Source organism: Pristiophorus japonicus, chromosome 29, assembly GCF_044704955.1.
Source record: "Pristiophorus japonicus isolate sPriJap1 chromosome 29, sPriJap1.hap1, whole genome shotgun sequence".
In the NCBI taxonomy this organism is placed as follows: Eukaryota; Metazoa; Chordata; class Chondrichthyes; family Pristiophoridae; genus Pristiophorus; species Pristiophorus japonicus.
In genome coordinates, this window is record NC_092005.1 from 16,855,872 (window position 1) to 17,000,050 (window position 144,179).

The following is a 144,179-nucleotide window of genomic DNA, read 5'->3' on the forward strand; positions in this document are numbered from 1 at the left end:
ACTCTGCACAACATTGAAAACATCACTCTGCACATCACTCTGTACAACATTGAAAAAATCACTCTACATATCACTCTACACAACATTGAAAACTTCACTCTACACATCACTCAGCACAACATTGAAAACATCACTCTACACATCACTCTGCACAACATTAAAAACATCACTCTACAAATCACTCGACACAACATTGAAAACATCACTCTACACTTCACTTTACACAACATTGACAACATCACTCAACACAACACTCCACACAACATTGAAAACATCACTCTGCACATCACTCTACACAATATTGAAAACATCACTCTGCACAGCACTCTACACAACATGGAAAACATCACTCTACACAACAATCTACACAACATTGAAAACATCACTGTACACAACATTGAAAACATCACTCTACACATCACTCTGCACAACATTGAAAACATCACTCTGCACATCACTCTGCACAACATTGAAAACCTCACTCTACACATCACTCTACACAACATTGAAAACATCACTCTACACATCACTCTGTACAACATTGAAAACATCACTCTACACATCACTCTGCACAACATTGAAAACATCACTCTACACATCACTCTACAGAACATTAAAAACATCACTCTACACTTCACTTTACACAACATTGAAAACATCACTCTACACATCACTCTACACAACATTGAAAATATCACTCTATATATCACTCTACACAACATTGAAAACATAACTCTACACAACATTGAAAAGATCACTCTGCACATTACTGTATACAACATTGAAAATATCACTCAACACATCACTCCACACAACATTGAAAACATCACTCTACACATCACTCTACACAACATTGTAAACATCACTCTACACATGAGTCTACACAACATTGAAAAAATCTCTCTACACATCACTCTACACAACATTGAAAACATCACACTACACATCACTCTGCACAACATTGAAAACATCACTCTACACATCACTCTGCACAACATTGAAAACATCACTCTACACATCTCTCTACATAACATTGAAAACATCACTCTACACTTCACTTTACACAACATTGAAAACATCACTCAACACATCACTCTACACAACATTGAAAACATAACTCTACACAACATTGAAAAGATCACTCTGCACATCACTGTATACAACATTGAAAATATCACTCAACACATCACTCCACACAACATTGAAAACATCACTCTGCACATCACTCTACACAACATTGAAAACATCACTCTATACATCACTCTACACAAGATTGTAAACATCACTCTGCACATGACTCTACACAACATTGAAAAAATCACTCTGTACCCCACTCTGCACAACATTGAATACATCACTCTATACAGCACTCTACAGAACATTGAAAACATCACACTACACATCACACTCCACAACATTGAAATATCACTCTACACATCTTTCTCCACAACATTGTAAACATCACTCGACACATCACTCTGCACAACATTGAAAACATTACTCTAAACATCACTCTGCACAACATTGAAAACATCACTCCACACATCAATCTATACAATATTGAAAACATCACTCTACACATCACTCCACACAACATTGAAAACATCACTCTACACATCACTCTACACACCATTGAAAACATCACTCTACACATCACTCTACACAACACTGAAAACATCACTCAACACATCACTCTACACAACATTGAAAACATCACTCTACACATCACTCTACACAACATTGAAAACATCAATCTACACATCACTCGACAGAATATTGAAAACATCACACTACACATCACTTTGCACAACATTGAAAACATCACTCTATATATCACTCGACAGAACATTGAAATTATCACTCTACACATCATTCTCCACAACAGTGAAATATCACGCTACACATCACTCTGCACAACATTGAAAACATCACTCTACAGATCACTCTACACAACATTGAAAACATCACTCTACACATCACTCTATATAACATAGAAAACATCACTCTGCACCTCACTCTGCACAACACTGAAAACATCACTCTGCACATCACTCTGCACAACATTGAAAACATTACTCTAAACATCACTCTGCACAACATTGAAAACATCACTCTGCAAATCACTTTACACAACATTGAAAACATAACTCTACACTTCATTTACACAACATTGAAAACATCACTCAACACATCACTCTGCACAACATTGAAAACATCACTCTGCACATCACTCTACACAATATTGAAAACATCACTCTACAGAGCACTCTACACAACATTGAAAACATCACTCTACAAAACAAACTACACAACATTGAAAACATCACTCTACACATCACTCTACACAGCATTGAAAACATCACTCTACACATCAATCTGTACAATATTGAAAACATCACTCTGCACATCACTCCACACAACATTGAAAACATCACTCTACATATCACTCTGCACAACATTGAAAACATCACTCTACACATCACTCCATACAACATAGAAAACATCACTCTGCACCTCACTCTGCACAACATTGAAAACATCACTCTACACATCACTACACACAAGATTGTAAACATCACTCTACACATGACTCTACACAACATTGAAAAAATCACTCTGTACCCCACTCTGCACAACATTGAATACATCACTCTATACAGCACTCAACAGAACATTGAAAACATCACTCTACACATCACTCTCCACAACATTGAAATATCACGCTACACATCACTCTACACAACATTGAAAACATCACTCTACACTTCAATCTATACAATATTGAAAACATCACTCGACACATCACTCTACACAACATTGAAAACATCACTCTTTACATCACTCTGCACAACATTGAAAACATCACTCTGCACATCACTCTGCACAACATTGAAAACATCACTCTACACATCACTCTGCACAACATTGAAAATATCACTCTGCACATCACTCTACACAATATTGAAAACATCACTCTACACAGCACTCTACACAACATTGAAAACATCACTCTACATACAATCTACACAACATTGAAAACATCACTCTACACATCACTCTACACAACATTGAAAACATCACTCTACACTTCAATCTATACAATATTGAAAACATCACTCGACACATCACTCTACACAACATTGAAAACATCACTCTACATATCACTCTGCACAACATTGAAAACATCACTCTACACGTCACTCGACACAACATTGAAAACATCACTCTACATATCACTCTGCACAACATTGAAAACATCACTCTACACATCACTCCATACAACATAGAAAACATCACTCTGCACCTCACTCTGCACAACATTGAAAACATCACTCTACACATCACTACACACAACATTGAAAACATAACTCTACACATCACTCAGCACAACATTGAAAACATCACTCTACACATCACTCTGCACAACATTGAAAATATCACTCTACACATCACTCTACACAACTTTGAAAACATCACTCTACACCTCACTCTACACAAGATTGAAAACATCACTCAACACATCACTCTACACAACATTGAAATCATCACTCTGCACATCACTATACACAACATTGAAAACATCACTCTACACAGCACTCTACACAACATTGAAAACATCACTCTACACAACAATCTACACAACATTTAAAACCTCACTCTAAACATCACTCTACACAACATTGAAAACATCACTCTACACATCAACCTATACAATATTGAAATCATCACTCTACACATCACTCCACACAACATTGAAAACATCACTCTACATGTCACTCTGCACAACATTGAAAACATCACTCTTATCATCACTCTACAGAACATTGAAAACATCACTCAAAACATCACTCTCCACAACATTGAAATATCACGCTACACATCACTCTGCACAAAACTGAAAACATCACTCTACACATCACTCTACACAACATTGAAAACATCACTCAACACATCACTCTATACAACATAGAAAACATCATTCTGCACCTCACTCTGCACAACATTGAAAACATCACTCTACACATCACTCTACACAACATTGAAAACATCACTCTGCACATCACTCAGCACAACATTGAAAACATCACTCTACGTATCACTCTGCACAACATTGAAAACATTACTCTACACATCACATCACTCTACACATCACTCTACACAACATTGAAACCTTCACTCTACACATCACTCTACACAACATTGAATACATCACTCTACACATCACTCTACACAACATTGAAAACATCACTCTACACATCACTCTACACAACATTGAAAAAAACATTCTACACATCACTCTACAGAATATTGAAAACATCACTCTACACATCACTCTACACAACATTGAAAACATAACACTACATATCACTCTACAGAACATTGAAAACATCACTCTACACATCACTCTCCACAACATTGAAAACATCACTCTACACAACATTCTACACAACATTGAAAACATCACTCTACACATCACTCTACACAACATTGAAAACATCACTCTACACATCACTCTACACAACATTGAAAACATCACTCAACACATCACTCTGCACAACATTGAACACATCACTCTACACATCAATCTATACAATATTGAAAACATCACTCTGCACATCACACCACACAACATTGAAAACATCACTCTACATATCACTCTGCACAACATTGAAAACATCACTCTACACAACATTGAAAACATCACTCTACACATCACCCTACACAACATTGAAAACATCACTCTACACATCACTCTACACAACATTGAAAACATAACTCTACACAACATTGAAAAGATCACTCTGCACATCACTGTATACAACATTGAAAATATCACTCAACACATCACTCCACACAACATTGAAAACATCGCTCTACACATCACTCTACACAACATTGAAAATATCACTCTACACATCACTCTGCACAACATTGAAAACATCACTCTAAACATCACTCTGCACAACATGGAAAACATCACTCGACACATTAATCTATACAATATTGAAAACATCACTCTACACATCACTCCACACAACATTGAAAACATCACTCTGCAGATCACTCTGCACAACATTGAAAAAAACACTCTAAACATCACTCCACACAACATTGAAAAAAACACTCTACATATCACTCTGCACAACATTGAAAACATTACTCTACATATCACATCACTCTACACACCACTCTACACAACATTGAAAACATCACTCTATACATCACTCTACACAGCATTGTAAACATTACTTTACACATCACTCTGCACAACATTGAGAACATCACTCTGCACATCACTCTACACAACATTGAAAACATCACTCTACACATCACTCGACACAACATTGAAAACATTACTCTACACATCACTCTACAGAACATTGAAAACATCACTCTACACATCACTCTGCATAACATTGAAAACATCACTCTATACATCACTCTACACAAGATTGTGAACATCACTCTACATATGAATCTACACAACATTGAAAAAATCACCCTGTACCCCACTCTGCACAACATTGAATACATCACTCTATACAGCACTCTACAGAACATTGAAAACATCACTCTACACATCACTCTCTAAACATTGAAATATCACGCTACACATCACTCTACAAAACCTTGCAAACATCCCTCTACATACAATCTACACAACATTGAAAACATCACTCTACACTTCAATCTATACAATATTCAAAACATCATCGACACATCACTCTACACAACATTGAAAACATCACTCTACATATCACTCTGCACAACATTGAAAACATCACTCTACACATCACTCTACACAACATTGAAAACATCACTCTACACATCACTCTGCACAACATTGAAAACATCACTCTACACATCACTCTGCACAACATTGAAAACATCACTCTACACATCACTGTACACAACTTTGAAAACATCACTCTACACTTCACTCTACACAAGATTGAAAACATCACTCAACACATCACTCTACACAACATTGAAAACATCACTCTGCACATCACTCTACACAACATTGAAAACATCACTCTACACAGCACTCTACACAACATTGAAAACATCACTCTACACAACAATCTACACAACATTGAAAACATCACTCTACACATCACTCTACACAACATTGATAACATCACTCTACACATCAATTTATACAATATTGAATACATCACTCTACACATCACTCCACACAACATTGAAAACATCACTCTACATATCACTCTGCACAACATTGAAAACATCACTCTACACATCACTCTACACAACATTGAAAACATCACTCTACATGTCACTCTGCACAACATTGAAAACATCACTATACATATCACATCACTCTACACATCACTCTACACAACATTGAAAACATCACTCTACACAGCATTCTACACAACATTGAAAACATCACTCTACACTACATTGAAAAGATCACTCTACACATCACTCTACACGACACTGAAAACAACACTCTATAAATCACTCGAAACAACATTGAAAAAATCACTCTACACATCACTCTACACAACATTGTAAACATCACTCTACACATCACTCTATACACCATTGAAAACATCACTCTACACATCACTCTACACAACACTGAAAACATCACTCAACACATCACTCTACACAACATTGAAAACATCAATCAACACATCACTCTACACAACATTGAAAACATCACTCTACACAACAATCTACACAACATTGAAAACATCAATCTACACATCACTCTGCAGAATATTGAAAACATCATTCTACACAGCACTCTACACAACATTGTAAACATCACTCTACACATCACTCGACACACCATTGAAAACATCACTCTACACATCACTCTACACAACACTGAAAACATCACTCAAAACATCACTCTACACAACATTGAAAACAGCACTCTATACATCACTCTACAGAACATTGAAATATCACGCGACACATCACTCTGCACAACACTGAAAACATCACTCTACACATCACTCTACACAACATTGAAAACATCACTCAACACATCACTCTATACAACATAGAAAACATCATTCTACACCTCACTGTGCACAATATTGAAAACATCTCTCTAAACATCACTCTACACAACATAGAAAACATCACTCTGCACATCACATCACTCTACACATCACTCTACACAACATTGAAACCTTCACTCTACACATCACTCTAACCAAAATTGAAAACATCACTCTACACATCACTATACACAACATTGAAAACATCACTCTACACATCACTCTACACAACATTGAAAACATCAATCTACACATCACTCTACAGAATATTGAAAACATCACTCAACACATCACTCTACACAACATTGAAAACATCAATCAACACATCACTCTGCACAACATTGAAAACATCACTCTACACAACAATCTACACAACATTGAAAACATCAATCTACACATCACTCTGCAGAATATTGAAAACATCATTCTACACAGCACTCTACACAACATTGTAAACATCACTCTACACATCACTCGACACACCATTGAAAACATCACTCTACACATCACTCTACACAACACTGAAAACATCACTCAAAACATCACTCTACACAACATTGAAAACATCACTCTATACATCACTCTACAGAACATTGAAATATCACGCTACACATCACTCTGCACAACACTGAAAACATCACTCTACACATCACTATACACAACATTGAAAACATCACTCTACACATCACCCTACACAACATTGAGAACATCAATCTACACATCACTCTACAGAATATTGAAAACATCACTCTACACATCACTCTACACAACATTGAAAACATAACTCTATATATCACTCTACAGAACATTGAAAACATTACTCTACACATCACTCTCCACAACATTGAAAACATCACTCTACACAACAATCTTCACAACATTGAAAACATCACTCTACACATCACTCTACACAACATTGAAAACATCACTCTACACATCACTCTGCACAACATCGAAAACATCATACAACACATCACTCTGCACAACATTGATAACATCACTCTACACATCAATCTACACAACATTGAAAACATCACTCTACACTTCACTTTACACAACATTGAAAACATCACTCTACATATCACTCTGCACAACATTCAAAACATCACTCTACACATCACTCTACACAACATTGAAATCATCACTCTGCACATCACTCTATACAACATGGAAAACATCACTCTGCACCTCACTCTGCACAACATTGAAAACATCACTTTTCACATCACTCTGCACAACATTGGAAACTTCAGTCTACGTATCACTCTGCACAACATTGAAAACATTACTCTACACATCACATCACTCTACACATCACTCTACACAACATTGAAAACTTCACTCTACACATCACTCTACACAACATTGAAAACATCACTCTACACATCACTCTACACAACATTGAAAACATCACTCTACACTACATTGAAAACATCACTCTACATATGAAACTACACAACATTGAAAATATCGCTCTATACATCACTCGACACAACATTGAAAAAATCACCCTACACATCACTCTATACAACATTGTAAACATCACTCTACACATCACTCTAAACACCATTGAAAACATCACTCTACACATCACTCTACACAACACTGAAAACATCACTCAACACATCACTCTACACAATATTGAAAACATCACTCTACACATCACTCTACACAACATTGAAAACATCACTCTATATATCACTCTACAGAACATTGAAAACATCACTCTACACAACAATCTACACAACATTGAAAACATCACTCTACACTTCACTCTACACAACATTGAAAACATCACTCTACACATCACTCTGCACAACATTGAAAACATCACTCAACACATTACTCTGCACAACATTGATAACATCACGCTACACATCACTCTACACAACATTGAAAACTTCACTCTACACTTCACTTTACACAACATTGAAAACATCACTCAACACATCATTCGACACAACATTGAAAACATCACTCTACACATCACTCTCCACAACATTTAAATATCACGCTACACATCACTCTAAACAACATTGAAATCATCACTCTACACATCACTCTGCACAACATTGAAAACATGACTCTACACATCACTCTACACAACATTGAAAACATCACTCTTCACATCACTCGACACAACATTGAAAACATCACTATACACATCACTCTGCACAACATTGAAAACATCACTCTGCACATCACTCTGTACAACATTGAAAAAATCACTCTACATATCACTCTACACAACATTGAAAATTTCACTCTACACATCACTCAGCACAACATTGAAAACATCACTCTACACATCACTCTGCACAACATTAAAAACAACACTCTACACATCACTCGACACAACATTGAAAACATCACTCTACACTTCACTTTACACAACATTGACAACATCACTCAACACAACACTCCACACAACATTGAAAACATCACTCTGCACATCACTCTACACAATATTGAAAACATCACTCTGCACAGCACTCTACACAACATGGAAAACATCACTCTACACAACAATCTACACAACATTGAAAACATCACTGTACACAACATTGAAAACATCACTCTACACATCACTCTGCACAACATTGAAAACATCACTCTGCACATCACTCTGCACAACATTGAAAACCTCACTCTACACATCACTCTACACAACATTGAAAACATCACTCTACACATCACTCTGTACAACATTGAAAACATCACTCTACACATCACTCTGCACAACATTGAAAACATCACTCTACACATCACTCTACAGAACATTAAAAACATCACTCTACACTTCACTTTACACAACATTGAAAACATCACTCTACACATCACTCTACACAACATTGAAAATATCACTCTATATATCACTCTACACAACATTGAAAACATCACTCTACACATCACTCTACACAACATTGTAAACATCACTCTACACATGAGTCTACACAACATTGAAAAAATCTCTCTACACATCACTCTACACAACATTGAAAACATCACACTACACATCACTCTGCACAACATTGAAAACATCACTCTACACATCACTCTGCACAACATTGAAAACATCACTCTACACATCTCTCTACATAACATTGAAAACATCACTCTACACTTCACTTTACACAACATTGAAAACATCACTCAACACATCACTCTACACAACATTGAAAACATCACTCTGCACATCACTCTACACAATATTGAAAACATCACTCTACACAGCACTCTACACAACATTGAAAACATCACTCTGCACAACAATATACACAACATTGAAAACATCACTCTACACATCACTCTACACAACATTGAAAACATCACTCTACACAGCACTCTGCACAGCATTGAAAATATCACTCTACACATCACTCTACACAACATTGTAAACATCACTACACATATGACTCTACACAACATTGAAAAAATAATTCTGCACCCCACGTTGCACAACATTGAATACATCACTCTATACATCACGCTACAGAACATTGAAAACATCACTTTACACATCACTCTCCACAACATTTAAATATCACGCTACACATCACTCTACACAACATTGAAATCATAACTCTACACATCACTCTGCACAACATTGAAAACATCACTCTACACATCACTCTACACAACATTGAAAACATCACTCTGCACATCACTCGACACAACATTGAAAACATCACTATACACATCACTCTGCACAGCATTGAAAAAATCACTCTGCACATCACTCTGCACAACTTTGAAAACATCACTCTACACATCACTCTACACAACATTGAAAACATCACTCTACACATCAATCTATACAATATTGAAAACATCACTCGACACATCACTCCACACAACATTGAAAACATCACTCTACATATCACTCTGCACATCATTGAAAACATCACTCTACACATGACTCTACACAACATTGAAAACATCACTCTACACATCACTCTCTACAACATTTAAATATCACGCTACACATCGCTCTACACAACATTGAAATCATCACTCTACACATCACTCTGCACAACATTGAAAACATCACTCTACACATCACTCTACACAACATTGAAAACATTACTCTACACATCACTCGACACAACATTGAAAACATCACGATACACATCACTCTGCACAACATTGAAAACATCACTCTACACATCACTCTGCACAACATTCAAAACGTCACTCTACACATCACTCTACACAACATTGAAAACATCACTCTACACTTCACTTTACACAACATTGAAAACATCACTCAACACATCACTCCACACAACATTGAAAACATCACTCTGCACATCACTCTACACAATATTGAAAACATCACTCTACACAACACTCTACACAACATTTAAAACATCACTCTACACAACAATCTACACAACATTGAAAACATCACTCTACACATCACTCTACACAACATTGAAAACATCACTCTGCACATCACTCTGCACAACATTGATAAAATCACTCTACACATCACTCTACACAACATTGAAAACATCACTCTACTCATCACTCTGCACAACATTGAAAACATCACTCTACACATCACTCTGCACAACATTCAAAACGTCACTCTACACATCACTCTATACAACATTGAAAACATCACTCTACACTTCACTTTACACAACATTGAAAACATCACTCAACACATCACTCTACACAACATTGAAAACATCACTCTGCACATCACTCTACACAATATTGAAAACATCACTCTACACAACACTCTACACAACATTGAAAACATCACTCTACACAACAATCTACACAACATTGAAAACATCACTCTACACATCACTCTACACAACATTGAAAACATCACTCTGCACATCACTCTGCACATCATTGAAAACATCACTTTACATATCACTCTGCACAACTTTGAAAGCTTCACTCTACACATCACTCTACACAACATTGTAAACATCACTCTACATATCACTCTGCACAACATTGAAAACATCGGTGTCCATATCACATCACTCGACACATCACACTACACAACATTGAAAACATCACTCTACACATCACTCTACACAACATTGAAAACATCACTCAACACTACATTGAAAACATCACTCTATACATCACTCTACACAACATTGAAAACATCACTCTACACATCACTCTATACAACATGGAAAACATCACTCTGCACCTCACTCTGCACAAAATTGAGAACAGCACTCTACACATCAATCTACACAACATTGAAAACATCATTCTACACATCACTCAGCACAACATTGAAAACATCACTCTACACATCACTCTGCACAACATTGAAAACATCACTCTACACATCACTCTACACAACTTTGAAAACATCACTCTACACTTGACTCTACACAACATTGAAAAAAACACTCTTTACCTCATTCTGCACAACATTGAAAACATCACTCTACACATTACTCTACATAACATTGAAAACATCACTCTATACATCACGCTCCACAACATTGAAATATCACGCTAGACATCACTCTGCACAACATTGGAAACATCACTCTACATATCACTCTGCACAAAATTGAAAACATCACTCTACACAACATTAAAAACATCACTCTACACATCACTCTCCACAACATTGAAGACATCACTCTACACTACATTGAAAACATCACTCTACACATGACTCTACACAACACTGAAAACATCACTCAACACATCACTCGACACAACATTGAAAACATCAATCTACACAGCACTCTACACAACATTGAAAACATTACTCTACACATCACTCGACACAACATTGAAAACATCACTCTTTACATCACCTTGCACAACATTGAAAACATAATTCTGTACATCACTCTGCACAACATTGAAAACATCACTCTGCACCTCACTCTGCACAACACTGAAAACATCACTCCACACATCACTCTACACAACATTGAAAACATCACTCTACACATCACTCTACATAACATTGAAAACATCACTATACACTTCACTTTACACAACATTGAAAACATCACTCAAAACATCACTCTACACAACATTGAAAACATCACTCTGCACATCACTCTACACAATATTGAAAACATAACTCTACACAGCACTCTACACAACATTGAAAACATCACTCTACACATCATTCTGCACAACATTGAAAACATCACTCTACACAGCACTCTACACAGCATTGAAAACATCACTCTACACAACAATCTACACAACATTGAAAACATCACTCTACACATCACTCTACACAACATTGAAAACATCACTCCACACAGCATTGAAAACATCACTCTACACATCACTCTACACAACATTGAAAACATCACTCGAAACATCACTCTACACAACATTGAAAACATCACTCTATACATCACTCTACACAACATTGTAAACATCACTCTACACATCACTCTACACAACATTGAAAACATCACTCTATACATCACTCTACACAACATTGAAAACATCACTCTACACATCACTCTACACAACATTGTAAACATCACTCTACACATGAGTCTACACAACATTGAAAAAATCACTCTGGAAATCATTCTGCACAACATTGAAAACATCACTCTACACAACACTCTACAGAACATTGAAAACATCACTCTACACATCACTCTCCACAACATTGAAAACATCACTCTACACAACAATCTGCACAACATTGAAAACATCACTCTGCACATCACTCTACACAACATTGAAAACATCACTCTACACTTCACTTTACACAACATTGAAAACATCACTCAACACATCACTCTACATAACATTGAAAACATCACTCTATACATCACGCTCCACAACATTGAAATATCACGCTAGACATCACTCTGCACAACATTGGAAACATCACTCTACATATCACTCTGCACAAAATTGAAAACATCACTCTACACAACATTAAAAACATCACTCTACACATCACTCTCCACAACATTGAAGACATCACTCTACACTACATTGAAAACATCACTCTACACATGACTCTACACAACACTGAAAACATCACTCAACACATCACTCGACACAACATTGAAAACATCAATCTACACAGCACTCTACACAACATTGAAAACATTACTCTACACATCACTCGACACAACATTGAAAACATCACTCTTTACATCACCTTGCACAACATTGAAAACATAATTCTGTACATCACTCTGCACAACATTGAAAACATCACTCTGCACCTCACTCTGCACAACACTGAAAACATCACTCCACACATCACTCTACACAACATTGAAAACATCACTCTACACATCACTCTACATAACATTGAAAACATCACTATACACTTCACTTTACACAACATTGAAAACATCACTCAAAACATCACTCTACACAACATTGAAAACATCACTCTGCACATCACTCTACACAATATTGAAAACATAACTCTACACAGCACTCTACACAACATTGAAACCATCACTCTACACATCATTCTGCACAACATTGAAAACATCACTCTACACAGCACTCTACACAGCATTGAAAACATCACTCTACACATCACTCTACATAACATTGAAAAAATCACTCTACACAACAATCTACACAACATTGAAAACATCACTCTACACATCACTCTACACAACATTGAAAACATCACTCCACACAGCATTGAAAACATCACTCTACACATCACTCTACACAACATTGAAAACATCACTCGAAACATCACTCTACACAACATTGAAAACATCACTCTATACATCACTGTACACAACATTGTAAACATCACTCTACACATCACTCTACACAACATTGAAAACATCACTCTATACATCACTCTACACAACATTGAAAACATCACTCTACACATCACTCTACACAACATTGTAAACATCACTCTACACATGAGTCTACACAACATTGAAAAAATCACTCTGGAAATCATTCTGCACAACATTGAAAACATCACTCTACACAACACTCTACAGAACATTGAAAACATCACTCTACACATCACTCTCCACAACATTGAAAACATCACTCTACACAACAATCTGCACAACATTGAAAACATCACTCTACACATCACTCTACACAACATTGAAAACATCACTCTACACTTCACTTTACACAACATTGAAAACATCACTCAACACATCACTCGACACAACATTGAAAAAATCACTCTGAATCCCACGTTGCACAACATTGAATACATCACTCTATACATCACTCTACAGAACATTGAAAACATCACTCTACACATCACTCTCCACAAAATTTAAATATCACGCTACACATCACTCTACACAACATTGAAATCATCACTCTACACATCACTCTGCACAACATTGAAAACATCACTCTACACATCACTCTACACAACATTGAAAACATCACTCTACACATCACTCGACACAACATTGAAAACATCACTTTTCACATCACTCTGCACAGCATTGAAAACATCACTCGACACAACACTCTGCACAACATTGAAAACATCACTCTACACATCACTCTGCACAACATTGAAAACATCATTCTACACATCACTCTACACAACATTGAAAACATCACTCTACACATCACTCTACACAACATTGAAAACATCACTCTACACTACATTGAAAACATCACTCTACACATGACTCTACACAACATTGAAAATATCACTCTATACATCACTCGACACATCATTGAAAACATCACTCTACACAACATTGAAAACATCACTCTACACATCACTCGACACAACATTGAAAACATCACTTTTCACATCACTCTGCACAGCATTGAAAACATCACTCGACACAACACTCTGCACAACATTGAAAACATCACTTTTCACATCACTCTGCACAGCATTGAAAACATCACTCGACACAACACTCTGCACAACATTGAAAACATCACTCTACACATCACTCTGCACAACATTGAAAACATCATTCTACACATCACTCTACACAACATTGAAAACATCACTCTACACATCACTCTACACAACATTGAAAACATCACTCTACACAACATTGAAAACATCACTCTACACATCATTCTGCACAACATTGAAAACATCACTCTACACAGCACTCTACACAGCATTGAAAACATCACTGTACACATCACTCTACACAACATTGAAAAAATCACTCTACACAACAATCTACACAACATTGAAAACATCACTCTACACATCACTCTACACAACATTGAAAACATCACTCCACACAGCATTGAAAACATCACTCTACACATCACTCTACACAACATTGAAAACATCACTCGAAACATCACTCTACACAACATTGAAAACATCACTCTATACATCACTCTACACAACATTGTAAACATCACTCTACACATCACTCTACACAACATTGAAAACATCACTCTATACATCACTCTACACAACATTGAAAACATCACTCTACACATCACTCTACACAACATTGAAAACATCACTCTACACATCACTCTCCACAACATTGAAAACATCACTCTACACAACAATCTGCACAACATTGAAAACATCACTCTACACATCACTCTACACAACATTGAAAACATCACTCTACACTTCACTTTACACAACATTGAAAACATCACTCAACACATCACTCGACACAACATTGAAAAAATCACTCTGTACCCCACGTTGCACAACATTGAATACATCACTCTATACATCACTCTACAGAACATTGAAAACATCACTCTACACATCACTCTCCACAAAATTTAAATATCACGCTACACATCACTCTACACAACATTGAAATCATCACTCTACACATCACTCTGCACAACATTGAAAACATCACTCTACACATCACTCTACACAACATTGAAAACATCACTCTACACATCACTCTGCACAACATTGAAAACATCATTCTACACATCACTCTACACAACATTGAAAACATCACTCTACACATCACTCTACACAACATTGAAAACATCACTCTACACTACATTGAAAACATCACTCTACACATGACTCTACACAACATTGAAAATATCACTCTATACATCACTCGACACATCATTGAAAACATCACTCTACACAACATTGAAAACATCACTCTACACATCACTCGACACAACATTGAAAACATCACTTTTCACATCACTCTGCACAGCATTGAAAACATCACTCGACACAACACTCTGCACAACATTGAAAACATCACTTTTCACATCACTCTGCACAGCATTGAAAACATCACTCGACACAACACTCTGCACAACATTGAAAACATCACTCTACACATCACTCTGCACAACATTGAAAACATCATTCTACACATCACTCTACACAACATTGAAAACATCACTCTACACATCACTCTACACAACATTGAAAACATCACTCTACACAACATTGAAAACATCACTCTACACATCACTCGACACAACATTGAAAACATCACTTTTCACATCACTCTGCACAGCATTGAAAACATCACTCGACACAACACTCTGCACAACATTGAAAACATCACTCTACACATCACTCTGCACAACATTGAAAACATCATTCTACACATCACTCTACACAACATTGAAAACGTCACTCTACACATCACTCTGCACAACATTGGAAACATCACTCTACATATCACTCTGCACACAATTGAAAACATCACTCTACACAACATTGAAAACGTCACTTTACACATCACTCTACACAACATTGAAAACATCACTCTAAACTACATTGAAAACATCACTCTACACATGACTCTACACAACATTGAAAATATCACTCTATACATCACTCGACACAACATTGAAAAAATCACTCTACACATCAGTCTACACAACATTGTAAACATCACTCTACACATCACTCTACACACCATTGGAAACATCACTCTACACATCACTCTACACAACAATGAAAACATCACTCAACACATCACTCGACACAACATTGAAAACATCAATCTACACAGCACTCTACACAACATTGAAAAAATTACTCAACACATCACTCGACACAACATTGAAAACATCACTCTTTACATCACTCTGCACAACATTGAAAACTTAATTCTGTACATCACTCTGCACAACATTGAAAACATCACTCTTCACATCACTCTGCACAACATTGAAAACATCACTCTACACATCACTCTGCACAACATTGAAAATATCACTCTACACTTCATTTTACACAACATTGAAAACATCACTCAACACATCACTCTACACAACATTGAAAACATCACTCTGCACATCACTCTACACAATATTGAAAACATCACTCTACGCAGCACTCTACACAACATTGAATACATCACTCTACATACAATCTACACAACATTGAAAACATCACTCTACACATCACTCCACACAATATTGAAAACATCACTCGACACAACATTGAAAACATTACTCTGCACATCACTCTACTCAACATTGAAAACATCACTCTACACATCACTCTACACAACATTGTAAACATCACTCTACACATGAGTCTACACAACATTGAAAAAATCACTCTGTACATCATTCTGCACAACATTGAAAACATCAATCTACACAACACTCTACAGAACATTGAAAACATCACTCTACACATCACTCTACACAACACTGAAAACATCACTCTGCACCTCATTCTGCACAACATTGAAAACATCACTCTACATATAACTCTACACAACATTGAAAACATCACTCTATATATCACTCTACACAACATTGAAAACATCACTCTACACATCGCTCGACACAACATTGAAAAAATCACTCTACACATCACTCTACACATCACTCTACACACCATTGAAAACATCACTCTACACATCACTCTACACAACACTGAAAACATCACTCAACACATCACTCGACACAACATTGAAAACATCAATCTACACAGCACTCTGCACAACATTGAAAACATGACTCAACACATCACTCGACACAACATTGAAAACATCACTCTTTACATCACTCTGCACAATATTGAAAACATCACTCTACACTTCACTCCACACAACATTGAAAACATCACTCTGCACAACAATCTACACAACATTGAAAACATCAATCTACACAACACTCTGCAGAATATTGAAAACATCACTCTACACATCACTCTACACAACATTGAAAACATCACTCTACATATCACTCTACACAACATTGAAAACATCACTCTACACATCAGTCTACACAACATTGAAAACATCACTCTACACTAAATTGAAAACATCACTCTACACATGACTCTACACAACATTGAAAATATCACTCTATACATCACTCGACACAACATTGAAAAAATCACTCTGCACATCAGTCTACACAACATTGTAAACATCACTCTACACATCACTCTACACACCATTGAAAACATCACTCTACACATCACTCTACACAACACTGAAAACATCACTCAATGCATCACTCGACACAACATTGAAAACATCAATCTACACAGCACTCTGCACAACATTGAAAACATCACTCTACATACAATCTACACAACATTGAAAACATCACTCTACACATCACTCTACACAATATTGAAAACATCACTCGACACAACATTGAAAACATTACTCTACACATCACTCTACTCAACATTGAAAACATCACTCTACACATCACTCTACACAACATTGTAAACATCATTCTACACATGAGTCTACACAACATTGAACAAATCACTCTGTACATCATTCTGCACAACATTGAAAACATCAAACTACACAACACTCTACAGAACATTGAAAACCTCACTCTACACATCACTCTACACAACATTGAAAACATCACTCTGCACCTCACTCTGCACAACATTGAAAACATCACTCTACACATCACTCTACACAACATTGAAAACATCACTCTATACATCACTCCACACAACATTGAAAACATCACTCAACACATCACTCTACACAACATTGAAAACATCACTCAGCACATCACTCCACACAACATTGAAAACATCACTCTACACAGCACTCTGCACAACATTGAAGACATCACTCAACAGATCAATCTATACAATATTGAATACATCACTCTACACATCACTCCACACAACATTGAAAACATCACTTTACATATCACTCTGCACAACATTGAAAACATCACTCTGCACATCACTCTACACAACATTGAAAACATCACTCTACATATCACTCTGCACAACATTGAAAACATCACTATACATATCACATCTCTCGACACATCACTCTACACAACATTGAAAACATCACTCTACACATCACTCTACACAACATTTAAAACATCACTCTACACATCACTCTACACAACATTGAAAACATCACTCTACACTACATTGAAAACATCACTCTACACATCACTCTACACAACATTGAAAACAACACTCTATACATCACTCCACACAACATTGAAAAAATCACTCTACACATCACTCTACACATCACTCTACACACCATTGAAAACATCACTCTACACATCACTCTACACAACACTGAAAACATCACTCAAAACATCACTCTACACAACATTGAAAACATCAATCTACACATCACTCTACAGAACATTGAAAACATCACTCTACACATCACTCGACACAACATTGTAAACATCACTCTACACATCACTCTGCACACCATTGAAAGCATCACTCTGCACTTCACTCTACACAACATTGAAAACATCACTCTACACAACAATCTACACAACATTGAAAACATCAATCTACACATCACTCTGCAGAATATTGAAAACATCACTCTACACATCACTCTACACAACATTGAAAACATCACTCTATATATCACTCTATACAACATTGAAAACATCACTCTACACATCACTCTATACCACATTGAAAACATCACTCTACACTACATTGAAAACATCACTCTACACATGACTCTACACAACATTGAAAATATCACTCTATACATCACTCGACACAACATTGAAAAAATCACTCTACACATCAGTCTACACAACATTGTAAACATCACTCTACACATCACTCTACACACCATTGAAAACATCACTCTACACATCACTCTACACAACACTGAAAACATCACTCAACACATCACTCGACACAACATTGAAAACATCAATCTACACAGCACTCTACACAACATTGAAAACATGACTCAACACATCACTCGACACAACATTGAAAACATCACACTTTACATCACTCTGCACAACATTGAAAACATCACTCTACACATCACTTTGCACAACATTGAAAACATCACTCTACACTTCACTCTACACAACATTGAAAACATCAGTCTAAACAACAATCTACACAACATTGAAAACATCAATCTACACATCACTCTGCAGAATATTGAAAACATCACTCTACACATCACTCTACACAACATTGAAAACATCACTCTATACATCACTCTACACAACATTGAAAACATCACTCTACACATCACTCTACACAACATTGTAAAAATCACTCTACACATGAGTCTACACAACATTGAAAAAATCACTCTGTACATTATTCTGCACAACATTGAAATCATCAATCTACACAACACTCTACAGAACATTGAAAACATCACTCTACACATCACTCTACACAACATTGAAAACATCACTCTGCACCTCACTCTGCACAACATTGAAAACATCACTCTACACATCACTCTACACAACATTGAAAACATCACTCTATACATCACTCTACACAACATTGAAAATATCACTCAACACATCACTCTACACAACATTGAAAACATCACTTTGCACATCACTCCACACAACATTTAAAACATCACTCTACACAGCACTCTGCACAACATTGAAAACATTACTCTACACAACAATCTACACAACATTGAAAGAAACACTCTACACATCACTCTACACAACATTGAAAACATCACTCAACACATCACTCTATACAATATTGAATACATCACTCTACACATCACTCCACACAACATTGAAAACATCACTTTACATATCACTCTGCACAACATTGAAAACATCACTCTACACATCACTCTACACAACATTGAAAACAGCACTCTACATATCACTCTGCACAAAATTGAAAACAGCACAATACATATCACATCACTCGACACATCACTCTACACATCATTGAAAACATCACTCTACACATCACTCTACACAACATTTAAAACATCACTCTACACATCACTCTACACAACATTGAAAACATCACTCTACACTACATTGAGAACATCAGTCTACACATCACTCTACACAACATTGAAAACAACACTCTACACATCACTCTACACAGCATTGAAAACATCACTCTACACATCACTCTACACAACACTGAAAACATCACTCAAAACATCACTCTACACAACATTGAAAACATCAATCTACACATCACTCGACACAACATTGTAAACATCACTCTACACATCACTCTGGACACCATTGAAAACATCAGTCTACACTTAACTCTACACAACATTGAAAACATCACTCTACACAACATTGAAAACATCAATCTACACATCACTCTGCAGAATATTGAAAACATCACTCTACACATCACTCTACACAACATTGAAAACATCACACTATATATCACTCTGCACAACATTGAAAACACCACTCTACACAACACTCTACACAACATTGAAAACATCACTCTACACTACATTGAAAACATCACTCTACACATGACTCTACACAACATTGAAAAAATCACTCTATACATCACTCGACACAACATTGAAAAAATCACTCTACACATCAGTCTACACAACATTGTAAACATCACTCTACACCTCACTCTACACACCATTGAAAACATCACTCTACACATCACTCTACACAACACTGAAAACATCACTCAACACATCACTCGACACAACATTGAAAACATCAATCTACACAGCACTCTACACAACATTGAAAACATCACTCTGCACTTCACTCTACACAACATTGAAAACATCACTCTACACATCACTCGACACAACATTGTAAACATCACTCTACACATCACTCTGCACACCATTGAAAATATCACTCTACACTTCACTCTACACAACATTGAAAACATCAGTCTAAACAACAATCTACACAACATTGAAAACATCAATCTACACATCACTCTGCAGCATATTGAAAACATCACTCTACACATCACTCTACACAACATTGAAAACATCACTCTATACATCACTCTACACAACATTGAAAACATCACTCTACTCATCACTCTACACAACACTGTAAACATCACTCTACACATGAGTCTACACAACATTGAAAAAATCACTCTGTATATCATTCTACACCACATTGAAAACATCAATCTACACAACACTCTACAGAACATTGAAAACATCACTCTACACCTCACTCTGCACAACATTGAAAACATCACTCTACACATCACTCGACACAACATTGAAAACATCACTCCATACATCACTCTACACAACATTGAAAACATCACTCAACACATCATTCTACACAACATTGAAAACATCACTCTGCACATCACTCCACACAACATTGAAAACATCACTCCACACAGCACTCTGCACAACATTGAAAACATCACTCTACACAACAATCTACACAACATTGAAAAAACACTCTACACATCACTCTACACAACATTGAAAACATCACTCAACACATCAATCTATACAATATTGAATACATCACTCTACACATCACTCCACACAACATTTAAAACATCACTTTACATATCACTCTGCACAACATTGAAAACATCACTCTACACATCACTCTACACACCATTGAAAACATCACTCTACATATCACTCTGCACAACATTGAAAACATCACTCTACATATCACATCACTCGACACATCACTCGACACAACATTGAAAACATCACTCTACACATCACTCTACACAACATTGAAAACATCACTCTACACATCACTCTACACAACATTGAAAACATCACTCTACACTACATTGAAAACATCACTCTACACATGAATCTACACAACATTGACAATATAACTCTATACATCACTCGACACAACATTGAAAAAATCACTCTACACATCACTCTACACAACATTTAAAACATCACTCTACACATCACTCTACACAACATTGAAAACATCACTCTACACTGCATTGAAAACATCACTCTACACATCACTCTACACAACATTGAAAACAACACTCTATACATCACTCGACACAACATTGAAAAAATCACTCTACACATCACTCTACACAACATTGTAAACATCACTATACACATCACTCTACACACCATTGAAAACATCACTCTACACATCACTCTACACAACACTGAAATCATCACTCAAAACATCACTCTACACAACATTGAAATCATCAATCTACACATCACTCCTACAGAACATTGAAAACATCACTCTACACATCACTCGACACAACAATGTAAACATCACTCTACACATCACTCTGCACACCATTGAAAACATCACTCTACACTTCACTCTGCAAAACATTGAAAACATCACTCTACACAACAATCTACACAACATTGAAAACATCAATGAACACATCACTCTGCAGAATATTGAAAACATCACTCTACACATCACTCTACACAACATTGAAAACATCACTCTACACATCACTCTACACAACACTGAAAACATCACTCAAAACATCACTCTACACAACATTGAAAACATCAATCTACACATCACTCTACACAACATTGAAAACATCACTCTACACATCACTCGACACAGCATTGAAAACATCACTCTACACTTCACTCTACACAACATTGAAAACATCACTCTACACAACAATCTACACAACATTGAAAACATCAATCTACACATCACTCTGCAGAATATTGAAAACATCACTCTACACATCACTCTACACAACATTGAATACATCACTCTATATATCACTCTACACAACATTGAAAACATCACTCTACACATCACTCTACACAACATTTAAAACATCACTCTACACTACATTGAAAACATCACTCTACACATGACTCTACACAACATTGAAAATATCACTCTATACATCACTCGACACAACATTGAAAAAATCACTCTACACATCAGTCTACACAACATTGTAAACATCACTCTACACATCACTCTACACACCATTGAAAACATCACTCTACACAACACTCTACACAACACTGAAAACATCACTCAACACATCACTCAACACAACATTGAAAACATCAATCTACACAGCACTCTACACAACATTGAAAACATTACTCAACACATCACTCGACACAACATTGAAAACATCACTCTTTACATCACTCTGCACAACATTGAATACATCACTCTGCACATCACTCTGCACAACATTGAAAACATCACTCTACACATCACTCTGCACAACATTGAAAACATCACTCTACACATCACTCTACACAACATTGAAAACATCACTCTACACATCACTCTACACAATATTGAAAACATCAGTCTACACAGCACTCTACACAACATTGAAAATATCACTCCACATACAATCTACACAACATTGAAAACATCACTCTACACATCACTCTACACAACATTGAAAACATCACTCTACACTACATTGAAAACATCACTCTACACATGACTCTACACAACATTGAAAATATCACTCTATACATCACTCGACACAACATTGAAAAAATCACTCTACACATCAGTCTACACAACATTGTAAACATCACTCTACACATCACTCTACACACCATTGAAAACATCACTCTACACAACACTCTACACAACACTGAAAACATCACTCAACACATCACTCAACACAACATTGAAAACATCAATCTACACAGCACTCTACACAACATTGAAAACATTACTCAACACATCACTCGACACAACATTGAAAACATCACTCTTTACATCACTCTGCACAACATTGAATACATCACTCTGCACATCACTCTGCACAACATTGAAAACATCACTCTACACATCACCCTGCACAACATTGAAAACATCACTCTACACATCACTCTACACAACATTGAAAACATCACTCTGCACATCACTCTACACAATATTGAAAACATCAGTCTACACAACACTCTACACAACATTGAAAATATCACTCTACATACAATCTACACAACATTGAAAACATCACTCTACACATCACTCTACACAACATTGAAAACATCACTCTACACATCAATCTATACAATATTGAAAACATCACTCGACACATCACTCCACACAACATTGAAAACATCACTCTACATATCACTCTGCACAACATTGAAAACATCACTCTACACATCACTCTATACAACATAGAAAACATCACTCTGCACCTCACTCTGCACAACATTGAAAACATCACTCTACACATCACTCCACACAACATTGAAAACATCACTCTACACATCACTCAGCACAACATTGAAAACATCACTCTACACATCACTCTGCACAACATTGAAAACATCACTCTACACATCACTCTGCACAACATTGAAAACATCACTCTACACATCACTCTACACAACATTGAAAACATCACTCTACACAACAATCGACACAACATTGAAAACATCACTCTACACAACATTGAAAACATCAATCTACACATCAATCTGTACAATATTGAATACATCACTCTACACATCACTCCACACAACATTGAAAACATCACACTACATATCACTCTGCACAACATTGAAAACATCACTCTACACATCACTCTACACAACATTGAAAACATCACTCTACACATCACTCTACACAACATTGAAAACATCACTCTACACTTCACTCTACACAACATTGAAAACATCACTCTACACATCACTCGACACAACATTGTAAACATCACTCTACACATCACTCTGCACACCATTGAAAACATCACTCTACACTTCACTCTACACAACATTGAAAACATCAGTCTAAACAACAATCTACACAACATTGAAAACATCAATCTACACATCACTCTGCAGCATATTGAAAACATCACTCTACACATCACTCTACACAACATTGAAAACATCACTCTATACATCACTCTACACAACATTGAAAACATCACTCTACTCATCACTCTACACAACACTGTAAACATCACTCTACACATGAGTCTACACAACATTGAAAAAATCACTCTGTATATCATTCTGCACCACATTGAAAACATCAATCTACACAACATTCTACAGAACATTGAAAACATCACTCTACACCTCACTCTGCACAACATTGAAAACATCACTCTTCACATCACTTGACACAACATTGAAAACATCACTCTACACATCATTCTACACAACATTGAAAACATCACTCTGCACATCACTCCACACAACATTGAAAACATCACTCTACACAGCACTCTGCACAACATTGAAAACATCACTCTACACAACAATCTACACAACATTGAAAAAAACACTATACACATCACTCTACACAACATTGAAAACATCACTTTACATATCACTCTGCACAACATTGAAAACATCACTCTACACATCACTCTACACAACATTGAAAATATCACTCTACATATCACTCTGCACAACATTGAAAACATCACTATACATATCACATCACTCGACACATCACTCTACACAACATTGAAAACATCACTCTACACATCACTCTACACAACATTTAAAACATCACTCTACACATCACTCCACACAACATTGAAAACATCACTCTACACTACATTGAAAACATCACTCTACACATCACTCTACACAACATTGAAAACAACACTCGACACATCACTCGACACAACATTGAAAAATCACTCTACAATTCACTCTACACAACATTTAAAAAATCACTCTACACTACATTGAAAACATCACTCTACACATCACTCTACACAACATTGAAAACAACACTCTATACATCACTCGACACAACATTGAAAAAATCACTATACACATCACTCTACACACCATTGAAAACATCACTCTACACCTCACTCTACACAACATTGAAAACAACACTCTATACATCACTCGACACAACATTGAAAACATCACTCTACACATCACTCCACACAACCTTGAAAACATCACTCTACACTACATTGGAAACATCACTCTACACATCACTCTACACAACATTGAAAACAACACTCTATACATCACTCGACACAACATTGAAAAAATCACTCTACACATCACTCTACACAACATTGAAAACATCACTCTACACTACATTGAAAACATCACTCTACACATCACTCTACACAACATTGAAAACAACACTCTATACATCACTCGACACAACATTGAAAAAATCACTCTACACATCACTCTACACAACATTGTAAACATCACTATGCACATCACTCTACACACCATTGAAAACATCACTCTACACATCACTCTACACAACACTGAAAACATCACTCAAAACATCACTCTACACAACATTGAAAACATCAATCTACACATCATTCTACAGAACATTGAAAACATCACTCTACACATCACTCGACACAACAATGTAAACATCACTCTGCACATCACTCTGCACACCATTGAAAACATCACTCTGCACTTCACTCTACACAACATTGAAAACATCACTCTACACAACAATCTACACAACATTGAAAACATCAATCTACACATCACTCTGCAGAATATTGAAAACATCACTCTACACATCACTCTACACAACATTGAAAACATCACTCTATACATCACTCGACACAACATTGAAAACATCACTCTACACATCACTCTACACAACATTGTAAACATCACTCTACACATGAGTCTACACAACATTGAAAAAATCACTCTGTACATCATTCTGCACAACATTGAAAACATCACTCTACACATCACTCTACAGAACATTGAAAACATCACTCTACACATCACTCTCCACAACATTGAAATATCACGCTACACATCACTCTGCACAACATTGAAAACATCACTCTACACATCACTCTGCACAACATTGAAAACATCACTCTACACAACAATCTACACAACATTGAAAACATCAATCTACACATCACTCTGCAGAATATTGAAAACATCACTCTACACATCACTCTACACAACATTGAAAACATCACTCTATATATCACTCTACACAACATTGAAAACATCACTCTACACATCACTCTACACAACATTGAAAACATCACTCTACACTACATTGAAAACATCACTCTACACATGACTCTACACAACATTGAAAATATCACTCTATACATCACTCGACACAACATTGAAAAAATCACTCTACACATCAGTCTACACAACATTGTAAACATCACTCTACACATCACTCTACACACCATTGAAAACATCACTCTACACAACACTCTACACAACACTGAAAACATCACTCAACACATCACTCAACACAACATTGAAAACATCAATCTACACAGCACTCTACACAACATTGAAAACATTACTCAACACATCACTCGACACAACATTGAAAACATCACTCTTTACATCACTCTGCACAACATTGAATACATCACTCTGCACATCACTCCGCACAACATTGAAAACATCACTCTACACATCACTCTGCACAACATTGAAAACATCACTCTACACATCACTCTACACAACATTGAAAACATCACTCTGCACATCACTCTACACAATATTGAAAACATCAGTCTACACATCACTCTACACAACATTGAAAATATCACTCTACATACAATCTACACAACATTGAAAACATCACTCTACACATCACTCTACACAACATTGAAAACATCACTCTACACATCAATCTATACAATATTGAAAACATCACTCGACACATCACTCCACACAACATTGAAAACATCACTCTACACATCACTCTATACAAAATAGAATACATCACTCTGCACCTCACTCTGCACAACATTTAAAACATTACTCTACACATCACTCCACACAACATTGAAAACATCACTCTACACATCACTCAGCACAACATTGAAAACATCACTCTACACATCACTCTGCACAACATTGAAAACATCACTCTACACATCACTCTACACAACTTTGAAAACATCACTCTACACTTCACTCTACACAACATTGAAAACATCACTCAACATATCACTCTACACAACATTGAAAACATTACTCTGCACATCACTCTACACAACATTGAAAACATCACACTACACAGCACTCTACACAACATTGAAAACATCAATCTACACATCAATCTGTACAATATTGAATACATCACTCTACACATCACTCCACACAACATTGAAAACATCACACTACATATCACTCTGCACAACATTGAAAACATCACTCTACACATCATTCTACACAGCATTGAAAACATCACTCTACATATCACTCTGCACAACATTGAAAACATCACTATACATATCACATCACTCTACACATCACTCTACACAACATTGAAAACATCACTCTACACATCACTCTACACAACATTGAAAACATCACTCTACACTTCACTCTACACAACATTGAAAACATCACTCTACACATCACTCGACACAACATTGTAAACATCACTCTACACATCACTCTGCACACCATTGAAAACATCACTCTACACTTCACTCTACACAACATTGAAAACATCAGTCTAAACAACAATCTACACAACATTGAAAACATCAATCTACACATCACTCTGCAGCATATTGAAAACATCACTCTACACATCACTCTACACAACATTGAAAACATCACTCTATACATCACTCTACACAACATTGAAAACATCACTCTACTCATCACTCTACACAACACTGTAAACATCACTCTACACATGAGTCTACACAACATTGAAAAAATCACTCTGTATATCATTCTGCACCACATTGAAAACATCAATCTACACAACACTCTACAGAACATTGAAAACATCACTCTACACCTCACTCTGCACAACATTGAAAACATCACTCTACACATCACTCGACACAACATTGAAAACATCACTCCATACATCACTCTACACAACATTGAAAACATCACTCAACACATCATTCTACACAACATTGAAAACATCACTCTGCACATCAGTCCACACAACATTGAAAACATCACTCTACACAGTACTCTGCACAACATTGAAAACATCACTCTACACAACAATCTACACAACATTGAAAAAAACACTATACACATCACTCTACACAACATTGAAAACATCACTTTACATATCACTCTGCACAACATTGAAAACATCACTCTACACATCACTCTACACAACATTGAAAACATCACTCTACATATCACTCTGCACAACATTGAAAACATCACTATACATATCACATCACTCGACACATCACTCTACACAACATTGAAAACATCACTCTACACATCACTCTACACAACATTTAAAACATCACTCTACACATCACTCCACACAACATTGAAAACATCACTCTACACTACATTGAAAACATTACTCTACACATCACTCTACACAACATTGAAAACAACACTCTATACATCACTCGACACAACATTGAAAAGATCACTCTACACATCACTCTACACAACATTTAAAACATCACTCTACACTACATTGAAAACATCACTCTACACATCACTCTACACAACATTGAAAACAACACTCTATACATCACTCGACACAACATTGAAAAAATCACTCTACACATCACTCTACACAACATTGTAAACATCACTATACACATCACTCTACACACCATTGAAAACATCACTCTACACCTCACTCTACACAACATTGAAAACAACACTCTATACATCACTCGACACAACATTGAAAACATCACTCTACACATCACTCCACACAACCTTGAAAACATCACTCTACACTAAATTGAAAACATCACTCTACACATCACTCTACACAACATTGAAAACAACACTCTATACATCACTCGACACAACATTGAAAAAATCACTCTACATATCACTCTACACAACATTGAAAACATCACTCTACACTACATTGAAAACATCACTCTACACATCACTCTACACAACATTGAAAACAACACTCTATACATCACTCGACACAACATTGAAAAAATCACTCTACACATCACTCTACACAACATTGTAAACATCACTATACACATCACTCTACACACCATTGAAAACATCACTCTACACATCACTCTACACAACACTGAAAACATCACTCAAAACATCACTCTACACAACATTGAAAACATCAATCTACACATCATTCTACAGAACATTGAAAACATCACTCTACACATCACTCGACACAACAATGTAAACATCACTCTGCACATCACTCTGCACACCATTGAAAACATCACTCTGCACTTCACTCTACACAACATTGAAAACATCACTCGACACAACAATCTACACAACATTGAAAACATCAATCTACACATCACTCTGCAGAATATTGAAAACATCACTCTACACATCACTCTACACAACATTGAAAACATCACTCTATACATCACTCTACACAACATTGAAAACATCACTCTACACATCACTCTACACAACATTGTAAACATCACTCTACACATGAGTCTACACAACATTGAAAAAATCACTCTGTACATCATTCTGCACAACATTGAAAACATCACTCTACACATCACTCTACAGAACATTGAAAACATCACTCTACACATCACTCTCCACAACATTGAAATATCACGCTACACATCACTCTGCACAACATTGAAAACATCACTCTACACATCACTCTGCACAACATTGAAAACATCACTCTACACAACAATCTACACAACATTGAAAACATCAATCTACACATCACTCTGCAGAATATTGAAAACATCACTCTACACATCACTCTACACAACATTGAAAACATCACTCTATATATCACTCTACACAACATTGAAAACATCACTCTGCACATCACTCTACACAACATTGAAAACATCACTCTACACTACATTGAAAACATCACTCTACACATGACTCTACACAACATTGAAAATATCACTCTATACATCACTCGACACAACATTGAAAAAATCACTCTACACATCAGTCTACACAACATTGTAAACATCACTCTACACATCACTCTACACACCATTGAAAACATCACTCTACACAACACTCTACACAACACTGAAAACATCACTCAACACATCACTCAACACAACATTGAAAACATCAATCTACACAGCACTCTACACAACATTGAAAACATTACTCAACACATCACTCGACACAACATTGAAAACATCACTCTTTACATCACTCTGCACAACATTGAATACATCACTCTGCACATCACTCTGCACAACATTGAAAACATCACTCTACACATCACTCTGCACAACATTGAAAACATCACTCTACACATCACTCTACACAACATTGAAAACATCACTCTGCACATCACTCTACACAATATTGAAAACATCAGTCTACACATCACTCTACACAACATTGAAAATATCACTCTACATACAATCTACACAACATTGAAAACATCACTCTACACATCACTCTACACAACATTGAAAACATCACTCTACACATCAATCTATACAATATTGAAAACATCACTCGACACATCACTCCACACAACATTGAAAACTTCACTCTACACATCACTCTATACAACATAGAATACATCACTCTGCACCTCACTCTGCACAACATTGAAAACATCACTCTGCACATCACTCCACACAACATTGAAAACATCACTCTACACATCACTCAGCACAACATTGAAAACATCACTCTACACATCACTCTGCACAACATTGAAAACATCACTCTACACATCACTCTACACAACGTTGAAAACATCACTCTACACTTCACTCTACACAACATTGAAAACATCACTCTACACAACAATCGACACAACATTGAAAACATCACTCTACACAACATTGAAAACATCAATCTACACATCAATCTGTACAATATTGAATACATCACTCTACACATCGCTCCACACAACATTGAAAACATCACACTACATATCACTCTGCACAACATTGAAAACATCACTCTACACATCATTCTACACAGCATTGAAAACATCACTCTACATATCACTCTGCACAACATTGAAAACATCACTATACATATCACATCACTCTACACATCACTCTACACAACATTGAAAACATCACTCTACACATCACTCTACACAACATTGAAAACATCACTCTACACTTCACTCTACACAACATTGAAAACATCACTCTACACATCACTCGACACAACATTGTAAACATCACTCTACACATCACTCTGCACACCATTGAAAACATCACTCTACACTTCACTCTACACAACATTGAAAACATCAGTCTAAACAACAATCTACACAACATTGAAAACATCAATCTACACATCACTCTGCAGCATATTGAAAACATCACTCTACACATCACTCTACACAACATTGAAAACATCACATTATACATCACTCTACACAACATTGAAAACATCACTCTACTCATCACTCTACACAACACTGTAAACATCACTCTACACATGAGTCTACACAACATTGAAAAAATCACTCTGTATATCATTCTGCACCACATTGAAAACATCAATCTACACAACACTCTACAGAACATTGAAAACATCACTCTACACAGCACTCTGCACAACATTGAAAACATCACTCTACACAACAATCTACACAACATTGAAAAAAACACTATACACATCACTCTACACAACATTGAAAACATCACTTTACATATCACTCTGCACAACATTGAAAACATCACTCTACACATCACTCTACACAACATTGAAAACATCACTCTACATATCACTCTGCACAACATTGAAAACATCACTATACATATCACATCACTCGACACATCACTCTACACAACATTGAAAACATCACTCTACACATCACTCTACACAACATTTAAAACATCACTCTACACATCACTCCACACAACATTGAAAACATCACTCTACACTACATTGAAAACATCACTCTACACATCACTCTACACAACATTGAAAACAACACTCTATACATCACTCGACACAACATTGAAAAAATCACTCTACACATCACTCTACACAACATTTAAAACATCACTCTACACTACATTGAAAACATCACTCTACACATCACTCTACACAACATTGAAAACAACACTCTATACATCACTCGACACAACATTGAAAAAATCACTCTACACATCACTCTACACAACATTGTAAACATCACTATACACATCACTCTACACACCATTGAAAACATCACTCTACACCTCACTCTACACAACATTGAAAACAACACTCTATACATCACTCGACACAACATTGAAAACATCACTCTACACATCACTCCACACAACCTTGAAAACATCACTCTACACTAAATTGAAAACATCAATCTACACATCACTCTGCAGAATATTGAAAACATCACTCTACACATCACTCTACACAACATTGAAAACATCACTCTATATATCACTCTACACAACATTGAAAACATCACTCTGCACATCACTCTACACAACATTGAAAACATCACTCTACACTACATTGAAAACATCACTCTACACATGACTCTACACAACATTGAAAATATCACTCTATACATCACTCGACACAACATTGAAAAAATCACTCTACACATCAGTCTACACAACATTGTAAACATCACTCTACACATCACTCTACACACCATTGAAAACATCACTCTACACAACACTCTACACAACACTGAAAACATCACTCAACACATCACTCAACACAACATTGAAAACATCAATCTACACAGCACTCTACACAACATTGAAAACATTACTCAACACATCACTCGACACAACATTGAAAACATCACTCTTTACATCACTCTGCACAACATTGAATACATCACTCTGCACATCACTCTGCACAACATTGAAAACATCACTCTACACATCACTCTGCACAACATTGAAAACATCACTCTACACATCACTCTACACAACATTGAAAACATCACTCTGCACATCATTCTACACAATATTGAAAACATCAGTCTACACATCACTCTACACAACATTGAAAATATCACTCTACATACAATCTACACAACATTGAAAACATCACTCTACACATCACTCTACACAACATTGAAAACATCACTCTACACATCAATCTATACAATATTGAAAACATCACTCGACACATCACTCCACACAACATTGAAAACATCACTCTACACATCACTCTATACAACATAGAATACATCACTCTGCACCTCACTCTGCACAACATTGAAAACATCACTCTGCACATCACTCCACACAACATTGAAAACAACACTCTACACATCACTCAGCACAACATTGAAAACATCACTCTACACATCACTCTGCACAACATTGAAAACATCACTCTACACATCACTCTACACAACTTTGAAAACATCACTCTACACTTCACTCTACACAACATTGAAAACATCACTCTACACAACAATCGACACAACATTGAAAACATCACTCTACACAACATTGAAAACATCAATCTACACATCAATCTGTACAATATTGAATACATCACTCTACACATCGCTCCACACAACATTGAAAACATCACACTACATATCACTCTGCACAACATTGAAAACATCACTCTACACATCATTCTACACAGCATTGAAAACATCACTCTACATATCACTCTGCACAACATTGAAAACATCACTATACATATCACATCACTCTACACATCACTCTACACAACATTGAAAACATCACTCTACACATCACTCTACACAACATTGAAAACATCACTCTACACTTCACTCTACACAACATTGAAAACATCACTCTACACATCACTCGACACAACATTGTAAACATCACTCTACACATCACTCTGCACACCATTGAAAACATCACTCTACACTTCACTCTACACAACATTGAAAACATCAGTCTAAACAACAATCTACACAACATTGAAAACATCAATCTACACATCACTCTGCAGCATATTGAAAACATCACTCTACACATCACTCTACACAACATTGAAAACATCACTCTATACATCACTCTACACAACATTGAAAACATCACTCTACTCATCACTCTACACAACACTGTAAACATCACTCTACACATGAGTCTACACAACATTGAAAAAATCACTCTGTATATCATTCTGCACCACATTGAAAACATCAATCTACACAACACTCTACAGAACATTGAAAACATCACTCTACACCTCACTCTGCACAACATTGAAAACATCACTCTACACATCACTCGACACAACATTGAAAACATCACTCCATACATCACTCTACACAACATTGAAAACATCACTCAACACATCATTCTACACAACATTGAAAACATCACTCTGCACATCACTCCACACAACATTGAAAACATCACTCTACACAGCACTCTGCACAACATTGAAAACATCACTCTACACAACAATCTACACAACATTGAAAAAAACACTATACACATCACTCTACACAACATTGAAAACATCACTTTACATATCACTCTGCACAACATTGAAAACATCACTCTACACATCACTCTACACAACATTGAAAACATCACTCTACATATCACTCTGCACAACATTGAAAACATCACTATACATATCACATCACTCGACACATCACTCTACACAACATTGAAAACATCACTCTACACATCACTCTACACAACATTTAAAACATCACTCTACACATCACTCCACACAACATTGAAAACATCACTCTACACTACATTGAAAACATCACTCTACACATCACTCTACACAACATTGAAAACAACACTCTATACATCACTCGACACAACATTGAAAAAATCACTCTACACATCACTCTACACAACATTTAAAACATCACTCTACACTACATTGAAAACATCACTCTACACATCACTCTACACAACATTGAAAACAACACTCTATACATCACTCGACACAACATTGAAAAAATCACTCTACACATCACTCTACACAACATTGTAAACATCACTATACACATCACTCTACACACCATTGAAAACATCACTCTACACCTCACTCTACACAACATTGAAAACAACACTCTATACATCACTCGACACAACATTGAAAACATCACTCTACACATCACTCCACACAACCTTGAAAACATCACTCTACACTAAATTGAAAACATCAATCTACACATCACTCTGCAGAATATTGAAAACATCACTCTACACATCACTCTACACAACATTGAAAACATCACTCTATATATCACTCTACACAACATTGAAAACATCACTCTGCACATCACTCTACACAACATTGAAAACATCACTCTACACTACATTGAAAACATCACTCTACACATGACTCTACACAACATTGAAAATATCACTCTATACATCACTCGACACAACATTGAAAAAATCACTCTACACATCAGTCTACACAACATTGTAAACATCACTCTACACATCACTCTACACACCATTGAAAACATCACTCTACACAACACTCTACACAACACTGAAAACATCACTCAACACATCACTCAACACAACATTGAAAACATCAATCTACACAGCACTCTACACAACATTGAAAACATTACTCAACACATCACTCGACACAACATTGAAAACATCACTCTTTACATCACTCTGCACAACATTGAATACATCACTCTGCACATCACTCTGCACAACATTGAAAACATCACTCTACACATCACTCTGCACAACATTGAAAACATCACTCTACACATCACTCTACACAACATTGAAAACATCACTCTGCACATCATTCTACACAATATTGAAAACATCAGTCTACACATCACTCTACACAACATTGAAAATATCACTCTACATACAATCTACACAACATTGAAAACATCACTCTACACATCACTCTACACAACATTGAAAACATCACTCTACACATCAATCTATACAATATTGAAAACATCACTCGACACATCACTCCACACAACATTGAAAACATCACTCTACACATCACTCTATACAACATAGAATACATCACTCTGCACCTCACTCTGCACAACATTGAAAACATCACTCTGCACATCACTCCACACAACATTGAAAACAACACTCTACACATCACTCAGCACAACATTGAAAACATCACTCTACACATCACTCTGCACAACATTGAAAACATCACTCTACACATCACTCTACACAACTTTGAAAACATCACTCTACACTTCACTCTACACAACATTGAAAACATCACTCTACACAACAATCGACACAACATTGAAAACATCACTCTACACAACATTGAAAACATCAATCTACACATCAATCTGTACAATATTGAATACATCACTCTACACATCGCTCCACACAACATTGAAAACATCACACTACATATCACTCTGCACAACATTGAAAACATCACTCTACACATCATTCTACACAGCATTGAAAACATCACTCTACATATCACTCTGCACAACATTGAAAACATCACTATACATATCACATCACTCTACACATCACTCTACACAACATTGAAAACATCACTCTACACATCACTCTACACAACATTGAAAACATCACTCTACACTTCACTCTACACAACATTGAAAACATCACTCTACACATCACTCGACACAACATTGTAAACATCACTCTACACATCACTCTGCACACCATTGAAAACATCACTCTACACTTCACTCTACACAACATTGAAAACATCAGTCTAAACAACAATCTACACAACATTGAAAACATCAATCTACACATCACTCTGCAGCATATTGAAAACATCACTCTACACATCACTCTACACAACATTGAAAACATCACTCTATACATCACTCTACACAACATTGAAAACATCACTCTACTCATCACTCTACACAACACTGTAAACATCACTCTACACATGAGTCTACACAACATTGAAAAAATCACTCTGTATATCATTCTGCACCACATTGAAAACATCAATCTACACAACACTCTACAGAACATTGAAAACATCACTCTACACCTCACTCTGCACAACATTGAAAACATCACTCTACACATCACTCGACACAACATTGAAAACATCACTCCATACATCACTCTACACAACATTGAAAACATCACTCAACACATCATTCTACACAACATTGAAAACATCACTCTGCACATCACTCCACACAACATTGAAAACATCACTCTACACAGCACTCTGCACAACATTGAAAACATCACTCTACACAACAATCTACACAACATTGAAAAAAACACTATACACATCACTCTACACAACATTGAAAACATCACTTTACATATCACTCTGCACAACATTGAAAACATCACTCTACACATCACTCTACACAACATTGAAAACATCACTCTACATATCACTCTGCACAACATTGAAAACATCACTATACATATCACATCACTCGACACATCACTCTACACAACATTGAAAACATCACTCTACACATCACTCTACACAACATTTAAAACATCACTCTACACATCACTCCACACAACATTGAAAACATCACTCTACACTACATTGAAAACATCACTCTACACATCACTCTACACAACATTGAAAACAACACTCTATACATCACTCGACACAACATTGAAAAAATCACTCTACACATCACTCTACACAACATTTAAAACATCACTCTACACTACATTGAAAACATCACTCTACACATCACTCTACACAACATTGAAAACAACACTCTATACATCACTCGACACAACATTGAAAAAATCACTCTACACATCACTCTACACAACATTGTAATCATCACTATACACATCACTCTACACACCATTGAAAACATCACTCTACACCTCACTCTACACAACATTGAAAACAACACTCTATACATCACTCGACACAACATTGAAAACATCACTCTACACATCACTCCACACAACCTTGAAAACATCACTCTACACTAAATTGAAAACATCACTCTACACATCACTCTACACAACATTGAAAACAACACTCTATACATCACTCGACACAACATTGAAAAAGCACTCTACATATCACTCTACACAACATTGAAAACATCACTCTACACTACATTGAAAACATCACTCTACACATCACTCTACACAACATTGAAAACAACACTCTATACATCACTCGACACAACATTGAAAAAATCACTCTACACATCACTCTACACAACATTGTAAACATCACTATACACATCACTCTACACACCATTGAAAACATCACTCTACACATCACTCTACACAACACTGAAAACATCACTCAAAACATCACTCTACACAACATTGAAAACATCAATCTACACATCATTCTACAGAACATTGAAAACATCACTCTACACATCACTCGACACAACAATGTAAACATCACTCTGCACATCACTCTGCACACCATTGAAAACATCACTCTGCACTTCACTCTACACAACATTGAAAACATCACTCTACACAACAATCTACACAACATTGAAAACATCAATCTACACATCACTCTGCAGAATATTGAAAACATCACTCTACACATCACTCTACACAACATTGAAAACATCACTCTATACATCACTCGACACAACATTGAAAACATCACTCTACACATCACTCTACACAACATTGTAAACATCACTCTACACATGAGTCTACACAACATTGAAAAAATCACTCTGCACATCATTCTGCACAACATTGAAAACATCACTCTACACATCACTCTACAGAACATTGAAAACATCACTCTACACATCACTCTCCACAACATTGAAATATCACGCTACACATCACTCTGCACAACATTGAAAACATCACTCTACACATCACTCTGCACAACATTGAAAACATCACTCTACACATCACTCTACACAACATTGAAAATATCACTCTACACATCACTCTACACAACATTGAAAACATCACTCTACACATCACTCTATACAACATAGAAAACATCACTCTGCACCTCACTCTGCACAACATTGAAAACATCACTCTACACATCACTCTGCACAACATTAAAAACATCACTCTACACATCACTCAGCACAACATTGAAAACATCACTCTACACATCACTCTGCACAACATTGAAAACATCACTCTACACATCACTCTACACAACTTTGAAAACATCACTCTACACTTGACTCAACACAACATTGAAAAAAACACTCTGTACCTCATTCTGCACAACATTGAAAACATCACTCTACACATCACACTACAGAACATTGAAAACATCACTCTACACATCACTCTCCACAACATTGAAATATCACGCTACACATCACGCTGCACAACATTGAAAACATCACTCTACACTACATTGAAAACATCACTCTACACATGACTCTACACAACATTGAAAATATCACTCTATACATCACTCGACACACCATTGAAAACATCACTCTACACATCACTCTACACAACACTGAAAACATTACTCAACACATCACTCGACACAACATTGAAAACATCAATCTACACAGCACTCTACACAACATTGAAAACATTACTCAACACATCACTCGACACAACATTGAAAACATCAGTCTTTACATCACTCTGCACAACATTGAAAACATCACACTGCACATCACTCTACACAACATTGAAAACATCACTCTACACATCACTCTACACAACATTTAAAACATCACACTGCACCTCACTCTGCACAACATTGAAAACAATACTCTACACATCACTCTACACAACATTGAAAACATCACTCCATACATCACTCTACACAACATTGAAAACATCACTCAACACATCATTCTACACAACATTGAAAACATCACTCTGCACATCACTCCACACAACATTGAAAACATCACTCTACACAGCACTCTGCACAACATTGAAAACATCACTCTGCACAACAATCTGCACAACATTGAAAAAACATTCTACACATCACACTACACAACATTGAAAACATCACTCAACACATCAATCTATACAATATTGAATGCATCACTCTACACATCACTCCACACAACATTGAAAACATCACTTTACATATCACTCTGCACAACATTGAAAACATCACTCTACACATCACTCTACACAACATTGAAAACATCACTCTACATATCACTCTGCACAACATTGAAAACATCACTATACATATCACATCACTCGACACATCACTCTACACAACATTGAAATCATCACTCTACACATCACTCTACACAACATTGAAAACACCACTCTACACTACGTTGAAAAGATCACTCTACACATCACGATACACAACATTCAAAATATCACTTTACACATCACTCTACACAACATTGAAAACATCACTCTACACATCACTCTACACAACATTTAAAACATCACACTGCACCTCACTCTGCACAACATTGAAAACAATACTCTACACATCACTCTACACAACATTGAAAACATCACTCCATACATCACTCTACACAACATTGAAAACATCACTCTACACATCACTCTACACAACATTGAAAACATCACTCTACATATCACTCTGCACAACATTGAAAACATCACTATACATATCACATCACTCGACACATCACTCTACACAACATTGAAATCATCACTCTACACATCACTCTACACAACATTGAAAACACCACTCTACACTACGTTGAAAAGATCACTCTACACATCACGATACACAACATTCAAAATATCACTTTACACATCACTCTACACAACATTGAAAACATCACTCTGCACATCACTCTACACAACATTGAAAACATCACTCTACACATCACTCAACACAACATTGTAAACATCACTCTACACATCACTCTGCACAACATTGATAACATCACTCTACACATCACTCTACACGACATTGAAAACATCACTCTACACATCACTCTACACAACATTGATAACATCACTCTACACATCACTCTACACAGCATTGAAAACATCACTCTGCACATCACTCTACACAACATTGAAGACATCACTCTACATATCACATCACTCTACACACCACTCTCCACAACATTGAAAACATCACTCTACACATCACTCTACACAACATTGTAAACATCACTCTACGCATCACTCTGCACAACATTGACAACATCACTCTACACGTCACTCTACACAACATTTAAAACATCACTCTACACATCACTCTACACAACATTGAAAACATCACTCTACACAACAATCTACACAAAATTTAAAACATCACTCTACACATCAATCTATACAATATTGAAAACATCACTCTGCACATCACTCCACACAACATTGAAAACATTAATCTACATATCACTCTGCACAACATTGAAAACATCACTCTACATATCACATCACTCTACACACCACTCTACACAACATTGTAAACATCACTCTACACATCACTCTGCACAACATTGAAAACATTACTCTACAAATCACATCACTCTACACATCACTCTACACAACATTGTAAACATCACTCTACACATCACCCTACACAACATTGAAAACATCACTCTACACAACATTGGATAGTTCACTCTACACATCACTATACACAACATTCAAAATATCACTCGACACATCGCTCTACACAACATTGAAAACATCACTCTAAACATCACTCTACACAACATTAAAAACATCACTTTCCGCAACTATCTACACAACATTGAAAACATCACTCAACACATCACTCTATACAACATTGAAAACATCACTCTACACATCACTACACAACATTGAAAACATCACTCTACACAGCGCTCTACACAACATTGAAAACATCACTATACACAATCTACACAACATTGAAAACATCACTCTGCACATCACTCTACACAACATTGAAAACATCACTCTACACATCACTCAACACAACATTGTAAACATCACTCTACACATCACTCTGCACAACATTGATAACATCACTCTACACATCACTCTACACAACACTGAAAACATCACTCAAAACATCACTCTACACAACATTGAAAACATCAATCTACACATCATTCTACAGAACATTGAAAACATCACTCTACACATCACTCGACACAACAATGTAAACATCACTCTGCACATCACTCTGCACACCATTGAAAACATCACTCTGCACTTCACTCTACACAACATTGAAAACATCACTCTACACAACAATCTACACAACATTGAAAACATCAATCTACACATCACTCTGCAGAATATTGAAAACATCACTCTACACATCACTCTACACAACATTGAAAACATCACTCTATACATCACTCGACACAACATTGAAAACATCACTCTACACATCACTCTACACAACATTGTAAACATCACTCTACACATGAGTCTACACAACATTGAAAAAATCACTCTGCACATCATTCTGCACAACATTGAAAACATCACTCTACACATCACTCTACAGAACATTGAAAACATCACTCTACACATCACTCTCCACAACATTGAAATATCACGCTACACATCACTCTGCACAACATTGAAAACATCACTCTACACATCACTCTGCACAACATTGAAAACATCACTCTACACATCACTCTACACAACATTGAAAATATCACTCTACACATCACTCTACACAACATTGAAAACATCACTCTACACATCACTCTATACAACATAGAAAACATCACTCTGCACCTCACTCTGCACAACATTGAAAACATCACTCTACACATCACTCTACACAACATTAAAAACATCACTCTACACATCACTCAGCACAACATTGAAAACATCACTCTACACATCACTCTGCACAACATTGAAAACATCACTCTACACATCACTCTACACAACTTTGAAAACATCACTCTACACTTGACTCAACACAACATTGAAAAAAACACTCTGTACCTCATTCTGCACAACATTGAAAACATCACTCTACACATCACACTACAGAACATTGAAAACATCACTCTACACATCACTCTCCACAACATTGAAATATCACGCTACACATCACGCTGCACAACATTGAAAACATCACTCTACACTACATTGAAAACATCACTCTGCACATGACTCTACACAACATTGAAAATATCACTCTATACATCACTCGACACACCATTGAAAACATCACTCTACACATCACTCTACACAACACTGAAAACATTACTCAACACATCACTCGACACAACATTGAAAACATCAATCTACACAGCACTCTACACAACATTGAAAACATTACTCAACACATCACTCGACACAACATTGAAAACATCAGTCTTTACATCACTCTGCACAACATTGAAAACATCACACTGCACATCACTCTACACAACATTGAAAACATCACTCCATACATCACTCTACACAACATTGAAAACATCACTCAACACATCATTCTACACAACATTGAAAACATCACTCTGCACATCACTCCACACAACATTGAAAACATCACTCTACACAGCACTCTGCACAACATTGAAAACATCACTCTGCACAACAATCTGCACAACATTGAAAAAACATTCTACACATCACACTACACAACATTGAAAACATCACTCAACACATCAATCTATACAATATTGAATGCATCACTCTACACATCACTCCACACAACATTGAAAACATCACTTTACATATCACTCTGCACAACATTGAAAACATCACTCTACACATCACTCTACACAACATTGAAAACATCACTCTACATATCACTCTGCACAACATTGAAAACATCACTATACATATCACATCACTCGACACATCACTCTACACAACATTGAAATCATCACTCTACACATCACTCTACACAACATTGAAAACACCACTCTACACTACGTTGAAAAGATCACTCTACACATCACGATACACAACATTCAAAATATCACTTTACACATCACTCTACACAACATTGAAAACATCACTCTACACATCACTCTACACAACATTTAAAACATCACACTGCACCTCACTCTGCACAACATTGAAAACAATACTCTACACATCACTCTACACAACATTGAAAACATCACTCCATACATCACTCTACACAACATTGAAAACATCACTCTACACATCACTCTACACAACATTGAAAACATCACTCTACATATCACTCTGCACAACATTGAAAACATCACTATACATATCACATCACTCGACACATCACTCTACACAACATTGAAATCATCATTCTACACATCACTCTACACAACATTGAAAACACCACTCTACACTACGTTGAAAAGATCACTCTACACATCACGATACACAACATTCAAAATATCACTTTACACATCACTCTACACAACATTGAAAACATCACTCTGCACATCACTCTACACAACATTGAAAACATCACTCTACACATCACTCAACACAACATTGTAAACATCACTCTACACATCACTCTGCACAACATTGATAACATCACTCTACACATCACTCTACACGACATTGAAAACATCACTCTACACATCACTCTACACAACATTGATAACATCACTCTACACATCACTCTACACAGCATTGAAAACATCACTCTGCACATCACTCTACACAACATTGAAGACATCACTCTACATATCACATCACTCTACACACCACTCTCCACAACATTGAAAACATCACTCTACACATCACTCTACACAACATTGTAAACATCACTCTACGCATCACTCTGCACAACATTGACAACATCACTCTACACGTCACTCTACACAACATTTAAAACATCACTCTACACATCACTCTACACAACATTGAAAACATCACTCTACACAACAATCTACACAAAATTTAAAACATCACTCTACACATCAATCTATACAATATTGAAAACATCACTCTGCACATCACTCCACACAACATTGAAAACATTACTCTACATATCACTCTGCACAACATTGAAAACATCACTCTACATATCACATCACTCTACACACCACTCTACACAACATTGTAAACATCACTCTACACATCACTCTGCACAACATTGAAAACATTACTCTACAAATCACATCACTCTACACATCACTCTACACAACATTGTAAACATCACTCTACACATCACCCTACACAACCTTGAAAACATCACTCTACACAACATTGGATAGTTCACTCTACACATCACTATACACAACATTCAAAATATCACTCGACACATCGCTCTACACAACATTGAAAACATCACTCTAAACATCACTCTACACAACATTAAAAACATCACTTTCCGCAACTATCTACACAACATTGAAAACATCACTCAACACATCACTCTATACAACATTGAAAACATCACTCTACACATCACTACACAACATTGAAAACATCACTCTACACAGCGCTCTACACAACATTGAAAACATCACTATACACAATCTACACAACATTGAAAACATCACTCTGCACATCACTCTACACAACATTGAAAACATCACTCTACACATCACTCAACACAACATTGTAAACATCACTCTACACATCACTCTGCACAACATTGATAACATCACTCTACACATCACTCTACACGACATTGAAAACGTCACTCTACACATCACTCTACACAACATTGATAACATCACTCTACACGTCACTCTACACAGCATTGAAAACATCACTCTGCACATCACTCTACACAACATTGAAAACATCACTCTACATATCACATCACTGTACACACCACTCTCCACAACATTGAAAACATCACTCTACACATCACTCTACACAACATTGTAAACATCACTCTGCGCATCACTCTGCACAACATTGACAACATCACTCTACACGTCACTCTACACAACATTTAAAACAGCACTCTACACATCACTCAACACAACATTGAAAACATCACTCTACACAACAATCTACACAAAATTGAAAACATCACTCTACACATCAATCTATACAATATTGAAAACATCACTCTGCACATCACTCCACACAACATTGAAAACATTACTCTACATATCACTCTGCACAACATTGAAAACATCACTCTACATATCACATCACTCTACACACCACTCTACACAACATTGTAAACATCACTCTACACATCACTCTGCACAACATTGAAAACATTACTCTACAAATCACATCACTCTACACATCACTCTACACAACATTGTAAACATCACTCTACACATCACCCTACACAACATTGAAAACATCACTCTACACAACATTGGATAGTTCACTCGACACATCACTCTACACAACATTGAAAACATCACTCTAAACATCACTCTACACAACATTAAAAACATCACTTTCCGCAACAATCTACACAACATTGAAAACATCACTCAACACATCACTCTATACAACATTGAAAACATCACTCTACACATCACTACACAACATTGAAAACATCACTCTACACAGCGCTCTACACAACATTGAAAACATCACTCAACACATCACTCTATACAACATTGAAAACATCACTCTACACATCACTACACAACATTGAAAACATCACTCTACACAGCGCTCTACACAACATTGAAAACATCACTATACACAATCTACACAACATTGAAATCATCACTCTACATATCACTCTGCACAACATTGAAAACATCACTCTCCATATCACATCACTCTACACATGAATCTACACAACATTGTAAACATCACTCTGCACATCACCCTACACAACATTGAAAACATCACTCTACACATCACTCTACGTAACATTGAAAACATCATTCTACACATCATTGAAAAGATCACTCTATACATCACTTTACACAACATTGAAAATATCACTCTACACATCACTCTGCACAACATTGAAAACATCACTCAACACATCACTCTACACAACATTGAAAAAAACACTCTACATATCACTCTGCACAACATTGAAGACATCACTCTACATATCACTCTAGACAACATTGTAAATATCACTCTACACATCACCCTACACAACATTGAATACATCACTCTACACATCACTCTACACAACATTGTAAACATCACTCTGCACATCACCCTACACTACATTGAAAATATCATTCTACACATCACTCCACGTAACATTGAAAACATCATTCTACACATCATTGAAAAGATCACTCTACACATCACCCTACACAACATTGAAAATATCACTGTAAACATCACTCTGCACAACATTGAAATCATCACTCTACATATCACTCTGCACAACATTGAAAACATTACTCTACATATCACATCACTCTACACATCACTATACACTACATTCAAAATATCACTCTACACAACATTGAAAACATCACTCTACACATCACTCTACACAACATTGAAAACATCACTCTACACATCACTCGACACAACTTTGTAAACAGCACTCTACACATCACTCTGCATAACATTGAAAACATCACTCTGCACATCACTCTGCACAACATTGAAAACATCACTCTTCAAATCACTCTACACAACATTAAAAAAATCACTCTACACATCACTCTGCACAACATTGAAAACATCACTCTGCACATCACTATGCACAGCATTGAAAACATCACTCTTTACATCACTCTACACAACTTTGAAAAAATCACGCTACACATCACTCTGCACAACATTGAAAACATCACTCTACACTTCACTCGACACAACATTGAAAACATCACTCTAAACATCACTCTACACATCATTGAAACCATCACTCAACACATCACTCTGCACAATATTGAAAACTACACTCTACACATCACTCTGCACAACATTGAAAACATCACTCTACACATCACTCAAAACAACATTGAAAACATCACTCGACACATCACTCTGCACAACATTGAAAACATCACTCTACACATCACTCTACACAACATTGAATACATCAATCTATACAGCACTCTACACAACATTGAAAACATCACTCTACACATCACTCTGCACAATATTGAAAATATCACTCGAAACATCACTCTAATCAACATTGAAAACATCAGACTACATACCAATCTGCACAACTTTGAAAACATCACTCTACACATCACTCTACACAACATTGAAAACATCAATCTACACATGACTCTACACAACATTGAAAACATCGCTCTGCACAACATTGAAAACATCACTCTACACATCACTCTACACAACATAGAAAACATCACTCTACACATCACTCGACACAACATTGAAAACATCACTCTGCACAACATTGAAAACATCACTCTACACATCACTCTACACAACATTGAAAACATCACTCTAAACATCACTCTGCACAACATTGATACCATTTTTCTGCACATCAATCGACACAACATTGAAAACATCACTCTACACATCACTCTACACAACATTGTAAACATCACTCTACACATCACTCTACACAACACTGAAAACATCATTCAACATGTCACTCTACACAACATTGAAAACATCACTCTACACATCACCCTGCACAACTTTGAAAACATCACTCTATACATCACTCTACACAACATTGAAAACATCACTCTACACTTCACTCTACACAACATTGAAAACATCACTCTACACATAACTCTGCACAACATTGAAACCATTTTTCTACATATCAATCGACACAACATTGAAAACATCACTCTACACATCACTCTACACAACATTGAAAACATCACTCTACACATCACTCTACACAACGCTGAAAACATCACTCAACACGTCACTCTACACAACATTGAAAACATCACTCTACACATCACCCTGCACAACATTGAAAACTTCACTCAAAGCATCACTCTACAGAACATTGAAAACTTCACTCTACACATCACTCTACACAACATTGAATATATCACTCTATACATCACTCTACACAACATTGAAAACATCACTCTACACATCACTATACACAACACTGAAAACATCACTCAACACATCACTCTACACAACAATGAAAACATCACTCTACATATCACTCTGCACAACATTGAAAACATCACTCTACACATCACTCTACAGAAAATTGAAAACATCACTCTACACTTGCCTCGACACAACATTGAAAACTTCACTCTACACATCACTCTGCACATCACTCTGCACAACATTGAAAACATCACTCTGCACATCACTCTACAGAACATTGAAAACATCACTCTACACTTGCCTCGACACAACATTGAAAACATCACTCTACACATCACTCTGCACAACATTGAAAACATCACTCTACACATCACTCTGCACAACATTGAAAACATCACTCTACACATCACTCTACACAACATTGAAAATATCACTCTACACATCACTCTACACAACATTGAAAACATCACTCTACACATCACTCTATACAACATAGAAAACATCACTCTGCACCTCACTCTGCACAACATTGAAAACATCACTCTACACATCACTCTACACAACATTAAAAACATCACTCTACACATCACTCAGCACAACATTGAAAACATCACTCTACACATCACTCTGCACAACATTGAAAACATCACTCTACACATCACTCTACACAACTTTGAAAACATCACTCTACACTTGACTCAACACAACATTGAAAAAAACACTCTGTACCTCATTCTGCACAACATTGAAAACATCACTCTACACATCACACTACAGAACATTGAAAACATCACTCTACACATCACTCTCCACAACATTGAAATATCACGCTACACATCACGCTGCACAACATTGAAAACATCACTCTACACTACATTGAAAACATCACTCTGCACATGACTCTACACAACATTGAAAATATCACTCTATACATCACTCGACACACCATTGAAAACATCACTCTACACATCACTCTACACAACACTGAAAACATTACTCAACACATCACTCGACACAACATTGAAAACATCAATCTACACAGCACTCTACACAACATTGAAAACATTACTCAACACATCACTCGACACAACATTGAAAACATCAGTCTTTACATCACTCTGCACAACATTGAAAACATCACACTGCACATCACTCTACACAACATTGAAAACATCACTCCATACATCACTCTACACAACATTGAAAACATCACTCAACACATCATTCTACACAACATTGAAAACATCACTCTGCACATCACTCCACACAACATTGAAAACATCACTCTACACAGCACTCTGCACAACATTGAAAACATCACTCTGCACAACAATCTGCACAACATTGAAAAAACATTCTACACATCACACTACACAACATTGAAAACATCACTCAACACATCAATCTATACAATATTGAATGCATCACTCTACACATCACTCCACACAACATTGAAAACATCACTTTACATATCACTCTGCACAACATTGAAAACATCACTCTACACATCACTCTACACAACATTGAAAACATCACTCTACATATCACTCTGCACAACATTGAAAACATCACTATACATATCACATCACTCGACACATCACTCTACACAACATTGAAATCATCACTCTACACATCACTCTACACAACATTGAAAACACCACTCTACACTACGTTGAAAAGATCACTCTACACATCACGATACACAACATTCAAAATATCACTTTACACATCACTCTACACAACATTGAAAACATCACTCTACACATCACTCTACACAACATTTAAAACATCACACTGCACCTCACTCTGCACAACATTGAAAACAATACTCTACACATCACTCTACACAACATTGAAAACATCACTCCATACATCACTCTACACAACATTGAAAACATCACTCTACACATCACTCTACACAACATTGAAAACATCACTCTACATATCACTCTGCACAACATTGAAAACATCACTATACATATCACATCACTCGACACATCACTCTACACAACATTGAAATCATCATTCTACACATCACTCTACACAACATTGAAAACACCACTCTACACTACGTTGAAAAGATCACTCTACACATCACGATACACAACATTCAAAATATCACTTTACACATCACTCTACACAACATTGAAAACATCACTCTGCACATCACTCTACACAACATTGAAAACATCACTCTACACATCACTCAACACAACATTGTAAACATCACTCTACACATCACTCTGCACAACATTGATAACATCACTCTACACATCACTCTACACGACATTGAAAACATCACTCTACACATCACTCTACACAACATTGATAACATCACTCTACACATCACTCTACACAGCATTGAAAACATCACTCTGCACATCACTCTACACAACATTGAAGACATCACTCTACATATCACATCACTCTACACACCACTCTCCACAACATTGAAAACATCACTCTACACATCACTCTACACAACATTGTAAACATCACTCTACGCATCACTCTGCACAACATTGACAACATCACTCTACACGTCACTCTACACAACATTTAAAACATCACTCTACACATCACTCTACACAACATTGAAAACATCACTCTACACAACAATCTACACAAAATTTAAAACATCACTCTACACATCAATCTATACAATATTGAAAACATCACTCTGCACATCACTCCACACAACATTGAAAACATTACTCTACATATCACTCTGCACAACATTGAAAACATCACTCTACATATCACATCACTCTACACACCACTCTACACAACATTGTAAACATCACTCTACACATCACTCTGCACAACATTGAAAACATTACTCTACAAATCACATCACTCTACACATCACTCTACACAACATTGTAAACATCACTCTACACATCACCCTACACAACCTTGAAAACATCACTCTACACAACATTGGATAGTTCACTCTACACATCACTATACACAACATTCAAAATATCACTCGACACATCGCTCTACACAACATTGAAAACATCACTCTAAACATCACTCTACACAACATTAAAAACATCACTTTCCGCAACTATCTACACAACATTGAAAACATCACTCAACACATCACTCTATACAACATTGAAAACATCACTCTACACATCACTACACAACATTGAAAACATCACTCTACACAGCGCTCTACACAACATTGAAAACATCACTATACACAATCTACACAACATTGAAAACATCACTCTGCACATCACTCTACACAACATTGAAAACATCACTCTACACATCACTCAACACAACATTGTAAACATCACTCTACACATCACTCTGCACAACATTGATAACATCACTCTACACATCACTCTACACGACATTGAAAACGTCACTCTACACATCACTCTACACAACATTGATAACATCACTCTACACGTCACTCTACACAGCATTGAAAACATCACTCTGCACATCACTCTACACAACATTGAAAACATCACTCTACATATCACATCACTGTACACACCACTCTCCACAACATTGAAAACATCACTCTACACATCACTCTACACAACATTGTAAACATCACTCTGCGCATCACTCTGCACAACATTGACAACATCACTCTACACGTCACTCTACACAACATTTAAAACAGCACTCTACACATCACTCAACACAACATTGAAAACATCACTCTACACAACAATCTACACAAAATTGAAAACATCACTCTACACATCAATCTATACAATATTGAAAACATCACTCTGCACATCACTCCACACAACATTGAAAACATTACTCTACATATCACTCTGCACAACATTGAAAACATCACTCTACATATCACATCACTCTACACACCACTCTACACAACATTGTAAACATCACTCTACACATCACTCTGCACAACATTGAAAACATTACTCTACAAATCACATCACTCTACACATCACTCTACACAACATTGTAAACATCACTCTACACATCACCCTACACAACATTGAAAACATCACTCTACACAACATTGGATAGTTCACTCGACACATCACTCTACACAACATTGAAAACATCACTCTAAACATCACTCTACACAACATTAAAAACATCACTTTCCGCAACAATCTACACAACATTGAAAACATCACTCAACACATCACTCTATACAACATTGAAAACATCACTCTACACATCACTACACAACATTGAAAACATCACTCTACACAGCGCTCTACACAACATTGAAAACATCACTCAACACATCACTCTATACAACATTGAAAACATCACTCTACACATCACTACACAACATTGAAAACATCACTCTACACAGCGCTCTACACAACATTGAAAACATCACTATACACAATCTACACAACATTGAAATCATCACTCTACATATCACTCTGCACAACATTGAAAACATCACTCTCCATATCACATCACTCTACACATGAATCTACACAACATTGTAAACATCACTCTGCACATCACCCTACACAACATTGAAAACATCACTCTACACATCACTCTACGTAACATTGAAAACATCATTCTACACATCATTGAAAAGATCACTCTATACATCACTTTACACAACATTGAAAATATCACTCTACACATCACTCTGCACAACATTGAAAACATCACTCAACACATCACTCTACACAACATTGAAAAAAACACTCTACATATCACTCTGCACAACATTGAAGACATCACTCTACATATCACTCTAGACAACATTGTAAATATCACTCTACACATCACCCTACACAACATTGAATACATCACTCTACACATCACTCTACACAACATTGTAAACATCACTCTGCACATCACCCTACACTACATTGAAAATATCATTCTACACATCACTCCACGTAACATTGAAAACATCATTCTACACATCATTGAAAAGATCACTCTACACATCACCCTACACAACATTGAAAATATCACTGTAAACATCACTCTGCACAACATTGAAATCATCACTCTACATATCACTCTGCACAACATTGAAAACATTACTCTACATATCACATCACTCTACACATCACTATACACTACATTCAAAATATCACTCTACACAACATTGAAAACATCACTCTACACATCACTCTACACAACATTGAAAACATCACTCTACACATCACTCGACACAACTTTGTAAACAGCACTCTACACATCACTCTGCATAACATTGAAAACATCACTCTGCACATCACTCTGCACAACATTGAAAACATCACTCTTCAAATCACTCTACACAACATTAAAAAAATCACTCTACACATCACTCTGCACAACATTGAAAACATCACTCTGCACATCACTATGCACAGCATTGAAAACATCACTCTTTACATCACTCTACACAACTTTGAAAAAATCACGCTACACATCACTCTGCACAACATTGAAAACATCACTCTACACTTCACTCGACACAACATTGAAAACATCACTCTAAACATCACTCTACACATCATTGAAACCATCACTCAACACATCACTCTGCACAATATTGAAAACTACACTCTACACATCACTCTGCACAACATTGAAAACATCACTCTACACATCACTCAAAACAACATTGAAAACATCACTCGACACATCACTCTGCACAACATTGAAAACATCACTCTACACATCACTCTACACAACATTGAATACATCAATCTATACAGCACTCTACACAACATTGAAAACATCACTCTACACATCACTCTGCACAATATTGAAAATATCACTCGAAACATCACTCTAATCAACATTGAAAACATCAGACTACATACCAATCTGCACAACTTTGAAAACATCACTCTACACATCACTCTACACAACATTGAAAACATCAATCTACACATGACTCTACACAACATTGAAAACATCGCTCTGCACAACATTGAAAACATCACTCTACACATCACTCTACACAACATAGAAAACATCACTCTACACATCACTCGACACAACATTGAAAACATCACTCTGCACAACATTGAAAACATCACTCTACACATCACTCTACACAACATTGAAAACATCACTCTAAACATCACTCTGCACAACATTGATACCATTTTTCTGCACATCAATCGACACAACATTGAAAACATCACTCTACACATCACTCTACACAACATTGTAAACATCACTCTACACATCACTCTACACAACACTGAAAACATCATTCAACATGTCACTCTACACAACATTGAAAACATCACTCTACACATCACCCTGCACAACTTTGAAAACATCACTCTATACATCACTCTACACAACATTGAAAACATCACTCTACACTTCACTCTACACAACATTGAAAACATCACTCTACACATAACTCTGCACAACATTGAAACCATTTTTCTACATATCAATCGACACAACATTGAAAACATCACTCTACACATCACTCTACACAACATTGAAAACATCACTCTACACATCACTCTACACAACGCTGAAAACATCACTCAACACGTCACTCTACACAACATTGAAAACATCACTCTACACATCACCCTGCACAACATTGAAAACTTCACTCAAAGCATCACTCTACAGAACATTGAAAACTTCACTCTACACATCACTCTACACAACATTGAATATATCACTCTATACATCACTCTACACAACATTGAAAACATCACTCTACACATCACTATACACAACACTGAAAACATCACTCAACACATCACTCTACACAACAATGAAAACATCACTCTACATATCACTCTGCACAACATTGAAAACATCACTCTACACATCACTCTACAGAAAATTGAAAACATCACTCTACACTTGCCTCGACACAACATTGAAAACTTCACTCTACACATCACTCTGCACATCACTCTGCACAACATTGAAAACATCACTCTGCACATCACTCTACAGAACATTGAAAACATCACTCTACACTTGCCTCGACACAACATTGAAAACATCACTCTACACATCACTCTGCACAACATTGAAACCATTTTTCTACACATCAATCGACACAACTTTGAAAACATCACTCTACACATCACTCGACACAACATTGTAAACATCACTCTACACATCACTCTCCACAACATTGAAATATCATGCTACACGTCACTCGACACATCATTGAAAACATAACTCTACACATTACTCTACACAACATTGAAAACATCACTCTACACATCACTCTACACTACATTGAAAACATCACTGTACACATCACTCTGCATAACATTGAAAACATCACTCTACACATCATTCTACACAACATTGAAAACATCACTCTACACATCACTCTACACAACATTGAAAACATCACTCTACACAACATTGAAAACATCACTCTACACATCACTCTGCACAACATTGAAAACATCACTCTACACATCACTCTGCACAACATTGAAACCATTTTTCTACACATCAATCGACACAACTTTGAAAACATCACTCTACACATCACTCTACACAACATTGTAAACATCACTCTACACATCACTCTACACAAAACTGAAAACATCATTCAACACGTCACTCTACACAACATTGAAAACATCACTCTACACATCACCCTACACAACATTGAAAACATCACTCTATACATCACTCTACACAACATTGAAAACATCACTCTCCACTTCACTCTACACAACATTGAAAACATCACTCTACACATCACTCTGCACAACATTGAAACCATTTTTCTACATATCAATCGACACAACATTGAAAACATCACTCTACACAACATTGAAAACATCACTCTACACATCACTCTACACAACGCTGAAAACATCACTCAACACGTCACTCTACACAACATTGAAAACATCACTCTACACATCACCCTGCACAACATTGAAAACTTCACTCAAAACATCACTCTACAGAACATTGAAAACTTCACTCTACACATCACTCTACACAACATTGAATATATCACTCTATACATCACTCTACACAACATTGAAAACATCACTCTACACATCACTATACACAACACTGAAAATATCACTCAACACATCACTCTACACAACAATGAAAACATCACTCTACATATCACTCTGCACAACATTGAAAACATCACTCTACACATCACTCTACAGAACATTGAAAACATCACTCTACACTTGCCTCGACACAACATTGAAAACTTCACTCTACACATCACTCTGCACATCACTCTGCACAACATTGAAAACATCACTCTGCACATCACTCTACAGAACATTGAAAAATCACTCTACACTTGCCTCGACACAACATTGAAAACATCACTCTACACATCACTCTGCACATCACTCTGCACAACATTGAAAACATCACTCTGCACATCACTCTACAGAACATTGAAAACATCACTCTACACTTCACTCGACACAACATTGAAAACATCACTCTACACATCACTCTGCACAACATTGAAACCATTTTTCTACACATCAATCGACACAACATTGAAAACATCACTCTACACATCACTCTACACAACATTGTAAACATCACTCTACACATCACTCTGCACAACACTGAAAACATCATTCAACACGTCACTCTACACAACATTGAAAACATCACTCTACACGTCACCCTGCACAACATTGAAAACATCACTCTATACATCACTCTACACAACATTGAAAACATCACTCTACACTTCACTCTACACAACATTGAAAACATCACTCTACACATCACTCTGCACAACATTGAAACCATTTTTCTACATATCAATCGACACAACATTGAAAACATCACTCTACACATCACTCTACACAACATTGAAAACATCACTCTACACATCACTCTACACAACACTGAAAACATCACTCAACACATCACTCTACACAACAATGAAAACATCACTCTACATATCACTCTGCACAACATTGAAAACATCACTCTACACATCACTCTACAGAACATTGAAAACATCACTCTACACTTGCCTCGACACAACATTGAAAACTTCACTCTACACATCACTCTGCACATCACTCTGCACAACATTGAAAACATCACTCTGCACATCACTCTACAGAACATTGAAAACATCACTCTACACTTGCCTCGACACAACATTGAAAACATCACTCTACACATCACTCTGCACAACATTAAAACCATTTTTCTACACATCAATCGACACAACATTGAAAAGATCACTCTACACATCACTCTACACAACATTGTAAACATCACTCTACACATCACTCTGCACAACACTGAAAACATCATTCAACACGTCACTCTACACAACATTGAAAACATCACTCTACACATCACCCTGCACAACATTGAAAACATCACTCTATACATCACTCTACACAACATTGAAAACATTACTCTACACTTCACTCTACACAACATTGAAAACATCACTCTACACATCACTCTGCACAACATTGAAACCATTTTTCTACATATCAATCGACACAACATTGAAAACATCACTCTACACATCACTCTACACAACATTGAAAACATCACTCTACACATCACTCTACACAACGCTGAAAACATCACTCAACACGTCACTCTACACAACATTGAAAACATCACTCTACACATCACCCTGCACAACATTGAAAACTTCACTCAACACATCACTCTACAGAACATTGAAAACTTCACTCTACACATCACTCTACACAACATTGAATATATCACTCTATACATCACTCTACACAACATTGAAAACATCACTCTACACATCACTATACACAACACTGAAAACATCACTCACCACATCACTCTACACAACAATGAAAACATCACTCTACATATCACTCTGCACAACATTGAAAACATCACTCTACACATCACTCTACAGAACATTGAAAACATCACTCTACACTTGCCTCGACACAACATTGAAAACTTCACTCTACACATCACTCTGCACATCACTCTGCACAACATTGAAAGCATCACTCTGCACATCACTCTACAGAACATTGAAAGCATCACTCTACACTTCCCTCGACACAACATTGAAAACATCACTCTACACATCACTCTGCACATCACTCTGCACAACATTGAAAACATCACTCTGCACATCACTCTACACAACATTGAAAACATCACTCTACACATCACTCTACACAACATTGAAAACATCACTCTACACAACATTGAAAACATCACTCAACACATCACTCTACAGAACATTGAAAACTTCACTCTACACATCACTCTACACAACATTGAAAACATCACTCTACACATCACTCTACACAACATTGAAAACATCACTCTACACAACATTGAAAACATCACTCAACACATCACTCTACAGAACATTGAAAACTTCACTCTACACATCACTCTACACAACATTGAAAACATCACTCTACACATCACTCTACACAACATTGAAAACATGACTCTTCACATCACTCCACACAACATTGAAAACATCACTCTACATATCACTCAGCACAACATTGAAAACATCACTCATCACATCACTCTGCACAGAATTGAAACCATCACTCTACACATCATTCTCCACAACATTGAAAACATCACTCTACACATCACTCTACACCACATTGAAAACAATACTCGACACATCACTCTACACAACATTGAAAACATCATTCTACACTTCACTCGACACAACATTGAAAACATCACTCTAAACATCATTCTACACATCACTCTGCACAACATTGAATACATCACTCTACACATCACTCTACACAACATTGAAAACGTCACTCTACACATCACTCTACACAACATTGAAAACATCAATCTACAGAGCACTCTACACAACATTGAAACCATCACTCAACACATCACTCTGCACAATATTGAAAATTTCACTCTACACATCACTCTGCACAACATTGAAAACATCACTCTACACATCACTCTATACAACATTGAAAACATCACTCGACACATCACTCTAATCAACATTGAAAACATCACTCGACATATCACTCTGCACAACATTGAAAACATCACTCTACACATCACTCTGCACAACATTGAAAACAGCAATCTACACATGACTCCACACAACATTGAACAATTCACTCTGCACAACATTGAAAACATCACTCTGCACATCACTCTACACAACATTGAAAACATCACTCTACACATCACTCGACACAACATTGAAAACATCACTCTACACAACATTGAAAACATCACTCTACACATCACTCTACACAACATTGAAAACATCACTCTACACAGCAATCTACACAACATTGAAAACATCAATCTACACATGACTCTACACAACATTGAAAACATCACTCTACACAACGTTGAAAACAACACTCTACACATCACTCTGCACAACATTGAAATAATTTTCTACACATCAATCGACACAACATTGAACACATCACTCTACACATCACTCTACACAATATTGAAAACATCACTCTACACAACACTCTACACAACATTGAAAACATCACTCTACACATCACTCTACACAACATTGAAAACATCACTCTGCACATTACTCTACAAAACAATGAAAACATCACTCTGCACATTACTCTACAAAACATTGAAAACATCACACTGCACATCACTCTGCACAACATTGAAAACATCACTCATCACATCACTCTACACAACACTGAAAACATCACTCAACACATCACTCTACAAAACATTGAAAACATCACTCTACACATCACTCTACAAAACGTTGAAAACATCACACTGCACATCACTCTGCACAACATTGAAAACATAAATCTACACATGACTCTACACAACATTGAACAAATCACTCTGCACAGCATTGAAAACATCACTCTGGACAACACTCTACACAACATTGAAAATATCACTCTACATATCACTCTACACAACATTGAAAACATCAATCTACACATCACTCTGCACAATATTGAAAACATCACTCTGCACATCACTCTACACAACAATGAAAACATCACTCGATATATCACTCTGCACAACATTGAAAACATCACTCTACAATGAAAATGTCACTCTACACATCACTGTACACAACATTGTAAACATCACTATGCACATCACCCTACACAACATTGAAAACATCACTCTACACATCACTCTACACAACATTGAAAACATCACTCTACACATCACTCTACACAACAATATAAACATCACTCTACACATCACTCTGCACAACATTGAAAACATCACTCTAAACATCACTCTACACATCACTCTGCACAACATTGAAAACATCACTCGACACATCACTCTACACAAAATTGAAAACATCAATCTACACATCACTCTACACAACATTGAAAACATCAATCTACACAGCACTCTACACAACATTGAAAACATCACTCTGCACATCACTCTGCACAACATTGAAAACATCACTCTACAAATCACTCTAGACAACATTGAAAAAATCACTCTACACATCACCCTGCACAACATTGAAAACATCACTCTGCACATCACTCTACACTACATTGAAAACATCACTCTACACATCACTCTACACAACATTGTAAACATCACTCTGCACATCACTGTGCACAGCATTGAAAACATCACTCTATACATCACTCTACACAACTTTGAAAAAATCACGCTACACATCACTCTGCACAACATTGAAAACATCACTCTACACTTCACTCGACACAACATTGAAAACATCACTCTAAACATCACTCTACACATCATTGAAACCGTCACTCAACACATCACTCTGCACAATATTGAAAACTACACTCTGCACAATACTCTGCACAACATTGAAAACATCACTCTACACAACACTCAAAACAACATTGAAAACATCACTCGACACATCACTCTGCACAACATTGAAAACATCACTCTACACATCACTCTAAACAACATTGAAAACATCAATCTACACAGCACTCTACACAACATTGCAAACATCACTCTACACATCACTCTGCACAATATTGAAAATATCACTCGAAACATCACTCTAATCAACATTGAAAACATCACACTACATACCAATCTGCACAACTTTGAAAACATCACTCTACACATCACTCTACACAACATTGAAAACATCAATCTACACATGACTCTACACAACATTGAAAACATCACTCTGCACAACATTGAAAACATAACTCCACACATCACTCTACACAACATAGAAAACATCACTCTACACATCACTCGACACAACATTGAAAACATCACTCTGCACAACATTGAAAACATCACTCTACACATCACTCTACACAACATTGAAAACATCACTCTACACATCACTCTGCACAACATTGAAACCATTTTTCTACACATCAATCGACACAACATTGAAAACATCACTCTACACATCACTCTACACAACATTGTAAACATCACTCTACACATCACTCTACACAACACTGAAAACATCATTCAACACGTCACTCTACACAACATTGAAAACATCACTCTAAACATCACTCTACACATCACTCGACACAACGTTGAAAACTTCACTCTACACATCACGCTACACAACATTAAAAACATCACTCTACACATCACTCTACACTACATTGAACAAATCACTCTACACATCACTCTGCACAACATTGAAAACATCACTCTGCACATCACTGTGCACAGCATTGAAAACATCACTCTATACATCACTCTACACAACTTTGAAAAAATCACGCTACACATCACTCTGCACAACATTGAAAACATCACTCTACACTTCACTCGACACAACATTGAAAACATAACTCTAAACATCACTCTACACATCATTGAAACCATCACTCAACACATCACTCTGCACAATATTGAAAACTACACTCTGCACATCACTCTGCACAGCATTGAAAACATCACTCTACACATCACTCAAAACAACATTGAAAACATCACTCGACACATCACTCTGCACAACATTGAAAACATCACTCTACACATCACTCTAAACAACATTGAAAACATCAATCTACACAGCACTCTACACAACATTGAAAACATCACTCTACACATCACTCTGCACAACATTGAAAACATCAATCTACACATGACTCTACACAACATTGAAAACATCACTCTGCACAACATTGAAAACATCACTCTACACATCACTCTACACAACATAGAAAACATCACTCTACACATCACTCGACACAACATTGAAAACATCACTCTGCACAACATTGAAAACACCACTCTACACATCACTCTACACAACATTGAAAACATCACTCTACACATCACTCTGCACAACATTGAAACCATTTTTCTACACATCAATCGACACAACATTGAAAACATCACTCTACACATCACTCTACACAACATTGTAAACATCACTCTACACATCACTCTACACAACACTGAAAACATCATTCAACACGTCACTATGCACAATATTGAAAACTTCACTCTACACATCACTCTGCACAACATTGAAAACATCACTCTACACATCACTCTACACAACATTGAAAACATCACTGTACACATCACTCTGCATAACATTCAAGACATCACTCTGCACATCACTCTGCACAGCATTGAAAACATCACTCTACACATCACTCTACACAACATTGAAAAAATCACTCTACACATCACTCTGCACAACATTGAAAAAATCACTCTACACATCACTCTACACAACATTGAAAAATTCACTCTACACATCACTCTGCACAACATTGAAAACATCACTCTACACATCACTCTACACAACATTGAAAACATCACTCTACACATCACTCTACACAACATTGAAAACATCACTGTACACATCACTCTGCATAACATTGAAGACATCACTCTGCACATCACTCTGCTCAGCATTGAAAACATCACTTTACACATCACTCTATACAACATTGAAAAAATCACTCTGCACATCACTCTACACAACATTGAAAACATCACTCTACACTTCACTCGACACAACATTGAAAACATCACTCTAAACATCACTCTACACATCATTGAAACCATCACTCAACGCATCACTCTGCACAATATTGAAAACTTCACTCTAAACATCACTCTGCACAACATTGAATACATCAATCTACACACCACTCTATACAACATTGAAAACATCACTCTACACATCACTCTGCACAACATTGAAAACATCACTCTACACATCGCCCTACACAACATTGAAAACATCAATCTAAACAGCACTCTACACAACATTGAAACCATCACTCAACACATCACTCTGCACAATATTGAAAACTTCACTCTCCATATCACTCTGCACAACATTGAAAACATCACTCTACACATCACTCTGCACAACTTTGAAAACATCACGCAACACATCACTCTACACAACATTGAACACATCACTCTACACATCACTCTACACAACATTGAAAACATCACTCTACACATCACTCCACACAACATTGAAACCATCACTCTACACATCACTCTGCACAACATTGAAAACATCACTCTACACATCACTCTACACAACATTGAAAACATCACTCTACACATCACTCTACACTACATTAAAAACACCACTGTGCACATCACTCTGCATAACATTGAAAAAATCACTCTGCACATCACTCTGCACAGAATTGAAACCATCACTCTACATATCATTCGACACAACATTGAAAAAATCACTCTACACATCACTCAACACCACATTGAAAACATCACTCTACACATCACTCTACACAACATTGAAAACATCATTCTACACTTCACTCGACACAACATTGAAAACATCACTCTAAACATCACTCTACACATCACTCTGCACAACATTGAAAACATCACTCTAAACATCACTCTACACATCACTCGACACAACGTTGAAAACATCACTCTACACATCACTCTACACAACATTAAAAACATCACTCTACACATCACTCTACACAACATTGAAAACATCACTCTACACATCACTCTGCACAACATTGAAAACATCACTCTACAAATCACGCTACACAACATTGAAAAAATCACTCTACACATCACTCTGCACAACATTGAAAACATCACTCTGCACAGCATTGAAAACATCACTCTATACATCACTCTACACAACTTTGAAAAAATCACTCTACACATCACTCTGCACAACATTGAAAACATCACTCTACACTTCACTCGACACAACATTGAAAACATCACTCTAAACAACACTCTACACATCATTGAAACCATCACTCAACACATCACTCTGCACAATATTGAAAACTACACTCTACACATCACTCTGCACAACATTGAAAACATCACTCTACACATCACTCAAAACAACATTGAAAACATCACTCGACACATCACTCTGCACAACATTGAAAACATCACTCTACACATCACTCTACACAACATTGAAAACATCAATCTACACAGCACTCTATACAACATTGAAAACATCACTCTACACATCATTCTGCACAATATTGAAAATATCACTCGAAACATCACTCTAATCAACATTGAAAACATCACACTACATACCAATCTGCACAACTTTGAAAACATCACTCTACACATCACTCTACACAACATTGAAAACATCAATCTACACATGACTCTACACAACATTGAAAGCATCACTCTGCACAACATTGAAAACATCACTCTACACATCACTCTACACAACATAGAAAACATCACTCTACACATCACTCTACACAACATTGAAAACATCACTCTGCACAACATTGAAAACATCACTCTACACATCACTCTACACAACATTGAAAACATCACTCTGCACATCACTCTGCACAACATTGAAACCATTTTTCTACACATCAATCGACACAACATTGAAAACATCACTCTACACATCACTCTACACAACATTGTAAACATCACTCTACACATCACTCTACACAAAACTGAAAACATCATTCAACATGTCACTCTACACAACATTGAAAACATCACTCTACACATCACCCTGCACAACATTGAAAACATCACTCTTTACATCACTCTACACAACATTGAAAACATCACTCTACACTTCACTCTACACAACATTGAAAACATCACTCTACACATCACTCTGCACAACATTGAAACCATTTTTCTACATATCAATCGACACAACATTGAAAACATCACTCTGCACATCACTCTACACAACATTGAAAACATCACTCTACACATCACTCTACACAACGCTGAAAACATCACTCAACACGTCACTCTACACAACATTGAAAACATCACTCTACACATCACCCTGCACAACATTGAAAACTTCACTCAACACGTCACTCTACAGAACATTGAAAACTTCACTCTACACATCACTCTACACAACATTGAATATATCACTCTATACATCACTCTGCACAACATTGAAAACATCACTCTACACATCACTCTACACAACACTGAACACATCACTCAACACATCACTCTACACAACAATGAAAACATCACTCTACATATCACTCTGCACAACATTGAAAACATCACTCTACACATCACTCTACAGAACATTTAAAACATCACTCTACACTTGCCTCGACACAACATTGAAAACATCACTCTACACATCACTCTGCACATCACTCTGCACAACATTGAAAACATCATTCTGCACATCACTCTACAGAACATTGAAAACATCACTCTACACTTGCCTCGACACAACATTGAAAACATCACTCTACACATCACTCTGCACATCACTCTGCACAACATTGAAAACATCACTCTGCACATCACTCTACAGAACATTGAAAACATCACTCTACACTTCACTCGACACAACATTGAAAACATCACTCTAAACATCACTCTACACATCACTCTGCACAACATTGAAAACATCACTCTACACATCACTCTCCACAACATTGAAATATCATGCTACACATCACTCGACACATCATTGAAAACATAACTCTACACATTACTCTACACAATATTGAAAACATCACTCTACACATCACTCTACACTACATTGAAAACATCACTGTACACATCACTCTGCATAACATTGAGAACATCACTCTACACATCACTCTACACAACATTGAAAACATCACTCTACACATCACTCTACACAACATTGAAAACTTCACTCTACACAACATTGAAAACATCACTCTACACATCACTCTACACAACATTGAAAACATCACTCTACACATCAATCTACACAACATTGAAAACATCAATCTACACATGACTCTACACAACATTGAAAACATCACTCTACACAACATTGAAAACATCACTCTACACATCACTCTGCACAACATTGAAACCGTTTTTCTACACATCAATCGACACAACATTGAAAACATCACTCTGCACATCACTCTACACAACATTGAAAACATCACTCTACACATCACTCTACACAACACTGAAAACATCACTCAACACGTCACTCTACACAACATTGAAAACATCATTTTACACATCACCCTGCACAACATTGAAAACATCACTCAACACATCACTCTACAGAACATTGAAAACTTCACTCTACACATCAGTCTACACAACATTGAAAATATCACTCTATACATCACTCTGCACAACATTGAAAACATGACTCTACACATCACTCTACACAACACTGAAAACATCACTCTACACATCACTCTACAAAACATTGAAAACTTCACTCTACACTTCACTCGACACAACATTGAACACGTCACTCTAAACATCACTCTACAAATCATTGAAACCATCACTCAACACATCACTATGCACAATATTGAAAACTTCACTCTACACATCACTCTGCACAACATTGAAAACATCACTCTACACATCACTCTACACAACATTGAAAACATCACTGTACACATCACTCTGCATAACATTCAAGACATCACTCTGCACATCACTCTGCACAGCATTGAAAACATCACTCTACACATCACTCAACACAACATTGAAAAAATCACTCTACACATCACTCTGCACAACATTGAAAAAATCACTCTACACATCACTCTACACAACATTGAAAAATTCACTCTACACATCACTCTGCACAACATTGAAAACATCACTCTACACATCACTCTACACAACATTGAAAACATCACTCTACACATCACTCTACACAACATTGAAAACATCACTGTACACATCACTCTGCATAACATTGAAGACATCACTCTGCACATCACTCTGCTCAGCATTGAAAACATCACTTTACACATCACTCTATACAACATTGAAAAAATCACACTACACATCACTCTACACAACATTGAAAACATCACTCTACACTTCACTCGACACAACATTGAAAACATCACTCTAAACATCACTCTGCACAATATTGAAAACTTCACTCTAAACATCACTCTGCACAACATTGAATACATCAATCTACACACCACTCTATACAACATTAAAACATCACTCTACACATCACTCTGCACAACATTGAAAACATCACTCTACACATCGCTCTACACAACATTGAAAACATCAATCTAAACAGCACTCTACACAACATTGAAACCATCACTCAACACATCACTCTGCACAATATTGAAAACTTCACTCTCCATATCACTCTGCACAACATTGAAAACATCACTCTACACATCACTCTGCACAACTTTGAAAACATCACGCAACACATCACTCTACACAACATTGAACACATCACTCTACACATCACTCTACACAACATTGAAAACATCACTCTACACATCACTCCACACAACATTGAAACCATCACTCTACATATCACTCTGCACAACATTGAAAACATCACTCTACACATCACTCGACAGAACATTGAAATATCATGCTACATAGCACTCGACACAACATTGAAAACATCACTCTACACATCACTCCACACAACATTGAAACCATCACTCTACACATCACTCTGCACAACATTGAAAACATCACTCTACACATCACTCTACACAACATTGAAAACATCACTCTACACATCACTCTACACTACATTAAAAACACCACTGTACACATCACTCTGCATAACATTGAAAAAATCACTCTGCACATCACTCTGCACAGAATTGAAACCATCACTCTACATATCATTCGACACAACATTGAAAAAATCACTCTACACATCACTCAACACCACATTGAAAACATCACTCTGCACATCACTCTACACAACATTGAAAACATCATTCTACACTTCACTCGACACAACATTGAAAACATCACTCTAAACATCACTCTACACATCACTCTGCACAACATTGAAAACATCAATCTACAGAGCACTCTACACAACATTGAAACCATCACTCAACACATCACTCTACACAATATTGAAAATTTCACTCTACACATCACTCTGCACAACATTGAAAACATCACTCTACACATCACTCTATACAACATTGAAAACATCACTCGACATATCACTCTGCACAACATTGAAAACATCACTCTACACATCACTCTGCACAACATTGAAAACATCAATCTACACATGACTCTACACAACATTGAAGACATCAATCTACACATGACTCTACACAACATTGAACACATCACTCTGCACATCACTCTACACAACATTGAAAACATCACTCTACACATCACTCTACACAACATAGAAAACATCACTCTACACATCACTCTACACAACATTGAAAACATCACTCTGCACAACATTGAAAACATCACTCTACACATCACTCTACACAACATTGAAAACATCACTCTACACATCACTCTGCACAACATTGAAACCATTTTTCTACACATCAATCGACACAACATTGAAAACATCACTCTACACATCACTCTACACAACATTGTAAACATCACTCTACACATCACTCTACACAACACTGAAAACATCATTCAACACGTCACTCTACACAACATTGAAAACATCACTCTACACATCACCCTGCACAACATTGAAAACATCACTCTATACATCACTCTACACAACATTGAAAACATCACACTACACTTCACTCTACACAACATTGAAAACATCACTCTACACATCACTCTGCACAACATTGAAACCATTTTTCTACATATCAATCGACACAACATTGAAAACATCACTCTGCACATCACTCTACACAACATTGAAAACATCACTCTACACATCACTCTACACAACGCTGAAAACATCACTCAACACATCACTCTACACAACGCTGAAAACATCACTCAACACGTCACTCTACACAACATTGAAAACATCACTCTACACATCACCCTGCACAACATTGAAAACTTCACTCAACACGTCACTCTACAGAACATTGAAAACTTCACTCTACACATCACTCTACACAACATTGAATATATCACTCTATACATCACTCTGCACAACATTGAAAACATCACTCTACACATCACTCTACACAACACTGAAAACATCACTCAACACATCACTCTACACAACAATGAAAACATCACTCTACATATCACTCTGCACAACATTGAAAACATCACTCTACACATCACTCTACAGAACATTGAAAACATCACTCTACACTTGCCTCGACACAACATTGAAAACATCACTCTACACATCACTCTGCACATCACTCTGCACAACATTGAAAACATCACTCTGCACATCACTCGACAGAACATTGAAAACATCACTCTACACTTGCCTCGACACAACATTGAAAACATCACTCTACACATCACTCTGCACATCACTCTGCACAACATTGAAAACATCACTCTGCACATCACTCTACAGAACATTGAAAACATCACTTTACACTTCACTCGACACAACATTGAAAACATCACTCTAAACATCACTCTACACATCACTCTGCACAACATTGAAAACATCACTCTACACATCACTCTCCACAACATTGAAATATCATGCTACACATCACTCGACACATCATTGAAAACATAACTCTACACATTACTCTACACAACATTGAAAACATCACTGTACACATCACTCTGCATAACATTGAAAACATCACTCTACACATCACTCCACACAACATTGAAACCATCACTCTACACATCACTCTGCACAACATTGAAAACATCACTCTACACATCACTCTACACAACATTGAAAACATCACTCTACACATCACTCTACACTACATTAAAAACACCACGGTACACATCACTCTGCATAACATTGAAAAAATCACTCTGCACATCACTCTGCACAGAATTGAAACCATCACTCTACATATCATTCGACACAACATTGAAAAAATCACTCTACACATCACTCAACACCACATTGAAAACATCACTCTACACATCACTCGACACAACATTGAAAACATCACTCTAAACATCACTCTACACATCACTCTGCACAACATTGAAAACATCAATCTACAGAGCACTCTACACAACATTGAAACCATCACTCAACACATCACTCTACACAATATTGAAAATTTCACTCTACACATCACTCTGCACAACATTGAAAACATCACTCTACACATCACTCTATACAACATTGAAAACATCACTCGACATATCACTCTGCCCAACATTGAAAACATCACTCTACACATCACTCTGCACAACATTGAAAACATCAATCTACACATGACTCTACACAACATTGAAGACATCAATCTACACATGACTCTACACAACATTGAACATATCACTCTGCACATCACTCTACACAACATTGAAAACATCACTCTACACATCACTCTACACAACATAGAAAACATCACTCTACACATCACTCTACACAACATTGAAAACATCACTCTACACAACATTGAAAACATCACTCTACACATCACTCTACACAACATTGAAAACATCACTCTACACATCACTCTGCACAACATTGAAACCATTTTTCTACACATCAATCGACACAACATTGAAAACATCACTCTACACATCACTCTACACAACATTGTAAACATCACTCTACACATCACTCTACACAACACTGAAAACATCATTCAACACGTCACTCTACACAACGCTGAAAACATCACTCAACACGTCACTCTACACAACATTGAAAACATCACTCTACACATCACCCTGCACAACATTGAAAACTTCACTCGACACGTCACTCTACAGAACATTGAAAACTTCACTCTACACATCACTCTACACAACATTGAATATATCACTCTATACATCACTCTGCACAACATTGAAAACATCACTCTACACATCACTCTACACAACACTGAAAACATCACTCAACACATCACTCTATACAACAATGAAAACATCACTCGACATATCACTCTGCACAACATTGAAAACATCACTCTACACATCACTCTACAGAACATTGAAAACATCACTCTACACTTGCCTCGACACAACATTGAAAACATCACTCTACACATCACTCTGCACATCACTCTGCACAACATTGAAAACATCACTCTGCACATCACTCGACAGAACATTGAAAACATCACTCTACACTTGCCTCGACACAACATTGAAAACATCACTCTACACATCACTCTACAGAACATTGAAAACATCACTTTACACTTCACTCGACACAACATTGAAAACATCACTCTAAACATCACTCTACACATCACTCTGCACAACATTGAAAACATCACTCTACACATCACTCTCCACAACATTGAAATATCATGCTACACATCACTCGACACATCATTGAAAACATAACTCTACACATTACTCTACACAACATTGAAAACATCACTGTACACATCACTCTGCATAACATTGAAAACATCACTCTACACATCACTCTACACAACATTGAAAACATCACTCTACACATCACTCTACACAACATTGAAAACATCACTCTACACAACATTGAAAACATCACTCTACACATCACTCTACACAACATTGAAAACATCACTCTACACATCAATCTACACAACATTGAAAACATCAATCTACACATGACTCTACACAACATTGAAAACATCACTCTACACAACATTGAAAACATCACTCTACACATCACTCTGCACAACATTGAAACCGTTTTTCTACACATCAATCGACACAACATTGAAAACATCACTCTACACATCACTCTACACAACATTGAAAACATCACTCTACACATCAGTCTACACAACATTGAAAATATCACTCTATACATCACTCTGCACAACATTGAAAACATGACTCTACACATCATTCTACACAACACTGAAAACATCACTCTACACATCACTGTACAAAACATTGAAAACTTCACTCTACACTTCACTCGACACAACATTGAACACGTCACTCTAAACATCACTCTACAAATCATTGAAACCATCACTCAACACATCACTATGCACAATATTGAACACTTCACTCTACACATCACTCTGCACAACATTGAAAACATCACTCTACACATCACTCTACACAACATTGAAAACATCACTGTACACATCACTCTGCATAACATTGAAGACATCACTCTGCACATCACTCTGCACAGCATTGAAAATATCACTCTACACATCACTCTACACAACATTGAAAAAATCACTCTACACATCACTCTGCACAACATTGAAAACATCACTCTACACATCACTCTACACAACATTGAAAAATTCACTCTACACATCACTCTGCACAACATTGAAAACATCACTCTACACATCACTCTACACAACATTGAAAACATCACTCTACACATCACTCTACACAACATTGAAAACATCACTGTACACATCACTCTGCATAACATTGAAGACATCACTCTGCACATCACTCTGCACAACATTGAAAACATCACTCTACACTTCACTCGACACAACATTGAAAACATCACTCTAAACATCACTCTACACATCATTGAAACCATCACTCAACACATCACTCTGCACAATATTGAAAACTTCACTCTAAACATCACTCTGCACAACATTGAAAACATCACTCTACACATCACTCTACACAACATTGAAAACATCACTGTACACATCACTCTGCATAACATTGAAGACATCACTCTGCACATCACTCTGCACAGCATTGAAAACATCACTCTACACATCACTCTACACAACATTGAAAAAATCACTCTACACATCACTCTGCACAACATTGAAAACATCACTCAACACATCACTCTACACAACATTGAAAAATTCACTCTACACATCACTCTGCACAACATTGAAAACATCACTCTACACATCACTCTACACAACATTGAAAACATCACTCTACACATCACTCTACACAACATTGAAAACATCACTGTAAACATCACTCTGCATAACATTGAAGACATCACTCTGCACATCACTCTGCACAGCATTGAAAACATCACTCTACACATCACTCTACACAACATTGAAAAAATCACTCTACACATCACTCTGCACAACATTGAAAACATCACTCAACACATCACTCTACACAACATTGAAAACATCACTCTACACATCACCCTGCACAACATTGAAAACTTCACTCGACACGTCACTCTACAGAACATTGAAAACTTCACTCTACACATCACTCTACACAACATTGAATATATCACTCTACACATCACTCTACACAACATTGAAAACATCACTGTAAACATCACTCTGCATAACATTGAAGACATCACTCTATACATCACTCTGCACAACATTGAAAACATAACTCTACACATCACTCTACACAACACTGAAAACATCACTCAACACATCACTCTATACAACAATGAAAACATCACTCGACATATCACTCTGCACAACATTGAAAACATCACTCTACACATCACTCTACAGAACATTGAAAACATCACTCTACACTTGCCTCGACACAACATTGAAAACTTCACTCTACACATCACTCTGCACATCACTCTGCACAACATTGAAAACATCACTCTGCACATCACTCGACAGAACATTGAAAACATCACTCTACACTTGCCTCGACACAACATTGAAAACATCACTCTACACATCACTCTACAGAACATTGAAAACATCACTTTACACTTCACTCGACACAACATTGAAAACATCACTCTAAACATCACTCTACACATCACTCTGCACAACATTGAAAACATCACTCTACACATCGCTCTACACAACATTGAAAACATCAATCTACACAGCACTCTACACAACATTGAAACCATCACTCAACACATCACACTGCACAATATTGAAAACTTCACTCTACATATCACTCTGCACAACATTGAAAACATCACTCTACACATCACTCTGCACAACTTTGAAAACATCACGCAACACATCACTCCACACAACATTGAAACCATCACTCTACATATCACTCTGCACAACATTGAAAACATCACTCTACACATCACTCGACAGAACATTGAAATATCATGCTACATAGCACTCGACACAAAATTGAAAACATCACTCTACACATCACTCCACACAACATTGAAACCATCACTCTACACATCACTCTGCACAACATTGAAAACATCACTCTACACATCACTCTACACAACATTGAAAACATCACTCTACACATCACTCTACACTACATTAAAAACACAACTGTACACATCACTCTGCATAACATTGAAAAAATCACTCTGCACATCACTCTGCACAGAATTGAAACCATCACTCTACATATCATTCGACACAACTTTGAAAAAATCACTCTACACATCACTCTGCACAACATTGAAAACATCACTCTACACATCACTCAACACCACATAGAAAACATCACTCTACACAACATTGAAAACATCATTCTACACTTCACTCGACACAACATTGAAAACATCACTCTAAACATCACTCTACACATCACTCTGCACAACATTGAAAACATCAATCTACACATGACTCTACACAACATTGAAAACATCAATCTACACATGACTCTACACAACATTGAACACATCACTCTGCAAATCACTCTACACAACATTGAAAACAACACTCTACACATCACTCTACACAACATTGAAAACATCACTCTACACAACATTGAAAACATCACTCTACACATCACTCTACACAACATTGAAAACATCACTCTACACATCAATCTACACAACATTGAAAACATCAATCTACACATGACTCTACACAACATTGAACACATCACTCTACACAACATTGAAAACATCACTCTGCACATCACTCTGCACAACATTGAAATCATTTTTCTACACATCAATCGACACAACATTGAACACATCACTCGACACATCACTCTACACAACATTGAAAACATCACTCTACACAACACTCTACACAACATTGAAAATATCACTCTACACATCACTCTACACAACATTGAAAACATCACTCTACACATCACTCTACACAACACTGAAAACATCACTCTACACATCACTCTACAAAACATTGAAAACATCACACTGCACATCATTCTGCACAACATTGAAAACATCAATCTACACATGACTCTACACAACATTGAAAACATCACTCTGCACAACATTGAAAACATCACTCTACACATCACTCAAAACAACATTGAAAACATCACTCGACACATCACTCTGCACAACATTGAAAACATCACTCTACACATCACTCTACACAACATTGAATACATCAATCTACACAGCACTCAACACAACATTGAAAACATCACTCTACACATCACTCTGCACAATATTGAAAATATCTCTCGAAACATCACTGTAATCAACATTGAAAACATCACACTACATACCAATCTGCACAACTTTGAAAACATCACTCTACACATCACTCTACACAACATTGAAAACATCAATCTACACATGACTCTACACAACATTGAAAACATCACTCTGCACAACATTGAAAACATCACTCTACACATCACTCTACACAACATTGAAAACTTCAATCTACACAGCACTCAACACAACATTGAAAACATCACTCTACACATCACTCTGCACAATATTGAAAATATCTCTCGAAACATCACTGTAATCAACATTGAAAACATCACACTACATACCAATCTGCACAACTTTGAAAACATCACTCTACACATCACTCTACACAACATTGAAAACATTAATCTACACATGACTCTACACAACATTGAAAACATCACTCTGCACAACATTGAAAACATCACTCTACACATCACTCTACACAACATAGAAAACATCACTCTACACATCACTCTACACAACATTGAAAACATCTCTCTACACATCACTCTCCACAACATTGACATATCATGCTACACATCACTCGACACAACATTGAAAACATCACTGTACACATCACTCCACACAACATTGAAAATATCACTCTGCACATCATTCTACACTACATTGAAAACATCACTCTACACTTCATTCTACACAACATTGAAAACATCACTCTGCACATCTGCACATCACTCTGCACAACATTGAAAACATCACTCTACACATCACTCTGCACAACATTGAAAACATCACTCTACACATAACTCTGCACAACATTGAAAACATCACTCTGCACATCACTCTGCACAACATTGAAAACATCACTCTACACATCACTCTACACAACATAGAAAAAATCACTCTACACATCACTCTGCACAACATTGAAAACATCACTCTGCACATCACTGTGCACAGCATTGTAAACATCACTCTACACATCACTTTACACAACATTGAAAAAATCACTCTACACATCACTCTGCACAACATTGAAAACATCACTCTGCACATCACTCTACACAACATTGAAAATATCACTCTACACATCACTCTACACAACATTGAAAACATCACTCTACACTTCACTCGACACAACATTGAACACGTCACTCTAAACATCACTCTACAAATCATTGAAACCATCACTCAACACATCACTATGCACAATATTGAAAACTTCACTCTACACATCACTCTGCACAACATTGAAAACATCACTCTACACATCACTCTACACAACATTGAAAACATCACTGTACACATCACTCTGCACAACATTGAAGACATCACTCTGCACATCACTCTGCACTGCATTGAAAACATCACTCTACAAATCACTATACACAACATTGAAAAAATCACTCTGCACATCGCTCTGCACAACATTGAAAACATCACTCTACACATCACTCTACACAACATTGAAAACATCACTCTACACTTCACTCGACACAACATTGAAAACATCACTCTAAACATCAATCTACACATCATTGAAACCATCACTCAACACATCACTATGCACAATACTGAAAACTTCACTCTACACGTCACTCTGCACAACATTGAAAATATCACTCTACACATCACTCTACACAACGTTGAAAACATCACTCTACACAACATTGAAAACATCACTGTACACATCACTCTGCATAACATTGAAGACATCACTCTGCGCATCACTCTGCACAGCATTGAAAACATCACTCTACACATCACTCTACACAACATTGAAAAAATCACTCTACACATCACTCTGCACAACATTGAAAACGTCACTCTACACATCACTCTACACAACAGTGAAAACATCACTCTACACTTCAGTCGACACAACATTGAAAACATCACTCTAAACATCACTCTACACAACATTGAAACCATCACTCAACACATCAATCTGCACAATATTGAAAACTTCACTCTACATATCACTCTGCACAACATTGAAAACATCACTCTACACATCACTCTGCACAACTTTGAAAACAACACTCAACACATCACTCTACACAACATTGAAAACATCAGTCTACACATCACTCTACACAACATTGAAAACATCACTCTACACATCACTCCACACAACACTGAAACCATCACTCTACATATCACTCTGCACAACATTGAAAACATCACTCTACACATCACTGGACAGAACATTGAAATATCATGCTACACAGCACTCGGCACAACATTGAAAACATCACTCTACACATCACTCTGCACAACATTGAAAACATCACTCTACACATCACTCTACACAGCATTGAAAACATCACTCTACACATCAGTCTACACTACATTAAAAACACCACTCTACACATCACTCTGCATAACATTGAAAAAATCACTCTACATATCACTCTGCTCAGAATTGAAACCATCACTCTACACATCATTCTACACAACATTGAAAAAATCACTCTACACAGCACTCTGCACAACATTGAAAACATCACTCTACACATCACTCAACACCACATTGAAAACATCACTCTACACATCACTCTACACAACATTGAAAACATCATTCTACACTTCACTCGACACAACATTGAAAACATCACTCTAAACATGACTCTACACATCACTCTGCACAACATTGAAACCATCACTCAACACATCACTCTACACAATATTGAAAATTTCACTCTGCACATCACTCTGCACAACATTGAAAACATCACTCTACACATCCCTCTATACAACATTGAAAACATCACTCGACACATCACTCTAATCAAGATTGAAAACATCACTCGACATATCACTCTGCACAACATTGAAAACATCACTCTACACATCACTCTGCACAACATTGAAAACATCACTCTGCACATCACTCTGCACAACATTGAAAACATCACTCTACACATCACTCTACACAACATAGAAAAAATCACTCTATACATCACTCTGCACAACATTGAAAACATCACTCTGCACCTCACTGTGCACAGCATTGAAAACATCACTCTACACATCACTCTACACAACATTGAAAAAATCACTCTACACATCACTCTGCACAACATTGAAAACATCACTCTGCACATCACTCTACACGACATTGAAGACATCACTCTACACATCACTCTACACAACAGAGAAAACATCACTCTACACTTCAATCGACACAACATTGAACACATCACTCTAAACATCACTCTACACATCATTGAAACCATCACTCAACACATCACTATGCACAATATTGAAAACTTCACTCTGCACATCACTCTGCACAACATTGAAAACATCACTCTACACATCACTACACACTACATTGAAAACATCACTGTACACATCACTCTGCATAACATTGAAGACATCACTCTGCACATCACTCTGCACAGCATTGAAAACATCACTCTACACATCACTCTACACAACATTGAAAAAATCACTATACACATCACTCTGCACAACATTGAAAACATCACTCTACACATCACTCTACACAACATTGAAAACATCACTCTACACTTCACTCGACACAACATTGAAAACATCACTCTAAAAATCACTCTACACATCATTGAAACCATCACTCAAAACATCGCTATGCACAATATTGAAAACTTCACTCTACACATCACTCTGCACAACATTGAAAACATCACTCTACACATCACTCTACACAACATTGAAAACATCACACTACACAACATTGAAAACATCACTGTACACATCACTCTGCATAACATTGAAGACATCACTCTGCACATCACTCTGCACAGCATTGAAAACATCACTCTACACATCACTCTACACAACATTGAAAAAATCACTCTACACATCACTCTGCACAACATTGAAAACGTCACTCTACACATCACTTTACACAACATTGAAAACATCACTCAACACATCACTCTACACAACATTGAAAACATCACTCTGCACATCACTCTACACAATATTGAAAACATCACTCTACACAGCACTCTATACAACATTGAAAACATCACTCGACACATCACTCTAATCAACATTGAAAAAATCACTCGACATATCACTCTGCACAACATTGAAAACATCACTCGACACGTCACTCTGCACAACATTGAAAACATCAATCTACACATGACTCTACACAACATTGAAAAATTCACTCTGCACAACATTGAAAATATCACTCTGCACATCAGTCTGCACAACATTGTAAACATCACTCGACACATAACACTACACAACATTGACAACATCACTCTACACATCACTCTACACAACATTGAAAACATCACTCTACACATCAATCTACACAACATTGAAAACATCAATCTACACATGACTCTACACAACATTGAACACATCACTCTACACATCACTCTACACAACATTGAAAACATCACTCTACACTTCACTCTACACATCACTCTGCACAACATTGAAAACATCACTTGACACATCACTCTACACAAAATTGAAAACATCACTCTACACATCACTCTACACGACATTGAAAACATCACTCTTCACATCACTCTACACAACATTGAAAACATCACTCTACACATCACTCAACACCACATTGAAAACATCACTCTACACATCACTCTACACAACATTGAAAACATCATTCTACACTTCACTCGACACAACATTGAAAACATCACTCTAAACATCACTCTACACATCACTCTGCTCAACATTGAAAATATCAATCTACAGAGCACTCTACACAACATTGAAACCATCACTCAACACATCACTCTACACAATATTGAAAATTTCACTCTACACATCACTCTAATCAACATTGAAAAAATCACGCGACATATCACTCTGCACAACATTGAAAACATCACTCTACACATCACTCTGCACAACATTGAAAACATCAATCTACACATGACTCCACACAACATTGAAAAATTCACTCTGCACAACATTGAAAATATCACTCTGCACATCAGTCTGCACAACATTGTAAACATCACTCGACACATAACACTACACAACATTGACAACATCACTCTACACATCACTCTACACAACATTGAAAACATCTCTCTACACATCAATCTACACAACATTGAAAACATCAATCTACACATGACTCTACACAACATTGAACACATCACTCTACACATCACTCTACACAACATTGAAAACATCACTCTACACTTCACTCTACACATCACTCTGCACAACATTGAAAACATCACTCGACACATCACTCTACACAAAATTGAAAACATCACTCTACACATCACTCTACACGACATTGAAAACTTCATTCTTCACATCACTCTACACAACATTGAAAACATCACTCTACACTTCACTCGACACAACATTGAAAACATCGCTCTAAATATCACTCGACACATCACTCTGCACAACATTGAAAACATCACTCTACACATCACTCTACACAACATTGAAAACATAACTCTACACATCACTCTACACAACATTGAAAACATTAATCTACACAGCACTCTACACAACATTGAAACCATCACTCAACACATCACTCTACACAATATTGAAAACTTCACTCTACACATCACTCTGCACAACATTGAAAACATCTCTCTACACATCACTCTATACAACATTGAAAACCTCACTCGACACATCACTCTAATCAACATTGAAAACATCACTCGACATATGACTGTGCACAACATTTAAAACATCACTCTACACATCACTCTGCACAACATTGAAAACATCAATCTGCACATGACGCTACACAACATTGAAAATATCACTCTGCACAACATTGAAAACATCACTCTGCACTTCACACTACACAACATTGAAAACATCACTCTACACATCACTCTACACAACATTGAAAACATCACTCTACACAACATTGAAAACATCACTCTACACATCACTCTACACAACATTGAAAACATCACTCTACACATCAATCTACACAGCAATGAAAACATCAATCTACACATGACTCTACACAACATTGAAAACATCACTCTACACAACATTGAAAACATCACTCTACACATCACTCTACACAACATTGAAAACATCACTCTGCACAATATTTAAAACATCACTCTACACATCACTCGACAGAACATTGGAAACATCACTCTACACAACACTCTACACAAAATTGAAAACATCACTCTGCACATCACTCTACACAACATTGAAAACATCACTCTACACATCACTCTACAAAACATTGAAAACATCACACTGCACATCACTCTGCACAACATTGAAAACATCACTCTACACATCACTCTACACAACACTGAAAACATCACTCAACACATCACTCTACACAACATTGAAAACATCACTCTACACATCACTCGACAAAACACTGAAAACATCACACTGCACATCACTCTTCAAAACATTGAAAACATCAATCTACACATGACTCTACACAACATTGAAAACATCACTCTGCACAACATTGAAAACATCACTCTACACTTCACTCGACACAACATTGAAAACATCACTCTAAATATCACTCTACACATCACTCTGCAGAAAATTGAAAACATTACTCTACACATCACTCTACACAACATTGAAAACATCACTCTACACATCACTCTACACAACATTGAAAACATCAATCTACACATCACTCTGCACAATATTGAAAACTTCACTCTACACATCACTCTACACAACAATGAAAACATCACTCGATATATCACTCTGCACAACATTAAAAACATCACTCTACATATCACGTCACTCTACACATCAATCTGCACAACACTGTAAACATCACTCTGCACATTACCCAACACAACATTGAAAACATCACTCTACACATCACTCTACACAACATTGAAAACATCACTCTACACAACAATGAAAAGGTCACTCTACACATCACTGTACACAACATTGAAAATATCATTCTACACATCATTCTACACAACATTGAAAACATCACTCTACACATCACTCTGCACAACATTGAAAACATCACTCTAAACATCACTCGACACATAACTCTGCACAACATTGAAAACATCACTCGACACATCACTCAACACAAAATTGAAAACATCACTCTACACATCACTCTACACGACATTGAAAACATCGCTCTTCACATCACTCTACACAACATTGAAAACATCACTCTACACTTCACTCGAAACAACATTGAAAACTTCACTCTAAACATCACTCTACACATCACTCTGCACAACATTGAAAAAATCACTCTACACATCACTCTACACAACATTGAAAACATAACTCTACACATCACTCCACACAACATTGAAAACATTAATCTACAGAGCACTCTACACAACATTGAAACCATCACTCAACACATCACTCTACACAATATTGAAAACTTCACTCTACACATCACTCTGCACAACATTGAAAACATCATTCTACACATCACTCTATACAACATTGAAAACATCACTCGACACATCACTCTAATCAACATTGAAAACATCACTCGACATATCACTCTGGACAACATTTAAAACATCAATCTACACATCACTCTGCACAACATTGAAAACATCAATCTGCACATGACTCTACACAACATTGAAAATATCACTCTGCACAACATTGAAAACATCACTCTGCACATCACTCTACACAACATTGAAAACATCACTCTACACATCACTCTACACAACATTGAAAACATCACTCTACACAACATTGAAAACATCACTCTACACATCACTCTACACAACATTGAAAACATCACTCTACACGTCAATCTACATAAACATTGAAAACATCAATCTACACATGACTCTACACAACATTGAAAACATCACTCTACACAACATTGAAAACATCACTCTACACATCACTCTATACAACATTGAAAACATCACTCGACACATCACTCTAATCAACATTGAAAACATCACTCGACATATCACTGTGCACAACATTTAAAACATCACTCTACACATCATTCTGCACAACATTGAAAACATCAATCTGCACATGACTCTACACAACATTGAAAATATCACTCTGCACAACATTGAAAACATCACTCTGCACATCACTCTACACAACATTGAAAACATCACTCTACACTTCACTCGACACAACATTGAAAACATCACTCTACACATCACTCTACACATCACTCTACACAACATTGAAAACATCACTCTGTACATCACTCTGCACAACATTGAAAACATCACTCGACGCAACACTCTACACAACATTGAAAACAACACTCTACACATCATTCGACACAACATTGAAAACATCACTCTACACATCACTCTCCACAACATTGACATATCATGCTACACATCACTCGACACAACATTGAAAACATCACTGTACACATCACTCCACACAACATTGAAAATATCACCCTGCACATCACTCTACACTACATTGAAAACATCACAGTACACATCACTCTGCATAACATTGAAAACTTCACTCTGCACATCTGCACATCACTCTTCACAACATTGAAAACATCACTCTACACATCACTCTGCACAACATTGAAAACATCACTCTGCACATCACTCTGCACAACATTGAAAACATCACTCTACACATCACTCTACACAACATAGAAAAAATCACTCTACACATCACTCTGCACAACATTGAAAACATCACTCTGCACCTCACTGTGCACAGCATTGAAAACATCTCTCTGCACATCACTCTACACAACATTGAAAACATCACTCTACACATCACTCTACACAACATTGAACACATCACTCTAAACATCACTCTACAAATCATTGAAACCATCACTCAACACATTACTATGCACAATATTGAAAACTTCACTCTGCACATCACTCTGCACAACATTGAAAACATCACTCTACATATCACTACACACTACATTGAAAACATCACTATACACATCACTCTGCATAACATTGAAGACATCACTCTGCACATCACTCTGCACAGCATTGAAAACATCACTCTACACATCACTCTACACAACATTGAAAAAATCACTATACACATCACTCTGCACAACATTGAAAACATCACTCTACACATCACTCTACACAACATTGAAAACATCACTCTACACTTCACTCGACACAACATTGAAAACATCACTCTAAACATCACTCTACACATCATTGAAACCATCACTCAACACATCACTATGCACAATATTGAAAACTTCACTCTACACATCACTCTGCACAACATTGAAAACATCACTCTACACATCACTCTACACAACATTGAAAACATCACTCTACACAACATAGAAAAAATCACTGTACACATCACTCTGCATAACATTGAAGACATCACTCTGCACATCACTCTGCACAGCATTGAAAACATCACTCTACACATCACTCTACACAACATTGAAAAAATCACTCTACACATCACTCTGCACAACATTGAAAACATCACTCTACACTTCACTCGACACAACATTGAAAACATCACTCTAAACATCACTCTACACATCATTGAAACCTTCACTCAACACATCACTCTGCACAATATTGAAAACGTCACTCTACACATCACTCTGCACAACATTGAAAACATCACTCTACACACAACTTTATACAACATTGAAAACATCACTCGACACATCACTCTGCACAACATTGAAAACATCACTCTACACATCGCACTACACAACATTGAAAACATCAATCTGCACAGCACTCTACACAACATTGAAACCATCACTCAACACATCACTCTGCACAATATTGAAAACTTCACTCTACATATCACTCTGCACAACATTGAAAACATCACTCTACACATCACTCTGCACAACTTTGAAAACATCACTCAACACATCACTCTACACAACATTGAAAACATCACTCTGCACATCACTCTACACAACATTTAAAACATCACTCTACACATCACTCCACACAACATTGAAACCATCACTCTACATATCACTCTGCACAACATTGAAAACATCACTCTACACATCACTGGACAGAACATTGAAATATCATGCTACACAGCACTCGACACAACATTGAAAACATCACTCTACACATCACTCTGCACAACATTGAAAACATTATTCTACACATCACTCTACACAACATTGAAAACATCACTCTACACATCACTCTACACTACATTAAAAACACCACTGTACACATCACTCTGCATAACATTGAAAAACTCACTCTGCACATCACTCTGCACAGAATTGAAACCATCACTCGACATAACATTCTACACAACATTGAAAAAATCACTCTACACATCACTCTGCACAACATTGAAAACATCACTCTACACATCACTCAACACCACATTGAAAACATCACTCTACACATCACTCTATACAACATTGAAAACATCACTCGACTCATCACTCGAATCAACATTGAAAACATCACTCGACATATCACTCTGCACAACATTGAAAACATCACTCTGCACATCACTCTGCACAACATTGAAAACATCAATCTACACATGACTCGACACAACATTGAAAAATTCACTCTACACAACATTGAAAACATCACTCTGCACATCAGTCTGCACAACATTGTAAACATCACTCGACACATAACACTACACAACATTGACAACATCACTTTACACATCACTCTACACAACATTGAAAACATCACTCTACACATCAATCTACACAACATTGAAAACATCAATCTACACATGACTCTACACAACATTGAACACATCACTCTACACATCACTCTACACAACATTGAAAACATCACTCTACACTTCACTCTACACATCACTCTGCACAACATTGAAAACATCACTCGACACATCACTCTACACAAAATTGAAAACATCACTCTACACATCACTCTACACGACATTGAAAACATCACTCTTCACATCACTCTACACAACATTGAAAACATCACTCTACACTTCACTCGACACAACATTTAAAACATCACTCTAAACATCACTCTACACATCACTCTGCACAACATTGAAAACATCACTCTACACATCACTCTACACAACATTGAAAACATAACTCTACACATCACTCCACACAACATTGAAAACATTAATCTACAGAGCACTCTACACAACATTGAAACCATCACTCAACACATCACTCTACACAACATTGAAAACTTCACTCTACACATCACTCTGCACAACATTGAAAACATCACTCTACACATCACTCTATACAACATTGAAAATATCACTCGACGCATCACTCTAATCAACATTGAAAACATCACTCTACATATCACTCTGCACAACATTGAAAACATCACTCTACACATCACTCTGCACAACATTGAAAACATCAATCTGCACATGACTCTACACAACATTGAAAATATCACTCTGCACAACATTGAAAACATCACTCTGCACATCACACTACACAACATTGAAAACATCACTCTACACATCACTCTACACATCATTGAAAACATCACTCTACACAACATTGAAAACATCACTCTACACATCACTCTACACAACATTGAAAACATCACTCTACACATCAATCTACATAACAATGAAAACATCAATCTACACATGACTCTACACAACATTGAAAACATCACTCTACACAACATTGAAAACATCACTCTACACATCACTCTACACAACATTGAAAACATCACTCTACACATCACTCTACACAACACTGAAAACATCACTCAACACATCACTCTACACAACATTGAAAACATCACTCTACACAATATTTAAAACATCACTCTGCACATCACTCGACAGAACATTGAAAACATCACTCTACACAACACTCTACACAAAATTGAAAACATCACTCTACACATCACTCTACACAATATTGAAAACATCACTCTACACATCACTCTACAAAACATTGAAAACATCACACTGCACATCACTCTGCACAACATTGAAAACATCACTCTACACATCACTCTACACAACACTGAAATCATCACTCAACACATCACTCTACACAACATTGAAAACATCACTCTACACACCACTCGACAAAACATTGAAAACACCACACTGCACATCACTCTTCACAACATTGAAAACATCAATCTACACATGACTCTACACAACTTTGAAAACATCACTCTGCACAACATTGAAAACTTCACTCTACACTTCACTCGACACAACATTGAAAACATCACTCTAAATATCACTCTACACATCACTGCACAACATTGAAAACATTACTCTACACATCACTCTACACAACATTGAAAACATCACTGGACATATCACTCTGCACAACATTGAAAACATCACTCTACACATCACTCTGCACAACATTGAAAACATCAATCTACACATGACTCTACACAACATTGAAAAATTCACTCTACACAACATTGAAAACATCACTCTGCACATAAGTCTGCACAACATTGTAAACATCACTCGACACATAACACTACACAACATTGACAACATCACTCTACACATCACTCTACACAACATTGAAAACATCACTCTACACATCAATCTACACAACATTGAAAACATCAATCTACACATGACTCTACACAACATTGAACACATCAATCTACACATCACTCTACACAACATTGAAAACATCACTCTACACTTCACTCTACACATCACTCTGCACAACATTGAAAACATCACTCGACACATCACTCTGCACAAAATTGAAAACATCACTCTACACATCACTCTACACGACATTGAAAACAGCACTGAACACATCACTCTGCATAACTTTGAAAACATCACTGTGCACATCACTCTGCACAACATTGAAAGCATCATTCTGCACATCACTGTGCACAGCATTGAAAACATCACTCTACACATCACTCTGCACATCACTCTGCACAACATTGAAAACATCACTCTACACATCAATCTACATAACAATGAAAACATCAATCTACACATGACTCTACACAACATTGAAAACATCACTCTACACAACATTGAAAACATCACTCTACACATCACTCTACACAACATTGAAAACATCACTCTACACATCACTCTACACAACACTGAAAACATCACTCAACACATCACTCTACACAACATTGAAAACATCACTCTACACAATATTTAAAACATCACTCTGCACATCACTCGACAGAACATTGAAAACATCACTCTACACAACACTCTACACAAAATTGAAAACATCACTCTACACATCACTCTACACAATATTGAAAACATCACTCTAAACATCACTCTACAAAACATTGAAAACATCACACTGCACATCACTCTGCACAACATTGAAAACATCACTCTACACATCACTCTACACAACACTGAAAACATCACTCAACACATCACTCTACACAACATTGAAAACATCACTCTACACACCACTCGACAAAACATTGAAAACACCACACTGCACATCACTCTTCACAACATTGAAAACATCAATCTACACATGACTCTACACAACTTTGAAAACATCACTCTGCACAACATTGAAAACTTCACTCTACACTTCACTCGACACAACATTGAAAACATCACTCTAAATATCACTCTACACATCACTGCACAACATTGAAAACATTACTCTACACATCACTCTACACAACATTGAAAACATCACTGGACATATCACTCTGCACAACATTGAAAACATCACTCTACACATCACTCTGCACAACATTGAAAACATCAATCTACACATGACTCTACACAACATTGAAAAATTCACTCTACACAACATTGAAAACATCACTCTGCACATAAGTCTGCACAACATTGTAAACATCACTCGACACATAACACTACACAACATTGACAACATCACTCTACACATCACTCTACACAACATTGAAAACATCACTCTACACATCAATCTACACAACATTGAAAACATCAATCTACACATGACTCTACACAACATTGAACACATCAATCTACACATCACTCTACACAACATTGAAAACATCACTCTACACTTCACTCTACACATCACTCTGCACAACATTGAAAACATCACTCGACACATCACTCTACACAAAATTGAAAACATCACTCTACACATCACTCTACACGACATTGAAAACATCACTCTTCACATCACTCTACAAAACATTGAAAACATCACTCTACACTTCACTCGACACAACATTGAAAACATCACTCTAAACATCACTCCACACATCACTCTGCACAACATTGAAAACATCACTCTACACATCACTTTACACAACATTGAAAACATAACTCTACACATCACTCTACACAACATTGAAAACATTAATCTACAGAGCACTCTACAAAACATTGAAACCATCACTCAACACATCACTCTACACAATATTGAAAACTTCACTCTACACATCACTCTGCACAACATTGAAAACATCACTCTACACATCACTCTATACAACATTGAAAACATCACTCGACACATCACTGTAATCAACATTGAAAACATCACTCGACATATCACTGTGCACAACATTTAAAACATCACTCTACACATCACTCTGCACAACATTGAAAACATCAATCTGCACATGACTCTACACAACATTGAAAATATCACTCTGCACAACATTGAAAACATCACTCTGCACATCACACTACACAACATTGAAAACATCACTCTACACATCACTCTACACAACATTGAAAACATCACTCTACACAACATTGAAAACATCACTCTTCACATCACTCTACACAACATTGAAAACATCACTCTACACATCAATCTACACAACAATGAAAACATCAATCTACACATGACTCTACACAACATTGAAAACATCACTCTACACAACATTGAAAACATCACTCTACACATCACTCTACACAACATTGAAAACATCACTCTACACATCACTCTACACAAAACTGAAAATATCACTCAACACATCACTCTACACAACATTGAAAACATCACTCTACACAATATTTAAAACATCACTCTGCACATCACTCGACAGAACATTGAAAACATCACTCTACACAACAATCTACACAAAATTGAAAACATCACTCTACACATCACTCTACACAACATTGAAAACATCACTCTACACATCACTCTACAAAACATTGAAAACATCACACTGCACATCACTCTGCACAACATTGAAAACATCACTCTACACATCACTCTACACAACACTGAAAACATCACTCAACACATCACTCTACACAACATTGAAAACATCACTCTACACATCACTCGACAAAACATTGAAAACATCACACTGCACATCACTCTTCACAACATTGAAAACATCAATCTACACATGACTCGACACAACTTTGAAAACATCACTCTGCACAACATTGAAAACATCACTCTACACTTCACTCGACACAACATTGAAAACATCACTCTAAATATCACTCTACACATCACTCTACACAACGTTGAAAACATCACTCTACACATCAATCTACACAACAATGAAAACATCAATCTACACATGACTCTACACAACATTGAAAACATCACTCTACACAACATTGAAAACATCACTCTACTCATCACTCTACACAACATTGAAAACATCACTCTACACATCACTCTGCACAACACTGAAAACATCACTCAACACATCACTCTACACAACATTGAAAACATCACTCTACACAATATTGAAAACATCACTCTACACGTCACTCGACAGAACATTGAAAACATCACTCTACACAACACTCTACACAAAATTGAAAACATCACTCTACACATCACTCTACACAACATTGAAAATATCACTCTACACATCACTCTACAAAACATTGAAAACATCACACTGCACATCACTCTGCACAACATTGAAAACATCACTCTACACATCACTCTACACAACACTGAAAACATCACTCAACACATCACTCTACACAACATTGAAAACATCACTCTACACATCACTCGACACAACATTGAAAACATCATTCTACACATCACTCTGCACAATATTGAAAACATCACTCTACACATCACTCTACACAACAATGAATACATCACTCGATATATCACTCTGCACAACATTGAAAACATCAGTCTACATATCACGTCACTCTACACATCAATCTGCACAACATTGTAAACATCACTCTGCACATTACCCTACACAACATTGAAAACATCACTCTACACATCACTCTAAACAACATTGAAAACAGCACTCTACACAACAATGAAAAGGTCACTCTACATTCACTGTGCACAACATTGAAAATATCATTCTACACATCATTCTACACAACATTGAAAACATCACTCTACACATCACTCTACACATGAGTGAAAACATCACTCTACACATCACTCTAAACAACATTGTAAACATCACTCTGCACATCACTCTGCACAACATTGAAAACATGACTCTAAACATCACTCGACACATAACTCTGCACAACATTGAAAACATCACTCGACACATCACTCTACACAAAATTGAAAACATCACTCTACACATCACTCTACACGACATTGAAAACATCACTCTTCACATCACTCTACACAACATTGAAAACATCACTCTACACTTCACTCGACACAACATTGAAAACATCACTCTAAACATCACTCTACACATCACTCTGCACAACATTGAAAAAATCACTCTACACATCACTCTACACAACATTGAAAACATAACTCTACACATCACTCTACACAACATTGAAAACATTAATCTACAGAGCACTCTACACAACATTGAAACCATCACTCAACACATCACTCCACACAATATTGAAAACTTCACTCTACACATCACTCTGCACAACATTGAAAAGATCATTCTACACATCACTCTATACAACATTGAAAACATCACTCGACACATCACTCTAATCAACATTGAAAACATCACTCGACATATCACTCTGCACAACATTTAAAACATCACTCTACACATCACTCTGCACAACATTGAAAACATCAATCTGCACATGACTCGACACAACATTGAAAATATCACTCTGCACAACATTGAAAACATCACTCTGCACATCACTCTACACAACATTGAAAACATCACTCTACACATCAATCTACACAACATTGAAAACATCACTCTACACAACATTGAAAATATCACTCTACACATCACTCTACACAAATTGAAAACATCTCTCTACACATCACTCTACACAACACTGAAAACATCACTCAACACATCACTCTACACAACATTGAAAACATCACTCTACACATCACTCTGCACAACATTGAAAACATCACTCTATACATCACTCGACAGAACATTGAAAACATCACTCTGCACATCACTCTACACAACATTGTAAACATCACTCTACACATGACTCTCAACAACATTGAAAACATAATTCTACACATCACTCTACACAACACTGAAAACATCACTTAACACATGATTCTAATCAACATTGAAAACATCACTCTACAAATCACTCTACAGAACATTGAAAACATCACTCTACATTTCACTCGACCCAACTTTGAAAACATCACTCTAAACATCACTCTACACATCACTCTGCAAAACATTGAAAACATCACTCTACACATCACTCTCCACAACATTGAAATATCACGCTGCACAGCAATCGACACAACATTGAAAACATCACTCTACAGATCACTCTGCACAACTTTGAAAACATCACTCTACACATCACTCTACACAACATTGAAAACATCACTCTACACATCACTCTACACTACATTGAAAACATCACTGTGCACATCACTCTGCATAACATTGAAAAAATCACACTGCACATCACTCTGCACAGACTTGAAACCATCATTCTACACATCACTCTACACAACATTGAAAAAATCACTCTACAAATCACTCTGCACAACATTGAAATCATCACTCTACACATCACTCTACATGACATTGAATACATCTCTCTTCACATCACTCTACACAACATTGAAAACATCACTCTACACTTCACTCGACTCAACATTGAAAACATCACTCTAAACATCACTCTACACATCACTCTGCACAACATTGAAAACATCACTCTGCACATCACTCTACACAACATTGAAAACATAACTCTACACATCACTCTACACAACATTGAAAACATTAATCTACAGAGCACTCTACACAACATTGAAACCATCACTCAACACATCACTCTACACAATATTGAAAACTTCACTCTAAACATCACTCTACACAACATTGAAAACATCACTCTACACATCACTCTATACAACATTGAAAACATCACTCGATATATCACTCTGCACAACTTTTAAAACATCACTCTACACATCACTCTGCACAATATTGAAAACATCACTCTGCACATCACTCTACACAACATTGAAAACATCACTCTACACATCACTCTACACAACATTGAAAACATCACTCTACACAACATTGAAAACATCACTCTACACATCACTCTACACAACATTGAAAACGTCACTCTACACATCAATCTACACAACATTGACAACATCAATCTACACATGACTCTACACAACATTGAAAACATCACTCTACACAACATTGAAAATATCACTCTACACATCACTCTACACAACACTGAAAAAATCACTCAACACATCACTATACAAAACATTGAAAACATCACTCTGCACATCACGCTGCACAACATTGAAAACATCACTCTACACATCACTCTACACAACATTGAAAACATCACTCTACACATCACTCTACACAACATGGAAAACATCATTCTACACATCACTCTGCACAATATTGAAAACATCACTCTACACATCACTCTATACAACAATGAAAACTTCACTCGATATATCACTCTGCACAACATTGAAAACATCACTCTACATATCACATCACTCTACACATCAATCTACACAACATTTAAAATATCAATCTACACATGACTCTACACAACAATGGAAACATCACACTTCACATCACTCTACACAACACTAAAAACATCACTCAACATATCACTCTACACAACATTGAAAACATCACTCTACACATCACTCTACACAACATTGAAAACATCACTCTACACATCACTCCACACTACATTGAGTATATTACTCTACACATCACTCTACACAACATTGAAAACATCACTGTACACATCACTCTGCGCAACATTGAAAACATCACTCTGCACATCACTCTGCACAACATTGAAAACAGCACTCTACACAACATTGAAAAAATCACTCGACACATCACTCTGCACAACATTGAAAACGGCACTCTACACATCACTCTACACAACATTGAAAACATCACTCTACAAATCACTCTACACAACATTGAAAACATCACTCAACACATCACTCTACACAACATGGAAAACATCACGATGCACATAACTGTGCACAACATTGAAAACATCACTCTAAACGTCACTCTACACATCACAGTGCACAACATTGAAGACATCAATCTACACAACATTGAAAACATCACTCTACACATCACTCCATAAAACACTGAAAACATCACTCAACACATCATTCTACAAAACATTGAAAACATCACTCTGCACATCATTCTGCACAACATTGAAAACATTACTCCACACATCACTCTACACAGCATTGCAAACATCACTCAACACATCAGCCGACACAACATTGAAAACATCACTCTTCACATCACTCTACACAACATTGAAAACATCTCTCTACACATCAATCTACACAACATTGAAAATATCAATCTACACATGACTCTACACAACAATGGAAACATCACTCTTCACATCACTCTATACAACACTGAAAACATCACTCAACACATCACTCTACACAACATTGAAAACATCACTCTACACAGCACTCTGCATAACATTGAAAACATCACTCTGCACACCACTCGACAGAACATTTAAATATCACGCTACACATCACTCGACACAACATTGAAAACATCACACTAGCCATTACTCTGCACAACATTGAAAACATCACTCTACACATCACTCTACACAACATTGAAAACATCACTCTACAAATCACTCTACACTACATTGAAAACATCACTGTACACATCACTCTGCACAACATTGAAAACATCAATCTAAACATCACTCTGCACAACATTGAAAACATCACTCTGCACATCACTCCACACTACATTGAAAAAATTACTCGAAACATCACTCTACACATCACTCTGCACAACATTGAATATATCACTCTACACATCACTCTACACAACATTGAAAACATAACTCTACACATCACTCTATACAACATTGAAAACAAAAATCTACAGAGCACTCTACACAACATTGAAACCATCACTCAACACATCACTCTACACAATATTGAAAACTTCACTCTAAACATCACTCTGCACAACATTGAAAACATCACTCTATACATCACTCTATACTACATTGAAAACATCACTCGACACATCACTCAAATCAACATTGAAAACATCACTCGACATATCACTCTGCACAACATTTAATACATCACTCTACACATCACTCTGCACAACATTGAAAACATCACTCTGCACATCACTCTACACAACATTGAAAACATCACTCTATACATCACTCTACACAACATTGAAAACATCACTCTACACAGCATTGAAAACATCACTCGACACATCACTCTACACAACACTGAAAACATCACTCTACACATCAATCTACACAACATTGAAAACATCAATCTACACATGACTCTACACAACATTGAAAACATCACTCTACACAACATTGAAAACATAACTCTACACATCACTCTACACAACATTGAAAACATTAATCTACAGAGCACTCTACACAACATTGAAACCATCACTCAACACATTACTCTACACAATATTGAAAACTTCACTCTACACATTACTCTGCACAACATTGAAAACATCACTCTACACATCACTCTATACAACATTGAAAACATCACTCGACACATCACTCTAATCAACATTGAAAACATCACTCGACATATCACTGTGCACAACATTTAAAACATCACTCTACACATCACTCTGCACAACATTGAAAACATCAATCTGCACATGACTCTACACAACATTGAAAATATCACTCTGCACAACATTGAAAACATCACTCTGCACATCACTCTACACAACATTGAAAACATCACTCTACACATCACTCTACACAACATTGAAAACATCACTCTACACAACATTGAAAACATCACTCTACACATCACTCTACACAACATTGAAAACATCACTCTACACATCAATCTACACAACATTGAAAACATCAATCTACACATGACTCTACGCAACATTGAAAACATCACTCTACACAACATTGAAAACATCACTCTACATATCACTCTGCACAACATTGAAAACATCACTCTACACATCACTCTACACAACATTGGAAACATCACTCTGCACAACATTGAAAACATCACTCTGCACATCACTCTGCACAACATTGAAAACGTCACTCTACACATCACTCTACACAACATTGAAAAAAATCACTCTACACTTCACTCTACACAACATTGAAAACATCACTCAACACATCACTCGACACAACATGGAAAACATCACTATGCACATCACTCTGCACAACATTGAAAACAGCACTCTACACATCACTCTACACAACATTGAAAACATCACTCTACACATCACTCCAAACTACATTGAAAATATTACTCTACACATCACTCTACACAACATTGAAAACATCACTGTAGACATCACTCTGCACAACATTGAAAACATCACTCTGCACATCACTCTGCACAACATTGAAAACGTCACTCTACACATCACTCTACACAACATTGAAAAAATCACTCTACAATTCACTCTACACAACATTGAAAACATCACTCAACACATCACTCGACACAACATGGAAAACATCACTATGCACATCACTCTGCACAACATTGAAAACAGCACTCTACACATCGCTCTACACAACATTGAAAACATCACTCTACACATCACTCTACACAACATTGAAAACATCACTCTACACTTCACTCTACACAACATTGAAAACATCACTCAACACATCATGATGCACATCACTCCACAGAACATTGTAAACATCACTCTACACATAACTGTGCACAACATTGAAAACATCACGCTAAACTTCACTCTACACATCACAGTGCACAACATTGAGAACATCACTCTACAAAACATTGAAAACATCACTCTGCACATCACTCTGCACAACATTGAAAACATTACTCCACACATCACTCTACACAGCATTGAAAACATCACTCTACACATCACTCTACACAACATTGAAAACATCACTCTACACTTCACTCTACACAACATTGAAAACATCACTCAACACATCACTCTACACAACATGGAAAACATCATGATGCACATCACTCCACAGAACATTGTAAACATCACTCTACACATCACTCGACACATCATTGAAACCATCACTCAACACATCACTATGCACAATATTGAAAACTTCACTCTACACATCACTCTGCACAACATTGAATACATCTCTCTACACATCACTCTACACAACATTGAAAACATCACTCTACACATCACTCTACACAACATTAACAACATCACTGTACACATCACTCTACACAACATTGAAAACATCACTCTACACATCACTCCACACTACAATGAAAACATCACTCTGCACATCATCTGCACAGCATTGAAAACATCACTCTACACATCACTCTACACAACATTGAAAACATCACTCTACACATCACTCTATACAACATTGAAAACATCACTCTACACTTCACTCTACACAACATTGAAAACATCACTCAACACATCACTCTACACAACATGGAAAATATCACGATGCACATCACTCCACAGAACATTGTAAACATCACTCTACACATAACTGTGCACAACATTGAGAACATGACTCTACACAACATTGAAAACATCACTCTGCACATCACTCGACACAACACTGAAAATATCACTCAACACATCACTCTACAAAACATTGAAAACATCACTCTGCACATCACTCTGCACAACATTGAAAACATCAATCTACACATCACTCTACACAGCATTGAAAATATCACTCAACACATCAGCCGACACAACATTGAAAACATCACTCTTCACATCACTCTACACAACATTGAAAACATCACTCTACACATCAATCTGCACAACATTGAAAACATCACTCTACACAGCACTCTGCATAACATTGAACACATCACTCTACACATCACTCGACTGAAAATTGAAAACATCACTCTACACATCACTCTATACAACATTGAAAACATCACTCTACACAGCACTCTGCATAACTTTGAAAACATCACTCTACACATCACTCGACAGAAAATTGAAAACATCACTCTACACATCACTCTGCACAACATTGAAAAAATCTCTCTACACATCACTCTCCACAACATTGAAAACATTGAAAACATCACTCTAAACTTCACTCTACACATCACTCTGCACAACATTGAATACATCACTCTGCACATCACTCTACACAACTTTGAAAACATCTCTCTAAACATCACTCTGCACTTAACTCTACACAGCATTGAAAACATCACTCAACACATCAGCCTACACAACATTGAAAACATCACTCTACATATCACTCGACACAACATTGAAAACTTCACTCTACACATCAATCTACACAACATTGAAAACATCAATCTGCACATGACTCTACACAACATTGGAAACATCACGCTACACAACATTGAAAACAGCACACTACACATCACTCAGCACAACATTGAAACCATTTTTCTACACATCATCGACACAACATTGAAAACATCACTCTACACATCACTCTACACAACATCGAAAACATCACTCGACACAACACTCTGCATAACATTGAAAACATCACTCTACACGTCATTCGACACAACATTGAAAACATCACTCTACACATCACGCTACAGAACACTGAAATCATCACTCAACACATCACTCTACACAACATTGAAAACATCACTCTACACATCACTCTGCACAACATTGAAAACATCACTCTACACATCACTCGACAGAACATTGAAAACATCACTCTACACATCACTCTACAAAACATTGAAAACATCGCTTTATACATCACTCTGCACAACATTGACAACATCACTCTACACATCACTCTACAGAACATTGAAAACATCACTCTACACTTCACTCGACACAACATTGAAAACATCACTCTACACATCACTCTACACATCACTCTACACAACATCGAAAACATCACTCGACACAACACTCTACACAGCATTGAAAACATCACTCTACACATCATTCGACACAACATTGAAAACATCACTCTACACATCACTCTCCACAACTTTGACTTATCATGCTACACATCAGTCGACACAACATTGAAAACATCGATGTATACATCACTCTACACAACATTGAAAACATCACGCTGCACATCACTCTACACGACATTGAAAACATCACTGAACACATCACTCTGCATAACTTTGAAAACATCACTCTGCACATCTGCACATCACTCTGCACAACATTGAAAATATCACTCTACACATCACTCTGCACAACATTGAAAACATCACTCTACACATCACTCTACACAACATTGAAAACATCACTCTAACTTCACTCGACACAACATTGAACACATCACTCTAAACATCACTCTACACATCATTGAAACCATCACTCAACACATCACTATGCACAATATTGAAAACATCACTCAACACATCACTCTGCACAACATTGAAAACATCTCTCTACACATCACTCTCCACAACATTGAAATATCATGCTACACATCACTCGACACAACATTGAAAACATCACTCTAGCCATTACTCTGCACAACATTGAAAACATCACTCTACACATCACTCTACACAACATTGAAAACATCACTCTACACAACATTCTACACTACATTGAAAACATCACTGTACACATCACTCTGCACAACATTGAAAACATCACTCTACACATCACTCCACACTACATTGAAAATATTACTCTACACATCACTCTACACAACATTGAAAACATCACTGTACACATCACTCTGCACAACATTGAAAACATCACTCTGCACATCACTCTGCACAACATTGAAAACATCACTCTACACATCACTCTACACAACATTGAAAAAATCACTCTGCACATCACTCTACACAACATTGAAAACATCACTCTACACATCACTCTACACAACATGGAAAACATCACTATGCACATCACTCCACAGAACATTGTAAACATCACTCTACACATAACTGTGCACAACATTGAAAAAATCACTCTAAACTTCACTCTACACATCACTCTGCACAACATTGAATACATCACTCTGCACATCACTCTACACAACTTTGAAAACATCTCTCTAAACATCACTCTACACTTCACTCTACACAGCATTGAAAACATCACTCAACACATCAGCCTACACAACATTGAAAACATCACTCTACATATCACTCTACACAACATTGAAAACTTCACTCTACACATCAATCTACACAACATTGAAAACATCAATCTGCACATGACTCTACACAACATTGGAAACATCACCCTACACAACATTGAAAACTTCACACTACACATCACTCAGCACAACATTGAAACCATTTTTCTACACAACATTGAAAACATCACTCTACACATCATTCGACACAACATTGAAAACATCACTCTACACATCACTCTACACATCACTATGCACAATATTGAAAACTTCACTCTACACATCACTCTGCACAACATTGAATACATCACTCTACACATCACTCCACACAACTTTGAAAACATCTCTCTAAACATCACTCTACACTTCACTCTACACAGCATTGAAAACATCACTCTACTCATCGTTCGACACAACATTGAAAACATCACTCTACACATCACTCTCCACAACATTGACTTATCATGCTACACATCACTCGACACAACATTGAAAACATCAATGTACACATCACTCTACACAACATTGAAAACATCACTCTGCACATCACTCTACACTACATTGAAAACATCACTGAACACATCACTCTGCATAACTTTGAAAACATCACTCTGCACATCTGCACATCACTCTGCACAACATTGAAAATATCACTCTACACATCACTCTACAAAACATTGAAAAAATCACTCTACACATCACTCTGCACAACATTGAAAACATCATTCTGCACATCACTGTGCACAGCATTGAAAACATCACTCTACACATCACTCTACACAACATTGAAAATATCACTCTACACATCACTCTGCACAACATTGAAAACATCACTCTGCACATCACTCTACACAACATTGAAAACATCACTCTACACATCACTCTACACAACATTGAAAACATCACTCTACACTTCACTCGACACAACATTGAACACATCACTCTAAACATCACTCTAACATCATTGGAACCATCACTCAACACATCACTATGCACAATATTGAAAACTTCACTCTACACATCACTCTGCACATCACTCTACACATCACTCTACACAACATTGAAAACATCACTGTACACATCACTCTACACAACATTGAAAACATCACTGTACACATCACTCTGCATAACATTGAAAACATCACTCTGCACATCACTCTGCACAGCATTGAAAACATCACTCTACACATCACTCTACACAACATTGAAAAAATCACTCTGCACATCACTCTGCACAACATTGAAAACATCACTCTACACATCACTCTACACAACATTGAAAACATCACTCTACACTTCACTCGACACAACATTGAAAACATCACTCTAAACATCACTCGACACATCATTGAAACCATCACTCAACACATCACTATGCACAATATTGAAAACTTCACTCTACACATCACTCTGCACAACATTGAAAACATCACTCTACTCATCACTCTACACAACTTTGAAAACATCTCTCTAAACATCACTCTACACTTCACTCTACACAGCATTGAAAACATCACTCAACACATCAGCATACACAACATTGAAAACATCACTCTACATATCACTCTACACAACATTGAAAACTTCACTCTACACATCAATCTACACAACATTGAAAACATCAATCTGCGCATGACTCTACACAACATTGGAAACATCACGCTACACAACATTGAAAACATCACACTACACATCACTCAGCACAACATTGAAACCATTGTTCTACACATCATCGACACAACATTGAAAACATCACTCTACACATCACTCTACACAACATCGAAAACATCACTCGACACAACACTCTACACAACATTGAAAACATCACTCTCCACATCATTCGACACAACATTGAAAACATCACTCTACACATCACTCTACAGAACACTGAAATCATCACTCAACACATCACTCTACACAACATTGAAAACATCACTCTACACATCACTCTGCACAACATTGAAAACATCACTCTACACATCACTCTACAAAACATTGAAAACATCGCTCTATACATCACTCTGCACAACATTGAAAACATCACTCTACACATCACTCTACAGAACATTGAAAACATCACTCTACACTTCACTCGACACAACATTGAAAACATCACTCTACACATCACTCTACACATCACTCTACACAACATCGAAAACATCATTCGACACAACACTCTACACAGCATTGAAAACATCACTCTACACATCATTCGACACAACATTGAAAACATCACTCTACACATCACTCTCCACAACATTGACTTATCATGCTACACATCACTCGACACAACATTGAAAACATCAATGTACACATCACTCTACACAACATTGAAAACATCACGCTGCACATCACTCTACATTACATTGAAAACATCACTGAACACATCACTCTGCATAACTTTGAAAACATCACTCTGCACATCTGCACATCACTCTGCACAACATTGAAAATATCACTCTACACATCACTCTACAAAACATTGAAAAAATCACTCTACACATCACTCTGCACAACATTGAAAACATCATTCTGCACATCACTGTGCACAGCATTGAAAACATCACTCTACACATCACTCTACACAACATTGAAAATATCACTCTACACATCACTCTGCACAACATTGAAAACATCACTCTGCACATCACTCTACACAACATTGAAAACATCACTCTACACATCACTCTACACAACATTGAAAACATCACTCTACACTTCACTCGACACAACATTGAACACATCACTCTAAACATCACTCTAACATCATTGGAACCATCACTCAACACATCACTATGCACAATATTGAAAACTTCACTCTACACATCACTCTGCACATCACTCTACACATCACTCTACACAACATTGAAAACATCACTCTACACATCACTCTACACAGCATCGAAAACATCACTCGACACAACACTCTACACAACATTGAAAACATCACTCTCCACATCATTCGACACAACATTGAAAACATCACTCTACACATCACTCTACAGAACACTGAAATCATCACTCAACACATCACTCTACAAAACATTGAAAACATCGCTCTATACATCACTCTGCACAACATTGAAAACATCACTCTACACATCACTCTACAGAACATTGAAAACATCACTCTACACTTCACTCGACACAACATTGAAAACATCACTCTACACATCACTCTACACATCACTCCACACAACATCGAAAACATCATTCGACACAACACTCTACACAGCATTGAAAACATCACTCTACACATCATTCGACACAACATTGAAAACATCACTCTACACATCACTCTCCACAACATTGACTTATCATGCTACACATCACTCGACACAACATTGAAAACATCAATGTACACATCACTCTACACAACATTGAAAACATCACGCTGCACATCATTCTACACTACATTGAAAACATCACTGTACACATCACTCTGCACAACATTGAAAACATCACTCTACACATCACTCCACACTACATTGAAAATATTACTCTACACATCACTCTACACAACATTGAAAACATCACTGTACACATCACTCTGCACAACATTGAAAACATCACTCTGCACATCACTCTGCACAACATTGAAAACATCACTCTACACATCACTCTACACAACATTGAAAAAATCACTCTGCACATCACTCTACACAACATTGAAAACATCACTCTACACATCACTCTACACAACATGGAAAACATCACTCTACACTTCACTCCACAGAACATTGTAAACATCACTCTACACATAACTGTGCACAACATTGAAAAAATCACTCTAAACTTCACTCTACACATCACTCTGCACAACATTGAAAACATCACTCTGCACATCACTCTACACAACTTTGAAAACATCTCTCTAAACATCACTCTACACTTCACTCTACACAGCATTGAAAACATCACTCAACACATCAGCCTACACAACATTGAAAACATCACTCTACATATCACTCTACACAACATTGAAAACTTCACTCTACACATCAATCTACACAACATTGAAAACATCAATCTGCACATGACTCTACACAACATTGGAAACATCACCCTACACAACATTGAAAACTTCACACTACACATCACTCAGCACAACATTGAAACCATTTTTCTACACAACATTGAAAACATCACTCTACACATCATTCGACACAACATTGAAAACATCACTCTACACATCACTCTACACATCACTATGCACAATATTGAAAACTTCACTCTACAAATCACTCTGCACAACATTGAATACATCACTCTACACATCACTCCACACAACTTTGAAAACATCTCTCTAAACATCACTCTACACTTCACTCTACACAGCATTGAAAACATCACTCTACTCATCGTTCGACACAACATTGAAAACATCACTCTACACATCACTCTCCACAACATTGACTTATCATGCTACACATCACTCGACACAACATTGAAAACATCAATGTACACATCACTCTACACAACATTGAAAACATCACTCTGCACATCACTCTACACTGCATTGAAAACATCACTGACCACATCACTCTGCATAACTTTGAAAACATCACTCTGCACATCTGCACATCACTCTGCACAACATTGAAAATATCACTCTACACATCACTCTACAAAACATTGAAAAAATCACTCTACACATCACTCTGCACAACATTGAAAACATCATTCTGCACATCACTGTGCATAGCATTGAAAACATCACTCTACACATCACTCTACACAACATTGAAAATATCACTCTACACATCACTCTGCACAACATTGAAAACATCACTCTGCACATCACTCTACACAACATTGAAAACATCACTCTACACATCACTCTACACAACATTGAAAACATCACTCTACACTTCACTCGACACAACATTGAACACATCACTCTAAACATCACTCTACACATCATTGAAACCATCACTCAACACATCACTATGCACAATATTGAAAACATCACTCTACACATCACTCTACACAACATTGAAAACATCACTGTACACATCACTCTACACAACATTGAAAACATCACTGTACACATCACTCTGCATAACATTGAAGACATCACTCTGCACATCACTCTGCACAGCATTGAAAACATCACTCTACACATCACTCTACACAACATTGAAAAAATCACTCTGCACATCACTCTGCACAACATTGAAAACATCACTCTACACATCACTCTACACAACATTGAAAACATCACTCTACACTTCACTCGACACAACATTGAAAACATCACTCTAAACATCACTCGACACATCATTGAAACCATCACTCAACACATCACTATGCACAATATTGAAAACTTCACTCTACACATCACTCTGCACAACATTGAAAACATCACTCTACACATCACTCTACACAACTTTGAAAACATCTCTCTAAACATCACTCTACACTTCACTCTACACAGCATTGAAAACATCACTCAACACATCAGCCTACACAACATTGAAAACATCACTCTACATATCACTCTACACAACATTGAAAACTTCACTCTACACATCAATCTACACAACATTGAAAACATCAATCTGCGCATGACTCTACACAACATTGGAAACATCACGCTACACAACATTGAAAACATCACACTACACATCACTCAGCACAACATTGAAACCATTGTTCTACACATCATCGACACAACATTGAAAACATCACTCTACACATCACTCTACACAACATCGAAAACATCACTCGACACAACACTCTACACAACATTGAAAACATCACTCTCCACATCATTCGACACAACATTGAAAACATCACTCTACACATCACTCTACAGAACACTGAAATCATCACTCAACACATCACTCTACACAACATTGAAAACATCACTCTACACATCACTCTGCACAACATTGAAAACATCACTCTACACATCACTCTACAAAACATTGAAAACATCGCTCTATACATCACTCTGCACAACATTGAAAACATCACTCTACACATCACTCTACAGAACATTGAAAACATCACTCTACACTTCACTCGACACAACATTGAAAACATCACTCTACACATCACTCTACACATCACTCTACACAACATCGAAAACATCATTCGACACAACACTCTACACAGCATTGAAAACATCACTCTACACATCATTCGACACAACATTGAAAACATCACTCTACACATCACTCTCCACAACATTGACTTATCATGCTACACATCACTCGACACAACATTGAAAACATCAATGTACACATCACTCTACACAACATTGAAAACATCACGCTGCACATCACTCTACATTACATTGAAAACATCACTGAACACATCACTCTGCATAACTTTGAAAACATCACTCTGCACATCTGCACATCACTCTGCACAACATTGAAAATATCACTCTACACATCACTCTACAAAACATTGAAAAAATCACTCTACACATCACTCTGCACAACATTGAAAACATCATTCTGCACATCACTGTGCACAGCATTGAAAACATCACTCTACACATCACTCTACACAACATTGAAAATATCACTCTACACATCACTCTGCACAACATTGAAAACATCACTCTGCACATCACTCTACACAACATTGAAAACATCACTCTACACATCACTCTACACAACATTGAAAACATCACTCTACACTTCACTCGACACAACATTGAACACATCACTCTAAATATCACTCTAACATCATTGGAACTATCACTCAACACATCACTATGCACAATATTGAAAACTTCACTCTACACATCACTCTGCACATCACTCTACACATCACTCTACACAACATTGAAAACATCACTCTACACATCACTCTACACAACATCGAAAACATCACTCGACACAACACTCTACACAACATTGAAAACATCACTCTCCACATCATTCGACACAACATTGAAAACATCACTCTACACATCACTCTACAGAACACTGAAATCATCACTCAACACATCACTCTACACAACATTGAAAACATCACTCTACACATCACTCTGCACAACATTGAAAACATCACTCTACACATCACTCGACAGAACATTGAAAACATCACTCTACACATCACTCTACAAAACATTGAAAACATCGCTCTATACATCACTCTGCACAACATTGAAAACATCACTCTACACATCACTCTACAGAACATTGAAAACATCACTCTACACTTCATCGACACAACATTGAAAACATCACTCTACACATCACTCTACACATCACTCCACACAACATCGAAAACATCATTCGACACAACACTCTACACAGCATTGAAAACATCACTCTACACATCATTCGACACAACATTGAAAACATCACTCTACACATCACTCTCCACAACATTGACTTATCATGCTACACATCACTCGACACAACATTGAAAACATCAATGTACACATCACTCTACACAACATTGAAAACATCACGCTGCACATCATTCTACACTACATTGAAAACATCACTGTACACATCACTCTGCACAACATTGAAAACATCACTCTACACATCACTCCACACTACATTGAAAATATTACTCTACACATCACTCTACACAACATTGAAAACATCACTGTACACATCACTCTGCACAACATTGAAAACATCACTCTGCACATCACTCTGCACAACATTGAAAACATCACTCTACACATCACTCTACACAACATTCCAAAAATCACTCTGCACATCACTCTACACAACATTGAAAACATCACTCTACACATCACTCTACACAACATGGAAAACATCACTCTACACTTCACTCCACAGAACATTGTAAACATCACTCTACACATAACTGTGCACAACATTGAAAAAATCACTCTAAACTTCACTCTACACATCACTCTGCACAACATTGAAAACATCACTCTGCACATCACTCTACACAACTTTGAAAACATCTCTCTAAACATCACTCTACACTTCACTCTACACAGCATTGAAAACATCACTCAACACATCAGCCTACACAACATTGAAAACATCACTCTACATATCACTCTACACAACATTGAAAACTTCACTCTACACATCAATCTACACAACATTGAAAACATCAATCTGCACATGACTCTACACAACATTGGAAACATCACCCTACACAACATTGAAAACTTCACACTACACATCACTCAGCACAACATTGAAACCATTTTTCTACACAACATTGAAAACATCACTCTACACATCATTCGACACAACATTGAAAACATCACTCTACACATCACTCTACACATCACTATGCACAATATTGAAAACTTCACTCTACAAATCACTCTGCACAACATTGAATACATCACTCTACACATCACTCCACACAACTTTGAAAACATCTCTCTAAACATCACTCTACACTTCACTCTACACAGCATTGAAAACATCACTCTACTCATCGTTCGACACAACATTGAAAACATCACTCTACACATCACTCTCCACAACATTGACTTATCATGCTACACATCACTCGACACAACATTGAAAACATCAATGTACACATCACTCTACACAACATTGAAAACATCACTCTGCACATCACTCTACACTGCATTGAAAACATCATTGACCACATCACTCTGCATAACTTTGAAAACATCACTCTGCACATCTGCACATCACTCTGCACAACATTGAAAATATCACTCTACACATCACTCTACAAAACATTGAAAAAATCACTCTACACATCACTCTGCACAACATTGAAAACATCATTCTGCACATCACTGTGCACAGCATTGAAAACATCACTCTACACATCACTCTACACAACATTGAAAATATCACTCTACACATCACTCTGCACAACATTGAAAACATCACTCTGCACATCACTCTGCACAACATTGAAAACATCACTCTACACATCACTCTACACAACATTGAAAACATCACTCTACACTTCACTCGACACAACATTGAACACATCACTCTAAACATCACTCTAACATCATTGGAACCATCACTCAACACATCACTATGCACAATATTGAAAACTTCACTCTACACATCACTCTGCACATCACTCTACACATCACTCTACACAACATTGAAAACATCACTGTACACATCACTCTACACAACATTGAAAACATCACTGTACACATCACTCTGCATAACATTGAAAACATCACTCTGCACATCACTCTGCACAGCATTGAAAACATCACTCTACACATCACTCTACACAACATTGAAAAAATCACTCTGCACATCACTCTGCACAACATTGAAAACATCACTCTACACATCACTCTACACAACATTGAAAACATCACTCTACACTTCACTCGACACAACATTGAAAACATCACTCTAAACATCACTCGACACATCATTGAAACCATCACTCAACACATCACTATGCACAATATTGAAAACTTCACTCTACACATCACTCTGCACAACATTGAAAACATCACTCTACACATCACTCTACACAACTTTGAAAACATCTCTCTAAACATCACTCTACACTTCACTCTACACAGCATTGAAAACATCACTCAACACATCAGCCTACACAACATTGAAAACATCACTCTACATATCACTCTACACAACATTGAAAACTTCACTCTACACATCAATCTACACAACATTGAAAACATCAATCTGCGCATGACTCTACACAACATTGGAAACATCACGCTACACAACATTGAAAACATCACACTACACATCACTCAGCACAACATTGAAACCATTGTTCTACACATCATCGACACAACATTGAAAACATCACTCTACACATCACTCTACACAACATCGAAAACATCACTCGACACAACACTCTACACAACATTGAAAACATCACTCTCCACATCATTCGACACAACATTGAAAACATCACTCTACACATCACTCTACAGAACACTGAAATCATCACTCAACACATCACTCTACACAACATTGAAAACATCACTCTACACATCACTCTGCACAACATTGAAAACATCACTCTACACATCACTCGACAGAACATTGAAAACATCACTCTACACATCACTCTACAAAACATTGAAAACATCGCTCTATACATCACTCTGCACAACATTGAAAACATCACTCTACACATCACTCTACAGAACATTGAAAACATCACTCTACACTTCACTCGACACAACATTGAAAACATCACTCTACACATCACTCTACACATCACTCTACACAACATCGAAAACATCATTCGACACAACACTCTACACAGCATTGAAAACATCACTCTACACATCATTCGACACAACATTGAAAACATCACTCTACACATCACTCTCCACAACATTGACTTATCATGCTACACATCACTCGACACAACATTGAAAACATCAATGTACACATCACTCTACACAACATTGAAAACATCACGCTGCACATCACTCTACATTACATTGAAAACATCACTGAACACATCACTCTGCATAACTTTGAAAACATCACTCTGCACATCTGCACATCACTCTGCACAACATTGAAAATATCACTCTACACATCACTCTACAAAACATTGAAAAAATCACTCTACACATCACTCTGCACAACATTGAAAACATCATTCTGCACATCACTGTGCACAGCATTGAAAACATCACTCTACACATCACTCTACACAACATTGAAAATATCACTCTACACATCACTCTGCACAACATTGAAAACATCACTCTGCACATCACTCTACACAACATTGAAAACATCACTCTACACATCACTCTACACAACATTGAAAACATCACTCTACACTTCACTCGACACAACATTGAACACATCACTCTAAACATCACTCTAACATCATTGGAACCATCACTCAACACATCACTATGCACAATATTGAAAACTTCACTCTACACATCACTCTACACAACATTGAAAACATCACTCTCCACATCATTCGACACAACATTGAAAACATCACTCTACACATCACTCTACAGAACACTGAAATCATCACTCAACACATCACTCTACACAACATTGAAAACATCACTCTACACATCACTCTGCACAACATTGAAAACATCACTCTACACATCACTCGACAGAACATTGAAAACATCACTCTACACATCACTCTACAAAACATTGAAAACATCGCTCTATACATCACTCTGCACAACATTGAAAACATCACTCTACACATCACTCTACAGAACATTGAAAACATCACTCTACACTTCACTCGACACAACATTGAAAACATCACTCTACACATCACTCTACACATCACTCTACACAACATCGAAAACATCATTCGACACAACACTCTACACAGCATTGAAAACATCACTCTACACATCATTCGACACAACATTGAAAACATCACTCTACACATCACTCTCCACAACATTGACTTATCATGCTACACATCACTCGACACAACATTGAAAACATCAATGTACACATCACTCTACACAACATTGAAAACATCACGCTGCACATCACTCTACATTACATTGAAAACATCACTGAACACATCACTCTGCATAACTTTGAAAACATCACTCTGCACATCTGCACATCACTCTGCACAACATTGAAAATATCACTCTACACATCACTCTACAAAACATTGAAAAAATCACTCTACACATCACTCTGCACAACATTGAAAACATCATTCTGCACATCACTGTGCACAGCATTGAAAACATCACTCTACACATCACTCTACACAACATTGAAAATATCACTCTACACATCACTCTGCACAACATTGAAAACATCACTCTGCACATCACTCTACACAACATTGAAAACATCACTCTACACATCACTCTACACAACATTGAAAACATCACTCTACACTTCACTCGACACAACATTGAACACATCACTCTAAACATCACTCTAACATCATTGGAACCATCACTCAACACATCACTATGCACAATATTGAAAACTTCACTCTACACATCACTCTGCACATCACTCTACACATCACTCTACACAACATTGAAAACATCACTGTACACATCACTCTACACAACATTGAAAACATCACTGTACACATCACTCTGCATAACATTGAAAACATCACTCTACACATCACTCTCCACAACATTGACTTATCATGCTACACATCACTCGACACAACATTGAAAACATCAATGTACACATCACTCTACACAACATTGAAAACATCACGCTGCACATCACTCTACATTACATTGAAAACATCACTGAACACATCACTCTGCATAACTTTGAAAACATCACTCTGCACATCTGCACATCACTCTGCACAACATTGAAAATATCACTCTACACATCACTCTACAAAACATTGAAAAAATCACTCTACACATCACTCTGCACAACATTGAAAACATCATTCTGCACATCACTGTGCACAGCATTGAAAACATCACTCTACACATCACTCTACACAACATTGAAAATATCACTCTACACATCACTCTGCACAACATTGAAAACATCACTCTGCACATCACTCTACACAACATTGAAAACATCACTCTACACATCACTCTACACAACATTGAAAACATCACTCTACACTTCACTCGACACAACATTGAACACATCACTCTAAACATCACTCTAACATCATTGGAACCATCACTCAACACATCACTATGCACAATATTGAAAACTTCACTCTACACATCACTCTGCACATCACTCTACACATCACTCTACACAACATTGAAAACATCACTGTACACATCACTCTACACAACATTGAAAACATCACTGTACACATCACTCTGCATAACATTGAAAACATCACTCTGCACATCACTCTGCACAGCATTGAAAACATCACTCTACACATCACTCTACACAACATTGAAAAAATCACTCTGCACATCACTCTGCACAACATTGAAAACATCACTCTACACATCACTCTACACAACATTGAAAACATCACTCTACACTTCACTCGACACAACATTGAAAACATCACTCTAAACATCAATCGACACATCATTGAAACCATCACTCAACACATCACTATGCACAATATTGAAAACTTCACTCTACACATCACTCTGCACAACATTGAAAACATCACTCTACACATCACTCTACACAACTTTGAAAACATCTCTCTAAACATCACTCTACACTTCACTCTACACAGCATTGAAAACATCACTCAACACATCAGCCTACACAACATTGAAAACATCACTCTACATATCACTCTACACAACATTGAAAACTTCACTCTACACATCAATCTACACAACATTGAAAACATCAATCTGCGCATGACTCTACACAACATTGGAAACATCACGCTACACAACATTGAAAACATCACACTACACATCACTCAGCACAACATTGAAACCATTGTTCTACACATCATCGACACAACATTGAAAACATCACTCTACACATCACTCTACACAACATCGAAAACATCACTCGACACAACACTCTACACAACATTGAAAACATCACTCTCCACATCATTCGACACAACATTGAAAACATCACTCTACACATCACTCTACAGAACACTGAAATCATCACTCAACACATCACTCTACACAACATTGAAAACATCACTCTACACATCACTCTGCACAACATTGAAAACATCACTCTACACATCACTCGACAGAACATTGAAAACATCACTCTACACATCACTCTACAAAACATTGAAAACATCGCTCTATACATCACTCTGCACAACATTGAAAACATCACTCTACACATCACTCTACAGAACATTGAAAACATCACTCTACACTTCACTCGACACAACATTGAAAACATCACTCTACACATCACTCTACACATCACTCCACACAACATCGAAAACATCATTCGACACAACACTCTACACAGCATTGAGAACATCACTCTACACATCATTCGACACAACATTGAAAACATCACTCTACACATCACTCTCCACAACATTGACTTATCATGCTACACATCACTCTACACAACATTGAAAACATCACGCTGCACATCACTCTACATTACATTGAAAACATCACTGAACACATCACTCTGCATAACTTTGAAAACATCACTCTGCACATCTGCACATCACTCTGCACAACATTGAAAATATCACTCTACACATCACTCTGCAAAACATTGAAAAAATCACTCTACACATCACTCTGCACAACATTGAAAACATCATTCTGCACATCACTGTGCACAGCATTGAAAACATCACTCTACACATCACTCTACACATCATTGAAAATATCACTCTACACATCACTCTGCACAACATTGAAAACATCCCTCTGCACATCACTCTACACAACATTGAAAACATCACTCTACACATCACTCTACACAACATTGAAAACATCACTCTACACTTCACTCGACACAACATTGAACACATCACTCTAAACATCACTCTACACATCATTGAAACCATCATTCAACACATCACTATGCACAATATTGAAAACTTCACTCTTCACATCACTCTGCATAACATGGAAAACATCACTCTACACATCACTCTACACAACATTGAAAACATCACTGTACACATCACTCTGCACAACATTGAAAACATCACTCCACACATCACTCTACACAGCATTGCAAACATCACTCAACACATCAGCCGACACAACATTGAAAACATCACTCTTCACATCACTCTACACAACATTGAAAACATCACTCTACACATCAATCTACACAACATTGAAAATATCAATCTACACATGACTCTACACAACAATGGAAACATCACTCTTCACATCACTCTATACAACACTGAAAACATCACTCAACACATCACTCTGCACAACATTGAAAACATCACTCTGCACATCACTCTACACAACATTGAAAACATCACTCTACACATCACTCTACAAAACATTGAAAACATCGCTCTATACATCACTCTGCACAACATTGAAAACATCACTCTACACATCACTCTACAGAACATTGAAAACATCACTCTACACTTCACTCGACACAACATTGAAAACATCACTCTACACATCACTCTACACATCACTCTACACAACATCGAAAACATCACTCGACACAACACTCTACACAGCATTGAAAACATCACTCTACACATCATTCGACACAACATTGAAAACATCACTCTAAACATCACTCTCCACAACATTGACTTATCATGCTACACATCACTCGACACAACATTGAAAACATCAATGTACACATCACTCTACGCAACATTGAAAACATCACTCTGCACATCACTCTACACTACATTGAAAACATCACTGAACACATCACTCTGCATAACTTTGAAAACATCACTCTGCACATCTGCACATCACTCTGCACAACATTGAAAATATCACTCTACACATCACTCTACAAAACATTGAAAAAGTCACTCTACACATCACTCTGCACAACATTGAAAACATCATTCTGCACATCACTGTGCACAGCATTGAAAACATCACTCTACACATCACTCTACACAACATTGAAAATATCACTCTACACATCACTCTGCACAACATTGAAAACATCACTCTGCACATCACTCTACACAACATTGAAAACATCACTCTACACATCACTCTACACAACATTGAAAACATCACTCTACACTTCACTCGACACAACATTGAACACATCACTCTAAACATCACTCTACACATCATTGAAACCATCACTCAACACATCACTATGCACAATATTGAAAACTTCACTCTACACATCACTCTGCACAACATTGAAAATATCACTCTACACATCACTCTACACAACATTGAAAACATCACTGTACACATCACTCTACACAACATTGAAAACATCACTCTACACATCACTCTGCATAACATTGAAGACATCACTCTGCACATCACTCTGCACAGCATTGAAAATATCTCTCTACAAATCACTCTACACAACATTGAAAAAATCACTCTGCACATCACTCTGCACAACATTGAAAACATCACTCTACACATCACTCTACACAACATTGAAAACATCACTCTACACTTCACTCGACACAACATTGAAAACATCACTCTAAACATCACTCGACACATCATTGAAACCATCACTCAAAACATCACTATGCACAATATTGAAAACTTCACTCTACACATCACTCTGCACAACATGGAATACATCACTCTACACATCACTCCACACAACTTTGAAAACATCTCTCTAAACATCACTCTACACTTCACTCTACACAGCATTGAAAACATCACTCAACACATCAGCCTACACAACATTGAAAACATCACTCTACATATCACTCTACACAACATTGAAAACTTCACTCTACACATCAATCTACACAACATTGAAAACATCAATCTGCACATGACTCTACACAACATTGGAAACATCACGCTACACAACATTGAAAACATCACACTGCACATCACTCAGCACAACATTGAAACCATTTTTCTACACATCATCGACACAACATTGAAAACATCACTCTACACATCACTCTACACAACATCGAAAACATCACTCGACACAACACTCTACACAACATTGAAAACATCACTCTCCACATCATTCGACACAACATTGAAAACATCACTCTACACATCACTCTACAGAACACTGAAATCATCACTCAACACATCACTCTACACAACATTGAAAACATCACTCTACACATCACTCTGCACAACATTGAAAACATCACTCTACACATCACTCGACAGAACATTGAAAACATCACTCTATACATCACTCTACAAAACATTGAAAACATCGCTCTATACATCACTCTGCACAACATTGAAAACATCACTCTACACATCACTCTACAGAACATTGAAAACATCACTCTACACTTCACTCGACACAACATTGAAAACATCACTCTACACATCACTCTACACATCACTCTACACAACATCGAAAACATCACTCGACACAACACTCTACACAGCATTGAAAACATCACTCTACACATCATTCGACACAACATTGAAAACATCACTCTACACATCACTCTCCACAACATTGACTTATCATGCTACACATCACTCGACACAACATTGAAAACATCAATGTACACATCACTCTACACAACATTGAAAACATCACGCTGCACATCACTCTACACTACATTGAAAACATCACTGAACACATCACTCTGCATAACTTTGAAAACATCACTCTGCACATCTGCACATCACTCTGCACAACATTGAAAATATCACTCTACACATCACTCTGCAAAACATTGAAAAAATCACTCTACACATCACTCTGCACAACATTGAAAACATCATTCTGCACATCACTGTGCACAGCATTGAAAACATCACTCTACACATCACTCTACACAACATTGAAAATATCACTCTACACATCACTCTGCACAACATTGAAAACATCACTCTGCATATCACTCTACACAACATTGAAAACATCACTCTACACATCACTCTATACAACATAGAAAACATCACTCTGCACTCACTCTGCACAACATTGAAAACATCACTCTACACTTCACTTTACACAACATTGAAAACATCACGCTGCACATCACTCTACACTACATTGAAAACATCACTGAACACATCACTCTGCATAACTTTGAAAACATCACTCTGCACATCTGCACATCACTCTGCACAACATTGAAAATATCACTCTACACATCACTCTGCACAACATTGAAAACATCATTCTGCACATCACTGTGCACAGCATTGAAAACATCACTACACATCACTCTACACAACATTGAATATATCACTCTACACTTCACTCTGCACAACATTGAAAACATCACTCTGCACATCACTCTACACAACATTGAAAACATCACTCTACACATCACTCTACACAACATTGAAAACATCACTCTACACTTCACTCGACACAACATTGAACACATCACTCTAAGCATCACTCTACACATCATTGAAACCATCACTCAACACATCACTATGCACAATATTGAAAACTTCACTCTACACATCACTCTGCACAACATGGAAAACATCACTCTACACATCACTCTACACAACATTGAAAACATCACTCCACACATCACTCGACACAACACTGAAAACATCACTCAACACATCACTCTACAAAACATTGAAAACATCACTCTGCACATCACTCTGCACAACATTGAAAACATCACTCCACACATCACTCTACACAGCATTGAAAATATCACTCAACACATCAGCCGACACAACAATGAAAACATCACTCTTCACATCACTCCATACAACATTGAAAACATCACTCTACACATCAATCTACACAACATTGAAAACATCAATCTACACATGACTCTACACAACAATGGAAACATCACTCTTCACATCACTCTACACAACACTGAAAACATCACTCAACACATCACTCTATACAACATTGAAAACATCACTCAACACAGCACTCTGCATAACATTGAAAACATCACTCTACACATCACTCGATAGAAAATTGAAAACATCACTCTACACATCACTCTGCACAACATTGAAAACATCTCTCTACACATCACTCTCCACAACATTGAAATATCATGCTACACATCACTCGACACAACATTGAAAACATCACTCTAGCCATTACTCTGCCCAACATTGAAAACATCACTCTACACATCACTCTACACAACATTGAAAACATCACTCTACACATCACTCTACACTACATTGAAAACATCACTGTACACATCACTCTGCACAACATTGAAAACATCACTCTACACATCACTCCACACTACATTGAAAATATTACTCTACACATCACTCTACACAACATTGAAAACATCACTGTACACATCACTCTGCACAACATTGAAAACATCACTCTGCACATCACTCTGCACAACATTGAAAACATCACTCTACACATCACTCTACACAACATTGAAAAAATCACTCTACACTTCACTCTACACAACATTGAAAACATCACTCTACACATCACTCTACACAACATGGAAAACATCACTATGCACATCACTCCACAGAACATTGTAAACATCACTCTACACATAACTGTGCACAACATTGAAAACATCACTCTAAACTTCACTCTACACATCACTCTGCACAACATTGAATACATCACTCTGCACATCACTCTACACAACTTTGAAAACATCTCTCTAAACATCACTCTACACTTCACTCTACACAGCATTGAAAACATCACTCAACACATCAGCCTACACAACATTGAAAACATCACTCTACATATCACTCTACACAACATTGAAAACTTCACTCTACACATCAATCTACACAACATTGAAAACATCAATCTGCACATGACTCTACACAACATTGGAAACATCACTCTACACAACATTGAAAACATCACACTACACATCACTCAGCACAACATTGAAACCATTTTTCTACACATCATCGACACAACATTGAAAACATCACTCTACACATCACTCTACACAACATCGAAAACATCACTCGACACAACACTCTACACGGCATTGAAAACATCACTCTACACATCATTCGACACAACATTGAAAACATCACTCTACACATCACTCTCCACAACATTGACTTATCATGCTACACATCACTCGATACAACATTGAAAACATCAATGTACACATCACTCTACACAACATTGAAAACATCACTCTGCACATCACTCTACACTACATTGAAAACAGCACTGAACACATCACTCTGCATAACTTTGAAAACATCACTCTGCACATCACTCTGCACAACATTGAAAGCATCATTCTGCACATCACTGTGCACAGCATTGAAAACATCACTCTACACATCACTCTACACAACATTGAAAATATCACTCTGCACATCACTCTACACAACATTGAAAACATCACTCTACACATCACTCTACACAACATTGAAAACATCACTCTACACTTCACTCGACACAACATTGAACACATCACTCTAAACATCACTCTACACATCATTGAAACCATCACTCAACACATCACTATGCACAACATTGAAAACATCAATGTACACATCACTCTACACAACATTGAAAACATCACTCTGCACATCACTCTACACTACATTGAAAACAGCACTGAACACATCACTCTGCATAACTTTGAAAACATCACTCTGCACATCACTCTGCACAACATTGAAAGCATCATTCTGCACATCACTCTACACAGCATTGAAAATATCACTCAACACATCAGCCGACACAACAATGAAAACATCACTCTTCACATCACTCCATACAACATTGAAAACATCACTCTACACATCAATCTACACAACATTGAAAACATCAATCTACACATGACTCTACACAACAATGGAAACATCACTCTTCACATCACTCTACACAACACTGAAAACATCACTCAACACATCACTCTATACAACATTGAAAACATCACTCAACACAGCACTCTGCATAACATTGAAAACATCACTCTACACATCACTCGATAGAAAATTGAAAACATCACTCTACACATCACTCTGCACAACATTGAAAACATCTCTCTACACATCACTCTCCACAACATTGAAATATCATGCTACACATCACTCGACACAACATTGAAAACATCACTCTAGCCATTACTCTGCCCAACATTGAAAACATCACTCTACACATCACTCTACACAACATTGAAAACATCACTCTACACATCACTCTACACTACATTGAAAACATCACTGTACACATCACTCTGCACAACATTGAAAACATCACTCTACACATCACTCCACACTACATTGAAAATATTACTCTACACATCACTCTACACAACATTGAAAACATCACTGTACACATCACTCTGCACAACATTGAAAACATCACTCTGCACATCACTCTGCACAACATTGAAAACATCACTCTACACATCACTCTACACAACATTGAAAAAATCACTCTACACTTCACTCTACACAACATTGAAAACATCACTCTACACATCACTCTACACAACATGGAAAACATCACTATGCCCATCACTCCACAGAACATTGTAAACATCACTCTACACATAACTGTGCACAACATTGAAAACATCACTCTAAACTTCACTCTACACATCACTCTGCACAACATTGAATACATCACTCTGCACATCACTCTACACAACTTTGAAAACATCTCTCTAAACATCACTCTACACTTCACTCTACACAGCATTGAAAACATCACTCAACACATCAGCCTACACAACATTGAAAACATCACTCTACATATCACTCTACACAACATTGAAAACTTCACTCTACACATCAATCTACACAACATTGAAAACATCAATCTGCACATGACTCTACACAACATTGGAAACATCACTCTACACAACATTGAAAACATCACACTACACATCACTCAGCACAACATTGAAACCATTTTTCTACACATCATCGACACAACATTGAAAACATCACTCTACACATCACTCTACACAACATCGAAAACATCACTCGACACAACACTCTACACGGCATTGAAAACATCACTCTACACATCATTCGACACAACATTGAAAACATCACTCTACACATCACTCTCCACAACATTGACTTATCATGCTACACATCACTCGATACAACATTGAAAACATCAATGTACACATCACTCTACACAACATTGAAAACATCACTCTGCACATCACTCTACACTACATTGAAAACAGCACTGAACACATCACTCTGCATAACTTTGAAAACATCACTCTGCACATCACTCTGCACAACATTGAAAGCATCATTCTGCACATCACTGTGCACAGCATTGAAAACATCACTCTGCACATCACTCTACACAACATTGAAAATATCACTCTGCACATCACTCTACACAACATTGAAAACATCACTCTACACATCACTCTACATAACATTGAAAACATCACTCTACACTTCACTCGACACAACATTGAACACATCACTCTAAACATCACTCTACACATCATTGAAACCATCACTCAACACATCACTATGCACAACATTGAAAACATCAATGTACACATCACTCTACACAACATTGAAAACATCACTCTGCACATCACTCTACACTACATTGAAAACAGCACTGAACACATCACTCTGCATAACTTTGAAAACATCACTCTGCACATCACTCTGCACAACATTGAAAGCATCATTCTGCACATCACTGTGCACAGCATTGAAAACATCACTCTACACATCACTCTGCACAACATTGAAAACATCACTCTGCACATCACTCTACACAACATTGAAAACATCACTCTACACATCACTCTACACAACATTGAAAACATCACTCTACACTTCACTCGACACAACATTGAACACATCACTCTAAACATCACTCTACACATCATTGAAACCATCACTCAACACATCACTATGCACAATATTGAAAACATCACTCTACACATCACTCTACACAACATTGAAAACATCACTGTACACATCACTCTACACAACATTGAAAACATCACTGTACACATCACTCTGCATAACATTGAAGACATCACTCTGCACATCACTCTGCACAGCATTGAAAACATCACTCTACACATCACTCTACACAACATTGAAAAAATCACTCTGCACATCACTCTGCACAACATTGAAAACATCACTCTACACATCACTCTACACAACATTGAAAACATCACTCTACACTTCACTCGACACAACATTGAAAACATCACTCTAAACATCACTCGACACATCATTGAAACCATCACTCAACACATCACTATGCACAATATTGAAACCTTCACTCTACACATCACTCTGCACAACATTGAAAACATCACTCTACACATCACTCTACACAACATTGAAAACATCACTCTACACATCACTCTGCACAACATTGACAACATCACTGTACACATCACTCTACACAACATTGAAAACATCACTGTACACATCACTCTGCATAACATTGAAGACATCACTCTGCACATCACTCTGCACAGCATTGAAAACATCACTCTACATATCACTCTACACAACATTGAAAAAATCACTCTGCACATCACTCTGCACAACATTGAAAACATCACTCTACACATCACTCTACACAACATTGAAAACATCACTCTACACTTCACTCGACACAACATTGAAAACATCACTCTAAACATCACTCTGCACATCATTGAAACCATCACTCAACACATCACTCTGCACAATATTGAAAACTTCACTCTACACATCACTCTGCACATCATTGAAAACATCACTCAACACCACTCTGTACAACATTGAAAACATCACTCGACACATCACTCTGCACAACATTGAAAACATCACTCTACACATCGCTCTACACAACATTGAAAACATCAATCTACACAGCACTCTACACAACATTGAAACCATCACTCAACACATCACTCTGCATCACTCTCCCTCACTCTAACTCACTCTCACTCACTCTCACTCACTCTCCCTCACTCACCTCACTCACTCTCACTCACTCTCCCTCACTCTCCCTCACTCAATCTTACTCTAACTCAATCTCACTCACTCTTACTCACTCTCCCTCACTCTCACTCACTCTCAATAACTGTCACTCACTCTCCCTCACTCTCACTCACTCTCCCTCACTCTCACTCACTCTCACTGACTCTCACTCACTCTCACTCACTCTTACTCACTCTCTCTCATTCTCACTCACTCTCAATAACTCTCACTCACTCTCCCTCAGTCTCACTCACTCTCGCTTACTCTCACTCACTCTCCCTCACTCTCACTCATTTCCGCTAACTCTCCCTCACTCTCACTCACTGTCACACACTCTCACTCACTCTCCCACACTCTCACTCACTCTCACTCACTCTCACTCACTCTCCCTCCATCTCACTCGCTCTCAATCACTCTCCATCACTCTCACTCAGTCTCCCATACTCACTCACTCTCCCTCACTCTCACTCACTCTCACTCACTCTCACTCACTCTTCCTCACTCTCCCTCACACTCACTCACTCTCACTCACTCTCACTCCCTCACCCTAACTCTCCCTCACTCTCACTCACTCTTACTCACTCTCTCTCACTCACACTCACTCTCAATAACTCTCACTCACTCTCCCTCAGTCTCACTCACTCTCGCTAACTCTAACTCACTCTCCCTCACTCTCACTCATTCCCGCTCACTCTCACTCACTCTCACTCACTGTCACACACTCTCACTCACTCTCCCTCACTCTCACTCACTCTCACTCACTCTCACTCACTCTCCCTCCATCTTACTCGCTCTCAATCACTCTCCCTCACTCTCCCTCACTCTCACTCACTCTCACTCACTCTCCCTAACTCTCCCTCACACTCACTCACTCGCACTCACTCTCCCTCACTCTCACTAACGATCGCTCACTCTCGCTCACTCTCAATCACTCTACCTCACTCTCACTCACTCTCCCTCAGTCTCACTCATTCCCCTCACTCTCACTCAGTCTCCCTCACTCACTCACTCTCTGTCACTCTCACTCACTCTCACTCACTCTCACTCACTTTCAATCACTCTCCCTCACTCTTACTCACTCTTACTCACTCTCACTCACTCTCATTCACTCTCACTCACTCTCACTCACTCAATCTCACTCTCCCTCACTCTCTCTCACTCACTCTCACTCACTCTCCCTCACTCTCACTCACTCACACTCACTCTCCCTCACTCTCCCTCACTCACTCTCACTCACTCTCACTCACTCTCCCTCACTCTCCCTCACTCTCACTCACTCTCCCTCACTCTCACTCATTCTCACTCACTCTCACTCCCTCTCCCTAACTCTCCCTCACTCTCACTCACTCTCACTCACTCTCAATAACTCTCACTCACTCTCCCTCAGTCTCACTCACTCTCGCTTACTCTCACTCACTCTCCCTCACTCTCACTCATTCCCGCTCACTCTCCCTCACTCTCACTCACTGTCACACATTCTCACTCACTCTCCCTCACTCTCACTCACTCTCCCTCACTCTCACTCACTCTCCCTCCATCTCACTCGCTCTCAATCACTCTCCATCACTCTCACTCAGTCTCCCATACTCACTCACTCTCCCTCACTCTCACTCACTCTCACTCACTCTCCCTCACTCTTCCTCACTCTCACTCACACTCACTCACTCTCACACACTCTCACTCACTCTCACTCACTCTCCCTCACTCTCACTCACTCTCAATCACTCTCCCTAACTCTCCCTCACACTCACTCACTCGCACTCACTCTCCCTCACTCTCACTAACGATCGCTCACTCTCGCTCACTCTCAATCACTCTACCTCACTCTCACTCACTCTCCCTCAGTCTCACTCATTCCCCTCACTCTCACTCAGTCTCCCTCACTCACTCACTCTCTGTCACTCTCACTCACTCTCACTCACTCTCACTCACTCTCAATCACTCTCCCTCACTCTTACTCACGCTTACTCACTCTCACTCACTCTCATTCACTCTCCCTCACTCTCACTCACTCACACTCACTCTCCCTCACTCTCCCTCACTCACTCACACTCACTCTCACTCACTCTCCCTCACTCTCCCTCACTCTCACTCACTCTCCCTCACTCTCACTCACTCTCACTCACTCTCACTCCCTCTCCCTAACTCTCCCTCACTCTCACTCACTCTTACTCACTCTCTCTCCCTCTCACTCACTCTCAATAACTCTCACTCACTCTCACTCACTCTCCCTCACTCTCACTCTCTCTCACTCACTCTCACTCACTCTCCCTCACTCACTCTCACTCACTCTCACTCAATCTCCCTCACTCTACCTCATTCTCACTCACTCTCACTCACTCTCCCTCACTCTCACTCACTCTCACTCACTCTCACTCACTCTCACTCACTCAATCTCACTCTCCATCACTCTCCCTCATTCTCACTCACTCTCACTCATTCTCACTCACTGTCACTCACTCTCCCTCACTCTCACTCACACTCACTCTCCCTCACTCTCCCTCACTCACTCTCACTCACTCTCACTCACTCTCTCTCACTCTTCCTCACTCTCACTCACTCTCACTCACTCTCACTCACTCTCACTCACTCTCACTCACTCTCCCTAACTCTCCCTCAATCTCACTCACTCTTACTCACTCTCCCTCACACACTCGCTCTCAATAACTGTCACTCACTCTCCCTCAGTCTCACTCACTCTCGCTTACTCTAACTCACTCTCCCTCACTCTCACTCATTCCCGCTCACTCTCACTCACTCTCACTCACTGTCACACACTCTCACTCACTCTCCCTCACTCTCACTCACTCTCACTCACTCTCACTCACTCTCCCTCCATCTTACTCGCTCTCAATCACTCTCCCTCACTCTCCCTCACTCTCACTCACTCTCACTCACTCTCCCTAACTCTCCCTCACACTCACTCACTCGCACTCACTCTCCCTCACTCTCACTAACGATCGCTCACTCTCGCTCACTCTCAATCACTCTACCTCACTCTCACTCACTCTCCCTCAGTCTCACTCATTCCCCTCACTCTCACTCAGTCTCCCTCACTCACTCACTCTCTGTCACTCTCACTCACTCTCACTCACTCTCACTCACTTTCAATCACTCTCCCTCACTCTTACTCACTCTTACTCACTCTCACTCACTCTCATTCACTCTCACTCACTCTCACTCACTCAATCTCACTCTCCCTCACTCTCTCTCACTCACTCTCACTCACTCTCCCACACTCTCACTCACTCACACTCACTCTCCCTCACTCTCCCTCACTCACTCTCACTCACTCTCACTCACTCTCCCTCACTCTCCCTCACTCTCACTCACTCTCCCTCACTCTCACTCATTCTCACTCACTCTCACTCCCTCTCCCTAACTCTCCCTCACTCTCACTCACTCTCACTCACTCTCCCTAACTCTCCCTCAATCTCACTCACTCTTACTCACTCTCCCTCACACACTCGCTCTCAATAACTGTCACTCACTCTCCCTCAGTCTCACTCACTCTCCCTTACTCTCACACACTCTCAATCACTCTCCCTCACTCTCACTCACTCTCGCTCATTCTCACTCACTCTCACTCACTCTCACTCACTCTCCCTCACTCTCGATCACTCTCCCTCCATCTCACTCGCTCTCACTCATTCTCCCTCACTCTCACTCACTCTCACTAACTCTCCTTCACTCTCACTCACTCTCCCTCACTCTGCCTCACTCTCACTCACTCTCCCTCAATCTCACTTACTCTCACTCACTCTCACTTACTCTCCCTCACTGTAACTCACTCTCACTCACTCTCAATCTCCCTCACTCACCTCACTCACTCTCACTCATTCTCCCTCACTGTCCCTCAATTTCACTCACTCTCCCTCACTCTCACTCACTCTCACTCACTCTCCCTCAATCTCACTTACTCTCCTTCACTCAATCTCACTCTCACTCACTCTCACTCACTCTCACACTCTCTCACTCACTCTCACTCACTCTCCCTCACTCTCACTCACTCTCACTCATTCTCACTCACTCGCACTCACTCTCACACAATCTCACTCACTCTCACACAGTCTCCCTCACTCTCCCTCACTCTCACTCACTCTCACTCACTCTCACTCACTCTCCCTCATTCTCCCTCACTCTCACTCACTCTCCCTCACTCTCACACACTCTCACTCACTCTCACTCACTCTCCCTCACTCTCACTCATTCTCACTCACTCGCACTCACTCTCACACAATCTCACTCACTCTCACACAGTCTGGCTCACTCTCCCTCACTCTCACTCACTCTCACTCACTCTCACTCACTCTCCCTCATTCTCCCTCACTCTCACTCACTCTCCCTCACTCTCACACACTCTCACTCACTCTCACTCACTCTCACTCACACTCACTCACTCGCACTCACTCTCCCTCACTCTCACTAACTATCACTCACTCTCCGCTCACTCTCAATCACTCTACCTCACTCTCACTCACTCTCCCTCAGTCTCACTCATTCCCCTCACCCTCACTCAGTCTCCCTCACTCACTCACTCTCTGTCACTCTCACTCACTCTCACTCACTCTCACTCACTCTCAATCACTCTCCCTCACTCTTACTCACTCTTACTCACTCTCACTCACTCTCATTCACTCTCACTCACTCTCACTCACTCAATCTCACTCTCCCTCACTCTCTCTCACTCACTCTCACTCACTCTCCCTCTCTATCACTAACTCACACTCCAGTAGAGCTAGAAACTCTCCCTCACTCTCCCTCACTCACTCTCACTCACTCTCACTCACTCTCCCTCACTCTCCCTCACTCTCACTCACTCTCCCTCACTCTCACTCACTCTCACTCACTCTCACTCCCTCTCCCTAACTCTCCCTCACTCTCACTCACTCTTACTCACTCTCTCTCACTCTCACTCACTCTCAATAACTCTCACTCACTCTCCCTCAGTCTCACTCACTCTCGCTTACTCTCACTCACTCTCCCTCACTCTCACTCATTCCCGCTCACTCAGCCTCACTCTCACTCACTGCCACACACTCTCACTCACTCTCCCTCACTCTCACTCACTCTCCCTCACTCTCACTCACTCTCCCTCCATCTCACTCGCTCTCAATCACTCTCCATCACTCTCACTCAGTCTCCATACTCACTCACTCTCCCTCGCTCTCACTCACTCTCACTCACTCTCCCTCACTCTTCCTCACTCTCACTCACACTCACTCTCACTCACTCTCACTCCCTCTCCCTAACTCTCCCTCACTCTCACTCACTCTTACTCACTCTCTCTCACTCTCACTCACTCTCAATAACTCTCACTCACTCTCCCTCAGTCTCACTCACTCTCGCTTACTCTCACTCACTCTCCCTCACTCTCACTCATTCCCGCTCACTCTCACTCACTCTCACTCACTGTCACACACTCTCACTCACTCTCCCTCACTCTCACTCACTCTCACTCACTCTCACTCACTCTCCCTCCATCTTACTCGCTCTCAATCACTCTCCCTCACTCTCACTCACTCTCACTCACTCTCACTCACTCTCAGTCACTCTCTCTCACTCTCACTCACTCTCACTCACTGTCCCTCACTCTCACTCACTCTGCCTCACTCTCACTCACTCTCCCTCAATCTCACTCACACTCACTCACTCTCCCTCACTCTAACTCACTCTCAATCACACTCATTCACTCTCCCCTCACTCACCTCACTCACTCTCACTCATTTTCCCTCACTCTCCCTCACTTTCACTCACACTCCCGCACTCTCATTCACTCTCACTCTCTCTCACTCACTCTCCCTCGCTCTCACTCACTCTTCCTCACTCTCACTCACTCTCACTCATTCTCACTCACTCTCACTCACTCTCACACAATCTCACTCACTCTCACACAGTCTCCCTCACTCTCCCTCACTCTCACTCACTCAATCTCACTCTCACTCACTCTCACTCACTCCCACACTCTCTCACTCACTCTCACTCACTCTCCCTCACTCACTCTCACTCACTCTCACTCAATCTCCCTCACTCTCCCTCATTCTCACTCACTCTCACTCACTCTCAATCACTCTCCCTAACTCTCCCTCACTCTCCCGCACTCTCACTCATTCTCACTCACTCTCCCTCACTCTCACTCACTCTCAATAACTCTCACTCAATCTCCCTCAGTCTCACTCACTCTCCCTTACTCTCACTCACTCTCACTCACTCTCCCTCACTCTCACTCACTCTCGCTCACTCTCAATCACTCTCCGTAACTCTCCCTCACACTCACTCACTCGCACTCACTCTCCCTCACTCTCACTAACTATCGCTCACTCTCGCTCACTCTCACTCACTCTACCTCACTCTCACTCACTCTCCCTCAGTCTCACTCATTCCCCTCACTCTCACTCAGTCTCCCTTACTCACTCACTCTCCCTCACTCTCACTCACTCTCACTCACTCTCACTCACACTCACTCAGTCTCCCTCACTCTCACTCACTCTCCCTCACTCTCACACACTCTCACTCACTCTCACTCACTCTCCCTCACTCTCACTCACTCTCACTCATTCTCACTCACTCGCACTCACTCTCACACAATCTCACTCACTCTCACACAGTCTCCCTCACTCTCCCTCACTCTCACTCACTCTCACTCACTCTCACTCACTCTCCCTCATTCTCCCTCACTCTCACTCACTCTCCCTCACTCTCACACACTCTCACTCACTCTCACTCACTCTCCCTCACACTCACTCACTCGCACTCACTCTCCCTCACTCTCACTAACTATCGCTCACTCTCGCTCACTCTCAATCACTCTACCTCACTCTCACTCACTCTCCCTCAGTCTCACTCATTCCCCTCACCCTCACTCAGTCTCCCTCACTCACTCACTCTCTGTCACTCTCACTCACTCTCACTCACTCTCACTCACTCTCAATCACTCTCCCTCACTCTTACTCACTCTTACTCACTCTCACTCACTCTCATTCACTCTCACTCACTCTCACTCATTCAATCTCACTCTCCCTCACTCTCTCTCACTCACTCTCACTCACTCTCCCTCTCTCTCACTCACTCACACTCACTCTCCCTCACTCTCCCTCACTCACTCTCACTCACTCTCACTCACTCTCCCTCACTCTCCCTCACTCTCACTCACTCTCCCTCACTCTCACTCACTCTCACTCACTCTCACTCCCTCTCCCTAACTCTCCCTCACTCTCACTCACTCTTACTCACTCTCTCTCACTCTCACTCACTCTCAATAACTCTCACTCACTCTCCCTCAGTCTCACTCACTCTCGCTTACTCTCACTCACTCTCCCTCACTCTCACTCATTCCCGCTCACTCACCCTCACTCTCACTCACTGTAACACACTCTCACTCACTCTCCCTCACTCTCACTCACTCTCCCTCACTCTCACTCACTCTCCCTCCATCTCACTCGCTCTCACTCACTCTCCCTCGCTCTCACTCACTCTCACTCACTCTCCCTCACTCTTCCTCACTCTCACTCACACTCACTCCCACTCACTCTCGCTTACTCTCACTCACTCTCCCTCACTCTCACTCACTCTTACTCACTCTCTCTCACTCTCACTCACTCTCAATAACTCTCACTCACTCTCCCTCAGTCTCACTCACTCTCGCTTACTCTCACTCACTCTCCCTCACTCTCACTCATTCCCCGCACACTCTCACTCACTCTCACTCACTGTCACACACTCTCACTCACTCTCCCTCACTCTCACTCACTCTCACTCACTCTCACTCACTCTCCCTCCATCTTACTCGCTCTCAATCACTCTCCCTCACTCTCCCTCACTCTCACTCACTCTCACTCACTCTCACTCACTCTCAGTCACTCTCTCTCACTCTCACTCACTCTCACTCACTGTCCCTCACTCTCACTCACTCTGCCTCACTCTCCCTCACTCTCACTCACTCTCCCTCAATCTCACTCACACTCACTCACTCTCCCTCACTCTAACTCACTCTCAATCACACTCATTCACTCTCCCTCACTCACCTCACTCACTCTCACTCATTTTCCCTCACTCTCCCTCACTTTCACTCACACTCCCTCACTCTCATTCACACTCACTCTCTCTCACTCATTCTCCCTCGCACTCACTCTCTCTCCCTCACTCAATCTCACTCTCACTCACTCTCACTCACTCTCACTCATTCTCACACTCTCTCACTCACTCTCACACAATCTCACTCACTCTCAATCACTCTCCCCAACTCTCCCTCACACTCACTCACTCGCACTCACTCTCCCTCACTCTCACTAACGATCGCTCACTCTCGCTCACTCTCAATCACTCTACCTCACTCTCACTCACTCTCCCTCAGTCTCACTCATTCCCCTCACTCTCACTCAGTCTCCCTCACTCACTCACTCTCTGTCACTCTCACTCACTCTCACTCACTCTCACTCACTCTCAATCACTCTCCCTCACTCTTACTCACTCTTACTCACTCTTACTCACTCTCACTCACTCTCATTCACTCTCCCTCACTCTCACTCACTCACACTCACTCTCCCTCACTCTCCCTCACACACTCTCACTCACTCTCACTCACTCTCCCTCACTCTCCCTCACTCTCACTCACTCTCCATCACTCTCACTCACTCTCACTCACTCTCACTCTCCCTCTCCCTAAATCTCCCTCACTCTCACTCACTCTTACTCACTCTCTCTCACTCTCACTCACTCTCAATAACTCTCACTCACTCTCACTCACTCTCCCTCACTCTCACTCTCTCTCACTCACTCTCACTCACTCCTCCTCACTCACTCTCACTCACTCTCACTCAATCTCCCGCACTCTACCTCATTCTCACTCACTCTCGCTCACTCTCCCTCACTCTCACTCACTCTCACTCACTCTCACTCACTCTCACTCACTCAATCTCACTCTCCATCACTCTCCCTCATTCTCACTCACACTCACTCATTCTCACTCACTCTCACTCACTCTCACTCACTCTCCCACACTCTCACTCACACTCACTCTCCCTCACTCTCCCTCACTCACTCTCACTCACTCTCACTCACTCTCTCACTCTTCCAGACTCTCACTCACTCTCACTCACTCTCACTCACTCTCACTCACTCTCACTCACTCTCCCTAACTCTCCCTCAATCTCACTCACTCTTACTCTCTCCCTCACTCTCACTCGCTCTCAATAACTGTCACTCACTCTCCCTCAGTCTCACTCACTCTCCCTTACTCTCACACACTCTCAATCACTCTCCCTCACTCTCACTCACTCTCGCTCATTCTCACTCACTCTCACTCACTCTCACTCACTCTCCCTCACTCTCGCTCACCTCCCTCCATCTCACTCGCTCTCACTCACTCTCCCTCACTCTCACTCACTCTCCTCACTAACTCTCACTCACTCTCACTCACTCTCCCTCACTCTGCCTCACTCTCACTCACTCTCCCTCAATCTCACTTACTCTCACCTCACTCTCACTTACTCTCCCTCACTGTAACTCACTCTCACTCACTCTCAATCTCCCTCACTCACCTCACTCACTCTCACTCATTCTCCCTCACTGTTCTCAATTTCACTCACTCTCCCTCACTCTCACTCACTCTCACTCACTCTCTCCTCAATCTCACTTACTCTCCCTCACTCAATCTCACTCTCACTCACCTCTCACTCACTCTCACACTCTCTCACTCACTCTCACTCACTCTCACTCACTCTCACTCATTCTCACTCACTCGCACTCACTCTCACACAATCTCACTCACTCTCACACAGTCTCCCTCACTCTCCCTCACTCTCACTCACTCTCACTCACTCTCACTCACTCTCCCTCATTCTCCCTCACTCTCACTCACTCTCCCTCACTCTCACACACTCTCAATCACTCTCACTCACTCTCCCTCACTCTCACTCACTCTCACTCATTCTCACTCACTCGCACTCACTCTCACACAATCTCACTCACTCTCACACAATCTCACTCACTCTCACACAGTCTCCCTCACTCTCCCTCACTATCCCTCACTCTCACTCACTCTCACTCACTCTCACTCAATCTCCCTCACTCTACCTCATTCTCACTCACTCTCACTCACTCTCCCTCACTCTCACTCACTCTCACTCACTCTCACTCACTCTCACTCACTCAATCTCACTCTCCATCACTCTCCCTCATTCTCACTCACTCTCACTCATTCTCACTCACTTTCGCTCACTCTCCTCACTCTCACTCACACTCACTCTCCCTCACTCTCCCTCACTCACTCTCACTCACTCTCACTCACTCTCTCTCACTCTTCCTCACTCTCACTCACTCTCACTCACTCTCACTCACTCTCACTCACTCTCCCTAACTCTCCCTCATCTCACTCACTCTTACTCACTCTCCCTCACACTCACTCGCTCTCAATAACTGTCACTCACTCTCCCTCAGTCTCACTCACTCTCCCTTACTCTCACACACTCTCAATCACTCACCCTCACTCTCACTCACTCTCGCTCATTCTCACTCACTCTCACTCACTCTCACTCACTCTCCCTCACTCTCGCTCACTCTCCCTCCATCTCACTCGCTCTCACTCACTCTCCCTCACTCTCACTCACTCTCACTAACTCTCCTTCACTCTCACTCACTCTCCCTCACTCTGCCTCACTCTTACTCACTCTCCCTCAATCTCACTTACTCTCACTCACTCTCACTTACTCTCCCTCACTGTAACTCACTCTCACTCACTCTCAATCTCCCTCACTCACCTCACTCACTCTCACTCATTCTCCCTCACTGTCCCTCAATTTCACTCACTCTCCCTCACTCTCACTCACTCTCACTCACTCTCCCTCAATCTCACTTACTCTCCCTCACTCAATCTCACTCTCACTCTCCCTCACTCTCACACTCTCTCACTCACTCTCACTCACTCTCCCTCACTCTCACTCACTCTCACTCATTCTCACTCACTCGCACTCACTCTCACACAATCTCACTCACTCTCACACAGTCTCCCTCACTCTCCCTCACTCTCCCTCACTCTCACTCACTCTCACTCACTCTCCCTCATTCTCCCTCACTCTCACTCACTCTCCCTCACTCTCACACACTCTCACTCACTCTCACTCACTCTCCCTCACTCTCACGCACTCTCACTCATTCTCACTCACTCGCACTCACTCTCACACAATCTCACTCACTCTCACACAGTCTCCCTCACTCTCCCTCACTCTCACTCACTCTCACTCACTCTCACTCACTCTCCCTCATTCTCCCTCACTCTCACTCACTCTCCCTCACTCTCACACATTCTCACTCACTCTCACTCACTCTCCCTCACACTCACTCACTCGCACTCACTCTCCCTCACTCTCACTAACTATCGCTCACTCTCGCTCACTCTCATCACTCTACCTCACTCTCACTCACTCTCCCTCAGTCACACTCATTCCCCTCACCCTCCCTTCATCTCCCTCACTCACTCACTCTCTGTCACTCTCACTCACTCTCACTCACTCTCACTCACTCTCATTCACTCTCCCTCACTCTTACTCACTCTTACTCACTCTCACTCACTTTCACTCACTCAATCTCACTCTCACTCACTCAATCTCACTCTCCCTCACTCTCTCTCGCTCACTCTCACTCACTCTCCCTCTCTCTCACTCACTCACCCTCACTCTCCCTCACTCTCCTCACTCACTCCCACTCACTCTCCCTCACTCTCCCTCTCTCTCACTCACTCTCCCTCACTCTCACTCACTCTCACTCACTCTCACTCACTCTCACTCCCTCTCCCTAACTCTCCCTCACTCTCACTCACTCTTACTCACTCTCTCTCACTCTCACTCACTCTCAATAACTCTCACTCACTCTCCCTCAGTCTCACTCACCTCTCGCTTACTCTCACTCACTCTCCCTCACTCTCACTCATTCCCGCTCACTCACCCTCACTCTCACTCACTGTCACACACTCTCACTCACTCTCCCTCACTCTCACTCACTCTCCCTCACTCTCACTCACTCTCCCTCCATCTCACTCGCTCTCAATCACTCTCCATCACTCTCACTCAGTCTCCCATACTCACTCACTCTCCCTCGCTCTCACTCACTCTCACTCACTCTCCCTCACTCTTCCTCACTCTCACTCACACTCACTCTCACTCACTCTCACTCCCTCTCCCCAACTCTCCCTCACTCTCATTCGCTCTTACTCACTCTCTCTCACTGTCACTCACTCTCAATAACTCTCACTCACTCTCCCTCAGTCTCACTCACTCTCGCTTACTCTCACTCACTCTCCCTCACTCTCACTCATTCCCGCTTACTCTCACTTACTCTCACTCACTGTCACACACTCTCACTCACTCTCCCTCACTCTCACTCCCTCACTCTCACTCACTCTCACTCACTCTCACTCACTCTCACTCACTCTCACTCACTCTCACTTACTGTCAGTCACTCTCCCTTACTCTCCCTCACTCACTCTCACTCACTCTCACTCAATCTCCCTCACTCTCCCTCATTCTCACTCACTCTCACTCACTCTCAATCACTCTCCCTAACTCTCCCTCACTCTCCCGCACTCTCACTCACTCTCACTCACTCTCCCTCACTCTCACTCACTCTCAATAACTCTCACTCAATCTCCCTCACTCTGCCTCACTCTCACTCACTCTCCCTCAATCTCACTTACTCTCACTCACTCTCACTTACTCTCCCTCACTGTAACTCACTCTCACTCACTCTCAATCTCCCTCACTCACCTCACTCACTCTCACTCATTCTCCCTCACTGTTCCTCAATTTCACTCACTCTCCCTCACTCTCACTCACTCTCACTCACTCTCCCTCAATCTCACTTACTCTCCCTCACTCAATCTCACTCTCACTCACTCTCACTCACTCTCACACTCTCTCACTCACTCTCACTCACTCTCACTCACTCTCACTCATTCTCACTCACTCGCACTCACTCTCACACAATCTCACTCACTCTCACACAGTCTCCCTCACTCTCCCTCACTCTCACTCACTCTCACTCACTCTCACTCACTCTCCCTCATTCTCCCTCACTCTCACTCACTCTCCCTCACTCTCACACACTCTCAATCACTCTCACTCACTCTCCCTCACTCTCACTCACTCTCACTCATTCTCACTCACTCGCACTCACTCTCACACAATCTCACTCACTCTCACACAATCTCACTCACTCTCACACAGTCTCCCTCACTCTCCCTCACTATCCCTCACTCTCACTCACTCTCACTCACTCTCACTCAATCTCCCTCACTCTACCTCATTCTCACTCACTCTCACTCACTCTCCCTCACTCTCACTCACTCTCACTCACTCTCACTCACTCTCACTCACTCAATCTCACTCTCCATCACTCTCCCTCATTCTCACTCACTCTCACTCATTCTCACTCACTTTCGCTCACTCTCCCTCACTCTCACTCACACTCACTCTCCCTCACTCTCCCTCACTCACTCTCACTCACTCTCACTCACTCCTCTCACTCTTCCTCACTCTCACTCACTCTCACTCACTCTCACTCACTCTCACTCACTCTCCCTAACTCTCCCTCAATCTCACTCACTCTTACTCACTCTACCTCACACTCACTCGCTCTCAATAACTGTCACTCACTCTCCCTCAGTCTCACTCACTCTCCCTTACTCTCACACACTCTCAATCACTCACCCTCACTCTCACTCACTCTCGCTCATTCTCACTCACTCTCACTCACTCTCACTCACTCTCCCTCACTCTCGCTCACTCTCCCTCCATCTCACTCGCTCTCACTCACTCTCCTCACTCTCACTCACTCTCACTAACTCTCCTTCACTCTCACTCACTCTCCCTCACTCTGCCTCACTCTTACTCACTCTCCCTCAATCTCACTTACTCTCACTCACTCTCACTTACTCTCCCTCACTGTAACTCACTCTCACTCAACTCTCAATCTCCCTCACTCACCTCACTCACTCTCACTCATTCTCCCTCACTGTCCCTCAATTTCACTCACTCTCCCTCACTCTCCACTCACTCTCACTCACTCTCCCTCAATCTCACTTACTCTCCTCACTCAATCTCACTCTCACTCACACTCTCACACTCTCTCACTCACTCTCACTCACTCTCCCTCACTCTCACTCACTCTCACTCATTCTCACTCACTCGCACTCACTCTCACACAATCTCACTCACTCTCACACAGTCTCCCTCACTCTCCCTCACTCTCCCTCACTCTCACTCACTCTCACTCACTCTCCCTCATTCTCCCTCACTCTCACTCCTCCTCTCTCTCTCACACTCTCTCACTCACTCTCACTCACTCTCCCTCACTCTCACGCACTCTCACTCATTCTCACTCACTCGCACTCACTCTCACACAATCTCACTCACACTCTACACAGTCTCCCTCACTCTCCCTCACTCTCACTCACTCTCACTCACTCTCACTCACTCTCCCTCATTCTCCCTCACTCTCACTCACTCTCCCTCACTCTCACACATTCTCACTCACTCTCACTCACTCTCCCTCACACTCACTCACTCGCACTCACTCTCCCTCACTCTCACTAACTATCGCTCACACTCGCTCACTCTCAATCACTCTACCTCACTCTCACTCACTCTCCCTCAGTCACACTCATTCCCCTCACCCTCACTCAGTCTCCCTCACTCACTCACTCTCTGTCACTCTCACTCACTCTCACTCACTCTCACTCACTCTCAATCACTCTCCCTCACTCTTACTCACTCTTACTCACTCTCACTCACTTTCACTCACTCATCTCACTCTCACTCACTCAATTCTCTCTCTCGCTCACTCTCACTCACTCTCCCTCTCTCTCACTCACTCACACTCACTCTCCCTCACTCTCCCTCCTCACTCCCCACTCACTCTCCCTCACTCTCCCTCTCTCTCACTCACTCTCCCTCACTCTCACTCACTCTCACTCACTCTCACTCCCTCTCCCTAACTCTCCCTCACTCTCACTCACTCTTACTCACTCTCTCTCACTCTCACTCACTCTCAATAACTCTCACTCACTCTCCCTCAGTCTCACTCACTCTCGCTTACTCTCACTCACTCTCCCTCACTCTCACTCATTCCCGCTCACTCACCCTCACTCTCACTCACTGTCACACACTCTCACTCACTCTCCCTCACTCTCACTCACTCTCCCTCACTCTCACTCACTCTCCCTCCATCTCACTCGCTCTCAATCACTCTCCATCACTCTCACTCAGTCTCCCATACTCACTCACTCTCCCTCGCTCTCACTCACTCTCACTCACTCTCCCTCACTCTTCCTCACTCTCACTCACACTCACTCTCACTCACTCTCACTCCCTCTCCCTAACTCTCCCTCACTCTCACTCGCTCTTACTCACTCTCTCTCACTGTCACTCACTCTCAATAACTCTCACTCACTCTCCCTCAGTCTCACTCACTCTCGCTTACTCTCACTCACTCTCCCTCACTCTCACTCATTCCCGCTTACTCTCACTTACTCTCACTCACTGTCACACACTCTCACTCACTCTCCCTCACTCTCACTCCCTCACTCTCACTCACTCTCACTCACTCTCACTCACTCTCACTCACTCTCACTCACTCTCACTTACTGTCAGTCACTCTCCCTTACTCTCCCTCACTCACTCTCACTCACTCTCACTCAATCTCCCTCACTCTCCCTCATTCTCACTCACTCTCACTCACTCTCAATCACTCCCCCTAACTCTCCTCACTCTCCCGCACTCTCACTCACTCTCACTCACTCTCCCCTCACTCTCACTCACTCTCAATAACTCTCACTCAATCTCCCTCAGTCTCACTCACTCTCCCTTACTCTCACTCACTCTCACTCACTCTCCCTCACTCTCACTCACTCTCGCTCACTCTCAATCACTCTCCGTAACTCTCCCTCACACTCACTCACTCGCACTCACTCTCCCTCACTCTCACTATCTATCGCTCACTCTCGCTCACTCTCACTCACTCTATCTCACTCTCACTCACTCTCCCTCAGTCTCACTCATTCCCCTCACTCTCACTCAGTCTCCCTTACTCACTCACTCTCCTCACTCTCCTCACTCTCACTCACTCTCACTCACTCTCACTCACACTCACTCA